Source organism: Callospermophilus lateralis, chromosome 19, assembly GCF_048772815.1.
Source record: "Callospermophilus lateralis isolate mCalLat2 chromosome 19, mCalLat2.hap1, whole genome shotgun sequence".
NCBI lineage: Eukaryota > Metazoa > Chordata > Mammalia > Rodentia > Sciuridae > Callospermophilus > Callospermophilus lateralis.
Genome location: NC_135323.1, coordinates 38,529,085 through 38,638,227, shown reverse-complemented (window position 1 = coordinate 38,638,227; position 109,143 = coordinate 38,529,085). Strand labels below are relative to the sequence as shown.

The window sequence follows — 109,143 nt, the reverse complement described above, 5'->3', positions numbered from 1 at the left end:
ACAAATGAGAACTGGCTGGTGGGAACTACATAGCAACTAGGAAGTGGCTCCTCTGCCACAGGACATCTGGAGGCATTCAAAGCCAAAGAATATTGGAAATATTCTAAAGCTCTGATGAAATTCAAACCAAGATTCAATGAGAAATTTCTTCACTTTGAGTGGAATACTTGGGAGGCTCCTGAGATACAGACTCCCATCAGAGATCAGCCACTGCTAGACCCTAAGGATGTGTTGATCTAATTTCTCCAGAGCAGATAACACCCAACAGAGCCCCTGGGGCCTGATTAGAGATCTAAGCTCCAACTTCTGGAACTCCCCACATAGAACTCTGAGGAAGCTTTATCCTGAGAATTTATTGATTTCCTCTGTATGAACAAAATTCCAACTAACAGTACTTCCTAATATATCCCACATTATACTGGCAAGAAGAGAAGCTGAGACTTATCTCAAACAACTTCATTTATAGGCCACTACAACCGGCAACTCAGAGAGCAACACCAAAACAGGAAGGGGTTAACAACCTCCAGCATTTGCTCTCTAGTAAATAGCAAGAGAAGAAACAAAAAGAAAGATTGTTGGGTGATTCTGGTAAACTATTTTGACCACCTCAGTGAGAATGATTCTTCATTTTTCTTTAAGAATTCTCCCTCCCTCCCTCCCTCCCCTCCCCTCCCCTCCCCCTCCCCCTTTCTGAATAATTGCTATGCTATTGATTCAGGGACATGATGCATATACATATTTGCTTCTATTTTTCTCATTTTTATAATGTTTTTAACATAATTATTTTTCCTTGCCTTGTCTTTTTGGGGGTGAGCATATTTTGGTTTTATTTTGTAGTTTGTTGTTTGTTTCTTTTTCTGTCTTTTCTTCTGCTAAGGGCCAAATTCTATTGTTCTCTCTTCTTCTCACCCTTTATTTCCTTCTCCTATTTTATCTTCTTCTTCATTATAATCATCACCTAAAACATCCCTTCTCCATTCTCTCTGTTCACATTTTGCAATTAAAAAATCTTTCCTAGAATGTTTTCCTTGTCTCCTAATTAATTGTATTTTACCATCTTTTAGAACTAATTGGTTTATATAACTCCTGCCCTCACAATTAATACTGATGCAGTTATTACTGCAGTGGATGGCATATTTGACACCTGCTGTTTCTTTAAAGTTAGATCTAGTTCTTTTTTTTTTTAAACTGCCTACAATTGCTGACCCATCACAATTGCTGACCACACCATTCCTGTTTTTGTGGTAATTAATGTTGTAAATGTCATAATAGGAACTGGATATTTATTTTAATACTACATATTGTTTGCATTGACTGTTACTATTGTTAATTTTGTGCTTTTCTGTAAGGTGCTGGGAATGTATGGAGATAACTACAAGTTTTCAAGGTATAGACTCTGCTGCTGAACTAAACTCAACCAAAAGACAGTGTACCTTGCTCTACAAACAAATTAATAACACTCAATCTTCAGCTACACCTTAATACAAAATATAGAAGAGCGAAAAATCAAATTAACCATTAGACTATTTTCTACCTCTTTCAAGTTCTAGTGACTATTGATATAATGGATGACATAGTAGATACCTGCTGTCAAAAGCACGAGTTTTTATTGATGGTACTGTTATTAAATACTGACCCCCCCATTTCTATATAGGTGGCAATTAGTGTTACAGATATCAAAATAGACACCAGACATCTATCTTAGAGTTGCACATCTATTGCTTATATTAGAGCTACTTCTGGGTCCCACTCCCTCTAAGAGGGGCCAGAAAAAGATTGGGAAACTTCAAGATCAAAGAAAAGAGATCCTGAAGCTGATAAATATGCACATCTCAACCAAGCAACAGAAAATCTCACTCTACACATAATCTAACCCAGTATTAGCCCCAATATTACTCCAATACAAAGAATTGAAGAGACAAAAGCCTCAAACTACCAAGAATGATTGAAGGAAGACAATCAGAGAGGGACCTCAGGTCCCACCCACTGACATCTACTTGTATATTAAAAACAGAGAGAATTATTTCGAATACATTCCACTGCCTTTCCTTTGCCTATCCCTCATCCATTCCCTCCATTTCCTATTATCTAATCTACTGCACTTCTATTCTTCCCCCTCACAACCCCACTATGATGGGTTAGCTTCCACATATCAGAGAAAAAAATTCAACTTTTGTTTTTTTAGGACTGCCTTTCTTCACTTAGTATTATAGTCTCCAGATCCATCCATTTGCTGGCAAATACCATAAAGTCGTTCTTCTTTAGAGTTGAGTAATACTCCATTGTGTATATATACCACATTCCAATGTTTATATCTATCAGAGGGCATCTAGGTTGGTTCCATAGTTTAGCTATTATAAATTGAGCTGCTATTAATATTGATGTAGCTACATCACTACAGTATGCTGATTTTAAATCCTTTGGGTATATAACAAGGAGTGGGATGACTGGGTTAAATGTTGGTTCCATTTCAAGTTTTTTGAAGAATCTCCATACTACTTTCCAGAGTGGTTGCACCAATTTACACTCCAATCAGCAAAGTATGAGTGTAGCTTTTTTCCCACATTCTCTCCAATATTTACTGTTACTTTTATTCCTGATAATTGCTCTTCTGACTGAAGTGAGATAAAATCTCAGTAAAGTTTTAATTAGCATTTCTCTAATTGCTAGAAATGTTGAACATTTTTTCATATATTTGAAGGTCATTCATATTTCTCCTCTGGAAAAAGTGTCTGTTCATTTTCTCTGCCCACTTGATTGGGTTATTTAGGTTTTGTATATTTGTTTGTTGTGTTAAGTTTTTGAGTTCTTTATATATACTGGAAATTAATGCTCTATCTGAGGTGCAAGTTACCAAGATTTTCTCTCATTCTGTAGGCTCTCTCTTCACAATCTTGTTTCTTTTGTATGAAGAAGCTTTTTAGTTTGATGCCAGTCCATTTATTAATCATTGATTTGACTTCTTGTGCTTTAGACGTCCTATGAAGGAAATCAGTTCCTGAGCTGATATGGTGGAGTGTTGGACCTACATTTTTTTCTAGTTATGCAGGGTGTCTGGCACTACCTAGGTCCTTGATTCTCCTTTAACTGAGATTTCTGCAGGATAAGAGATAGGGATTAAATTTCATTCTACTACATATGAATTTCCAGTTTTCCCAGCACCCGTTTGTTGAAAAGACTACCTTTTCTCCAATGTATGTTATTAATACCTTTGCCTAGTATGTATTTTTGTGGGTTTGTCTCTGTGTCTTCTATTCTGTTTCATTGATCTTCTTATCTTTTTGGTGCCAATGCCAAACTATTTTAGTTACTGTAACCCTACAGTATAATTTTAGGTCTGGTATTGTTATGCCTCTTGTTTCGTTTTTCTCACTAAGGATTGCTTGGGTTACTCTGTGCCTCTTATTTTTCCAAATAAATGTTATGACTGCTTTTTCTATTTCCATAAAGAATGTCATTGGAATTTTGATGGGATTTTGCATTGACTCCGTATAGCCCTTTTCTTAATATCACCATTTTGACAATATTGATTCTGCCTATCCATCTTCTAAGGAATTCTTCAATTTCTTTATTTACCATTCTGTAATTTTCATTGTAGAAGCCTCTCATCTCTTTTGTTAGATTAATTCCAAAGTAGTTTTTTTTTTTTGAGGCTATTGTGAATGAATGGCTTTCTTAATTTCTCTTTTAGCTGATTCATCATTGGAGTATAGAAGGGCAATTGATTTGTGAGTTTTTGTATCCTGCTAATTTACTGAATTAATTTATGAGTTCTAGATATTTTCTGGTGGAGTTTTTGGGTCTTCTAAATACAGAATCATGTCATTGGCAAATACAGATAGTTTGAGCTCTTTTTTTTCCCTATTTGTAGTCTTTTTAATTCATCCTTTTGCCTAATAGCTATGGCTAGAGATTTGAGGATTATATTGAATAGAAGTGGTGAAAATGAACATCACTGTCTTCTTCCCATTTTTAAAAGGAATGCTTTTAGTTTTTCTCCATTTAGAATTATGTCAACCTTGGTTTGTCATATATAGCTTTAACAATTTGAGGGATAATCTTTTTATCTCTATTTTTCCTAGTGTTTAGTTATGAGTTGATGCTGTATTTTGTCAAATGCTTTATCTGCATCTATGAGATAATCATGTGATTCTTAAGTCTATTGATGTGATTATTTTTTTTCCTTGTGTATATATGGATATGTTTTCAACATTTTTATTGATTAAAACAATGATAGCAGAATGCATTACAATTCTTATTACACGTATATACCACAATCATTATCCAAAGTATGTGTGTGAAGACAAGAATTGGGTGTCAACATACTTTATATACAAACACAGATATGAAAAATTGTGGACTATTGATGAGATTATTACATTTATTGATTTCCGCATGTTGAACCAATTTTGCATCCCTGGGATACAACCCACTTGGTCATGGTGCACTATCTTTGAAATGTATTTTTGTGAGTGATTTAGCAGCATTTTTTGAGAATTTTTGTATCTATGTTCATGTAGGATATTGAAGTTTTCTTCCCTTGATATGTCTTTGTTCGGTTTTGGTATCAGGGTGACAGTAGAAAGAGTTTGAAAGAGTTCTCCTCCTTTTCTATTTCATGGACTAAGTTGAGGAGGATTGGTATTAGTTCTTCTTTAGAGATTTGGTAGAACTTGTCCGAAAATCCTTCTGGTCCTGGACTTTTCTTAGTTGGTAGGCTTTTAATGGCTTCTTCAATCTCATTTATTGAAATTGATGTGTTTAAATTTTCTATATCCTCCTGGTTCAGTTAGGGTAAGTTATATGTTCCTAGGAATTTATCAATGTCTTCAAGATTCTCTAGCTTATTGAAGTGTAGATTTTCAAAATAGCTTCTGATTAGCCTCTGGATTTCAGTAGTGTCTGTAATAATATTTCCATTTTTTAATTTTTTATTTGTTTTAATTAGTTATACATGACAGTAGAATGCACTTATATACTTTGATATGTCATACATAAATGGGATATAATTTCTCATTTTTTCTGATTATACAGATTATAGAATCACATTAGTCATACAGTAGCATATACACATAAAGTAATTATGTCTCTTTCAATCTACTGTCTTTTTTTTTTCTTGAGAGAGATATACTTGGCTTCTTTTATTATTGCTATGCTCCCCAGGGTCTGCTGACTCTGCCACTCCCTACCACTAGCCTGAGTAGTGAGCCTATTGTGAGAAATCAATCTACTATCTTTCTTATCCCCACATCCCCTGCCTTCCCCTCCTTTCACTTCCCTCTACCTAATCTAAGGTAACGCTATTCTTTTTTTTTTTTTTTTTTTGCATTACAATTCTTAATACACATAGATACCACAATTTTTGTATAAAGTATGTTAACACCCAATTCAAGTCTTCATACATGTACTTTGTATAATGATGTCCATCACATTCCACCATCCTTGCTAATCCCCTGCCCCCTCCCTTTCCCTCCCACCCCTCTGCCCTATCTAGAATTCATCTATTTCTCCCATGCTCTCCCTCCCAATTCCACTATGAGTCAACTTCCTTATATCAGATAAAATATTAGGTATTTGGTTTTATTGGGATTGGCTGGCTTCACTTAGCATTTTCTTCTCCAACACCATCCATTTACCTGCAAATGCCATGATTTTGTTCTTTTTTAATGATGAGTAAAATTCCATTGTGTACACATGCCATATTTTTTTATCCATTCATCCTGCTATAAACATTGATGTGGCTGTGTCCCTGCAGTATGCTGTTTTTAAGTCCTTTGGGTATAGTCTGAGGAGAGGGATAGCTGGGTCAAATGGTGGTTCCATACCCAGTTTTCCAAGGAATCTCCATACTGCTTTCCAAATTGGCTGCACCAATTTGCAGTCCCACCAACAATGTATGACTGTATTTTTCCCCATATCCTTGTCAACACTTGTTGTTGTTTGTCTTCATAATAGCTGCCATTCTGACTGGAATGAGGATATTTCCATTTTCATCACAGATTTTAATAATTTACCTTTTTCTCTTCCTCTCAGCTTGGCTTGAGGTTTATCAATCTTGATGATTTTTTTTTAAGAATCAGCTTTTTGACTCATTGGTTTTTTTACATTTTTTACATGGTATACCTCTAAATGTGATTAGTCATTTTTTTCTAGCCACTTTAAAAATTATATCCTTATTCTGTATGTTAGGCATTTTCATAATAATGTACTTAGGAGTGTGTATATTTGGAATCCAAATATACAAAATTACAACAGAATATACAAAATTACAACAGACACACTCCTAAGTACATTATTATGAAATGTGCTTTTTGTATTTGATTTTCCATTTCATTCTTAAGATTTGAAATTTTTTCTGTTATTATTTCACTGAAAAGATTGTGTATTCCTTTGATTTATACTTCAGATTCTTCATCGAACTCTGTTAATCTTCTATTTGGCTTTTTGATATTATTCCATATTTCTTAAAAATTCTGTTCATGGTTTTTAAACATCTTTTCTCCATGATCAACTTTTATATTCAGGATTATGTTTTTTGTCTTCATTGCTTGAAAATCTGTCTTCCAAATGGTCTAGTCTATTGATGATGCTTTTCAATGAATTTTTAATTTGGTTTATTGGTTCCTTCACTTCAAGAATTTCCAACTGATTCTTATTCAGAATTTTTATTTTCTTATTGAAGTGCTTTTACACTTCTTGTATCTTGTCTCTGATTTAACTCCTTATATAATTTTTTATCTTTTAGATCAGTTTAACTGTAAACTTTCTAAATTACTTCTCTGACATTTTTTCCTCTGCAGTCTTGGTGGATTCTGCTATTGAGTCATTCTGGTTTGTTTAGGATGGTTTGTCCCCTTGTTATTTCATGTTGTTTAAATGTCTATCCATCTATTCAAATGGATATGAAGAAGTAGAAATTCCATTCTAGGAGCTTTTTAATGATCGGATAGTTTTGCAATGCTTCACAGATTAGAGGACAGGCAAATAATTGCAACCAACTATGCATACAATATATATCAATATTAAATAGTCCATTCCTATTTTGACAATTACAAAGTTGACACAGTAAACAGAAATGGTAGACTCATCAATTTCTACCAATAATACAGTCAGTAATTATGAATTTTATCTGTCATAAAATCAAACAATGGGTGTTATTGATGACTTCCACTGTATTATTTGTTACAATAGCATTAGTGGTGGGATCTGACATTTTAGAAACTAGTCTTAGAATAAGTTAAGCATAGAATTCTTTATGGGGAAAGAAGAAGAGATGTGGGGTAGAAAAGGATTATAGTTTTAAGAGGTAAATAAGAGAGATGAACAGGAGACGTAGGATGTCTTGTTTATGAAGGATGAGGAGAAAAATAGAAGTAAAAGAATTTAAAAAATAGTAAAATAGAGAACAATAGAGTTTGGCTGTTAATAAGAGAAAAGAGATAATTAGAAACAAAGGGAAACAGAGTTGTAATGCAGACGATAAAAAATCAATTCAAAATGTACTAATCAAAAATCCTCACGCTCATAAAACAGAGTAAGAAAAAATAACTACCTTGAATAAATGCTATAAATGAGAAAGCAGTAAACAAATATGTATATGTAAATGTATAAATTTCCTCACAGAGAAGCAGTTTTCACACTGCTTGAAACTGTGTCAGAGCTGTGAGAGAAGCCACTTCCTGCTAATCTCCCATCTTGTCTCCATCATCAACTTTCAGATACTTTTTAAATGAACAAAAAGTCTACTTTGTATACTTTAAAGATAGGAATTTTCTCAGGTTTTATTGCATTCTTGTTAAAATCAGAAATCACATATGAAACATGATTTATAGCCATGTTTCATTTAAAGTAACTCTTTAACTTCATACTTTCTTATAGATTTCCTCCTTAACAAGACCCCTAAAATGCAAAAAGAAATCAATAAATAGGATGCCATAAAACTAAAAAGCTTCTTCACAGCAAAGGAAACAATCAAGAATGTAAAAAGAGAGCCTACAGATGGGAGAAAATCTTTGCTACCGACACCTCAGATAGAGTGTTAATTTCCAGGATACATAAAGAACTCAAGAAACTTAACAGCAAAAAAATTTTAATAATGTAATCAATAAATGAGCAAAGGAAATAAACAGATACTTCCCAGGAGAATAAGTATGAGTGATCAACAAACAAGTGAAAATATTTAACATCTCTAGCAATTATAAAAATTAAAATTAAAACTACACTGAGAGTTCATCTCACTCCAGTCAGAATGGCAATTACCAAGAATAAAAGTAATGATAAATGTTGGAAAGGATGTGGGGTAAAAGCTACACTTGAACATTGTTGATAGGACTACAAATTGGTGTAACCACTCTAGAAATCACTATGGAGATTCCTCAGAAAACTTGGAATGTAACCACAATTTGACCCAGTTATCTCACTCCTCAGTTTATATCCAAAAGATTTAAAATCAGCATACTATAGTGATGCAGCCACATCAATGTTTATGGCAGCTCAATTCACAATAGTTAAGCTATGGAACCAATTAGATGCCCTTCAACAGATGAATGGATAAAAAAAAATAATAAGATACATGTGCCCAATGGAGTATTATTCAGCCATAAAGAAGAATGACTTTATGACATTTGCAAATAAATGGATGGATCTGGAGATTATCATACTAAGTGAAATAAGACAGTCCCCCAAAACCAAAGGTCAAATATCTTCACTGATATATGGAAGCTAACCCACAATAAGGGGCAAGAGGAGAAGAATAGATACTTATTAGAATAGACAAAGTGGGATAAAAGGAAGGGAGGATGATAGGAAAAGAAGACAGTGAAATGAATCTGAAAGAGTTTTCCTATGAACTTGTATGAATATACCATAGTGAATCACACCATTATGTACATCCATAAGAATGGGGTCCTAACTAGAATAAGATATATTCCATGCTTGTATAATTATATCATAATGAATTCTACTGTCACATATAACTAAAAAGAGTTGATTTTAAAAAGATGCCCTAGGTGTTGTAAGGAAATGGAATTGGTTTTGTAAAATAGACACATGCCCTTAAAAATGCTGAAACAATGTCCTGGAGTTCCCAGGTGAACAGAGCCCCTCACCTGGGTGAATTTTTCTTTGCATCAAATGAGCTCTTTTCACCTGCAATCCCAGTGACTCGGGAGGCTGTCAGTAAGATCGTGAGTTCAAAGCCAGCCTCAGAACTTAGCAAGGCCCTGATCAACTTATCAAGACCCTGGGTACTATGATGAGAATTATTGAAACTCAAATCATGAGAAAACCTCATACAATTAAATTGAACTCACAATTTTTTTGCTATTAAGAGCATACACTATATATTATTCTAGGAATTCAATGAAAAACACTGACTAAAAGATAATTCTTTTTAAAAAAAGACTTTAAAGAATTATAGAACACCTCAATTTATACCCAAAGAACTTAAAATCAGTGTACTACAGTAATGCAGTCATGTTAATGTTTACAGCAGCTCAATTCACAATAGCTAAAACTATAAAACCAACCTAGGTGTCCTTCAATAGATGAATGGATAAAGAAAATGTGGTATATATACTCAATGGACTATTACTCAGCTTTAAAGAAGAGTGAAATTATGGCATTTGCCAGTTAATGGATGGAGTTGGAGAATAAGCAAAATAAGCCAAAAAACCAAAGGCCAAATGTTTTCTTTAATATGCTAATTCATAATAAGGCGGGGAGCACTAGAGAAGAATTGCATTACCTTAGATTAGGTAGAGGGAAGCGGAGGGAGGGGAGGGAAGAGGATGTGGGAAAGACAGTAGAATGAAACAGACATTATTACTTTATGTATCTATGTGACTACATGACCAATATGATTCTGGAACATGTACACTCAGAAAAATGATAAATTATATCCCATCTACGTATGATATGTCAAAGTGCATAAATGCATTCTACTGTCATGTATAACTAATTAAAACAAATTTTAAAATTAATAAAACAAATAAAGGAAAATGATTTTAAGTGTAAGGGAACAAAATAACCTATTAAAACACCCTACCTTTTTTCTAGAAAGACTGTGACTTATGACTAAATGCTGAAAGCTACAATTTGACATAAACTATACTCTATGAAATTCCCATTGCAAGACAAATTGACCAAAACAACTCACCACAGTAAATATTACTCTTGTGATGGGACTCTTATCCTGCAGAATGGCATTTTATGTAACAGACAGCATGAAGTTTATACCTATTATCAGTCCTTGAAAACCAAGCAACTTTAAAAGTTAGCAGCAGTTTCTGCAAGTATAAAAATACACATTTATTACATAGCATTCATTACAATCTATATCATACAAACTCAAAGGATTTTAATGCATCAGATTAATATATTATTGACTGCTGAAATAAAATAAAATTACCTGTAGTCTGTCTTTAAATCATACCATATAGTACTTTACAGCAATATCATCAAACTATTCACATAAAGCTTCATAAGTGTATCTAAGAGAAGACAGAGTATGGGAATACTTCTTAAAGAAGATTAGCAATAATTTCATATGGTTCAAATTTGGTAGATTATTTTTCTACATGGCAAGATGAAAGAAAAAAAAGGCTAGAATTCTTATTTTCAGAAAGTAGAGAATAATTTCTTTCAGAAAGACACTCCAAGTCATTACAGCTTCATTCACAGCATGCAGTTCTGACAGTAGTATGCCCTAAAGGAAAGGGTGTCCCCATTGACTTTATAGATTATACCACAAAAGATGCATATGGACAATTCTGTGACATAATATGGAAGTGGCTGGCTCTAAGATGAATCTACTTCACAACTGAGATGGCCAGTGTCATGAAGACACTTTGGGTAAAAAGCCTAAAAGTTAATTATAATGATTAAAGCAAACAGGGTCATGTCTCCCAGAGACAGGTAGCACCCATAGCCAACATTAAAATAACTTCTGTCTTGGGCTGGGGATGTGGCTCAAGTAATAGCGCGCTCGCCCAGCATGTGTGAGGCACTGGGTTCGATTCTCAGCACCACATAAAAATGAAATAAAGATATTGTGTTCACCTAAAAAACTAAAAAATAAATTCTTTAAAATAAATAAAAGATAACTTCTGTCTTAAGAGAATACTATTTCATAACTTATAAATTCATCTTGCAACTTTAGAATGAAGGAAGAACATCTGATATGACCGTTCCTGGAAATTGATTTTTTAAAAAATTAGAATAAGCTAGTTTGTAGAAGAAAGGTCTATTTGGTAGTGGGCTAAAAGTGATCACATGGGCTCTATTTTATTTCTTATAAATTAGTAGTTAAAATGAAGGACGATGCACATTAATTTTTGGTGCTATTCATCCACACCAGTTAGAAAACCCTAATAATTTATTCCTAGGTGAAGAAATATACTGGCATCAGCTTTAAGAACAGACAGAGGGAAAAGGTCCATGCATATACAATAAACTAATGGGATCTAAATCATCTACAGTTCAGAAGTCCTTTGGGTTAAAACTATAGGGAAAAAAATCAGGAAGTAAGAAAGTACAAAGCCAAAGACCATCTGAGAAAACAGGCAGCCATTTAGTTGAGTATTCTATTCTGTGACTTCTCATAACCTGCCAATCTAAAAACATTATGGAAAGTATTATTTATAAGTAATATTTTCCCTTGCTGAGTTGAACGTGAGAGGCATGGCTGAAGAGAAGCATTTCAACCAATAGATGTCATACTTTGCTCATGGATAGGTAACAGTATTTGTGTAACTGAGAAAAGACTTTTGTTGTGTTTTCCCAGCAGGAAGCTAATGAATGCTATCAGGAGGTCACTTTCTTAATAGGAAAAGTTACATATCTGGGGTGTGTTCCTAGTACACAAGTGTCTTTGGAAAGGGCACTAAAATGAGCAAACACTTCTGTTATGGTTTAGATATGGGGTGTCCCTTAAAAACTCATGTATGAGACAATGCAAGAGGGTTTAGAGGTGCAGTGACTGGGTTATGAAAGGTTTGACCTAGTCGGTCCACTAATCCACTGATAGAAATTAACCGGGTGGTTACTGTAGACAGGAAGGGCGTGGCTGACAGAAGTGAGTCACTGGGGTGTCCCACTGGGGTATATATTTTGTCCCTGAAGAGCCGACCTTATCAGTCTGTGTCTGTCTCTCCCTCACCCTCTCCCTTTCCATCTCTCTCCTTCCTTATTATCATGTTCTGAGCTTCTTTCCTCCTCCCCATCCTTCCACTGATACCCTGCCTCATCTTGGGCCCACAGCAAGGGAGTTAGTCATCTTTGGACTAAGACATCTGAAACCATGAGCCCCCAAATAAATTTTTCCTCCTTTATAATTGTTTTTGTCACAGCAGGGAATAAAAAAAAAAGCTGACTAAAACAATTTTCATCTTTCTCCTCCAGATCTGTTTTTTGGAGGCTTTGAAAAGCAATTCGACACTACTTGGAAAAACAAATCAACAACCAAAAAAAATGACCAATATACGTGGGCTTCATGGCTCTTGTATCACTCGAGTTTTCTCCACTCTAGCAACATCAGTGGACTGGTTCCTACAGTAATCCTGTGAAGATATAAGATGCTACAGAAAAGACTGTATTTGGGGTTATAGGGTAAAAATATAATGTTTTCTCTAAGACATTAGAGTATTAACTATAGGTTGTTACCTATCTGTTGGGGACATGGCCCTGTTTGCTCTAATCATTATAATTTACTTTTTTCTGTATTCTTACCCCCCAAAAAACTAATGGTTTTTAGATGCCTAAGACCCCATTTGTTTATTTTATACATTGCATTTCACCTAGGAATAAATTATCAGGCCTTGACTGTCAGTTGGAAAGGATAGTACTACAAATTGATGTACATCTCCCTTCATTTTAGCTATTCACCTACAAGAAATTGCTTAGAGCACACTAGCTCAAATTCAAGGAAAGTTTTTTTATATGCTTTACTTCACTTCCACAAATGCTTTTCTTCTTAATTCTTTGATTATTGGCCTTTTTATGGTCTGCTTATTAAACACTCCATGCACTGTGAAGAGTTTTTTGGTACCATTCCCTTTGCTCTCGGGCTCTGATTCTTTATTTACGATATCCTGGTTTTCTCAGAACACCGACCTCACAGATTTGTTGACAGGTGTCTGTACATGTTTCCCTAGCCCTCTTCATGTATCCCTAAAATTCCAGGACAGGACAAATCTCATGATTTAATAAGGAAAGGCTTATCAGATATTAGGTGATAAAATCTTTAGTATTTATGTTTTGCCAAGTAGTCTCAAAATAATTGTTTAATTGCCCCAGTATTTGCAACAATTATCCTTATGCTACCTGTCTCAGATACCTTCCACAAAGGGGTCATAATACTGTCTGTATATTGTTGTTAGCCCAGTTTCTGTTCTTGTAGACATCCAATTCTTATTATAGCAAAATAACTTTGGTTAATGTCTGTACCCATCATTACACACTACTTCAGGCACTGCATCTGGACTGTGCACATTTTTCATAATTACAGAGCTGGATGATAAGGCTCATCCCCAAGGCACAGGACCAGAGGAACCCTTCTTTCCCCATTCTCCTCTACGGTGGGATTTCATATAAAGTTTGAATCTGCTTCCAAATAGCCTGAATGGAGAGCTACAGTGTTTCTCTGAGTCCTGACAAGGCTAATAGCTTCACCATGGAGCCGTACAGCTCTAAGTCCTTCAGCTGCCTTTAGGAGTATGTCTTTCTGTCTCTCTTGCTGTGAGTTGGCTTTAGGAACACCAGAAGTATGTGGAATTGACTAAGTAAACTGTTTCGGAACTATTTTTTTTTCCCTTTGTCTGGCTGCTTTTGTGTTCTTTTTGAGAGCCCAGTTTTGCAAACTGGTCACACCATTTCTCAATCATGTGCTGGAGTAAAAAAGTTACAGAATGCATTTGTGAATGCCACTCTATAGTATACTTTTTTATATAACCTGGTGGCTGCTGACCTGCCCTGTTAAGGAACTGGGTATTCCAGAAATGAGGTTAGAATTGCTAAATCAGAAAAACTCTTCCCTTTTTTACTTTGACCTTGAAAAATTCAATCCACTGTAGAGGATATGTCAGTGGATATGAACACACAGTGTTCAGAAATCTGAGAAGAAGCATGGTCCTTGGAGTTCACTAATGAGTCTGACAAAGATAAGTTAGAATAGCCAGGTCTTGGGCAAATATTTTGTTTCAGGGTAAAACCTCAGTGCTTTGATTCATGTCACTACTTTTGCCCATTTCAATCCCCATGCCTAAACTCTATTTTATTCTGATGGGATAAAATAAATTTTATTCCCTCGATTTGCTAAGACTTAGGCCGTTGGAGACAATCTTCCTCTTTACACAAGAGACCAGCTTCACAGCTGGTTTTATATTGTTTCTTTGAATGAGTGCTCCTGAGATAGCTCAGTGTGTAGTCTTGGTCACCTGAAGTGGGCTCTGAGCAGCACCTATGTGTCTTTGAACTCTTGAGAGTATCTGCTGTGTTTGGCAAGGAATATCCAGATAAATCTGCATCGAAGGGTTAGTTCTAGGAATGAAACTATGAGATACCACAGAAATGGTCACTGGCTTGGATTTACTGAAAGGTATCAATTTCCTTCATTACCAGACAAGCTTTTATTTTTTTATTTTATTTTTTAGTTGTCAATGGATCTTTATTTTATTTATTTATATTGGTGCTGAGAATCGAACCCAGTGACTCACACAAGCTAGGCAAGCGCTCTACCACTGAGCCACAACCCCAGCCACAAGCTCTTATTCTTAATGATCTGATTTAAATGGTATTTTCCTTGTTGACACAGTGCCTGTAACTAAACATGTTTTACTCATTTCCTTCAGGGTTTAATTCTTCTTCAGATAACCTTCATCATTTTGAGATAGAATAGCATTACAACTACACTTACATAACTTTTTCTGCTAAAATTCCTTAATGTAGGAAAGTTTTGAGTTTAAGGAGTTAATGTTGGTTCCTGAGCATCAGTGGTACTGGCCACAAAGTTTCTGGAGCATCTGCCACAGCTGTGGACAGGTAGCTGGGTCTAAAAATGCCAGATGGAGCCCTGGCTTATCTCTCCCCTGTGTGATCTTTCTGGACTTTATTGAAATATTCACCAGCTTAGATTCAAGAGGTTCTTTCATTTGAATGTCTTCATGTTTAGAGTGATCTAAGTCAAAACCATGCAGGGTTAAAAAATTTTCCAGCTGAAGCTGGCCAAGGTCACAGTGATTGAAGGTTAAGATAAAATCCTTGTTTCTGCTACACTGACCATTCTACATCATCCTATTTTCCAAGCTATCATAGGAGGAGTTATTCAGTTGGAAGCTAGAGATATCTGTCAAAAAATCAAACTATGATAAGCATTTTTACTTACCACAAATATATTCTGTGTTGTCTTCAACTACAGTTAGTTCAATGCTCTGTTTATATACAGTATTCAAGTTCCCACTCTCAAGAATGAAATAATCACAATGTTTCTAACTATTAATAGAGCAGAAAAAAAAATACCTGTTGAGGTATGAATGATTCATTTCAGTTCACAAGGAAATGGGCTATCTTGGGGATAAGATTTTCTTAAATCAATAAACACAAGTAAATATTTACTCTCAGGGACATTCTCTTTTATGTCATATCTTACTAAAACTTCTCCCAAGAAGGAAATAATTTCTTCCCCAAATATCCTATAAGCAATTTCTAATCATAAATTGTATAAGCAGGTAAGCCTATGAAAAAGGAAAAGATTAAAGTGTTATCTTTTATTTAACCTGTTTACAAAGCACATTTCATATATGAATCCTGATTTTAACAAAATTCATAAAAACTTAGAGAAATAATTCTATCTTAAAAGCATACAAAAGGATGATTTTTGTGTATTTAAAAAAATCTACAAAAGTTTCCCCTAAAAAAATGTGCTACTTTCAAAAGCAGTTTGGGTATAGAAGTAAATTTTAATCAGTGGAGTAAAGCTCTAATTTAAGCCTTGGCTTAACACTAACAATTTATACCAGTGACTTTGTCTTCAAAATTAGGATAATTTCAAGTATTCTCCATAGAGTGTTTGGGGGTGAAGAAATATACTTTGCTAGTAAACTGTATAAAGTGTCAATAAATCAAGACATATGAAAAGTACTACTCATGAAAAGGGCACCTTGAGAAGAGGGCTCCTCTTTGGGTATATGATAAAGAAAATGTAGAGGTAGCCAAAAAGAAGATGTATTTTTCCTGACTAGTTAATATCCATTCATTGCTTTCTACTATTCTCCCAAACTGGAGGTACATGAGGAAGAGAAAAGAGTTTGCTAGAGCTGTGTGCCTGCATTGAGATATACTGCAAACTTGTTGTGTTTCTTGCCCTGATAACTGAGAATAAAAGGGAGGAGAAATGTTGGGACCAAAGGGAAGTGATATCTCCAAACCCCTTCATAACAGTCAGTTATTGCAGTAGTGCAATTTCAAACAACAACTGCATCATCATCACCTCCATTTTTAGATGAGGAAATTGTATATCTGGCAGGAGATGGGACTGAGAATTTAACTTTGGCTCATCTAATTCCAAAGTTCTTAGGATGTGTGTTTAAACAACTATTTTCTTATCAGTCTGTGATGTGAGTCAGTCATGCTTATTAGCCTCCTTAAAGGGAAAAGTTGTTTCATTAAAAAAAAAAATCTGCTATGGCTTGGCATTATTTCCTGAGCTTCAGGAGTCCTACTGAGAAAGTCATTGCCTGAGCCTAAAAGCTGGAGTGTTGGTTCTACATTTTCTTCTAGGCGTTTCATAGTTTCTGGTCTAATTTCAATGTCTTTGATCCATCAGCAAAATATTTTTAAACTGTTCTAACATGGATATAACTTTAACCGTTTTCATCATTTTAATAGACTTGTTTATAAAATGTAAATATTCTAGAAGTATTTTTGAGAATTGCCAATTAGAATAATTACCTTTGACTTGTATTTATCTTCTCTTTATCATTTCCTTGGGTCATTACTCAGACCCATGATCATGGAGATCTGAAGAAAAAAATATTTCCTGACTATTTCATGGGAAATCCTTCAACAGATAAAAATTAAAAATTTTTAAATCATTATTGCCATTGGAAATATGTAGTAGAGAAATTAGAAAACATTCTTTGAAACGTTAAATCTTCTGTTCTTTGAAGTACGTGTAGATCTAGGTCAACTCTCCACTAATTTCTGCATGTAGAACATTCGCTCCAAGAGAAATTAGTGGAGAGTTGGCCTATCTCACAATAAAACAGGAGATATTGGAGGTCTGTATTATGGTGGAAAAAGTAAAAGACAATCTTTTAGACCTGAAAACTCCTTTTCATATACAGTTTAGCAAAGCGGTACAACATATTAAGATCTGGCAGTAAACCACACTAAATTTTTTGTTCCTCCCTTCCTTAAACAACTAGTTCAAGGAAAGGCCCCAAGATATCTCTGAGGCTCATAATCTGGCAATATTCATTCTATCATTCTTAATGTGTTTGTCATACATATGAAGCAATGTTTGATGTGCTTGAGATAAAAAAGTCTATAAAACAAAATCCCTATAATTTGAGAACATTATGTTCCAGTGGTACTGAGGCAGAAATGCATCAAGTTGTTTAGTGTTTCTCCCTATTCCTCATAGAATGCCTCTCGTATATTTCAGGAGGTAAAGCATCTAAGTGATGACTGAGTTCTGGGAAGCTGGAGCTGCACCCCATGTCTGATGTACATTGAGTAACATGTTCACGGTATATTATCTTTTCCTGAAGATCCCACAATGCTCAGAATCATGGGCAGGGTCATGTCATAAAACCAGGATATAACCCAGTATTTGGTGTTTAGATGTGTTAACTAAAAGCTTATAGTAAACTAAATTTGGTCCTGGTCTTTTACAGTTGATTATGTCCAGCTCACTCTATTGCTTCTGAGTTGATATTGACAAGGCCAGGCTTGTGTTCTTGTTTTCCCCTCAGTAAACTGCAGGCAGAGAGAAGTTAGTGTCTCAGCACTGTACCCAAGGTTGGTTAGCCCCTTGAACATTTCCTGCTTACAGGATAGAGGCTGGTGAAAATCTGCAACTGGGCAATTTTAACTTGCTACAACCAAATCAGGAATATTATCTATGTGTCTTATAAAGGCAACAGACAATTTGTTACTTATTTATCATGTTTATACTGTTCATATGGAAGGTGAGGTAGCTTATAGTTATCATTTCCTAATTATGTGGCCATTTATCCCCTGCTTTGAGTATTTCTGGAACAGGGATGGACCAAGCACTTCTCTGTGCACACATATATTAAATATGTCACAGTCATCTGAAGAGGCCATTACTAAATTCTCACTATGTGTCATATGGTCAAATATTAATGGGGAGACCCAAAAGGGTCTACAAAAAAACTACTAGAACTAATAAATGAATTCAGCAAAGTGGCAGGATATAAAATCAACATGCATAAATCAAAGGCATTTCTGTATATCATTGACAAAACTTCTGAAATGGAAATGAGGAAAAACACCCCATTCACAACATCCTCAAAAAAAAATAAAATACTTGGGAATCAACCTAACAAAACAGGTGAAAGATTTATACAATGAAAACTACAGAACCCTAAAGAGAGAAATAGAAGAAGATCTTAGAAGATGGAAAAATATAACCTGTTCATGGATAGGCAGAACTAACATCATCAAAATGGCGATATTACCAAAAGTTCTCTATAGGTTTAATGCAATGCCAATCAAAATCCCAACGGCATTTCTTGTAGAAATAAATAAAGCAATCATGAAATTCATATGGAAAAATAAAAGACCCAGAATAGCAAAAGCAACTCTAAGCAGGAAGTGTGAATAAGGCGGTATAGCGATACCAGATTTCAAACTATATTACAGAGCAATAGTAACAAAAACAGCATAGTACTGGTACCAAAACAGGCGGGTGGACCAATGGTACAGAATAGAGGACACAGAGACTAATCCACAAAGTTACAACTATCTTATATTTGATAAAGGGGTTAAAAGCATGCAATGGAGGAAGGATAGCATCTTCAACAAATGGTGCTGGGAAAACTGGAAATCCATATGCAACAAAATGAAACTGAATCCCCTCCTCTCACCATGCACAAAAGTTAACTCAAAATGGATCAAGGAGCTTGATATCAAATCAGAGACTCTGAATCTGATAGAAGAAAAAATTGCCTCTGATCTACATATTGTGGGGTCAGGCTCCAAATTTATTAATAGGACACCCATAGCACAAGAGTTAATAACAAGAATCAACAAATGGGACTTACTTAAACTAAAAAGTTTTTTCTCAGCAAGAGAAACAATAAGAGAGGTAAATAGGGAGCCTACATCATGGGAACAAATTTTTACTCCTCACACTTCAGATAGAGTCCTAATATCCAGAGTATACAAAGAACTCAAAAAATTAAACAATAAGATAACAAATAACCCAAACAACAAATGGGCCAAGGACCTGAACAGACACTTCTCAGAGGAGGACATACAATCAATCAACAAGTACATGAAAAAATGCTCACCATCTCTAGTCAGAGAAATGCAAATCAAAACCACCCTAAGATACCATCTCACTCCAGTAAGATTGGCAGCCATTATGAAGTCAAACAACAACAAGTGCTGGTGAGGATGTGGGGAAAAGGCTACTCTTGTACATTGCTGGCGGGACTGCAAATTGGTGCGACCAATTTGGAAAGCAGTATGGAGATTCCTGGGAAAGCTGGGAATGAAACCACCATTTGACCCAGCTATTGCCCTTCTCAGACTATTCCCTGAAGACCTTAAAAGAGCGTACTACAGGGATACTGCCACATCGATGTTCATAGCAGCACAATTCACAATAGCTAGATTGTGGAACCAACCCAGATGCCCTTCAATAGATGAATGGATAAAAAAAAAAAATGTGGCATTTATACACAATGGAGTATTATGCAACACTAAAAAATGTCAAAATCATGGAATTTGCAGGGAAATGGATGGCACTAGAGCAGATTATGCTAAGTGAAGCTAGCCAATCCCTAAAAAACAAATGCCAAATGTCTTCTTTGATATAATGATAGCAACTAAGGACAGAGCAGGGAGGAAGAGCAGGAGGAAAAGAATAACATTAAACAGAGACATGAGGTGGGAGGGAAAGGGAGAGAAAAGGGAAATTGCATGGAAATGGAAGGAGACCCTCATTATTATACAAAATTACATATAAGAGGTTGTGAGGGGAATGGGAAAAAAAAAACAAGGAGAGAAATGAATTACAGTAGATGGGAGGGGAGGGGAGGGGGGATAGCAGAGGATAGGAAAGGTAGCAGAATACAACAGTTACTAATATGGCATAATGTAAAAATGTGGATGTGTAACCGATGTGATTCTGCAATCTGTATTTGGGGTAAAAATGGGAGTTCATAACCCACTTGAATCTATGAAATATGATATGTCAATAGCTTTGTAATGTTTTGAACAACCAATAAAAAAAAAAGAACCACATTATCTGTGTCTTCCCCAACAGGTACATTCGGAGCAATGCTACATCCATATTAGGTTATCAAGTTTTTAAACTGTGGAACTGAGCAAATTTATGTCTCTCTGCTGGTAAAGTCCCCAGTACGAGAGGTATCTGAACAAACGGTTAAGGGCCAACTAGTGAGAATGGTGAAGCATATGTCCACCAGTGCCATTTGGAAGGCCCTTAATGTCCCTTCCAACTTGTGATTCCACATTTCCATGAAAACTTAATCAGATTAGACTGAATTCTCTAAAACTCTCAAGTTTTAGGTTTCTCCGCCCTTAGTCTGTATTTGGAAGACCTCTCATATCCTGCTCTATACCTGCTCCAACCAATGCTTGATCATTCCTCCTCTCATCTCCAGCCCCAAATCGTCTGTTTGTGCCTAATCTGAGAAAAAGTAACAACCTCAGATACTTCTATCCTGAGCCCTCCCTGATATACCATTAGTCAATTATCAGTTAACTTTGGGGGTTCCTTTCATTTCTCCCAAAGTTATTTTCTTCTTTTATTCAACCAATAAATAAGAATAAAACACCAAAAATATATATATTAATGGGGGACAACAGAAGGCCATTCACCTCTAATTAAGATGCCCAGATCATTTTAAGAGATTCTTTGTTGTCATGTCACTCTATTACCATAATTTTTTAAAATATTTATTTTTTAGTTTCAGGTGATATCATATCTTTATTTTATTTTTATGTGGTGCTGAGAATTGAACCCAGTGCCTCGCACATGCTAGGTGAGCACTCTACCACTTGAGCCACAATCCCAGCCCATCTATTACCGTAATTTTTAACAGTGGCTTATAAATATGAAGGTGGAGTGATTCAAATCTTCCCCCCTTTTATTATATGTTCCAGTAAAAATGGATCTTGAAATTTATGATTCAGAATCATCATCAAAAAAAATTATATTTTAGGGGTACAGTTATTTAGTTTTCTTTATAATTCCATACCACTTTTAGTAACCACACCCATTTTTGAAGTCAGGTTTAAAAGAGGCAAATCAGTTATTTTAAAATGGTGTAGTGACAATAGCTCTCTTATTAAATCTTAGTGGAAAACACACTTATGATCTGAGAAAAACATCATTAAATATTAAACCTGCACTTGAAAGATAATAACTTGTAACATCTGACTGTGCTGTACAAAGAAAAAACCATCCAAGTTGGATTTATTTGAGATTCATTATCACATTTTCTTCTAACTTTGAGAGAAACATCAAAATCCACATTTTCTGGGGTCCCTGGAGTACTATGGGCTGAGTGTGGGGCCTGATGCTTCATGGGGAAGCAGCTTCAAACCCTGTAATGTTACCGTTTGTATCCATTTTCGGTCCTTGCTTCCGGGACAAGTTACCATACACTTAGTGGCTTAAAACAGCAGAAGCTCATTGCACACTTTCAGAAGTCAAAAGGCCCACATGGCCCACAGAAACCAAAAAGCCCAGGGTAGGGACAGAAGCTCCAGGGGAGGTTCAGTGGTCTTGCTTTTCCAGCCTGAATAATCCAGGGTCACCTCCCTATCAGGAGAAGCAGCCTTCTCCCATCTGCTCCCGACACCCTCTCTGCCACGTAAAGCAACACACTTATGGGGTTTGAAGAGCAGGACGTGGATATGTTAGGGTTAGGGTCCTCCCAACTCACCACTGGAGTTTCAGCAATGTCCACTCCACCACAGACAGTGGCCAAATCTTTACTGTATGCCAGATGATTTGTCTTGGGGACATCAGAGAGCAAAGCCTGGGGACACCCCTGCCCTTCAGGTCCTACTTCAGGATAATTCCCCAATACAGATGCAGTTACATGAGGAAGAAGGGTCATGAGGGAGCAGGCTGGGTGCAGGAGAGCGAGCCCAGGAGTGAGGTAGGGTCTGGAATGAAGGGCAGGGGCTTTCTGCAAGGTGAGATCAGAGCTGCCTTCTGAAGGGACAGTGGCCTTCTGATGACCTTCTGTTGATCATCAGAGGTTGTGGTGACCCATGGTAACCAAGTTTTTCATGGAGTTTTTCCAGTCAGTAGTAAAATTAGAAAAACTGGAGAAACAGGGATAAAAGAGTAAGCCTAATGATCAGTCCATACTAGCTCATCACCAGCATCAGCTCTCCCCTTACCTGATAATGTCTAACCACATGCGACAGACACATGGATTGCATCAAGGTGGAATAACTCAGCCAACAAAAGATCAGGGTTGTCAACCCGTGTTCCTGTGCAGAAGACATGCCAGCTGGCCTGCCCCACCCATGGCCATGTGACAACTGCACACAAACAAGGTTACTTTTGTCCCTACCTAGGAACCCAGCAAAGCACAGGTTTACCAGGTGGCCTCTCTTGGCCACATGGAGTCTTCTAGTTATCGCTTAGGGGTATTGAGATGAAAATATGGGACACAACATAGGACCCCACCCAGAAGAAGCAAAGCAGTCTCTCCAGGGCATGCCTGCCATGAAGAGAAGTTTCTGTAGGGCAATTTGGCATGAAGCCTTGACCCCTGCAGGCATCCACCCTTCTGAGGACCTGAACTGGTGCTGCTCTCCTTTGGACTAATCTTGGACCTCCAGCCAGTTCCCAGATTTTTGGCATACAACTTTTCACAAACTAGATCAGGGAAGGAGGGAGGAACAATCCCAGGGCTACCTCCAGAGACAGATCACAGAATGGTCTTGTGGGTGGGCTCTCCCCTCACCCCGTTTCTCAGGTAGAGCCAAGGACTCAGCAGCAGAGGTCCCAGGACTTTGTTCCTTGGGTACTTCCCTATGTATAATGGCTTTAACCTCCTCTCCTACCTAGTGCAGGAGGCTGACTGGCATTCCTTCCAAAGCCCACACTCATGAATCCCTCGGCACTAAGGCTGGGCTAGCCACGCTGGAGGCAGAATTAGCATCAGGAGAGAAATCAGCAGTGCATGGACTGTGGGGGAGGCTGCTTCCAGGAGGGCCTGAGCCTTGGTACAGCCTGCGTGTCCTGACTCCGCTGTGCCAACGCAGCACATGCAAGGGCTTACAGGATCACTGGCAGTCAGTTAAGGACCTGTAAGTTTCTTTTAGCAGGCCATTAATGTGCAAAGTGGCTAAGAAGGCTCTAAAATCATACAGAACTTGATTCTTCATTTTTGCATTTACTGTTAAACAAAGCTATGGTCTTGCACTCAGCCCTTATCTCACCCCATGCCCACAACAGTGACTCAAGTGAACATCCTCCTCTCCAAGGACAGTTGGTGACACATAGCCAATCACAAGCCTTCCTGGGAATTTGTAAACCAAAACCAAGAGCCAAGACTCTTCCCATTGAGGAACAACACCTTTGGCAGCCCAGGTACCACACCCCTCCCTTCTGGGGAGTGACACCTGACATAGTCCAGTTCCAAGGTTCTGCTGATTTCTCTTATAACCAAACCACCTCTAGCTGCATGGGCTGCTGGAGTCCCCCTCTCCACCCCTGATTAGTTTTACAGCATCCTTCTGGCTCTGAGGGCCATCTCTCCTCTGCAAAATCCTCTCAGGCATGTTTAGTGGGAACCTCCACTCCCTCCTGCAGCCCTGGATAGTGGCGGCAATCATTGTGGCCCCCAGGATTCAGGGTCACATTCAGTTTGCTATTTTCACAGGCAGGCAAAGTTCTATCTAGTGGCTTTCCTTGCCCTTTTGTAAGTAGTGGCCCTTCCTCTGTGGATCAGAGAATCAATGTTCTGCCAGTTGCCGGAGTCAATTTCCATTAATTTAGGAACTGTTGAAAAAAATCACGAGGTGGGTCTGAGCAATGACTTGGGCCACTGTGAGATGACCTGAGTAAAACCCTATACCTCTGCTGACCTCCCAGGGCCTCTAACCTTACTGGACGACCACCCGAGCATTTGGGGTCAGAGGGATTAATGTCAGTGCAGAACCAGATTGAGTAACTCCTGAAAAGTCTGATTAGGTCCTTCCAGGGAGGGGACAATAGCCACAGTTGCTGTGAGGAAGACCAGGGTCTGTGTTCTCAGCTAGGGCCATGAAGTGAGTCCCCCTCCCCACCCTGGGCCCAGAGCCTCATCTAGTTTTGGAGGCTTTGTCTGATTCTGCCTTAGTGGCTCAGGTCACACTTCTGTTCAGCAGACCTGAGCTTGGATCTGTTGCCCAAATCTTTGCCAAACTTGCTCTGCTAAAACTTGCAAAAGAATACTAACATCTGTCTGCAGCCCACACAAGGCATCTGTACTCTGCCAAGGGGCTGGCAGGGCTCTGCCTGGCCTGTCTGCTCCTCTCCAGCTCCACTGTCCACAGCTTGTCTCCTGTGGCTACTCTGCCTCCCCTACTACTGGTCAGGGGCCTCCGCACTGGCCCTAGCTCTGTGTTGCTCAGCTCTTTAGCAAGACCTTCCTGCGTACAGTGGGACTTTCTTCCTGTCCTCCATATTTCCATCCCTCTTTTCTGTTTTACTTTTTTATAAAAACCTTATTGTGACCACATATACCACCTACTGTCACGATTTAGCTGCTCAGAGCCTGTCTCCCTCATGAAGTTCAGTCTACATGCACTCATAACTATTTCCTGAGTTAATTAGCAAGATTGTCAGTGCTCTGTCCCTTGCCTGAGCTCTAAGAGCCCCTGCCCTTCCTAGAGCACCACCCTGGCAGTTGGGATCCTCACTGTGCTCTGACCTAGTGCCAATCACGGAAGTTAGTCAGTCCTGCAATTCTGATTTGAAGAAACAGAAGAGGTGATTGGAAAAACGGGGTATTTTGTATTGTCATGGCCAAGTGCCAGCATGACCACCTTCCTGCAGGGATTACCAGATGTGTGGTGTTTGCCGTGACTTACTTCCTCAGACACTGGGGCAGCTGCCTCCCATACCTGCCCCTGAACCCTGCAGCACTGTACCCTGGGCATAGGATGTGTCTTGACCATCATGGATCAGCAGTGCTATGGGTGGCACTCAGCCGGAATGCTCACTAGGGAAGATAAGGCACAGGGGCTTCAGGTGTAACCAGAAACTGAGCATGGGGCTGTGCCCTCCCAGGTTCAGTAGCCAGACCCGCTTCCCTCTCAAAGGCCCCTCTTCTCCACAGGCACTTCTCTGCCATGCTGCCAGGTTCTGGCACAAGCCTGTTGTCAAACTTCTTAAACTGTGTGATACAGTGTAGGTTCTTATACTTCCTGGATATGACATCATTGGGAAGAGCTAGCAAATTCAGGTTTCAACCAGAGCTCACCAGCTGATGGAGAGTCTGGGGCGAACCTCCCAGGAGGATGGGGGATTAAGGGATTATGGGGATGTGACACTCCTGTGGGATGTGGGCTCTGGGCTCTCCAAGGTACTCTTCACCAAGGCCACCTTGAAACTATGATGTGATTCAGAGAGGGCCCTCGACTCTGACTTTGCTCTCCAGTGCTGTAACTTCCTTCCCAGAGAAACACCCTGCTGCACCTTTCTGCCCCATACCTTCAGCTCTGTGACAGAGCTCTGTACTATCCTGTGGTTTGCAGTGTCTTTCCTCTTTAAGGAAAGTCTGAGTTTTTTCGATGTGGATTTTCATGATTCCCTAAAGAAACTTGAAATCACATTCCAGATGACCTCATTTCCTTGACACTCAGCCTATTTCTTCCCTATTTGGAGCTAATGTGGCCTCATGGCCACGTGGGTGGAGCTGAGAATCATCATCCACAATTCTGCAGTTTTCTTTTGAATTTACCTTAGGACTCAGGTCAATCTGCAGTCAGGAAAGGTCTCTCCAGTGGGCTCTTGCTGCCAACGCCCTATGCCATTTGTTATCTTTGAAATCTTTGAACCTTTGCTGATGTCCGTCTGCTGGGCAGAAAAGCAGACTCGAGGCCTGCCTTACCCTTGTATCCCCAGGCCCTAGCACGCTGCCAGGAGTGACAGATATATATGTCAGCTTAACTGGGCTAAGGGACCTCCAGGTAGCTGACAGAACATCATCTCTGAGTGTGACCTGATCATGTTTCCGAAGAGACCAGTGTGCTAAGTAAAAAAAAAAATTATCCATTCATCCTCCCTGATGTGGGTGGGCACCATCCAATCTGCTAAGGGCTGGTTAGGATAAAAAGGCAAAGGGTAACTCTCTCCCTTATAGAGAGGCCAGCCACCCTGTCCTGCCCTCGGCCTCTAGCACTCATGCCAATGGACATTTTTCCCAAGCCTTTGAACTCCAATGAGTCAGACCACCAGCTTTCCTGGCTCTCCAGCATATAGACAGCATACCACAGGATGGTCCATCCTCCGTAATCCCATGAGCCAATTCCCATCAGATATCCCCTGTGGTCTCCCTCTATACACTCCACCAGTTCTGTTTCTCTGGGGAAGCCTAAACAGCCCACTCAGCAAGTGACTTTGGGTGACTGAAAAGCCTGAGTGGCTTCCTAGGCCCACATGTAGCAAGGCTGGAGCTGTGCTCCATGAAGCTATAGTTTTGGAGGCTAACGTCCAGGAAGGTTGGGATGTGTTATCGATTTGAGTTACAGAACAACAGGTTGAATTCGTATACTGTGACAGGGACTCATTGCAAGAAGTCACCTCACTGGCTTCTAAAAGCTGAAAGGATTCTGGTGGGGAAGGGTTAGGATATAGGGGCCTGGGACCCCCACCTACAAGAGGGAAAACACCATCAGAAACAAGTGTGGCAATGGAAAGTGTCTCCAGCCTGATGAGGTCCAGGGCTTGTGGCACTACCTAGTTTCACCTGGTGGCAACCCAGGAGGTGGTGGTGTTATACACTTCATTCTAGCTGTAAGAAGCCAGAGCTCAGAAAGTTACAAGGGCAGAGCTGTTGACAGCCTTGCTGCCCTTGGAGCCCAAGTGAGAATAAGCTTGGGAAACTTCACTGACATGGGATCCTCCTGCACAGCCAAGAGACAACCAGACAGAACAGTTGTGAGGAGCAGTCTAGCCTGCAAAGAGAAGCAGCCATGGGAACCAAGCCATCAGGGTGAAGACATGCAGCCCATGAGGATGCGAGACACTGAGGATCCTTGAGTAGTGGGAACCCAGAGCCTGTGTAAGTGGGAAGGTGCCTGAGAGCATTTACCCTGAGCATGGACACATCTCTGCACTGCACTGACACCCCCACAGCTGACACCCAGCCAGGAGAGAAGGAAAACCCGGCCCCTGGTATGTCCCCTTGACTTGGAAGGAGACAGGGAAGATGTAGGACTCATTCAGAAAAAAAAAAACCCTGAAGAGAAAAATCCCCCAACAAAACCTCTTACAAGAAACCCAGGAAAAAGATATCCCCCACCCATGGGGAGGAGGTACGTGTCAGAGGGCCACATGGGAAAGGAAGTGATAGAAAGGAAGGCCAAGTATGCAGATTTTGGTCAGAGGGGCTAAAGAAAGCCATGGCAGGTGAAAGGTCAGGGTCTGCAGGGGTGGAGGGACATCTGGGGCTGGGACACTATGTGGTCAGCAGAAGGAGCACCAAGTCAGAGCCAGAGACAGACTCACGTGCTGTCCTGAAGCCCCTCCAGTGGCCCCTGACTCCTGAGTCTCTACAACTGTTCAATGATTATGGCTTCCCCACTTCATGGTCAGAGCAGTCGGGCCTGTATTCACCCCTCCATGGGGCCACTGAGAGCTGGGTGAAGGTGCTTCTATGCCTTGGGGTTCTGCCTGTTTCTCTGTCAGCTGGTTCTCTCATGTCTTTCCTTCTCCATCCATGTGGAGATTGTGCCACATTTGTGGAGTGCTCCCCAGTTACCTTAGTTCTCATCATCCCACCTTAAATTTATTTAAACAAGGAAATGACCCTGTGATGGTCACTTCTTATGACAATACATTAGACCTACACTGAGGACAGTGGGGCATCCTGATTCTCAGGATAAGCTCCTCAGCCCTGCTCCTAAGGCCAGTGATCACCCTCTCTCTCCTAGCCCATGCTGACCCCTCCTTTCCCTGGGCCTCTGGTACCCAGAGACCCTCCTAACCTCTGTAGCTGCTGTGGGGGGACAGCCACAGGGCATCCTACTCTCTCGACACCCAGGACAAGTCAGCTTCCCACCCCCAGTGCAGCTAAGCTGAGCACTGAGCACACAAATCCTACCCAGCACCAGTAGCCACTGTCATTTGTGTTTACCATTTTACCCACGTCCTGAGAGGACAACTCACATGAACCTAGAACATCTACCTGTCAGAAGGGACTTCCAGCTACCCTGCAGGGGGAGCTAGAAGTCCTCACTTCCTGTGGATAGGCACCCCACATAACATTCTCCTTCCTCCTAGGATGGTACACACTCCAGAAAAAATGTCCTGTCTGAGCTCACCTGAAGGTCAGTACACACCCCAACCCTCCACAGACATTGCTGTCACCAAGTTTTCAAGGCTACCCACCCCTGCCCTACTCTACCAGGCTCCAAGTTTGGTTCTGCATCTCAGAAATCACATGGCCCTTGCAGAAGTCATCAGCAATACTGTTTCCAGAAGCCCCTGTCCTCCAGCTAGGAGAAGGTCAGTATCCAGGAAACCGTCCTGCAGAATTTCAGACAGAGGCAGCTCTATTAGCATTCCTGTAATCTCTAATCCAGAGATGCTCTGCAAAACCAGTAATGAGCAGAAAGGATTTGCCTCTGCTGACCTCTCAGCAAAACTGCACAAGGAGCTCCACATGTGATCAACAGTGCTGCCTAAAACCCTCCCATGAGATGAGTGCTCTTCTCCCCACAGAGCACTGTGTGCTGTGAGCAAGGCCTGGAGGCATCTGGAAGTCAATTTTTCCCACATATGCAAAGCACCAGTGTCCACACAAGCACCCTATTTATGCTTATTTCCTGGTCAGGCTTGACAGTCAAGCCTTAGTCAATCATTTATTCATCTGAGACTTCAGCTTGGGTCACTCAAGTGGCACAAAGGGAGAGAGAAAAGATCTTCCAGGAAGACAGCCTCCAGCTTCCGTGGGATAAAAGCAGCCCCATCTGTGGTTTCTCCTGCCTTTCTGCATACATGTTTATGCTCCTGGACTGTGACTTGGACATGACACAACCCATCTGTGCCTTTTGCTCTTCTGCATCTTCAAAGTTTACAGTTTCCAAATGCTTTCATTTTTTTTTTTTTTTTGAGTCTGGAGGAGAACCACCAAATGTAAGAAGACCCCTAACTTGGCTTGAGATGAAATGGATTTGAGGTTTCTGGAATCCCTCAAAGGCTGTGCCCAAGCCAGCCACAAGCTGAAAAATTTGTTTTCTTCTATGATCATGAAGATCTCACAAACAGAGCTCCAAGCCGTTATCCAAGGGAACAGAAGGCTCCACCCTATATGTATCCTCAGGCCAGTGCATGATGGGAGTGGTGGGATTGAGGGATTGAGGGATTGAGGATTGGAAGGTAGAGAGAGGGAAGGATGCAGAAGGCATGTGGGCCTCACCCACATCATTCAGAATGGGTGTCCAGCCAGGCCAGGCTTGGGCTCCCCATGCAGCCATGTGAATCTGTATGTGAACCAAGAACCTTGTTCCATCCACCATATCAAAGGTTAGCTCAGCCAGCTTTCCTGCCAAGTACAGACTGCAAGTCAGGAGGTTGAGTGTGAGATGAGCAATCATTCACCTCCCCACACAGCCCAGTCTTCTGACCCATCATTGCCCTATGGAATGCTTCACTGTTATGGTCTTACTAAGGAAAGGCATCACCTAGTCTCAGTGGATCATAAAGTGAAAAAGTGACAGAGGGAGGCAATTGATAGGCTCTCTGGACACCCTGATAGCAGGCACTGGCTTGGACTCTGGGTCCAGGATGCTGCTTTCTCCTCTCACAGCACATGGTATCACTGATGCATTCATGGGCTCATTGTTCTTGCCACCCGGGAGTCACTCAGCTGGTTTTGCGGCTTCAGATGAGGACCAGTGTGTGCTTCATGCTGCTGAGTGGTGAGCAGTACAGAGCGGGCTTCTCTCCTACAGCTCACATTAAAACAAATGGTGAAAGACTGAATTCTCCTAAGTGGGGAGAGAGGGAAAGATCAGTTTCCAATTTCACCTCTTCAGCATTGGACTGGGGGTTCCAGCCAGTGCAAAGAGACACGGAAAAGGAAGAAGGTACAAATATAGGGAGGAAGGAATGACATTATCTTTATTTTCAGGTAACATGACATAGAAATCCTAAAGGATCTATAAGAAAACAACTTGAACTAATAAGTGAGTTTTGCAACATTCAGGAAAGCAAGTCAATATATAAGTTCTGCTTCTACATATTATTGATTCAAAATGAAATTAAGGGGTGTGGCTCTGTGTTAGAGTACTTGTCTAGCATGCATGACACCCTGAGTTCCATCCTCAGCACCCAAAAAAAGAAAAATATATACCTGTATATATGTATAGGTGTATATATACACATTTATATGAGTATACACACACATACACATATATGTATACACACACATATATATATAAAGTGAACTTGAAAATACAATTTACAATAAAATCCAAAATCGGGAGGATAAATTTAACAAAATCTGCAAAAAATGAAGTCTATATCAAAAGCTATAAAACATTGCTGAGAAAAATCACGATAAAGAGAAATATCTTAGATGGAGGATTCAAATTGATCTAGTCAGTCAATGAAATCCCAGCAGACTTCTTTCCATAAATTGACAAAAAACTTAGAGATTCAGCGAAGACCTAACAACAGATACAGCCTCCAGGTGAAAAGCTGAGGCATTTGCCAAAACTGGTTGTGAAGTGAAGCTGCCGAGTTCAAGGCAGGTCTGACCAGAAACCCCAGATAGATGCACTGGAGAAGCGTCAAGTCCAGAAAGGACAAACAGACCCACAAGTGACTTTCAGCAAGGGACCGAAACAATTCTGCAGGGAATCCCAGCAGAACACCCCCACCCTGGCCCAATGGCCATCACATGAAAGTGAGCTCTGTGGTGCCTCTGGATGTTCACATATGCTGGGAAGAGACACTGTGAGGTAACCACTTAGGAGGCAGTTCGGAAGTTTCTTAAATTCATTGCATTTCTCCATCTTAGTGATCCTCATCAGGGAGTGAGCACATCTGGATGGAGAGTGTGCCAGATGCTTGGGTACCTCCTCACTTCACAGGCCAGGAGACCAAGTTCTAAGGTAGAGGACAGGCCAAGCCAGCCCTGGGTCCAGCATCTCACCTGGCCTGTCACCATCTCACCCACCTCCCTTACCCCATCCTCCTTCTATCATTCCCCTCCCCATCCTCCTTCTGACCTCCTCCCCTCCTCCCTTCCTCCTCCCCTACACCATCCTCTTCTCTCTCCTACGGTCTCCCCTCTCCTCCCATTCTCCTCCCCTTCTTCACTTCCTCTCCCTCCTCCACATCCCTCTTCTCCCTCCTCCTCTTCCTCTCCCCCTTCTCACTCCTCCCCTCCCCTCTTCCTCTTCTCCCCCTCCTGGTTCCCAGTGCTTTCAAAGTCTACCTCTGCAGAACCTGCTAATGAACAGAATTAAAAGGCAGAACACACACTCACCCAAGCCCTGGAGACTCCTTCTTGATATAGGTGGTTTAAAACTACTTTCCCATTAAATTTTTCTATGACAACTCTTTTAATGAAGAATCAAAAGACTCTCTTTAAGTTTTGCCGTTCAGAAGGTTGACGGTGGCGGCTGACATGAGACTAGGCAAGGTAAATGCCAGGAGCCATCTACAAGGGCTCCATCTTATTTTGCCTTTGTACAAAGTGATGCTCTTCCCCTTTATCTCCCTGACCCTACCCCAGTGTTGATGGCCTGTCTCACCAATGACAAGTTGCATCAACCCAGGAAAGAGCTCTACCAGGCTCTGTTTTGTTTAGCAAGGGAAGATGTAAAAGTCCCATGTCTAGTCGACGAATGCTGTCATTTCTTTCCAAAGCTCCAGACAAAAGGGCCCATTTAAGGTTTCACATGGCACCCTAGCCTCCATGAAAGACCCTTCAGAAAGGGGCAGTGAGCAGAGTCCTGGGGAATTTCTATGTAGACCCTTCCACTATGGGTCCCTCAGGAGGCAGAAGTGCAGACTCTGTGACTAGCCATTGGCCAGATACACTTAGAGGTCCTTTTCATGAGTTGAAGCCAAGCCCAGGCTGAGCAAGTGGCCCTTTGACTCAGTATCAGGCTCCCATCCCTCCCTAACTGCTCTAACCAGACTGGACACATCTGGCCACCATGCAAATCACTGCTATTTCTTCTCAGGAACCACAGATCCCTCTCCTGGAGAATAAGCAGAGAAGAGTCAGAGAGTGGGGAGGCATGACAGAACTCTCCAGCCTTAAAAGCAATAAGCACATGTTCTGGCCCTTCTGCAAGTTTCCATACACGGATTGGCCTGGCTAGATCAATGATGCAAACTTTCAGGTCACTTGACAAAAATTAGGAATATCTGCCATGCCCAGGTGAGCTGGACCCTCTAGAGAATCACAGGGCCTTCTGGGGTCATTGGAGAGTGAGTCAGCCGTGCTTCTTTCCAGGAATTCCCTCTCTGCTCTGTTCCTTTTCCCTGGCCTCTCTGGCCATTCTGTCCTCTTCATATGTCCTGCCAAGTCCACTTCTGAGGAGCCAGTGTCTTGGTGCTCCCTTGCCACTGACACTTGACTTGTGGGTGTGGATTGCAGGAGGATACATAAGAAGGACTCCATTCCAGGAGCAGGAGTTGGCATCCCCGGGAATCTTGGAGCACAGAACCCCATGTGGAGAGCAAAGGACTCTGGCTGAAGCCAGGACTATGGGAGGCTGGGATCCCAAGTGTGTGGTCCAGAGAGAAGTCCCTGCTTATGTGCAGCTCTCTTGGAAGTAGGGGGACACCCTCTGGGTGCCTGTAGGACAGAAGCAGCCTATGGCTACATCCCCTGGGAAGCCCCTCATGGCTGCGGACTCCCAGGGCTGCAGCCCAGATGGGAAGTGCCCACCAAGAATACACCTGGAAAACCTCAAAGCCAGATACATGGATAGCTGCTGCTCCAGCCCATTCTCACCAAGAGAGGAGATGGGTGGGAAAGGAACTAGGTATAGGAAAGGGCAAAGCAAAGCCTCTACCCTATCCTGGACCCACTGCATCACAGAACAGCTTGGGTCAGCTTCCCAAGGCACCGTGCCTCTGCTGGCTTGGGCAGGCCTCCCAGCCCTGCCTCACTTCCTTTCCCTAGCAGGATGGCCAACAGTTCTGCTCTGAGCCCAGCTAAGCCTCCATTTCAGCCCAAGAGCCTCATCCAGCCACACTGACCAGCTTTCCCATTTTCCGAGCACACAGGCACTGTGCTAGGCCAGCAGTTTGGGGGAAGAGGGTTCCTGCTCCAGGCAGTGACAGTTGGCTCAGGCTCCAGCCTGTGTCCAAGGAAGAGGAATTACAACAAGGTTCATTCCCACCAGATATGGGCATGGTCAGATAAATTTGGGCCTCCAAAAGTGTCCTCCATTGAAGAACCTGGGGATGTTTCACTTTGCATGCAAGAAGCCCTTTATGGATGTGGTTAAGATAAGTACCCTGAGGCTTGGGATCACTGTGCTTATCCAAGTGGGTGTTTTTACAAAGGAGGCAAGATGCCCAAAGAAGAGGTGAGGGGACAACAGGAGAAGAGAAGCAGCTTTGAAGACAACAACCTGCAGCATTCAGAAGCCTAAAGAGGCCAGGACTGAGCCCAGCAGGTCCAAAAGGGCCAGCCCTGCTGATACCTTCGTTCTGACTCCATGGAGTGCATCCTGGACCTTGACTTCCAGTACCAAAAGGGAGTGAGCGTGTGTTGTTTTAAGTCTCTAAGTCCAATAAGGTTTGATGCAGCAGCAGCAGCAGTGGAACAGGAAGATGCCTTGTAGCTTGGTCAGCCCCAGCCTGGCTCCAAGGAAGCAGGCGTTAGCCTTTAGTTTGTCACCAGAGGGGATGATTAGCAGGTGAAACTAATGCACATAAAACCAAACAGTACGTGGAGGCAACATGACCATGCTGGACACACCTGCTTTTGTTTGGGTTTTTGTCTCTTGGGGACACCACCTGACCCAAAGCTCTGTGGGAGGCCCAAGACAGGTATGGGAACCTTTGTGGCAGTCACACCTGGAAGGAAAACAGCAGCCAAGACTCTCAAAAACCTAAATGTCATCTCCATTCTAGTCAGGGATCCAGGTATTGATTGGTCCACTGCAGACTGTTTGGTAGCAGGAATTACAAAACTAAATTCGCTCTGTCTATTCATCTGCATCACTAAGGCACTGTGGGTCAGTCCTGAACTCCAAAACAGCTGGTTAAGCTCCCCACACAGACTTTTCACTCTAAACCAACTCATAGAAGCAGGTGAGATCATTCCCTCCAGGCTCTGCACACACAGGGTCCCTCTGTCCTCCACCCCCAGTCCTTTACTGCACATCCATACAGTCTGGCCGTAGGATATTGAGGACTGTTTTCACCCAGGACAAGACACAGGATGAAGGGCTTTGGGTGACATGGATCAACTGTGCCAGGAACCACAGTTCCGAGGGCAACTGTGCAGAGGTTTCCAGCCCCTCCACGAGGTCTGCCCCATGGAAATGAGTTCCTGAGCTGAGTTCCATTTATTTATGGAAATAAACGCCCAGGAAAAAAAAAAAAGATACTAAAGAGTGCTTTTTACAATTCATGATAGCTAGACTATGGAGCCAACCTAGATGCCCTTCAATAGATGAATGGATAAAAAAAAATGTGGCATAGATACACAAGGAATATTACTCACCAATAAAAGAGAATAAAATCATGGCCTTTGCAGGTAAACAGATGGAGTTAGAGAAGATAATGCTAAGTGAAGTTAGTCAATCCCAACAAAACAAATGCAGAATGGTTTCTTTGATATAAAGAAGCTGATTCATAGTGGGATAGGGAGAGGGAGCATGGGTGGAATAGATGAACTCTAGATAGGGCAGAGGGGTTGGAGGGGAAGGGAAGGGGCATGGGGTTAGAAATGATGGTGGATTGTGATGATCATTATTATCCAAAGTACATGTATAAAGACACAAATTGGTGTGAATATAATTCGTATACAACCAGAGATATGAAAAATTGTGCTCCATATGTGCAATAAGAATTGTAATGCATTCCACTGTCAAATAAATAAAAATTTTTAAAAAGAGTGCTTTTTAAAGAGTTATTTCATTAGTTTGCTTAAAATTGGAGTCCAACTAAAAGCTAATAAAATTCTAATACCCCCAGAATTCTTAGGAAGGGAGTATGTTTCCCTCTTCTCTGGAGAGCCCCTGCCTGGGTGTGTGCCATGAGTCCCACAAGACTGCACCTCACTTTAGGACAGCAGTGGTTCAGGAGAAATGTCTGGAAATGATGCCCATACCCAGGTGACACCAGAGTCCCCAGCATGGCTCTGAGGCAGCAACCCCAACTCCTGCCCCAGGTGAGAGGAAGTGGAACTCCTCTCCAGTGGGGCAGAGGTCTTCCCAGACAAGACCGCCTGTTCACCAGCTTGTCTGCCACACGTCTAGGGTCTCCCAGGGAGCAGATGTAGCCCCAGCCCAGGCAGCCAGCAATGCTTTCCCATAGTGCATGTTCTAGGGGGCAAGACACACGGCAAATTAATCCTCCGACTTATGAGGAATGTGATGAAAATATACAGCAACTAAGGGGAGTGAGGGTCCCATGGGTTGCACACAGAAGGTGCAGAGGACTGAGAGCACAGGGCTGCAGGGCACCAGGTGGCCAAGGAGAGCAGGGGATGTCAGATGCCAGGGCAGCAGGTGCCAGGGGGATCATGATGGTCTTAACAAAGTATGACTTGAGCACAAGTATGATTATGGGGCAGCCACTCTCAGGCTGACAGGAGTTTCTTGGGAGCTGCAGGACACTGAGCACTTGGAAGGATCTTCTCACCCCCCTGTGTCGCTATGAGGTAGGTCCAAGCAATTCCATTTTCAAAGGATCAGAGTGAGTATGGCAGAGGCCTGTGATGTCTCTAGAGACAGGACTCCTCACCTCACCTCTCTATCCTAGCAGGAAACAGAGCATCTGCTTTATGGGAGAACCTTCCCTGAAGCTGCCAGGGTGCAGTCTCAGACATGGGGAGATGGGCCTAGGGGTCTAGGTATGTGTGGCCAGAGGAAGGCTGAAGACGCCCTTCATATCTGGCAGCTCCCTGGTGAGCTGGGAAGACTACTTTGTACCATTTTGGGAACCCAGTTCACAGAAAATACTGGGCAGTGGTGCCCCACACATGGGAGCAGGAAGGAAAATCCTGAAGCTACCCCCAAGAAATGTTATTGGTCTCGGCAGACTTCACCTGTGCCCGGTTTCCCATCGGGCATCCTCAAGCCTCTCAGCTTGGCCAGAATCAGCAGTTTGCAATGGGCATTGTGGGACACTTATAATCCCCCCCACCAGGTGCACTCAGCCCTGATGGACGGCCCAGGATGTGCCCTCAGCTCCCCTGCCCCAGGAACTGAGAAAGGAGGCAACATCTGTAACAACTATTATCCATGTAAAAAAAGAACAGGGGAGTCCCCACTCCAACATGCCCCCTTCTCTGCTATCATGGGAGGCAAGGAGGCCAAGCTGGCAGAGCTGGGCAGCTGGCCCAGCCTGTCCTCCACCTGCCAAGTCTGTGCTGATCAGACATACAGTTACTCACACCTAGAAAGGACCCAAACCACTAAGAGATCATTTTTAAGGCACAGCCTGAGATGGGACAGCTGGGAGTTTGAAGAAAGTGGAGAAGAGAGGTCTCCACTAGGGTCTTGGCATGTGAACCACCACTCACACATGTGAGGTCCTGGATGAGAGTTGACAGCTCTGTCCTGGGCTCAGGGACACCGCCATGGCCAATGTAGCAACCCTGGACTCCTCAAGGATAAAACAAACCCACATACCTGTGGTTTCTATGCCCACTCAGCACCCTGTAAACACCCATCACAGATCCACAGGAGGGCAGCTCAAGGTCCCAAGCCCAGGAGATCATCTGCCAGAGCCTGAAGGTCATTCTACAGGAGCTGAAGGGGAAGCTGGGGGGCTCGCAAGGTCCCTGGGCCTTTATCCCAGATGCGCACCCATGGAAGGCCTGGCTCCACCTTGTGTCCCGTGTGTGACTGGAGACCCACCCTCTCAGAGAGCCTGAGAGTGGCAGCTGGGAACTGCCCACACACATTCCTACCTCTCAGGCTCAGTCAAAGCCTCTGCAGCAACCATGTATGTGCTGCCCAAGACAAAAGCTGGGTTTGCCCCTCACGCATATGCTAGGCACAGCCTCCAGGAGGCAAATGAGCCTGGAGTGAGGTCTCCTGCTTTCCATCTCTCTGCATAGGAAGAAGCTAGCTTCCCCATGGACTCATGCATAGAAGGGGAGAGAGCAAGAGCTACTATGGCTGAAGGCTGGACAGTACCTTCAGACCAAGAGCTGTCTAGGGCTTAATTTTGCATAAGTACCTGCAAAGTCTGACAAGAGGAGAAAGTGGAATGTGCTGGCCAAGCAAATGCAGTCTAAGAGGGAGACTGGGGCCCAGGCTGGGCTCAGAAGCATCAGCAGGGAGAAGGCAGGCCACAGGAAAGAGGATGGAGCATGTGCAGAGGTGTGTGGCACATGCACTCACCAGCCAACTCCAACCGGGCCATGCTCACAGAGAAACACTGCTATGGACCAACTGATTGATGAGGACCCAGGGCAAGAGAAAACACAGGGCTGAATTTATAGCTTTCAGTCCAATTTAGAAGTGGCCTAGAGGGATAGAAGCTCTGCTGAGTGGCATTCATCACATGAGGCTTTGCCCCCACCCCATAGCCCCCTGGGGTCTTGGATTGAGTCATTTCCACAGAGGATGAGAGGTACATGGCCAGTCTGGAATTAGACCTCAATGTTGACCCTCCAGGGTCCTACAGAGTGAGTGTGCAGCATTGGCACACTTGATCACACAGCCACACAGAACACACCCAACCATGGATGCACATGTATACCTCACATTTCACACACACACACACACACACACACACACACACACACACATGCATACATACACCTTACATGCATGCTCACAGGCTCTCCATATTCTGGGCCAGTCCTTGGAGCCACTGAAGCTCCCTGGCTTGTGTGGAACTGCTCTGGGGAGGGCTTTGGTCAGCAGGCACCTGACTGGTTGTGCCCAGACTTTGTCTCCTCCATGATGCAGGCCTCTCCCCTGTAGGAGCTCATGTACTTGCTTTTCTACCAGCGTTTTGTGTCCCCAGCCACGCAGGCCTGGGCCTGGACAATGTCCAAGAGAAACTTGCCATGTTGATAAGGCAGAGAGGGAAGTGGTGGACAGCACGTCCATCAGGAATGGCCCCTCTGCAGCTGTGTGTGTGGTAGATTGTTCCTGCAGTCACCAGCTGTCACCCCAAGAGTTCCAGAGCAGCTGCTCTGGGGAAGCTATGCTACTCAGAACCTGAGGGTATCCAGCCTGTCCTGAAACCAGGCAAAGTGGCTTTGCTTCTGTGCCCTTAGGGAGAGCAGGAGGCCCAGGCTGGAAGCCACAGTCTGGAAACCCTGGCAGCTCCTGCCTCTAGCAGCTCCGTCTTTCCAGACGACCCTGCTGCCGTCTTAGGAACAAGTTCTTTATTTTTGCTGAGCTAGTTATATTTATATTTACAAAAAAAAAAATCTCTACAATATGAGCAAGTAAGAGCTGCAGCTTCTGGTGTAGAGATGACCAATCCCCAATAGCTACCATACCTGGTTCTGGAGTCAGGATGAAGTGGGTCCCTGGAGGCATCGTAAGAGTTAGTGTGGACCACAAGCTCCTGCAGACGGGAGCATCTGCTGCTCTTCTCCCTGGGACAGGGGTAGAAGAAAGTCAAGTCCCTCCCCTCATTTCTTCTGGGTTGTTTTTAAGGGAGACAAGGGATAGTAGAGGGTGTGGAAGGTGTCTCCATTCCTTCACTCCTTCCTAGGTATTTATATTCACAATGTTCAGAATGATTTGCCAAGCCTCCCCCATCTGCAGAAGTTACTCCAGACACTGGGGCTCTGGGTACACATGAAGACCCCATGATCAGAATGATCATGAATCGCTTGCAGTAAATGATCTAGTTTTATGATGGAGAATTGTGGGGACATAATTTATGCCATGGCAAGGGGCCAGGCAGTCCTCTGAGGAAACGAAGAGAACAGGCCTCAGTCAAGCCATCACCTTGTATGGAGAAGTTTTTATTTAGTGAAGCTAGTCTGCCTACTTCTGAGATGCAAGGGGCGGCTGCCTTCAGAAAGCTCAAGCACTAGAAGTAGCTCTCAAACCCACCAGCTTGCATTGCACCGGGCAGGCAAAAGGTCAGTGGGTTCTACCTTCCTTGACCAAGCGGTCACTCCTTGCCTTCCTATGGCACAGCTGCCAGCAGATGGCTCTCTTCCAACAGAGCTGGACTCTGAGTCAGCATCCCCAGGGACCATGAAACTGAGTCAAGTGGTGAAGCCCAGAGGCTGGGAGCCAGGCTCACCCCATTGGGTATCCTAGCCCTGCAGCTCACCCATGGCAAGGTCCCTGAATGGCACCAGCCCCCCATTGGCAACACTGAATCTGAAAACCAGAGGGATGGCAGCTGTTCAGAGTTTATATGTAAGAGGTCAATAAATGTCCACTTCATTCTTAAAATTCTGACATCACTCCTCACAGAACGACAGCAGAGGAGATAGCATGTCCCTGCTATTTGAGCTCCAGGTAGGTGGGGGAGAGAGCTGGCAGCCTTGCCTCAAGGATGGTCCTAGCTGTCACCACAGCTCTGGAGACCATGGTGTGACTCTCTTTCGCCACAGTATAGCCAGGCCAAGGGTGTTGTCTGCAGAGCTGGGGAGCAATGGATATTTGGATATTGTTTCCTGGGCATGTGATGAGAAGGAGTCTGTCTAGACCCATCAGTGACTGGAGTAACAAGTGGGGATCCTTTCCCATCCTTGCCACCCCACTCAAAGTCAGGGTCCAGGCCCGAAGGGTCTGGAAAAGGAATGGTGTCCGCAGGCAATGGTGGCCCAGGGGAATCTCTATGGGCCCAGAAAAACAAGGAAACAAGTTCCTGCTCCAAGTGCAAGACCCAGCAGGGGTGAGGGGCAGAGTGGGCCCTTGGTCTCCTGCAGAGATGGCCACTTGAGATTCCCAATTGCCACTCTTGCACTCAACAAGATACCTCCATGAAATGAACTTCGAACTTATGCAGACTCTCCAGCAACCCAAGTCTAGAAGACCTAGAGCCCCTTGGTAATGCTCAGAGGCCCTTTGACTGAGGCTAAGGAGCCTGTAGGCACTGTCCTGAGGGCCACAGCCACCACCTTCCTGGTGTCCTTTTAGCAATCATGAAACACCAAATGGCATCAGTCAACACCCATGGCATGTGTAGGGGACATACATGGGGAATCACGTGCCGGTGAACGGTCCCTAGACCCCCACTCTGGACTTCAGGCCATGCCTTGACTGTGCCAGGCCATGCCTGAACTGTGGTATCCTCCCACAAGGCCCATGAGTAACTACCACAAGGAAATGACCCCATGCCCTCATGAAGCCTTGGGTGGGCCTGCCAGTCCAAGGACTGGAGCCCCATCTGCCCTAGTCATCCCAATACAAAAGGGTAAGCCCTGTTCTGAATACACCTGCCTTAGTGACCTTCACCCTGTGACAGTCAGCCCAATCATGTCCTGAGCAAACTCACAAAGTCTGGGGGACATTTCTTCCCTTCACAGCCTGGCTGCACTGGGCACCATCTGAATCCATAGGCCAGAAGTGTTTGCCACCCTCCTGTCCCAGCCAGAAATCCAGGCACCCATCTGTGTGCGTCTGCATGTGTGAACATGTCTGTCAGCACATGGCAGTATAAACACATGCCTATGTATCCTGTGTGTGCCTATACGCGAATTCAGGTCTATGTGACAGAAGCATGTGGGCGGGGGGGGGGGGGGGGGGCATGTGGGGGTAGGGGCATTGGTGTCTTAGGACACACACAGCACCATGTCCTGTGGTACCCACTGGCCTGCAGGAAGGAAGCCCGTGGCAGACATGCAGGGTCTGAAGCAGCCCTTGCCACCACTCACATGCTGCCCAATCTGTGCCCAACTTTACCTGCCAGGCCTCAGGTTTTAGAAACCAGGAGCAAAGATCCCTTCATCCCTGATTTCCACTGATGTGTTGTTTCCCAAAGAAGAAGGGGGGGAAAGGCTGGGAGGAAATGTGAGCTAATCCCAAAATGGTGCCCACCACCTTCCACTGGAGCGTAGCCCTGAATCTGACACAGTCCACTGAGCTGCTGCTGATTGCTTTTATTATGTTTTTTTGCTCCTTCCTTATCTCTGTCCAATCTGGAATTGAAGGCTCTGGGACTGTGCTCCACTGGGAGAGGTATAGGCCTTAGATCCAGATATCACTGGTAAGATCTGAGTCCAGCCCCACCCTCCTGATACTGCACGTGCCCAGCAGGATGAGAGACTATACTTAGTTAAGATGTCAGACCTGGGGCTGGTCCAGGGCTGGTCAAATGTCCTCAGTCTCCTGACATATCCCCAAATTAAAAAAAAAAAAAAAAGTGTTCTGGGCTCTCCACTAGGCTTCATCCTAAACACCTGGCTCCTGGCTTCTCCTGCGACCTGAACCTCCCAGAATGACCTGAAAAACTTAGAGATTGGCCACCAGGAAAGCATCAAGGCCCCTGGCCTGGTTCTGCTAAGAATAGGCCCCTGGCCTGTCCTTTAGATCCCTGGATCCCCAAGGTGGGGACCATCTACCTCCTTTCTGAGCCCAGACTCAAAGCCCTATAAAGAAGTATGGCCTCCACTGCTTCCTTCAGGCAGCAGAGCAGGTCTCATGGAGATCAGCTGTGTCCATTTTAAGGTCCCCATTACTCCTTCCCACGGGACCCTCCAAGCCACAGGCAGGAGAGACAGATTTCCCCAGCGGTCTGCCAATGTCCCACCGAGTTCTTTTCTTTAGCCTGGACCAGCAAGCAGACTCCTTAAAACCTGGAAATTTGACAGGCTGAAGAATAAAAAGAGGCAAGTGCATGTTTATTTCCCCCAAATGCACACAGTGAAATCCAGCGTACTCCCCAACAGTGTCCCATGTTGGGGATGGCTGAGTGCCAGTTCAGCCCTCCAACCCCACATGCATGTCAGAGAGAGGGCTGCAGGATTTTGCCCTCGCCTTTTCTTTCTGAGTCTTCTGACCAATTGAGAGTTTTCTGACAAATTCACATGGTCTCCATATTCCAGAGATCCAGGCCTCTGGGTAGGGCTGACAAGGGTCCCTGTGTCCAGGTTTGTAAAGTGCTTGCTGTCCTGGCCATGCCTAGCCCTTTCTTTTAGCTGAAAACAGGGGTCCCCCAATAGGTTGGTAGGAGTCTGTCCATGCTTTAGCTTGTTCCCATCAGGGGCCTTGCATGAGGCTTGCCTGGGACAGAGTTTTAGTGGGCCTGGGGGAAGATAGAGTCCCCAGAAAAGGTCAGAGGATGCCCGTTGTGATGCTGACTCTGGAGAGGCACCAGCAGGGGCCACTGCAGCCCACATACATTTTCAAAGTCCCTCTGGCTGCTTTGCAGAGACAGTCATGATTCAGGTACCTTCCCCGTCCCCCAGGACTCAGAGTCATGTGCTACCTGGGAGTTCTCCTCATTAATTGCCACCAACTTTCCCCCAATGATTGGAAGGTAGCTCTCAGTATGGGTCTCTGCACCCCCTGGGAGGCCCCTGCCAGCCATGTCTCAGCCATCCAGGAGGAGACACCCCAGCCTGGGGGCATAAGATCACCAGGATGGGGAGAAGAATTGGTGGTAGCCAAAGCACTGGGGTCTGTGAGGCAGAACAAGAAAGGCCTGATTCCCAGCCATGTTCTCCATCTTTGACGATAGGTTATCAAAGCCCTGCTTCCTTTAAAGCATGTAAGGGACCTTCCCACACCCTCACAACACAGAATTCCCCATGAGCACCTCTGCCAGCCAAGTTCAACGAGGCCCAGCATATGAACAAGCCAGTGTGCATTGTCCTGGTGCCAAGAGCAAAAGGTATGCTTGCAGAGGTCCTGAGTGTGCTCAGCTGCAGCCAGTGCATCTGTGCAAGCTGCCATCAGAGGAAGCTCTACTCTTCGCTTCCCCCAAGAGTGGGTCAGGCCCTCACCCGTGCATGGTCCCATTGTGCTCTGGCAGAAGCCCCATAAACCCCTGTTCCGATGGTGCTGCCTCTTTGTGACTTCTATATTGAATTGAGCAAAAGGACCCAAGGCTGTGCTGGAGACACTAAGAGCTGATAACGGCTGTGTGACAGTGGACAGGGAGCTTCCAGGCACACGCTTCTGGCTGCACAGCAGCCTCAATTCCCAGTTTCTCTCACACTGGGCACTGTCTCAGCTGAAGGTGCCACTGACACCAGGAAGAAGAGAAGATGTGGCCCCTGAGTCCCTTCGTGGATCCATGTGCAGGGACATGCTGGGGTCAGGTGTCAAATGGGGGATGAAACCTCCCTCTGGAAGTCACCACCTCATTCGTGCCCATCCTTCTGTGTCCCATGCTGCAATAAGACCTGTTTAAAAGCACACAGTTATTCCCTCGCAGCTCAGCAGGTGGGGAGTCTGAAGTGAGTGTCCCTGGGCTGAAATCAGGGTGTCACGGGGCTGGTTCCTCTGAAGACTCTCGGGGAGGTCTGCTCCCCTGTCTGTCCAAATCCAGAGCTGTCGACATTCAGGGCTAAATAATTCCCATTACTTCCTCTTTGGTCAGGTGGACTCTGGCCCACCTCAGTAATCCAGGGTCAACTCCCTATCCTCACCCTCAATTCACATTCACAAAGTGCCTCTTTCCATGTCCAGCACCATATTTACAGACTTCACACATGTCATTGGAGGCAGAGTCCTTGGGACCCTGGCCCCTAGGCTGTAGGCAAGAGAGCAACTCAGTGAGGGACACTGATGCGCTGTAATCAGTTCTCCATCTGTGCTAACAAAATCCCTCCAGGCCTCCCGTTGCCTTAAAGCGACCCCCATCAGACAGCTTCCACTTCGGCACCACCAGTTGTGCCTTTCCCAGGCTGTCTCGGGCACTCACCTCCCTACCTCTCCTGTCCTGGCTTCTCTCATCCCCAGACTCTGCAAACACTCCTTGGCATACATCCCATCCACTTCTGATTCTTAAGTGGAGTTTTTAGAGAGTCCTCACATGGCATTTTAGGATTTGAAGCCATGCCTCATGGTCAGCAAGCCATGGAGGAACTTCCAGGGGACCCTCCTTCCCACATCTAAGAGGTCACAGACCCAGAAAGGTAGTCAGCTGCAGGTTCAGCATGGCTGGTGGCAGAACAGTTGTGCAGCAGCTGTTCTGCCGACCCACCAGAGGCATTGGTCCATAAGCAGAGGGCCTATGTCTGCACCTGTATGCCTAAGTGAGTTTGAGCAGGTTTGTCTGTGTGTCTCTATGTATCTCTGCGTCCACACTCTCGCAGGACCAGAAACCATAGTCCCATTTTCCCTTCCCTGTTCAGGCTTCTTTGGTGACACAGGGAGGTCAGTGTCCCACAGGGGCCTCTGACTCACAGGCCACTTCCTCTTGCCCTGCCACCCCCAGGCAGGAGCACAGGCACCCACAACACAGACCAGAGCATGACTCACCCACCTGCCAGTCTCCAATTGGATGGCTTCCTGGGAAGGGCAGTAGAGACATGAGAAGACGCATGGAGAAGGGGACCAGGCCTCCTTGGGCCTTAATCCAGATTTCTCCCACCTTATGTTCCATGGTTAGCATTTCTGTAGTGTGGGTAGGAAGCCTGCCTACCCCAAGGCCTCAGGTCATCCTGCATCTCCCAGGCAGAGCGTTTAGGGAAGCCTCTCCTGAGAGTCCTCCACCCATCAGTGGATGACCTGATGTGTTACAGGGCACAAGGGCTCATTCTCTTCCACATGGAAACCATCTGCCATGCCCAGGACTTTCCTGTTCCTGCGGGAAGAGAACCCACAGGAGAAAAGGGCATCCAGAAGGCAGTGGCTGCAGCCCAGAGGCCCACCCTTGGAGGCCATATGTCTGGAATCTGTGGAATTCCCAGAATTGATTGAGCATGGCATGGACTCTAGTCTGCTCTACTTTGAGAAACAAGCGTTGAGCTGTGAGTATGCACATTGCATACTCAGCTGTGTCAGTGACACTGGACTCAGGGTTTTTCTGTTGTCCTTACATTGAGAAGGCTGAGCAGACAGCTGGAGCACCCAGCCAAAGGGGAAGCACGGACCTGCACAAGTGCTTTTGTGCCTCTCTCTGCATGTGCCTGTCTGTCGGTGTCTGTGTTCATGCGTGTGTGTAAGCTTGTGTCTTATGACTAAATTCTTATGTGTCTGTGTGCATCATGGTTGTCTGTATATATCTGTGTGTGTACATCTATGTGTCTACATGTGCCTGTGTACACACATCTGAGTTTTTGAATCTGGGTGGGCATGAGTGTGTGTCTGTGCATGTGTGTATCTGAGTATATACACCTGTATGCATGTGTCTCTATGTGCACATGTATATGGATGTGTATGTGTGCATGGGTGAGCATGTGTGTGTATGCATATGAGTGTTGAATGTATATGTGGTTTATGTTATGTGTTTGTGTCTGTGCATGCACATGTACATGCAGTGTGTGAATATGTATGTGTACCTGAGCTTTATGCCTGGGAAGACAAGAATGTGTGCATGTACACATGGGTATGTGCATGTATATGTTTCTGTGTGCATGTGTCTGCGTGCTTGTGTGTGCACATCTATGTGGATGTGGTGGGGCATGGGTGTGTGTGAGATGGGCTGAGTCGGCATTGTCAAAGTGAGCAGGCCCCACAAGACTCCTTCCCATGAGTACATGGAGACCTACCCATATTCCAAACAGAGATCAGATGCAGATGGCAAGGCAACTTTGGCCAGTAGTGTCCTCTCAGAGGGGACATAGAACCTCTGCTCACAGAGTACGTGTTCCTTTGGCAGCAGAATCCATCTCCCAAGCCCAAGTTCAGTTCTGAGGAAGTGCACCCTTGGATTTGGGTCCAGAACCTTCTCTGTCTTAAGAGCAGGAGAGGGAGTTCCAGGCTAGAACACCTATCTCATACAAGTGTGGTCTCCCTCACCTGCTCCAGGCTCCAGTGGGGTCAGACATCCACCAGTGAGTGCAACTGATTGACTTCTCTGCTTTCACCCTTGAGGGGCCCCTGCTGCTGTCCCAGGACAGTCTCATGGTCCAGGCCCCACTCAGCCTACCCTGACTACCATGTTAGGTGGAAGATCCCAGCCCCAGAGAGCTCCACTCCACACTCAGAGGAGGTGCAAGGCTGGATGTACCTCTTAATGAACTGTTTGCTGCAAATGCTTTCCACCTCCAAGCCACACTCTTGGAGTTAAACCTGGCATTTGAGTATAATAATAAAGCCAGGGAAGCTCTGTTAGCCAGCAGGACACTATGAAAATCCAATTAAGTTGTGCATTTTAATTCCTTTGCCTGCCCAGCTCACTGCTGGATGAAGAGAGGGAGAACATGGTTTATCTGCACAGCCCAGAGGCAGGTGCTTCCCCACCGTGATAAACCCAACTGAGCTGCAACCAAGAGGGTGCATAATGGAAGTCATTAAAAAAAGAAAAAAAAAGCCAGCATTTCCAATGCTGATCTTTCATTAATGCAGACAGAAATTGCTGGAATAAGGAGATTAGTTTTTAGAAAAGGGTAATTAATTGTATTTAGGATCTTCTCACTGGCAGACCCCAGGGCAGGGAAGGTCTCTGGCCATCCAGCAGGACCCTCCAATGGTCAGAGTTGGGATTAAACAGCTCCAAGAGAAGGGCCCTGGCTAGACACCCCACCAGGTCAGCAAGGAAGCTTGGGTAGTCGGAATTTGCACCTGTCAAGGCCTTGAGTCTTGAGATTGGATTGTTTGCCCTGAAATCAGAGCATGCAGTCTGTGTGGCCCTTAGAACCTGTGTGAATGGGTTTTTTTTTTTTATAATCTATAAAATCTGGAAGAGAGGAATGTAATGGCTTTGCACTCCTTTGGACTAAGTGATCCTGAGAACAGGCTGGGCACTCACCCCTGAGAGTAGGTATCTATGTTCAAACAGGCACACCAGGTCTCACAAGGCCCTGCTCACGTCTGGAGGGGCAGATGCACCCAAAACCCCACTTGGTATCTCTTCCCAAAGAGAGACGACTCCCTGAATGTTCTGCATGGGGCCTCTACACTCTGTCTTCTGCAATGAGCATGTCCATTTCTAAAATCTCTAGTCCACTGGTGACTGCTGCCTCTCTGGAACCCCATTCCCTTTATCTGTGGGTTTATTTCTTCACGTACAACAACAATTGCATTTTAGTTGAGTGTAGCAGATAGGCCCACTCAGTCTGCTCTCTTAATCTACAGATGCTAATGTTCAGTCAGTCGTCATGATGCCCACTTGCTTCATGGCCCAGTGCATGCCAAGGTTTGGGGCTGGTTTCCTTAGAGCCAGGACAAATGCCAAGATATTGTCAGCCACCTCTGGGTAGTAATTCTTTGTGTAATTTGATGTTGACATTTGTGGATGGAAAGAGGAAGAAAAGGCAAAGCCTTCACTCAGATCCTTGTCCTTTGAGGGGAGGCAAGGCCCTCTCCTAATCCTCTAGGAGGAGCAGAAAATCCACATCAGTTTAGTTCTTGGAACCTGACGAGCCATGTAGGCAGCATTTTCATTTGAGGTATTTTTCAAATTTAAAATGTAATAGTAAAACGGAACAGGTTACCAAAAGAACATATGGATTTCTATTACCCAATAACCTGGGACTTTTAGAGCAGAACATGTCTCAAGTAACCAGCACACTGTGGGCACGGTTCCAGAGAGAGTCTTCTCACGCCTGCCCTGGGCACACTGAAAGCGGCCAACACTGTGATCTCCTGTGACCTCACTCCTGCTTATTGTCTAGGCCAAGCACTGGCCTGATACCTCATGAGTGCAATGCTGTGGGCCCTGCACCCCTCAGACTCAGCTGGGAGCCTGGACAGTCGAGTGGAGACTTCCCGCATTATCACAGCTCTCTGAGCATCTTGGCATGAACATATGTTTTCAGGGTTCTCACAACTAGATTGGGCAGATTAACAAGATGCCTTCAAAGACAGAATTCATTTATTACTGGTGGAAAAACAGGCACAGACACTTCCACACAGGAGTGAGGTCAGGTGGCCGAAGCAAGCACAATCTTATCCAGCCTTTTGAGAGAAAGCAGTACTTCTGAACCTGCGGCAATTCTCACCTGGTCCAGAGGCTGTTTCTCCTTGCACATTCCTGGAGAAACCACAGTGGCTGGGCTCTGGGTTCCTGAGAACCCAGGGACTTGAAAGTGGGAAGAATGGCTGTCTTGAACCCCATCTTGCGGTGTCATTCATTTGCTGTGTGACTTGGAGTTGGTCCCTCTACTTTGCAATGTCTGGATGGTCTTGTTATGTGAACATTACTCTCTTGCACCCCAAAGTGTGGCAAAAAATAAGAACCTGACACCAAGAGTGTGAATTCATCCACAGAATAGGTACATAAATCATGATACTTCCTAATTAACTGGAATATTACAATGAATGGGCTCTAATTTATAAATCAACCTAGTCCAAAAATGAAGTGGGTAGAACAACATAAGCAAGATGGTGGACTAGGGAGCCCCAAATCCTTATTCCATATAGATACCATAAAGGCTAAACAGGCTTTGTTACAGTTTCAGGATCCAATTAAGAGGGTGCAGCATCCCATGTAAGAGAAAAGTCAAAGGAAAGTAGGAAAAGTTATTGTATTTTGTATACTTGTGTCCCTGCCCCTCTTCCCTGGCACAGCAAACCACAATAAAGAAAAAAAAAGAACACAATTTTCCTCTTTTTTCTCAAGAGGGATGAGAAAAGAAGAATATGCATCTGATGCTCTGCCTCTGTTGGGGTCTGTCCGCTGGACTGGTGTCTGTTGCATCTAACCCAGAGCACTGATGGGAACTAGTATAGTTTGGATATTGGGTTGGGGCACACTGAGAACAAAGGCAAATACCATGGCTTGTTATGGCACCACACAGACTGCAGTGTTACAGACAGACACCAGAGAAAACCAGGATTGCAGCTCCTTAAGAAACAGGGATGGGCACACACCTGTAATCTCAGTGGCTTTGGAGGCTGAGGCAGGAGAATCAGAGTTCAAAGCCAGCCTCAGCAACAGCAAGGCACTAAGCAACTCAGTGATACCCTGTCTCTAAATAAAATACAAAATAGGGCTGGGGATGTGGCTTGGTGGCCAAGTGCCCCTGAGCCCAATCCCAGGTACCTTTTTTCTTAAAGAATAAGGAAAAAGAAACAGGGATGAACATTTAATGGGTAAATGACATATACAAGGCCAGAGAAAAATGTATCCCCAGAAAAGATTTGAGAGGTCCTCAGAATCTCTTAATAGGGCTTATTGATATGAAATCATTCCATAAAGACTGTCAAAAGTGACTATTTATTTGAAATGTCCAGATCTCAATAAATGTCACACACAAGACAAACAAAAGTAACAGGAAACATGAAACCATCAAGGAAACAAACCAAATATCCATAAAGGACCTTAAAGAAACAGATCTATGATTTAACTGACAAAATAGCTATTTTAAAGATGGTGAAGGAGCTAAAAGAAAGCCAACAGCTAAGTTAACTCAGGAAAATAATTCACAAGCAAAATAAGAAATACATAAAATAGGGAAAACCATTTTTAAAACACATTCTATTCTTTCTAGATTATTTTTCTTTTGATCTTTTTCTATTTTTAATAGAACACAGTAATTTAAAAAAAACATCGATTAAGGAGTTCAACGCAGACAATGATCAAAGAAAGAAAGATCATTTTAAATTACCAAAAGGAGCAAAAAGGGAAAAGGAATGAAAATGAAGAAAGCCCTAAGGGATTTGTGAGAAACCTTCAGGCACCACATACACACCTTGGGAGTTTCAGAATGGAGAGAGAAAGGGTAGGGGAAGAAATAATAACTGAAAACTGCCCAAATTTGAGCAAAGAACTGAACATACAATTTCTAAATCCAAAAAAAAAATTCTACAATGAGACATAATTTAGTTGCAGATGTCAAAGACAAAGAAAATCTTGAAAGCAGGACAAGTTATGCAACTCATCATGGACAAGGGAGCTCCATGAGATGGTCAGAGGATTTTTCAGCAGAACCCTTGTAGAGAGATGTGGCAGGATATATTCAAAATGCTGAAGGAATACAACTGTCAACCAAAAATACTATATCCAGTAAACTGTCTTAAAAATGAAGCAGAAATTAAAACTTACTGAGATAAATAAAAGCTCTGGGATTTCCTCATCACTAGGTCTGTCCTATTAGAAGTGCTAAAGAAGTACTTAAGGTTTAAGTGAATAGAGACTAAGGAAAACCAAAACCATATGATAAAGTAAATCTCTCTGCTAAAGGTAAATATGTAGATGAATATAGAATCCTGTAATGTTGCAATGATAACACATAAATCATTTTTAATTTTGAATAAAATTTAAGAGCTAAAATTAACATAAATAATTATAAATCTTTGTTCCAGGATCCAATCACATGCTGTCTACAAGAGACTCACTTTAGATCTAAGAATATCCTAGGTTAAAAGTAAAATGATCAGAGAAAACATTCTGCATTTGTATTTGGGGGATTGGCTAACTTCACTTAGCATTATCTTCTCCAATGCCATCCATTTACCTGCAAATGCCATGATTTTGTTCTTTCATAATGCTGAGTAAAATTCCATTGTGTAGATATGCCACATTCACCCACTGAAGGGCATCTAGGTTGGCTCCACAGTTTCGCTATTGTGAATTGTGCCGCTATAAACATTGATGTGGCTGTGTCCCTGTAGTATGCTGTTTTTAAGCCCTTGTATAGTCCAAGGAGAGGAATAGCTGGGTCAAATGGTGGTTCTATTCCCAGATTTCCAAGGAATCTCCATACTGCTTTCCAATTTGGCTGCACCAATTTGCAGTCCCATCAGCAATGTATGAGTGTACCTTTTTCCCCACATCCTCACCAACACTTATTGTTGTTTGTCTTCATAGTAGCTGCCATTCTGACTGGGATGAGATGATATCTTAGAGTAGTTTTGATTTGCATTTCTCTGATTGCTAGAGATGATGAGCATTTTTTCATATATTCGTTGATTGATTGTGTATCCTCTTCTGAGAAGTGTCTGTTCAGGAGGTTGACTCATAGTGGGGTAGGGAGGGAGAGCATGGGAGGATTAGATTAATTCTAGATAGAGAAGAGGAGTGGGAGGGGGCAGGGGATTAGCAAGGATGGTGGAATGTGATGGAAATCATTATACAAAATATATGTATGAAGACTTGAATTAGGTGTCAACATACTTTATATACAAACAGAGATATGAAAAATCATGGTATATGTGTATTAAGAATTGTAATGCAAAAAAAAAAACAAAGTACATGTATAAAGGCATAAATTGGTGTGAACATACTTTGTAAACAGAGATACAAAAATTGTGCTCTATATGTGTAATAAGAATTGTAATGCATTCCACTGCTGTCATGTATTTTAAAAAATAAACAAATAAAATCAATAAAAGAAAAAAAACAGTAAAATGATGAGGAAATATATTCCATGCAAATGACAGCCAAAAAATAGTAGGGCTAGCCCAACTTACAGCAGACTAAATAGACTTTCAAAAGCTGTCATGAGACACAAAGAAGGTTGAAGACTTTAACATTATAAATACCTATGCACCTACCACCAGAGATCCCAAATATAAAGAACTGAACTGAAGAGAGAAATTGACAGAACTGAAGAGAGAAATAGAGGGAAGTGTAGTACTTATAAGAGGCTTCAATACCCACTTTCAATAGTGCATAGAAAAATCAGGCAGAAGACCAGTAAGGAAACAGAGGGCTCAATCAACACTATAGTCTCAATGGACCTAGCAGACATACCATGAATATTCATACTTGGAGCCAATAGCAAAAGAGCACACCTACAGAGGTCACAGGGAACATTCTCCAGGATAGAGACACATTAGGACACTAAACATTAACAAATTTAAGACTGAAATTAAGTAAAGCATCTTATCTGACCAGAGTTAAATGAAACCAGGCATCAATAGCAGAAAGAGAATTAGAAAATTCACTAATGTGTGGAAGTTAGACACATGCTCTTGAACAACCAATAGGTCAAAGAAAATATCACAAGAGAAACTAGAAATGTTTTGAGATTAACTTAAAACAAAAAGCACAATATACTTAAAGCAGCATAAACAATACTAGGAAGGAAACATTTTGTTGAGTAATAAGGTGGATCTCAAATGAATAACCTAACTTTATACCTCAAGGAACTAGAAAAAGAAGAAAAAAACTAAACCCAAATTTATCAGAAGAAAGGAAACAATAAAGAATAAGTATGATTTTTAAAAGGAGAAGAGAGAAAATGAGAGGGAAAAAATCAACAAAACTAAGAGTGGACTTTTTGGAAATATAACAAAATTGAAAAACACTTAAATTAAGAAAAAAGAGAGGAGTAAACTAAAATCAAAGATGAAAGAGAAAACATTATAACCAATGCCTCAGAAATTTTTAAAAAAAGATTACAAAAGAATACCATAAACAGTTATACACAGACAAATTATGTAATCTAGAAGAAATGGATGAATTCCTAGAAGCATGCAGCCTATCAAGACTGAATCATGGGAACATGGGAGGAATAGATGAATTCTAGAGGAGAAGAGGGGAGGGAGGGAAAGGGAAGAGGCAGGGGAGCAGCAAGGATGGTGGAATGTGATGGACATCATTATCCAAAGTACATGTATGAAGACATGAATTGGCTGTCAACCTGCTTTATGTACAAACAGGGATATGAAAAATTGTGATGTATATGTGTTATAAGAATTGTAATGCAAAAAAAAACAAGTACATGTATAAAGACATGAATTGGTGTGAACATACTTTATACAAAGATATGAAAAATTCTGCTCTATATGTGTAATAAGAATCATAATATATTCTGTTGTGTATTTATAAAAATTAAGTTAATTAAAAAAATTTTTTGAAAAGACCTATACATCGTAAGGATATTGAATCAGTAATCAAAAACCTCCCAAAACTGAAAAGCCAGGACCAAATGGCCTCACTGGAAAAAAACTCTACAAAACATTTAAAGACTTCAATAACTATCCTCCTCAAACTCTTCTGAAAAACCAAGGAGGCTTTACTTCCAACATTACCCTGACATCAATATCAAAAAGGAAAGGAAAGCCAGAGACAAATTTCACTAAGGAATATTGATGTAAAAATTCTTTTAAAAAATACGAGCAAGGGGCTGGGGATGTGGCTCAAGCGGTGGCACGCTCGCCTGGCATGCGTGCGGCCCGGGTTCAATCCTCAGCACCACGTACAAACAAAGATGTTGTGTCCACCGAGAACTAAAAAATAAATATTGAAAAATTCTCTCTCTCTCTCTTTCTCTCTCTCTCTCTCTCTCTCTCTCTCTCTCTCTCTCTCGCTTTAAAAAAAAAATACTAGCAAATAGAATTCAATGGCACATTAAAAATAGTACACAACATGGCTGAGTCGTGTTTATTAGTGGAACGGAAGTTCAACACCTGAAAATCAACCAAGGTAATGCATCACAGTACCATGATGAAACACCAAACCATGTGGTTATGCAAAAAAAAAAAAAAAGAAAAAAGAAAAAAACACTTGACAAAATTCAACACCCTTTCATAATATAAAAAAATAAATAAATAAAAGTGGAGGGGCAAACTGGTGCTGCCAATTTGGAAAGCAGTATGGAGATTCCTGGGAAAGCTGGGAATGGAACCACCATTTGACCCAGCCATTGCCCTTCTCGGTCTATTCCCTGAAGACCTTAAAGGAGCATACTACAGAGATACTGCCACATCGATGTTCATAGCAGCACAATTCACAATTGCTAGACTGTGGAACCAACCCAGATGCCCTTCAATAGATGAATGGATTAAAAAAAAATGTGGCATTTATACACCATGGAGTATTACGCAGCGCTAAAAAATGACAAAATCATAGAATTTGCAGGGAAATGGATGGCATTAGAGCAGATTATGCTTAGTGAAGTTAGCCTATCCCTAAAAAACAAATACCAAATGTCTCCTTTGATATAATGAGAGCAACTAAGAACAGAGCAGGGAGGAAGAACAGGAAGAAAAGATTAACATTAATCAGAGACATGAGGTGGGAGGGAAAGGGAGAGAAAAGGGAAATTGCATGGAAATGGAGGGAGACCTCAATGTTATACAAAATTACATATAAGAAGTTGTGAGGGGAAGGGGAAACTAAACAAGGAGGGAAATGAATTACAGTAGATGGGGTAGAGAGAGAAGATGGGAGGGGAGGGGAGGGGAGGGGAGGGAGGATAGTAGAGGATAGAAAAGGTAGCAGAATACAACAGTTACTAATAGGGCATTAGGTAAAAATGTGGATGTGTAACCGATGTGATTCTGCAATCTGTATTTGGGGTAAAAATGGGAGTTCATAACCCACTTGAATCTATTATATGTAATATGAGATGTCAAGAGCTTTGTAATATTTTGAACAATCAATAAAAAAAAATAAAAAAATTTTTAAAAAGTGGGGGGGGAGCCACTTAACAAGGTAGGAATGAAAAGAAATTACCTCCACACAAACAAGGTGAGAAATCAAAAGGTCCCCAGCGGGTATCATATTCAATAGTGAAAGATGGAGAGCTTTTCCTCTAAAATCAGAAACAGGGAACCAATGTCCACACTTGCAAAGGCTATTCAATATGATACCAGAAACTGTACCAGAGCAATTATGGAGGGCGGGGGAGGGGGGGAAGTCATTTAAATTAGAAAGGAAAAGGTAAAATTACCTTGGTTCTCAGATGATATGATCTTATAGTAAAGAACCCTAAGGATTAAAACAAAACCAGTTAGAAGTCACAAACTCAGCAAAGTAACAGCAAGATACAAAAATCAATACATAAAAATCAATTCTATTGCTACACACTAATAATCTGAAAAGGGGAATTAAGAAAGCAATTCATGTGCAGTAGCATCAAAAAGAATAAAGTTCTCTGGAATAAATCTAACCAAGGAAACAAAAGAGCCTTACATGCAACGAAAACAAAATTTAAAATTTAAAAAATAGCTAGGTGTGTTGGCCTATGCCTGTAATTCCAGCAGCACTGGAGGCTGTAAGTAGGAGGATGGAGAGTTCAAAGCCAGCTTCAGCAACTTAGTAAGGCTCTAAGCAACTCAGCAAGACCCTGTCTCTAAATAAAAATATAAAAATGGACTGGGGATGTGGCTCAGTGGTTGAGTGCCCCTGGGTTCAATACCCAGTACCAAATAAATAAATAAATAAATAATCCCAAAAAAAGATTGCTGGGCTGGGATTATGGCTCAGCGGTAGAGCACTCGCCTAGCACGGGTGGGACCCGGGATCAATTCTCAGCACCACATAAAAATAAAGGCATTGTGTTGTGTCCATCTACAAAAAAAATAAAAAATAAAAAGATTCTCTCTCTCTTTAAAAAAAAAAAAAGATTGCTGAAAGAAATTAAAGAAAGCATAAATAAATAAAAAGACATCCTCTGTTCATGGATTGAAAAGCTTAATTTTGTTCACCTGTCCACACTACAAAGTCATCTGCAGACTCAATGTAATCTTTATCAAACTCCCAGTAGCCTTCTTTGCAGAAATAGAAACACAAACCTAAAATCCATATGAACTTTCAAGGAAGAAGCCACCTTAAAAAGGAAGAATATTACAAAGCTGCAGTGATCCAAACTGACATAAAGATAGAGAGAAAGCAAGGGAGGGCAATAGAGACCTCAGAAGAAAACCCTAGTGCAGATGCCAATCAGCCTGCTTCAAGGTCACCAAAACCTCATAGCTGAGAGGGACAGTCTCTTCCACAAATGATGTCAGGAAACTGCATGTCCACTGAAGGAGGGAAGTACACCCTCACCTTACACCAATGCAGCAATTAGCTCAAGTGGAGCAGAAGACCTGAGCATAGGACCTAAAACTATAAAACTGATGGAAGAAAACATACAAGAAAATCTTCATGACTTCGGCTTGTCAATGATTACTTTGATATGACACCAAAAGCCTGGGCAGCAAAACTAAAAATAGACAAGTAGGCAACATCAAACTTAAAAGCTTCTGCTCAACAGGGTTAGTGATCCACTGAGATGACCTATAGAATCAAAGAAAATATTTGCATATATAGTCTGGTGAGGAATTAATCTCTGGAATTTATAAAGAACTACAACTCTACAACAAAAAGATAAATAGCTTGATTAAAAGTAGGCAAAAGACTTGAACAGACATTTCTCGAAAAGAGCTAGGAATGGGCAGCAAGCACTTAAAAAGATGTTTCACATCACTGACCATTAAAGAAATGTCAATCAAAACCACAAGATAGCAACTCACAACCATTAGGATGGCCACCAATAAAAAGAAAGACTGAGTAAGGAAAGGCAGCAGAATACAACAGACCCTAGTATGGCAATATATAAATCAATGGAAGTGTAACTGATGTGATTCTGCAATTTGTATACGGGGTAAAAATGGGAGCTCATAACCCACTTGAATCAAAGTGTGAAATATGATATATCAAGAACTATGTAATATTTTGAACAACCAACAATAAAAAAAAATTTAAAAAAAGAAAAAAAAAAGAAAAACAATGTCATGTTTTTTCAGAAATGAAAAAAAATTCATTTCAGAAATGAAAATTTCATTTCACTTCAGTGTAATATAGCATTCTGGGGTATATATCCAAAGAATTGAAGACAGGATCTTGAAGAGTCATTTGCAGACCCATGTTTTGTACAGAAGTGTTCACATTAGAAGTAGAAGCAATCTAAATGTCTGTGGATGGATGAATGGATTTTAAGAAATGGGATGCACACACACAACAGAATATTCTTTAGCCTTACAAGTGAAATTTTGACACATGCTACTACGTGATGAACCTTGAGGACACTAGGCTAAATGAGATAAGCTTGTCACGAAAATACAAACACCATCCTTCTTGATCTATCACAGAAAGTTCCTGATGTGCTCAAGTTCATAGTGACAAAAGGTGAGGCCATGGCTACCAAGGCTGGGAGGGGATCAGTCCTTGATGGGCAGAGCTTCAGTTTTGCAAGATGAGAGAAAGTGCTGGAGATTCATTGTGTGGCCCTGTGAACATACTCATCACCACTGAAGGGGATGCTTAAAATCGATGAAATTTTGTGATTTTTAGCAAATCTAAAAAAAAAAAAAAAGTTTAAATGTAACAAACAACATAACTACCACACAATGATAACCATGTTTGAAAACATGGAACCCATCTTTGTATTATATATGTACTGTGTGCTTGATCTTCAGAGACACTGAATTTTGCATGGAGCCATCCTCTCTGGGTGGTGAAGGGAAGGAGAGTGAGGACCACATAGAGCCACAGAACCTAGGTTGAGATCACAGCCACCTGCTGGGTTTACTGGATGCAGGCCAAGGGAGAGGGTACCAGGCTCTTGCCAACTGAAGCATCACTGCATTGCTGTGTCCAGGGAGCTGGAGACTCCCCATGTGGTGCACACTGACTGTATCACCCTCTGGTCTCCCCCTCAGTACTCCAGAAAAATTTGGGTGACAGAGGAAGGGGGAAAGAGATGCTTGGATGCATTTGAGATGAAATCCTCCCACATGCATCTCTGAATGACACCAGTTGAATGGACGAGGCCTGCAGTCAGGGCCTGCATGCTATTGCTTGAAAAGGCTACTTCTCGGGCTCTTGGAAGCCCAAGACCAGGTTCCCTCTGGGTTCCTATTTTGGGACAGGGATGGCCCTAGGGAAGCCCTTGGTTTCTTTTTTGTAGGAAAGTGAGCTTGCACTGCTGAGTCTGGCCATCTCCATGCTTCTGTGGCCAAAGTGGTCATACACAGGCCGCTCATTTTCCAGGCCCCTCTTGCCTGCTGCACTGAGCCTGTGAATCTCAGATGCTGGAGCAAGGCCTGGACCCCGGTGCTCCATTACAGACAAGAGGGCCATTGTGGACTCAGACATCCCTGGGATTTGGTGTCCTTTGGAACCCTTAGGGAGAAGAAGAGATGGTGAAGAGAGGAACTCGGCAGAGCCTGCCACCCTCACCCCTGAGTGTCACTGCAAACCTCTCAGCCCCAGGGGTCCACTGTTTGTCTTTGTAGAACCTGATAACTCCAACCAAAGTTGTGTGGGGATGGAGAAGCTGGCAGGGTTCCCTGCAAACCCCGCAGGCTGACCATAAGCTCATGGGAAAGTCCCAGCAGGAGGGGCCCTCTACTGCTCAGAACCCACCAGCCTCTCTACACACACCCCTGAGGACATGGTGCAGCACCCACTGCAGAGACCAGCTAGCCACTGGGCACTGCTCTAGTCTTCAGCCAAGCAAGTGGGTGCCTCTGCTGCCCACAGGAAGGTAGAGCTGGACCCACCCCACTCACTGACCCATGCCCTAGAAGATCAGTCACCTCTGCCTCGTGGAATCCTGCCTACTTGCTCTCCAGGAGAACCAGCCTCACAAGACTCCTCTTCTTGTCACCTAGCACAAGTGGAGAAGCTGATGGGAAGTGGGCAAGGTTCACCACCCTGTCCTCAGGGTCTGGGTAGTATCTTCTTCTCCCCCTCTTCCCTCATTCTTCCAAGCTCTGTACCTGGGTGAAGGTGTGCCGCACCTGACCCAGATCTCACAGGGCAGTTAGGACCATGGATCAGGACACACCACAACTCAGAGCGGTCTCCAGGCTCCGACCCCCCAAGGCAAGATTGAAGGGGTCAAGAGACAATGGGAGGTCTTCTTGGAGAGGGCAGCATGAGCAGAGCCAGTGGTGGAACATGAGGGAGCTCCACCTGGGCATGCCTCACAGAGGACCAGGGACACAATGCACAGTGGACAGCTGCAGCCAGGACAGATGCCCTGCAACAGACAGACGGCATGTGGCTGAGAGAGGAGTCACTCACCTCGCTGGTTGGCCTCTTGTCTGTGGGCGGGTGATCTCTGGTCTGCTGCAGGATCTGGAGGGGTGGTTCATGAAATAAGCCAGCACTGTTTGTCCCTCAGAAAGTTACCCCTCGAACAACACAGAGGATGGCCCTGGAAATTCCTCAGATAGACTGAACCGGTGGATGAGGAAAGGTACAAACTGCATGGCGATGTGTCTTCTCATTAGCACTCAGGAAACCTGGGGAGTATGTCCTTTTGTGCCACCCCTTGATACCAACAGTAGGTCATCCCCGACAGCAATGGGTGAATCCTCCAACTCATGAATGTGCCACATGGAATTTATTTAATTATTTAAATTCCTTCTTTGAGGCAGGAGGGGTCATTGGCTGAGCACTCTGGGGTGCACAATCTTCCTGAACATCACCTAGGTTTTACCTTCTCCTGTTAGGTTATTTAAAGGAATGCACCTTTAGTTGTCCCCACTTTCCTTTGCTCTCTTGGGGTGGGAAGGCCTTCTTGGCTTGAGTGCATCATGGAATATACTGCAGTTAATCTTTGTTGGTCAGGCGGGCTCCTCCCTCTCACCTCCTGTTTCACACCCCATTATTACCCCCTTGTAACTCTCCACTCTGCTCTCCCCTCCTGCTGCTTTTTATACACCCCCAAGTAATTTTGCATTTAAGGCCAACTACTGTTTTCTGAATATGGACCACCAGACTTTTTATTTCTCACACAGGGGACAGCACCTTCTCCTGCATATGCACACACACATACACACATGGGTGCACACACATCGGCATGCACATATGTAGCATGCACACACTAGCACAAGAGACCCAAGCACAGCTCACCATGGCAAGGACACCCGGGAAGTGACCACCATGCACAGAATCCAAAAAGTGATTGTATGGCTGAGTATCATGCAGAACAAGTATTGAAACTGCTAGTTAAGAATAGTTTAGCCAGGCAAAGCGACGAACACCTATAATCCCAGCAGCTCAGGAGACTGAGACAGGAAGATTGCTAGTTCAAAGCCAGTCTCCATAAAAGCAAGGCACTAAGAAACTCAGTGAGTCCCTGTCTCTAAATAAAATACAAAATAGTGCTAGGGATGTGGCTCAGTGGTTGAGGGCCCCTGAGTTCAATCCCTGGTACAAAAAAAAAAAAAAAAGAATAGTTTATGAAATTTTTGAAGTACATTGGCTCAAAGCTGATTTTAAATTAACCTGGCACAGCCATGTATCTAAACAATTACTCTCTCCTGTGATCTCAGCTCTCAGTAAAATCAAATTTCAGTGGAAGAAATGGCACATTGGGGCCACAACTGGGAACCAGGGGCATGTCCATCCAGCTTGGACCACCAGAGCAGGCAAGTGAGACAGGTGCAGCATGACGCCCCACTGTGACAACACCTGCCCCAGGCGCCTCACTGCAGGTGCCTTGGCCATTGGTGCTCCTGTGGAGACAGGGAAGGCAGGAGGCATTGCTGTGAGCCAGACCTCTACTCTTCCCAGGTGAGTACCAGCCCCAGCAGTGAGAAGCCAACCCAGCTCGACTGTTTTCAGCAACACCTCCTTCCTTGCAACTTGTGATTCCCTGCCATGCCCCAGACTCGAATGAACTCATGAGGCTCCTCTGTGCGCAGGCACATGGCTACACCATGCCACCCCCACAAGGTCATGTCCAGCGATCCCATCCATGTGAGTAGATGATGGGATTTTGTCCTGAGACACAAATCAGAAGTTTGAGAGGGGATTGTGGCCCCCTCAAGTCCAGGGCTCCTGCATGAGGATCTGCCCATATCTTCAAGGCACAAGTGGGGGGGCATTCATCCCATCTAGACATGGGATCTTCACTGCCCCCCAGAAAGTTCCGTCCTCTGCAGACTCCCTCCTCCAGCTCCCAGTCCCAAATTGATCTTTAGATCAAACACAATCACAATTAGACTTCCAACACATTTTTGGTACAGATTAACGTGCTGATTCTAAAATCTGTTTGGGTGAACAACATATTTTGAACAGCCAAAACAAATCTGGAAAAGAACGAGATTGGAGAACTTAACTACCTGCTCTGTTACAATCCTCCAGGGAGAGAGAAGGTGGGAGATGAACAATAGCTAAAGGCTCAGCTGCCAGGTTAGCTTTAAGATTAGGATTAGGGCTAGACATCGATTTAGGGTAAAGCCTAGGTTTAGGGTTAGGTCGGTTGATATTTGGCCCATTGTCCCAGGACTTTCTGAAGAGGTACTACATGTGCTACATGCAGCCTTTACCACTGCCCTCACCTGTAAACATCTTTCCTTCAGCCCCTTTTCTCATAACTCATTTTTGTGTTTCCTTATTCTTTTAGAAACCAATGCCTTAGCACAACTACACCATATACAGTACACAGATAAGTTAAAGTTATAACATGAATTCATCATCCCAGCTACCAGTATTAAGAAAATTTAAATTCATCCATGCCAAAAAAAAAATGATAACATCAAAACTTTATTCAAGCAATAGTTTGAAGAGTAGTACTATATGTGCCTGTCACATACATATGTTAATTCCTTGCCAGAGGTGACATAAACTCAGGGGTAGAAATGGAAATGTTCTATCATATGTTCATGAACTGTCATGAAATTATGTGATATTACTTAAAGGATGACTGTAATTAGTTAAATTCTGCATACTATGAATTCTGAGGTGTATATGCATGCACATGTAAACCCATACCCTACAAGCATTCTGCTATGCACCAACCAATGTAATTAAATTGTTTGATAAGGTAACTCAGATAATCTAAATGAAGATAGACTCAGAGGAAAAGGGACACTCCAGGTAATTGGGCAAATAAACACCAAAAAAACAAGATGGTAAATTGAACCCAACCATTATCAGTATAGTATTAGATGAAATTGCATAAACCACTGGCCTAATTCATGATCTAATTCAAAGCCAACCGTCAGGTTGGCTAAGCATTAAGACCCAAATAAATGCTGTCTATACCTCCTTTTCAATATCAAGTTAAGAATAAATTACAAGTAAATGGATTGAAAGAGATGCTGTGTTAGCACTAGTGAAGGAAATCTAGAGAGGTTACAGGAGGTTTCCATAAGGTAGATCACAGAGCACTGAGTACGAACTAGGCATAAAGACACTCATTTGACAGCTCCATGTAAGAGGCCAGGTAATCAAGAGAGTGACACTAACTATCTCTGCACCTAATAACCCAGTTTCAATACAGACGTGAAATTCTTAACTTCTGGTTGCAACATCTGGGTAGTCATGGGATCTGTCTCAGTTGGTATCCTCTTAAGAGCATGCTCCCCTTAGTCACTTTTTGCATGTTGAGTAACTGTGAGTTGAGTCCTGGGTCTGACGACTGTGGTATTGTGGAGCTTCTGGATTCCGGCTTTGTACTCACTGCTGATGTTTCCCCTGGGGTGGAAGTACTGTCTTGGCTGCACTCCAGCTGCAAACCTGCTCTGGGCCAGCTCCAGGCCGGGCTCAAATCTTCTGTCATGTCAGGCTGCCCTCAGTTCCGTCGGATGTGGTCCAGGACCAGTGAGAGGATGGGTGTGCAATTTGAAGACTCTCCTTCCCTTCTTCCTTCTGGAAGCTCCCACTGTGGTGACCACACCTTCCCCAGTTTCGGCTTCCTACCCTCCAGCCCTAAAGGCTGTGGTTCCCTGGAAGGCCCAGCTCCCTCCTGCGTGCCCCAGCTGCAAAGCCCTAAGCTAAGAGCCTCAGAGCTCAAGAATGCACCTCAGCAACTCCCTTCTCCCAGGGGTGGGCCCACAGGACCTGGGGCTGCTACATGCACTTCCCAGTGCTCTCAGGGGGCTCTTTTCTGCATTATGTACAGATGTGTAGTTGTTTTCTGCGGGGGAGTGATTTGTGGCATAATCTTTCAAAATCATTGCAGGAAACAGAACCAGCAATTACCCATCCAGTTTTAGAACTGCCTTGAGCATGAACCCTGCACCCTTTGAGTCAACTTGGAAGAAATGTGTGCTTCGTCTCCAACAAAGGTCATGGTGGCTTCATGGGGAAGAACAAAAGAAACAGGATGTTGTGTTCAAGAGGGCTTGGCTGCAGCAGGGAAGAACCCTGAACAGCCATGCGGTCACCAGATGAGAGATGGGGACTATCCACCAGAAAGAGAGTGAAAGGGGTGGGGAGCAGAGTGGGGCAGAGAAAGAGAGGATGGGAGAGAGACAGAGAGAAAAGGAGAGACCGAGGCAGAGAGAAAGGAGAGACTAAGAAACAGAGGGAGAGGGGAGAGACAGGCAGACAGAGACAGAGAGAGAAAAAGAGATGGGGAGACACAGATGGGGCAGAGGGGAAAGACATGTGGCCAGCCACTCCCTTTAGGCTTCCTGTTCTCCCCTGACCGCCTACTTTTCTCCATCGGCCCTCTCCCTTCCTTCTTTCATTGTCCCCAGGAAAAAATAAAGCAAGCCTTCTTCTCTCCTGCTTTGCCCTGTCTGCCCTCAGCTCCTTCCCAATGTCAGGCTCATCTCCTAGCTGCCATCTCTGCTGAACTCCTATGGCGTCTGGGGTCAGTCTTGCAACCCTCCTCCACTTGGGCTTCCTGCTGAGAAGTGACCACCACTCTCCTTGTCCAGCGCCCCAGGGATCTTACTGCTTGGGAGAGAGCTCCCAGACACTGCAGGGCCGCCCTTTCCTAGGCCCCTGGACTGACCCATCTGAGAGGATGAGATGCTAACAGTGGTCATTGGAAAGGGGAGGCAGGGTCCTAAAATGCCAGGACACCAGGAGCCCTGTCTTGAGCTTCTACAGCTGGAGCTTTGGCACACCAGGCCTGGGTGCAGCGGAGGGCAGCGTGCTATAGGCCGGGGGAGTACTGGAGAGGCGCAAGGGGCAAGAGCTGTAAACGGGGACCCTGTGGGCAATGTGTACAGATGCCTTTGTTCCTGTCCTCAGAGATAAGTGTGTTCCTGCCTTCCTGTGTGCCTGTCACCTGAGGTCAGACACCAGGGAGGGAAGGTCAGAGAGATATATTTCTTCATTTCCAGTATTTTCAGGTTGCATTCCTGAGCCCATCAGCAGATTGGGGTCAGTGGCCTGGGGGCTGGGTTCTCCTTCTCAAAACATTCATGGCCTTCCCTTGGGGTTCAGCCTGAGCCTCTGGAGCAGAGCCACTGAAGGACAGGAAAGAAATAGACCATCAGTGCCACTGGAATTGGACCAGGGAGGGGGCATACAGGCTGGGTGTAGACCCTGCTACCCCCTTCCTGTCCCAGTGCAAGCCCTGAATGCATCCCCACTCTCTGTGGACAGTGGACAGTGCTGTTCCCCACCCCCCACACAACACCACATGCAGTTGTCCAATGGTCCACCCCAACTGTGGGGGCAGGGGGGAGGTGAGTGGGGCTGAGTGGCAACTGTTCCCAGCTCCGCCAGTTCAGATGCAGTCATAACGTAGATGCCAGGACATCAGCTGTGGGGCAGAGGTCCCTGTCCCTTTTACCGATGGGACCGCAGGCTGGGGTCACTCCACATCTCACCCCCACCCCACACATGGATGCTGGGTAGGTGACATCAAAGTCCAACCTCTCCTTGAAGAAACGGCTTCCTGGCTGGGGCACACAGTGTTGAGGAGCCTGGTCCTGCCCTTCCTAACCAGTCTGTCTGGCCCTTGTTTGACAGTCATTCTAGATGTTTCCTGTCTCTGAGACTGAGAAAGGAACATCTACAATCACTCATTCCTAATTCATTGAAGGACTACTGGCAGGTCCCCCTGTGGAACCAAGCTCAGTGCTAAAAAGGACCACAACAACCATGCCAGGCTCCATTTTCAATCAGTCACTTCCAGAAAGAGCCACAGGGCAATGCCCACCCTGCCCATAGCCCAGGGACCTGCCAGCCCACCTTGCCTCACTCCAACAGTGCAGAAAGAAGTCCAATGCCTGGGACATGATCTCGCACCCGCAGTCTTTTACCCTGTAAGAGCCAAATGACGGCCAAGTTCCTTCCCAGCTGCTCTCTCTCACTGGACTGTTGCACACAGGTGGATTTGCACTCACATTAGCAACACCTAGTTAGTGCCAAGACACAGACAGTGCTCAGATGTTGACTGTTGAGCACACACAAGAATGGAGCAAGCAGAGAGGGAGGAAGGATGAGGCATTCTCTACTGGAATCTTCTGAGCAGCCATGTCACTGAGACCTGGAAGGCACGCAGGTGACCAGTAGGTGCCTTCATGGGATGCCCCCTCAACAGCTAGTTCTGTGAACAACAGAGGACATACACACCACAGGACCTAGAGCAACAGCCAGTTCCTGCAGAGCATTGCCATCCTTGTCTCCCAGATCTTGAGAAATCCTTGAGGGGCTCAGCCCAAGAGCTCTTTCCTGCACACCCCCACCATCAGGAGCATCAGTGGGCCCTTTTGGCTCCTCCTCCTGTTTCTGAGCTGGGCCTCCCACTCTAGCTCCCTAGCTTCCACCTGAAAATCTGCTCCGGACAGGGAGAGGGCCTGTGGACATCAATCCCCTTGCTTCACACTCCTGCTTCCCTGTTTGGAACTCAACCTGCCCAGACCTGGATGGCACGCCAAGCTACACTGCTTTCTTTTCTCCCCAGGTGGCTCTACTCTGTTGGATACTGCCCGTGCTGTTCTGAGGACCATTTTTCTCCCCAATTTTCTGGACATTCAGTTCTCAGCTCCAGCATCAGCCTCAGAGAGACTAGTGAACCACCCCATCTTCTGGAGATGCTGTCTCACAACCAATGCCCTCTGTGGTTTCCCACCACCAATGTCTGGTTTATGTTGCTTATTGTCCATCTCCCTGGCACAACAAAAGTCTCAGAGATCACAGGCTCGGTGTCTCCTTGGCTCCTGCCCAGTATCTCATGGATGAACAAGAAGTGAATATTGTTGGATGAAAACAGTGGCTGAAATCTCCCTCCTGGGCCTTGCTCTGTCTACACACACAAGTGTGTGCTGCACCAGTGTGTGAAACCCCCACCCACCCTGCACTACAGCTGGCTCCCACACTCTCCACACAGCCATCGAGTAGAAGCCACACCTCACCAGAATCACACCTGAGCAAGGCTACGGCACTTGTCTGAACTACATAGAAAAGAACAAGCTGCCCTCAGCACCTTAGATTCTGCAGAAATAAGGAGAAATTTATTCTAAGGCCTTGGAATAGAGTGAGCTCTTCATAGGGCTCAAAACACAGGTGGATCCTGCCAGGTGCAGAATCACGAGGTCCCAGCACCTGCTGTGGGATGTGATGAGGACACTCTCTGCCCCAGCTGCATTCTCTCCTCTCCCAAGACCTGCAGATGTCCCACCCCACCCATGCACACACAAATGCACACACAGTCACACGCATGCATTTCCCTGCCCTCCAGGCCCTGCAGACAAATCACCCAGCCATATGCACACACTCTCCTATCCCCAGAACCTGAAGATGACCCCATCCCACCCCACACATGCACTCCCCTGCCCCCAGATCTATAGACCACCAATCCCCACACATATACACATACATGTACACACACATGCACATCTGTGCTCACATCGCACACACTTACATATACACACTCACATGAATGCACTCATACACTTTACACAGACAAACCTGTGCACTTAACACATGCACACACAAGTTTACACAGATACTCTCGCACACATGAACACAACACGTGTGTGTGCACCTGTGCAACTCACATAGATGCTCCAACACATCCTTCCTTCTACCCAGAAGTGGCTCTCTTTCCAACATTTGCTCCTGCTTGCACCTGTCGTCAGACCTCCTAGATTCCACCAAGACATTTGCACTGAAGGTGGAAACCAGATGTGAGACAGAAGGAGAACGCAGGCCAGGAAAGAAAGCAGCTGCACTTTTCCAGGGATGTGTCAAAGCACTGCTCAAGTCATCTAAGGGATTGGTGAAAGGACTTCCTAAAGGGAACCCAGCACCTGCATCCGGTCTAGGGATCCCCTCCGGGATCCACTGGAGATCTCCTGAGAAAATTAAGCCCCCAGATGGTGCTGTAGGAGCCTTAGCACCAGTATGGACCAAAGTTAGATTCTCTAAGGGGGCAGTGACCTGTCACAGGCTGTGCCCTAAGGGACAATGTTTTAGTCAGCTTGTTTGCTCCTGTGACCAAAATACCTGACAAAAACTATTTTAGAGGAAAAGTTTATTCGGGGCTCACAGTTTTAGAGGTCTCAGTCCATAGACAGCTGATTCCATTGATATAGACCCAAGATGAGGCAGAGCATCATGGCATCGTGGAAGAGGAAAGCAAAAATCAGGGCAAGACAATCAAGAAGTAGAGAGAAAGAGAGACTCCTCACCACAAAAAAATTTATATACCTCAAAGGCATGCCCACAATGACCCACCTCCTCCAACCATACCCTACCTGGCCACAGTTACCACCCAGTTAACCCATTCAAGTGGATTAATGCACTGATTTGATTAAAGCTCTCTTAACCCAATCATTTCACCTTTGAACTTTCTTGTATTGTCTCATATATGAACTTTGGGGAGATACCTTATATCTAAACTATAACAGGGAGAGGTGTCATGCAAATGGAGTCCTGCAGAGGCTCGGGCTGGGTGACTAAGGAGACCCTCTCTGCACACATAACTCACAAGCCCACAGGGGAACAACACCAGACTAGAGCCCCTCCTCCCCAGCACCCACCAGAGTACACTAGGTACCCAACAGTTCACCTCACTGCCAGTCTGTGGGCCTCACCCACAGAACTATGTTCCCTTGAGGGTGTGACTCACACCTTCCCTCCACAGACACAGTCCTACAGGTCTCCCCAAACCTCCACCTACCTCCCTGACCCCTCCCCATCTCTATGACCCTTCCCCTCTCCATGACCCACACCCCTCCTCCACAAAAACCCACCCCACCCCCATGACCTCTCCCATCTCCCTGACCCCTGAACCCCACAATCCTCTCCACCCTGGGGTCACCCTGGGCTGCCCCTACTGCCCTGCAGCAGCTGATGCCTGAGGAGGCTGTGCTAGCCTCTCTTCTGTGGGTCATCCTGTCTCTGGAACCGGCCTGGGTGATCATCCTGGTCAGACCCTCCCCTGGCTCTTTTTCTTGAATTATTTCAATGTCACCCAAATAGTCCAGGCTGTCTTGTACTCATCTTTCTTAAATTTTCTGAGCAGAGGAACTTTTGTTTTGGCCAAAATTCAAAATTAAAAGATAAACCCCTTATTTGTAAACCTGTAAGATGGTCAGTTCAGGGCTGGGGTTGACCTGAGCCCCACTGGTGTGAGCCACAGCAGACAAGCAGCCATTTCTGTAGGAGGGCATCTGGGGCCAGTCCTGCCAGCCTGGGCAGCTGGAGATGTCCAGAGCAAGATTTAGAGCCTTCACCCCTAACTTTCAGGGCTTGATTTGGGGTCTTAGAAAAAAAAAAGGCAAACCCTGACCTGGAGAGCGAGGTTTGAACATGCAGGTAGGTGCCTGTAGAGCTAGCACAGGCAAGACAAAGCCAGCATAGTCCCCCTGAGGCTGGCCTGCATCAGGGCTGTGGACCCTGGGGCTCAGCAATGGCTCCCGTGATGGCCACTGGATCAGCAGGAGAATTAGGGTGAGGACAGGTTCTCCATTCAGGTCAGAGGAGCAGCTCTGCCCAGGACCACCTGGGTTCCCACAGGCAGGGCCCAGGTTCACACGGAGGTGTGATGAAAGCCATCTGTCCTTTGTAAAAGGAACTGTTGCTTTTCTACAAAGCTGTAAGCCACATGGAGCCAGCCAGAGAACAGCCATGAAATCTTAAATGACAACCCAGCACAATCTCCAACAGAAAGGTTATTCGAGGCAGCTGTTTGCAGATTATTTGTGTGCAGCAATTTCACACCCCCAGACTTTAATGTGTTCTCAGTCTGCCACCTCCCCCAGAGGCTCCCCATTAACAGGGCTGCCACATCTTGGTGAATGTTTTACATTTCCCGTGGCCTCGCACTGGGTCTGAGCATAAATCAAACTTCCTCATTCCAGGAGTTGTGGTCAGTCAGTCCTGGTGGCCCCTCCAATGGCTTAGCTGGGATCACCTGCTGGGCTGGCTATACCAGGGACCTCAGTGGCAGCAAGATTCCAGAGTACCTCTGCCTGATCGCTCTAAACTCACCAATTAGATACAACTGCCTACAGGAATCTTTGTGGATGATGCCCCGGACCCCAGTAAAGGCTGCTCTCCAGGTCCCCTCTACTGGCTGAGACTTGTGTCCAGAGACTTCCCCATTCTGATGGCCTGCGAGGCATGCCGCCCTCTTCACTCTAGATCCGTGTGGGCAACAAACTGCCTCAGTCATGTCATAAGCTTTGCTACGCTGCCTCCTCTGTGTCTCACCTGGTCACACACCTGAGCCCTTACCAGTCTGGGATCTCTTAGAGAAAGGCCCACCTTGTAGGAATCTACTGGACCCAGATCAAATAAGAGCAATAGAGGCAGCTGCCAGTGAGAATGGGGGCCCTGGAGGGGGACACCTGGTCACCATCAGACACGCAAGAACTAGGCTGTTTGCCAGGAAAAAGACCAATGCCAAGAAAGGAATGCTCTGAGCATCCATTCCACCCTGAGGCCCTTTCAAGGAGGGAAACAACTTCCAGTCACTGTCCAGAAGGAGATGGCATGTCACCGGGGAGGTCTTTTCTATTCTACCTGCTCATACTTATGAATATCCTCCTCCCCCAAAGAACCTCAAACCATCACCATCTGGGGTGAGTCTCTCAATGGCATGAGTGACCCGTGGCTGTCCCTGGGGCCTCAGCTGTGCTTTGCTCTACCCAAGGATCAGGCTGATTGTGACCGAGGCAGGTGGCATCTCTCTACCTGTTCAGGGTCTGGTGGGCTGCCTGGTCTCAGGAGAGTGGGCTTCAGCAGGTTCTTCTTTTTCTTCTTCACTCCAGGGACCGCTGCATTATCAGTGACCACCACAGGCCTGGATTTCTCAGTGTTTCCTCTGAGCCTGAGCAAAGGCACAAGAGGCAGTGAAGCAGAGTTTGGGGCCCTCCCTCCCATTTGAAATTGGGAACAGCTTCCTCATGCTAAGAGTGGAGGCTGGGGAGACTGTGACCCCCAACCCGGACAGGCACCAAGGAAGCTGGGGGGAGATTGTCCACTCTGACCTCACATTTTCCACCATTTCTCTCACTAACTGGCTGCTATCTCCCCCAACCCTCACCATCTCCTCTTTTTCAAAGTTGTGCTAATTTGCAGGGATTTCAGAGATGGGATTTTTGAAACAATTAAGTTTCTTTCACCTTCCTTCAGGCTTTGAAAACTATTTTCCTACCAATTTGACTCTGAACATTCCTGGATCAGAGTGCATTATAGAGGCATCACGTGCTGCATGGAAACAGCAGGGCCACTTCAGAAAGGGTCCAATCCCACACTCTTGTCCTCAAATGCCTACTTTTGGAAACCCCCAACTTAGGTGGCTAAGTACGTGATAAGAGTGTGGTGGACCCAAAGATGTGGCACAAATCCAATGGACAGCAAAGCTCTTTGGGAGCCAACAGGATTGGTTTCCCTAGGTACCCTCTGCCCAACTCTGAGGCTTCTCTTGGTGGTGACCAGTGCCCTGAAACAGTCTTGTGGTCACACAACTCAGGACACAAAGCCACTGAAACGTGCGCTCCACAGGGTGAAATGTGCGGTCTGTAAACTGGAGTTCCAGAAAGCTGTGTAGATAAATAGATGCAAGGAAAATGGAGAAGGTAAAGACAAGAATCAGTGGGCAAGTACAGATGCTGGATGTTGGAGGTTTTGGAAGCACTGGTGTCACCTCTGTTCCCTGAGCCCTGGAACTTCCAGGTGTTCATCTGCAGAGTACAGGTCCTATGGGTCCCCACCCTGGTCCAGGGCAGAGACCCAGAAGATGGTGGAGCTGGGACCCAGCACTGCCTGGTAAGCAGGAGCATCACACATGTCTGTGCTTCATCTAGTTTTAATAAATCATTAAGGTTTCTATGGATCATTGCCACAGTGAGTAAAGGACAAAGTCAGCAGAGGTCAAGAATTCCTTAGCTGCCAGAAAGGGGAGAACAGAGCAGAAATTCCATGGTGTCTGAAGGGAATTAAGAACCATATTCTCAGGAGTCCCGTGAGGGCCAGCTAGCAGCTCAAAGGGATAGTGGATACCTTCTCCCCAAAACTGCATGTGGGAGCCCCAACAGGCAGGAGCCCCTGCCCACTGCCTCTCCAAGCGGGGAAAAATGAGATCCACCTACGCTGCTGCTGCGTCTAGACTAGGGAGGAGGGGAGGAAGTGGAACTCACTGGAGAGTTTCCAAGGCCCTTGGGTGAGTCACCAGACAATTTCTCAATTTTCTCAACTCTACTATGTGTCAGTGTCACCCCTAGCCTCAGCACACTACAGACAAAGGGACAGCGCTGAGAACCCCCGCTAGGCAGGGACTGAAGCTGTGGACTCCCTGCGAGAAATAGCAAGTCTGGTGGTCCATTTTCAGAATATGACCTTAACTGGATCCAATTGTAGCCATGTTAATTATGCTCTTCCCTTTGCCTGCCCCAATTTTAAAATTAGCTAATCACAAAGAATGTACCCGAAGCCCTACAATCAGAGCAAAGGACAGCACTGCATTAGGGATAAAAGCAAGTGGACTGCCTTTCTTGTCATGCTGCGGTGGCCAGAGGTGGGGTCAGGATGAGCATCACACAAGCCCCAACCTGGGGTTGGCCAACAGTAAAGCAATGGCTGTCCTTGTCATAATAAGGGGTGGCAGCTGATACAGCACCCCTAGTTCCACATTAGGAGGTTGGCAGATGTGCAGGATCCCAGCACAGTGCCAGTGCTGAGCAGGCTTTTTGTTAGGGAGGCTCTCTGGGTTGAGGGCAAGACCCTGCCTCCCTGCCTGGCCTCCTAGTTGAGTGGCCCTGTGACCTTCCAGTCACATACACCACAGCCACCTCCTTTCTTGTCCCAGGCTTTGTTCCCTAGGAAGCTTTGTTCACACCCTCAAGGACCAGCCATGGTGTAAGTCCTGGGATCTTGGTCCCTGCAGGGTGCAGCAAGATGGAAAAGGGCCCACCATGACAGCCTCATAAAACTCTCCCAGACAGCATCCCCGGGTGACCCCAGGCCTCTGTGGAGTGGGCAAGAGCCTCCCCTCCTGGCTCTGGACCCGCTCTGGCCTCTGTTTTGTGCTCTCTCTGGAAACACCCTGTGGCTTCAGTGATTACTCACCAGTGTCCCTGCTTCCTGTGCTGCGGGCTAGCTGGTGTCCTTTTTGTTGGTTCTTTATATATTTTTAAAATTTCAAATGTTTGAACAGGAAGGGGAGGGAACAGCATGGAACACCACGAGGCAGTGACTCTGCCGTAGCTTAGATGTCATCTGAGTGTCTCCAGAATCCCTGTGATCAAATCTAATCCTCACTATGAGGTGTGACAACGTAGAAACTCAGTTTAACTATTTGGAGGTGGGGCTTTAGGAGGTGGTTAGAATTCAGTGAGGTCATCAGGTGGACCCCCATGACGGAATCCTGGTGGACTATGAAGAGGGAGAGACCAGAAGACACACATGTGCACACACAGACAAATACACACATGCATATACATACGTGAGGACACACAAGTACACATGCATGGGGGCACACGTGCACCTACATGATGGCATATACATGTATGCATGCACATGGGCATCCAGGCACACCTGTGTGCACCTACATGTGGACACACATGTACACACATACATGAGCGCACACGCACACACACATCCTGCCTCTTGTCATGTGATGCCCTGGCCCACTTTGGACTCTGCCCACGAGGATGCGGTCACCATACACCCCTCAACCTTGGACCTCCAGAATCATAATAAGCCAAATTAAACCACTTTTTGTGAAAACTCACCCAGCCTCTGATACTGTGTTATTGGCAACAAAAAACCAACTCCCCATAGCAACTGAGCCTTAAGAACAACTGAGCCCCAAACTGACACTCAGGTGAAACTCTGGTACAAGTTTCCTCCACTCAGGTGACTGAACTTGGCTCCACGGTCATGGGGGAGGGTTCTCTGCTCAAAGAAGGGAGAGCTCTGAGCAGCCAGCTCTTGCTCATCTCAGGATGACGGAGGCCCAGGGGTTCATCTTTGGTTTCATCTAAGGATGTTAACTTTTCCACGTGCATGCTGGATGTACATCCCACTGCTGGGGCTTGGTAAGTGTTCCCAAAACAAATGCTCATCTAGAACAGAGACAAGCCACACGAGACCCTGGCAGGGCACTGCTCCCTGGCCCGGGTGGCAAAGTCCCAGAATCGGTCTACTTGAACCCCACCCCCACAGGGAACCATTTCTGGGCAGGTCCACCCCATGACCACCACCTTGGTTAAAGGTTTTCTTTCCTGTCAGACATCCGATTGCCAGGGGTTGTCCCCTGAAGGCCTAGACCTGCCCACAGAACTGGAGCTGAATGCGGAATTGGAGATGTCTTGGTGGCGCCCCCATTATGCCTTTCCTCCAAGGACTTTCAGACACATGGGAAAATTTTATGAAGTCAAGTGCACATGCTCTCTTCTCTGTACAAACCAGCAAACAGGTGATCATTCCAGTACTGTGCCCCTGCAGAGGGTGGCAACACATGCCCGTGAGCCCACAGGGCTGCTCCATCTGCTGCCCAAGTCCTCCACTATTTCACACACTAAGGATGTTAACTTTTCCACATGCATGCTGGATGTACATCCAGGGCTTGGTAAGTGTTCCCAAAACAAATGCTCTGCAGGGAGGCTGGGGCCTACAACTTCAGGGAAGTGGGAACAAGAGGAAGGGCAGTGAAAAGGCAAGAAAGGAGAATAAACACAGTGATGGTTTATTTTTATTTTGCTTTGTTTTATTCTCCTGAGCTGGCCACAGACTATAAATAAACAGCTAGATGGCGGCTCGTGAAGGGTTTTAGGAGGCCACTGCCTTTCGTGGAGATGACAGGAGGGCAGGCAAATTTCTGCCAGTCTCTTTCCTTTGGCCAAGATCCCTCCAGCCACCAGCCTGTGCCTTAAGAGGGCTGAGATCTAAGGACTCAGGGCAATGACTAGGGAGAAACCACCCCAACTGGTCCTTGCCTGGCTGCTGGGGGTCACACTGAGTGAGCGCAACAGCAGATAGTGACATTCAGCCTGCAACTTCTGCCTGATCTGGGTCAGCTGACCCCACACCTCTGCTTGGTCTAGGTGCCAAACATGGCACCTCTGGACACCATGGCTTTGGGGTCCTCTGGTGCACTGTCTGCATTTCAGAGCATCCATTTACCATCCTGCTGATTCTCCTGCCCTACGTACAGCTTCTGAACTTGCCCCCTTCCCTAAGCTCCTGGGGGCTGAGCTGCTGGGGAGTCTAACCCTCAGCCACTGAGGGACAGGGACAGGTAAGGCACAGGAGTGCACAGATCCCCTGTGGGAGCTCCCTTGCATCCCACTTCCCTCCTGGTGCCTCTTCCAGGTCTTTTTTTTTTGGAACCAAGGATTGAACCCAGGGACACTTAACCACTGAGCCACATCTCCAGCCTCATTAAGTTGCTGATGCTGGTTTTGAACTTGTGGTCCTCCTGCCTCAGCCTCCCAAGCCACTAGAATTGCAAGCATGTGCCACCACCCCTGGCTACTCATGTCATTCTTGCACCAACTTTCATGTCACCCTGGCACCAACCCTCACACCAAGATCTCCACCAGATGAGATGCAACCCACTTCCACACTCCAGTTTCGGGATTCCACTCCCAGAAAGCTGCTCACCAGTGACCAGAGTAAAAATCCAAGAGTGAGGATGGGAACTGTGTGGACCAAAGTAAATAATGTATGCCTTGTACACTGTCATGCTATGAATTCATAAAGATGACGAAGAAAGAAAATACCTCCCACAGACCAAGATATCCAGATTTGTTTTGTTTTTTAATATAAATTACAAGACAAAGTGCACTGTGTGATTCCATTTTTGAAAGAAAAAAAGAAAACATTCCAGTGTGAGTAAAGAAGCTGTCCCAACAGGTGATGGCTCAGCCCTTGGATGCCATCCTGGAGCAGGTGTCTGCCTGGGCCTCTGGACCACACCAGGAAATCTAACACATGACTCAGGGTTTGGCTGTGAGTGTCAAAGGTTCAGCTCCACCTCCAGAAGGGCTGGGGCAGGCTGGTGCCCCAACATAGGTGCTAGACAGCAAGACTCCTGTTGTACACTGATGCTGGTAAAGTGGTGCCATCCATGGAGAGGACAACCAGAAGTTCCCTGATGGAACCCTGTCATGTTCTGCCCTAAGAGCCTTTCCCTTGGTTGACTTTAACCTGTGTCTTTAACCAAGTCCTTCTACCTCATTACCACACCAAAAGGTACCACACCAAAAGGTACCACACAGGTACATCCCCGCCTTGCAAACAGAGGAAGATGAGAGGCAACTCTGTAGCCATCGTCCCTTCCAACCCTGCAACCATTCAACCTTATGTACCTGAAAGTGTTATTCAGAGACTAGAAACTGTGGCAGAATGCTAGAAGTGATACCTCTGTTGTGTTCTTATGTATACACCAACTTGCAAAGTTTGGGTCTCCAAGAGCTCAACACAAGCCAGTCAGGCTGGCTAGCCACATGCTTCTCCTGTGGATTCCATTGGTCAAGATGTAATCAAATGAGAGACAGGTATGTCTGCTCCCAGACCTGTCCATGCTACCTGTCATTTTTCCTGTGGACAGGAACTTTGTACAAGCCAGTCACATGTCAGTCTCAAGGCAAAGGCAAGATGGTTTTGGGAAAGCCAAGATAAATGATATGGGACATCAAGGTAAGAGCAAATTAAGTTGCTTTAAAATTTGCTCTAGAGTAAGGGTTTCTCTGGTTAGAATTGTAGCTGAAGTACAGACTGTGTAAATATCCTGGAGAGTTGCCCAAAATAGAGAAATTGCCCAACCTTCAGAACCCTGCAGCAGAGAAAGCAACGATTTCTCTGCTCCTCCAGCTGCTGCTTCCAGAGGAGGGGCTTCCTGGACCCGTAGGTGTCAACAGCCCCAGCCTTTCCACAGGACATCCAGGTATGTGCTACTGGAAGAGTAGACTCTTCCAGTCAATGTCCAATACAGGGTTCTCAGCTGCAGCATCTTACAGCCTACACCTAGTGACCAGGGCCAGTCTCGTTTCCTTTTCCAGACATGCAGGGCCTCCACCATCTGCAGGTGGTCCCAGCCCTCCCTAGAGAAATCCCAAGATCAGAGGGCAGAGGGCAGCAGGGAACAGAAGCCTGGGGCCCATTATCTGAAAGCCACTGTCACCTACTCCTTCACCTGGGAAGGGTCACCTGGCATCTTTTCCAAACAGTACACTCCAGGACATTTTTCCCTGTGCTCCCATACCACCTACTTCCCTGCCCACCCTATTTCAACAAGTTCTTGAAGGAACATGGAGCTCCTCAGCTGCTACCTTCCCACCTGGTAGCCTGTTGGCTTGAGAGGTGAGAAGCTGTTGGGCAAGGCAGCCTCGAAGGTGGGAGATTATAGGGTAGAAGTGAGAAGAAGCCAGCCAAGAAATATATACATTTCTACACACACACACAAATATATATATATATATATATATATATATATATATATATATATATATATTTATTTATTTCTGCTGCACCAAAGATATATATGGTGCAGCAGATTCTGATCTCCCCAACCCACCACAGAAACATGCCCAAAGCCCTACAAACGTCAGAAAAAGAAAAGGAAAAAAAAAACAGGATAAACTAAAATCAAAATGAGATTAAAATGTTAACACCTACCACTGTGTGAAGCTGGTTTGCAGCTTTGCTTGTAGCTACAGCCTCAGCCTGTCTTCAGGCCTCTCCCTGACCTGTGTGACTGGCTCACTCCTCAATTTCCTGCTTTCTTCCTAGTGTGTCTAGCAGGACCTGAGATGACAACGTGAATCTGTTTAATTCACTTACTGGGTTGCCCCTAAAATACAAGCTGCCAAAGGGTAAAGTCAGCCAGTTCTATCATAAGCACCCTACTGAGTCTACCCTTGAGGCCAGGGGAGGCTCTTCCCTGCTTACCCCCTGCCTGCTGTGACACTTGTGTTCTGCCCATTCATCCAGGCCAGGCCTTTATTTTGCACAAAAGTTCAGTATGAGCCAAAGGGGCCCAGTCACCACAGTTCAGTCATGTGGATGCTGACCTGTGGTAAGTGCTCACAGGACCTGTAGTCATCCTATCTTGTCCCAGGCCAGCTGCAGGAGCAGGTATCGCGCCAGCCCCCTCCTCTCTTTCCTACACCAAGCTTCCTTTTCCCAAATTCTCACCCATGGGCCCCAGAGAAATGTAAAAATACTATGTCTATGAGACAGTCCTTGAGACATGGTAACTTTCCCCAGGTTGAGAGATCAAGGGTCATGTGCACCAGCTATCTGGCAGCCTGAGCTCGGCGTAGCTGGGTTTTCTGCAGTCCCACAACAACCTCTTCACGTCCCTAAAAGGTACAGGAATTCCAGACTGGCCACCATCCTCTAAGATACCCGTGGGATGAAAGCAGAAGCCTCTCGGGGGAGGCTCGACGTTCATCATCCAAGACTTGGCCAGGAGGGCTGCAGCGCGCTCCTGGGCGGCAGCACCAAAAGCAAAACAAGGAGTCCTGGCACCGGCCGCCGAGAGAGGTGCGCTGTGCACAAGAGAAGGGTGCAGGACTCACAGGTCGCCCGCTTTGCCTGAGCGGATAGTTACCTGCGCTGGAGCGCCGACCCACTCCTTTGCGCTTGCGCTGGAGCCGCGCGCCCCGCCTCTCGGACCACATTGCTCTGCGCGTGCGCAATGGTTGGGTCCTTTGTGTTCTGCACGGTTCTCGCCTTTCACAAGGAAGCCATTAAATTACGTTTTAAAATAAATACCCGGAGCCCGACACTCATCTGTAATCCCGGCGACTCAGAGGTTGAAACAGGAGGTCACAAGGTCAAGGCCAGCCTCAGCAACTTATTGAAGCCCTAAGCAACTCAGCGAGACCCTGTATCCAAATAAAAACTAATAAAATAAAAATGGATGGAACTGTGGTTAAGTGGTAAGATGTGTGGTTAAGTGGTAAGATGGTAAATCCTCAATGCCACAAATAAATAAATGCTACGAGTCCCCCTATGTCCTCAAGCACATTAACCTTTTCACCCCCCCCCCCCCCTTTCTGGACCTGGCAGCACCCATTGTTGGTGCAGTGCAAAGGCCACGAATACCAAACCTGCCTGCCTGCGCTGTTTGGGTTGTCAGGGTGCTAGCCTGAGCCAGAGCTGTTCTGGATGACCGGTCCAGGGTGACAAGGGATGTCCTGCATGTCCAGGTTGACTGCCTCCCAGACTGAGCTGTACAAGGCTCTGGGGATCTGGGAGAAGGGATGCAGGAGGTCAGGGGTGAGAGAACATGATATGGTAAGGGGAAAAATTGGGGAGAGGCAGGGAGGAGGGGAAGAGTTTCCTGAAGGATGCAGCAGTTACCAGGGGACAGCTCACTGACAGGGTCACAACAGAAGGGCCCTAAGGGGTCCTGTTTACTTGCAGATAGGAAAACAGGTCCTGGCGGCTTCAACCCAGCTGTTGGGCTGATGGCAGAGGAAAGTGCACAAAGTAAGCTGGGGTACATGGGAATTTACCCCTGTTGCCCTGTTCCTAGGCCAAGGGGGCAATATCTTGACACATTTGTCACCTTCTGGATGCTAGGCTGGGTGGGAGGCAGGGCCAGAGAAGGACAGGCAGAGACCTCCTCATGGAAAGACTAGAGAAGGCCACAGGGCTTTGGTAGCAGGTGAGCTACCAAAGACCTGGAACTGTCCAAGTCTCCCAAACCCCTCTCCCAACAGCCTAGCCCTCACTCATTGTATTTCTTGGGATTTGGGGTCTGTGACTTGGGGTGCATGGGCAATGGGAGGGGGGTCCTATTAAGGAAATCTCTGTTAAGAAAATAAAAATACTCAGACACTGTTGAAGATGGTGATGCTAACATCCCTCAAGCAGAGCCTCAGTGGCTCCTGCAGTAAGTGAGGTTATAGCTGTAGTGGGGGTCACTGAGAGGAAATATGGGGGTTCTGGTAAACAGAGTTTAATGAAGGTGGGTGAGGCATTGGATCAGATGTTAGGGGTGCAAGATGTTCAGGAGACTGGCCCAGCAGGATTCCTGCTGAACCTGCACTGAACTGGCCAAGGTCAAGAACTGGTTGGGAAGACATGGAACAGTCCTGACCCACTCGTTACCCAAACAGGGAGTCTGCGACCTTTCATGGGGCAGAAGTGAAATATTCATGAATGACAGCAAATCCAAGTCAAGGAATCCTGGCCAAGCCAATAGCCCAGTGTTTAAAATGAGAATAAACAGACTGGGCCCAGGAGAAGAGGTTGGGGACATTTAAACTCATCCTGCACTACAGGGTGGGCAGTGTTTGACCAATCTAGATATGTACCAAACCCAGAATGCTGCTGGAATGTGTATTATAATTTGGGTTTTTATTATATTTCTACTTGGCCCATCTCTCTTAATAATTGGCAATTATAGCCATAGCGGTTTTGGCTAATCAAGATTTATAGTACACTAAGATTTTATTGGCCAATTAGAATCAATTACAATACTGGAGTATTTGACAATGTTGTTATGGAATTTCCACTGTCGAAAATAGAGAATGAAATCAAGGGCATGTGACAGTGACATAGCCTATCTGTCATCTGTAACTCAATGGCCCTGGGCAGAAGGACTCCTGCTTCCTCAACCCCTCACTGTTCTGGGGAGTCGGCAGCCTCTCAAAGGGTAAGGGGGCAACACACAGACAGGACATCCACAGAATCCTTCAGCACAGCTTTTCAATATCCACCCAATGGCCAGGGCCCCAGGTGCCCGGTGGGCAGCACACCTTCAGAACCAGCTTATCTGAATTATTTATGCATAGTTTTTCCCAGTTGGGAAGGCTGCTTATAGGCTTATTTATTTTTAGACAACTGCACACTGTCTTACAGGTTTTTTAAAAACCTATTGAATAATTCCTGGGAATACTGTAGAAGAGACACAAGAAAATGACCTTCGCCTTGACACAGGTTCCAGAGTCCCCTCCTCTGAGCTCCACTAAGACAAGGTGAGAGTGGAAACCAGTGTATTTTTAGATGAAACCTCCTTGGGAAACATTTTCTACTTTATATTTTATCAATAATCCCTAGCTAATGTTTTAAACCAATATTTATAACACTGCCTAAAAGCTTTGGAATAAATGGATTTTAATAAAGAAATGCTATTTTACCGTGCCTCATCATAAGAGGGTCTTGGGAAATAGGAGACCAATAAATGAGAAGTATAGCCACCAGGGAAGAGAGAACCACAGAGGGGTGAGCAGACAGAAATGTGCAGACATCTGCACTGATGCAGCCCAAGAGATGAGGACTCGGCTGTCTTCCCCTCACATGTCCAGTGGCTTCAGTGCTAGGGGTACAGCAATTTGTCTATTGTTGTCCTTTGTAACTTAAAATCAACATGCCTATCTCTGTTTCTTGTTCTATCCATTTCTGAGTTTTTCTGATGGTCCCTGCTCTATAATGGGAGCTCACTCCCCTCCCTCTCTCCAAATCCCATCAGATGATTATTTTCATTTTCTATAGCTGATAAGCTATGATTGTGGTCCTGTAGCCATCTCCATCAGTCCACATCTGTATGAAGAATGTGCAACAGGCCATGCCCTCTGCCAGGACAGCAAGCGTCTCCCCACAGCCATCTGAAGAGACATACCCAGCAAGAGGTTTTTGTTTTTGTAAATACTCTGTTATTTCTCAGAAGTCATGGCACATTTAGGATTTTTTTTCATATTTATACTAAGACATTTTTATTTCTGGCAGTTTATAATTGCTCTTGTTTTAATCTTTCTGATAAAAGTGTGTCAGTCTGTTTGGGCTGCTGTAACAAAATACCTTGGACTGATGGCTTATAAACAACAGAAGTCTACTTCTTACAATTCTGGGGTCAGAAGTGCCAGAGCAAATCTCTGGTAGATTCCAAGTCTATGGGACCACAATTCACCAAAGAAGACACCCGGCCGATTTCCCTTTCTGTTTTGTCTCTGTCTTACCCATTTATGAAACTGGTAAGTGAGTACATCTCCCAGTTGTTTGTGGGAACCACCCATCCTGCAAACAGCCAGGGCTCCCAACAGATTCAGGAGTCTGCAGGAAACATAAGAAGAATCAGCTGGTTATGTGGAACTTATAAAAAAGGGACTTGCATACATACATTTTGTCCCTGAGATTCTGCTGCTAAATGTTTACCAGCACAGTATATCCATGTACTATTTTTACTCTATGGGTAAATCTTTATTCCATATTATGCCAAATTCTGGCAGTTTTTGTATCTGCAGTTATGCAAAATTCAGCTATTAATTGTTCATCCAATTGGTTTCTAAGGAGATTTCTTGAATTCATGATACACCCTGATTTGCAAAGTTGGGGGGATTTCAGTGGTTGTGTTTAACTCTTTTCATAATTGTGACAAATTATTGAGCTTCTCAGCAGATGCCCCTTGTGTTCTTTCCTGAGCATACCTTGACAAAAGATGTCACCTAGAAGATTGGACCCTCCCAGAAGCCCTGCAGGCAGGTCAGCACCTGCAAAGACAGAGGTCTTTGCAGGTCACACAACATACCCTGGAGACAGCCAGGCATCATTTACATACACAGAGGCAACCAGGAAGCCAATGATAAAACCAAGCCTCTTATTTTAAAAGTACAATTAACCTGAAAACTGCACATTGAGTGACTTTGTTTCTGAAGCTCTGGGCCAAAACTGGCACTTGGACAGAAGATTCTGTCCTCAGCAGTCAACTAACCACCCTGGCCAGGTGCACACCAAGTGAGATCCATCTTCCTTGTCAAATCACCACCCAGGTCACTTGGCATCCTTTTGCCTCAGGGGAGGTCTTTTGCTGATGCACCAAGTGGCATTTTCTGGACGTCAGAGTCAATAGTTTTTCTGGGTGGTCAAGTCTCCAAATGCCTGCCCTTGAGATGTGCAGCTGTCACTAAGAGACTGATTTTTTTCGTAACTGAGAGACTGATCTTATCTTTCCAGGGATTGTGTTAAAGTGAGTTTGAACTCTCTGGTCCATCTTGAGAGACATTATGGGAGCAGGGGTGGAGTCCTGGGCTTTTCAGCCATCTGCCTGGTTCCTGGGTTAACCTGGGAACTTAACACACTAAGAGGTCTCTCAAAGAGAGGGCTGGGATTGTGGCTCAGCGGTAGAGCACTCCCCTAGCATGGGCGGGACCGGATTCGATCCTCAGCACCACATAAAAATAAAAGCATTGTGTTGTGTCCATCTACACCTAAAAAATAAATATTAAAAAAAAAGAGGTCTTTGAATTGGGAAAAGTCCCTGCGCCTACAGCTAGAGGCTTGAAGCTGTATTCTTTTCAAGTAAAAACTGAGGCTTAGGTGTATTTGAACCTTCTCAAACTAAAACCCCACAGACTAAACCCTCCTTCCCTGGGAAGAGAGGACCTGCCCTCCCAGCAGGGACAGGGTATTGGCTTTGGTTCATGAAGGGCTCCAACAGCTCCCTCCTTCCGGGTTGCTCCATGCTCCAGAAGCCCCTGGAAACAGAGGGAGATGACTGCCATCTACTGCCATCTACTTGGCTTTCTGGACCCAGCTCTGGTGCAGATGGGGAGTGATGGGAAGGGTCTGTCACTAGTATCCTCATTACTGCTCTGGGCCTGTCCTGGGCTCTTCTGTCTGGAGGGCTCATTGATATTGGAGGAAATCAGCCCTCACTCCCTGCTTTTGACACCTCAGAAAGTTGAACGACTGAGGTCGCAAGGAGGCATGCACACCGTGTCTCCTCTCCAGCAGTCTCTGGTACTGCTCCAGGCCTGTCTTCATCCTGCTGATTCTCCCAGCCTCAGCTCTGTGACTGCTGTCCTCCCTGCCTGTACTGCTCCCCTCTCCTGGCCCACATGGGCACTCTCAGAGCCGAAAGCCACACAACACTGCAATGGATTGACGAATTGCTGGAACTGCAGGCCTGTTGGAGCTGGGAGCCTGGCTCCAGGCACTCCTGAGAGTGGCAGAAGCCTGACCCTACCCAAGACACAGGCACAGTGGCCTCCCCCTGCACATACCAGGGCCAGGCGGTCCCCTCCCTCAGAGGCCCCCTTCGCAGAGGTGAGAACTTGAACCTTGAGGTGCAAGAGTGATTTGCTTCTGGATGGAGGCCTGTGTTTGTACTTGGCAGGCCCTGCCCAGGGACACCAGATGGGCGACTGCAGATGAGGGTCTATGGGGAAGCCAGAAACAGGATGAGGGCAGCCTCCTCTCTGACTGACCCAGAAGGCCCCACTGCCAGCTGCAGCCACTACAAGAAAGTGGGGGGACAGCTTTCTGATTATTGTTGTTGTTGTATTTTTTTTTCAAAATATATATTTGTTACTTTTAATTTTGTAATAATTTCAGTCTTGTTCTTTCTTTGAAGTGGGCCACCCTTCAAGTCCTGTCAGTGTGACCAAGCATATTCCCTTCCAGCTCTCCAGGACCCACATGGTGATGCTGCTCTCAGCATTGCTTTTTTTTTTTTTTTTTCTGTTTTTTAAAGAAAAAAATAAACATTACTGGGGGTTGTTACCAGGACCAGATATTTGTAACCTATCTATCTGAAGCTATCACTGTGACGGAAGATGATGGACCAGCCTGTGAACTCCAACAAAGCCTAACTCTCAGTGAGCGGTTGATCATGGGTCTCAGTCAGCTACTTAGCTACTTGGACACAGAACTGGACAACTGTCTGTAAGGTCAGCTTGAGAGCTGCCCCTGTGCATTAGGTCAGCCTGAGAGCCCAACCCTGTGCCATAAAGTCAACCAGAGAGCCAGGCCCTGGGCTGTAAGGTTAGCCTCAGAGCCCAGGTTCTCTTAGCCACTTTGCCTTCTCCCTGGCCTCCTGGGGCCAGTACTTTGGGACCTACTGGACCTGCCTTTCATGCAGAGCTTCCTGTCATTGGGAGCCCTGCTGCATTTGCAGAACAAGGGCCAATGCTGTGACATTTGACGCCCACCAGCTCCCATCTGGCCTAGGTGGAGCTCTCCCTCATGCAGCTCAGGGCCTCATTAATGTCAAATGTGTCCCTAGGTGGGTACTGACATCACGCGGACTTGGGCTTCAGTGGCCACAGCCACAGCCAGGTCATATAGTGCTAGATGCACAATAGTGACCCAGGGGTGACTACATGCAGCCACCCCCCATTGGCCCACAAGTCCTCCTCAGCAGGCTGCTGGGCAACAAGCACCACATGCTGCTGCATTGAGGGGGTCTCCCACAGACCCAGCCAGAAGGCAGCCACCCCTCCCTCTTCCAGGCATCCCTGAAGCCTCTGCATTCCTCCCTGCATGATAGGCGACCTGTAGGAGCTGGAAGTAGGTGAGTGCAGTCTGCAGCTTCCCAGGCACCCCCAGGTGATGGCCAGGTGTTGAATTGCATTACTCATAAGGTGAGAATAATTATGCCCTCTCTCAGGTCAGTAGGATTGGGATGATTCTAAGAACCAAAGACAGATGCCATGTGTTTACAGGGCATGCCAGAGCTGCTCCTGAGTGTGCCAGTGTAGGTGGGAGTCATCGCAGTCCTGATGGAGCAGTCTGGGGATAGAGGTGCCACCACGGGATGGACATAAACAGATGCTGCTGCAGGCAGTGGGTCATTATGCTGAGGAGAAACTGCCTTGTAATCCAGCAAGCTGGCCAGTGTGGTTCAGCATTCCTTATGATTAGTTCATCCGCACAAACAGAAACCCAAAATAGCAGTGGTTAAAACAACACAGAGCATTGCCTTCTGGTACAGGAAACTTGAGGTTGGCACCACAGTGGGAAACACACAGCTCTGTCCCTCCATTCCTCCCTTCCCAATCATGGCCCCAACTCTTCCTTGCAAAGTGGCTGCTGGAACTCCAGCTCTCACATCTGGCCACTCCCCAGCTTGAAAGGAGGTTTCAGAAACTCTTATACAACATTCCTGTTTCTTGTGGATCATCATCTATAACTTAGTTGCCCACCTTGGCAACTTCGAGGGCCGAGAAACATGTCTGTAATTCAGGTGACTATGTAGGCCCACCTGAAAGCCAGGAGATCCATCACTAAAGAGAAAAGAGGAGTGGAAGATGCACCTGGCATCTGAATCTTTGTCACAAGATTTTGCCATTTCACAAACTTCTTTCCTTTGGCTTTTTCCCTGAGAGAGGTGGCCTGCCGGGATGGAGACAGACCAGGGCAAGGGCAGAGGAGGCAGAAAGCAAGGAAGACAGGGGCTCTGCCCAGATAAGAAACTTGGAGGCAGAGAGGGGGTTGGTGTGCCTCAGACAGAGTGATGTGAGTCATCAGAAAGAGGGGTCTGGAAAAAGTGAAGTCACGCTTCCCTGCAGAGTGGAAGCTGCAGAACAGGCTGGGGACGGATTTCAGAGGACCACGGTGCATTGCATAACCCAGAGGAGACAGCACAGGCAGTGGGCAGAGCCAGGGATCATGGGAGGCTTCTCTGGTGCTAAATGAAGAAGTTGCGCCCTGTCGCGGCTTCAGAGCGGAAGAGGCCATGGGAGGAGGAGGGGTCCAATGGCTGAGTACTGTGGGAACCCCATGCTGAGAGGTTCTGAAGGAAAAAAAAAAGGCCAGACAGGCCAGATCAAACCAACCGAGCAGGGAAGGCTGACTTGAAGGGCAGCTGAACATTTCTGGAAGGCACAGGGCTGCTGTGCCAGCAGTTGGAGGGGTGAGGGGGAGAAATCAGCTCATCAACGGTTGCTGGGCAGAGCAGAGCTGGGCATGTCAGGGAGGTGGGTACTTCATGAGGTCAGTGGCTGACCTCTTCCTTCTGAGCCCATCCACCAAACTGGTCTGTGTCTTTAAAATCCCCGCAAACTGAGGGTTCTGAAGTTCTGTATTAAGCTGTGTCATTCGTGAAGCACTGTGGTCATTCTGTGTTATCCAGAAGATTTGGAGACAATTAACTTTTATTTATTTATTTATTTATTTATTTATTTATTTATTTATTTTAAGGGGAGTACTTACAGTTGAACTCGGGCTCACTCAACCCCACTGAGTCCCATCCCCAACCCTATTTTGTACTTTTTATTTAAAGACAGGGTGTCACTGAGTTGCTTAGCGCCTTGGTTTTGCTGAGGCTGGCTTTGAACTCGCAATTCTCCTGTAAAGAGCCTATGAAACAAGTTCAAATGACAAAGTCTCCATCATCAGAACTGCCCACTTCCAGGTATAAACAGAATCGTGCTAGTCAGTGCTGGTGCCCTCCTCCCCCCAAACTGGCCCCTTGAAAGCCCCTACAGAGATAGGCAAGTTACTAAACAAGGAACAGACTGGAGAGGACTAAGGGAGGGGAAAAGAGAGGAAGAAAGCTAATGCAGCCTGAGGAAATTCCCGCAGAATGAACCTTTCTCCTGGGTTCTTATTCAGCTGCCAGCGTGGACCACTTAAATGCCCATAAGCTTCCCAGTGCCCAATACAAAAAGGGCACTAAACTCCGTGACACACAAGAAATGGAGGTGCGGTGAGCAGAGGACAGGAGTCCCTCCAGCCCAAACCTACTGCTTGGAATCCCTGCTGGCAGGCCCTGCAATCTGCATAACAAGCCCCTCTCAACCCATTTGAGAGCAAAAAGCATTGGATGAGTGATTAGGACTGCTGGAGTTCCTGGGGGGTGGGGGGTGGGGGCGGGGTGCCTGCCCCTCTCTGGGTGACCTTGGGTAAGTCACTTTGCCCCATCAAAGCTCCAGATTCCAGAGATTCTTTTGGTTCCAAAGCAATAAAAATCAAAGCGAAACTAAGCCAGACAAAAGTTAAGGCATAATAAAGATTGGCTTACAAAGACAGGTGGATGTGCAGAGCCAAGCAGTTAGCAGGGCCTCCCTCCCCTCCTGCCAGCTCAGAGTTCCCCTCCTGCTGGCTCTGAGAGTAGCAACCAGGCTGTACCATTGTTCAAGGCTCAGTCCTCCCAGAGCCAGCGACCCCCTGGGGCCGGGAGCTGATTGAACCTTCTCAGTCAGGTGCCTAAATCACGTGGAGTAAGAAAAAGGTACATCCCCATCCCCCCAGAGCAGCAGCTATAAACCCTCTGCCCAGGATAACAGAGGAATTTGTGCATGGGAGGGCCGCAGCCTGCTTTCTCAGATCAAGGGCTGATCCAGGACCCGTGGCCCCAGCTGCTTTGAAGACGCAGGGGTCTGAACACGTAGTCCTTCATGAGTTCACATCCACGTCGGACTTGAACGACTCCTTGCAGGGGGACTTGGGAATGAGCATTCCAGAGGTGAGACCAGCACCTCCCACCAAGGACATGCAGGGCAGATGGAACTTGGCCACTGCCAGGCAAGGACCACTGAACAACATTTTATCTGCAAAGTAAAAAATAAGAAGCTTCTGGTCCCCACTTACAGATTGATGAAGAAGAAATCATAGTGATCAAGGCAACAAAGAGCTTAAACACAGAGCAGAGCGCACTTTGGAATCGTGTGGGTCTTCCTAATGGGCACCTGCACAGGGACATCTCTCTCAGTTGCCTTTTCGTTGGCCCCCTGTGGGGAAGCTCAGCTTATACCCTGGAGAAAGGTCAGAGGGAATTTCCACGTCAATGCTGAAAGAGAAACACTGGTGGAGACCTCTGCTCTACAGCAGCAGCAATGGCCCTAGACCCGCCCCGTGCTGGGAGTTGGCCCCTGCTGCGGGAGCAGAACCCCTCCTGTTAGCATTGGGAGTGGAGGCGGTACTCCCTGGGCTTCTTGTTTCATTCCCATCCAGCCCATGTGTTAGAAAGGCAAGCTTCTTGGGGTGCAGGGGTGCACATCACACCAGGGGTGCATTTACAGAGTGACACGTCTGCCAGCTGTTTCTAGTCTGGTCCTTCTGGAAGGTGGATCCATTTGCAAAAATTCAAGTGTGCAGGTCCCCTGCATCCTCTGAGCAGATGCTGCTGCAATACCAATGCGGGGCTTTCCTGACAAACGTGTGCCCCTAACCTTGAGGTTGACAATGTCTTTCTGACTCTGGACAGCCCTTTCCGGAAGACCTGGGTCCCCAGAGTGAAACTGCTGTCAGTGAAGAGTTTGATCCATAAATTGAGAAGTTAGTTCTTCATTAGCCTCTGATAAATCCATGTGAAAAACCTTTGCCTCTACCTCAGAGCAAAGCCTGTCCAAGGAAGGGGGCATGACCCTTGTCCCTGGAAAGACCCACAGAGCATTCCTAGGCACATACCCACCCTGATGAGTTGTTTATCTACAAATAACAGGAGAGATCTGCTGCCCAGGTGTCCCTGACTCAGTCAGGCTTGGTGGGGACCCATAGCAACCCCCCAGCAGCCACCAATCAGCATGAGACAGGGAAATACCTGGCACGCCAGATGACCCTCCAGTAGTTTATGGTGGTTGATAACATGTTGGGAAACCATGTAGTTCAGCACATACTCCCCTCGTGGCCTAAACTAATCAGTTCAAACGAATCCCCATCTTGTACTAACCCATCAGCCCTACCCAACTTGTTCCCACCAGTGACTGTGCTAATCATGTTTTAGAGTTGTTATTTGATTTTCCCGCAGTGTGTGATGATTTGCTAAGAGATGCTATGATGTATATGAAGTCCCTGCCTTCCCCCAAGAGTGTATAAGACTGCTGCAATCCTGGGCTCGGGGCCTCTCAGCATCACCAGTTGCTGTGCGCGTGGAGGACCGAGCTAGCTTGCAATAAACACCTCTTTGCTGCTTACATCAATCTTAGTCTCTGGTGGTCTTTTGGGGGTCCCGAATTCAAGCATAACATGTTATTAATTTTTTTCGAGCATAACACATGGTCTTAAATAGTGGATCTTCTAGAGGAAATTGCTTCCTTTCCAGGTACATGGTGACGGCAGGTTCTTCAGACTGAGGTTTGTTTGTGGGGGATTCTCAACTTCTAGAGTCTAGCAGACTAGGGTCATCTGAAGCTTTAGCCCTCAGTCAGACTCTCCCTCATACCCCAGACAGGATCCACTTCTCTGAGGAGCTGCAGAGAGGACCAAATATTGCTTCTGGCCATAAGCAAGTGTGCCGTGCCTCTGACCCATCTCTGCCTCACTTACAGAGGTCAGGTTCGAATGGGGGGCCACCTATGGGCTGCCCCCTATGGGCTGCTCCGTTATGTGCCTATCACCCACAGGGTTTATCCTACTGGTGGGTTCCCCAGGAGCCCACAGGCCCCCCTCGGTCTGGCTCTGGGACACAGGAGGCTGGAATGCCTAGCAGCTGTAGCAGGTTTGTTCTGGAGCATGGCATCTGCACACTGGGGGTGGGACCATTTCAATTAGTGGAGATGGGGAAGGAGCAAGTGCCACGTGCTTCCCAAGGAAACAACGAGGAAGAGAGTAACAAAGGAGCCAGAGGGACATGGGAGTTGGAGAAGGGCCAGGCACTCAGTGGGGCAAGAAGATCTGCCCTGGAGCAGCATCACCCTTCCCTGGCCACATCCAAGCACCGGACTCACTAGAGACCAGGAGCTGTCACCACCTGACATCTGGTAAATGCCTCAGCATCCCCGTGGGACACCTATGGTCTGGTGCTGAGAACACCTGGCATCACCTGGGGGTCCATGGGACCTGCCCTAGGTGGGTACATGGATGTGTGGGGTCCTGGTAGGTCCCTGAGGAGCTGCAGGGACAGACAGGACGACCACACCATGCCAGCCCACCTCTGCCAACTAAACTCACAGCAGGGTGACAAAAGGGTTCCCCACATGTGGCTGTCCCAGCTCTGTGAAAACTTGTGCTCTGCATGAGGACTTTGCCTCAGTCCCCTAGTGATGGGGATTTGCTCAACCCAAACCCTGTGACTACCATGGCTTAAAAACTGACCCCATCTACTCTACATCTCACGTTGGGCAGCCTAAAAGGCCCACCTTCCCCAGTCACTAATAAGGTAGGGGGGCAGGGCTCACAGCCCCTTCCTTGGGGCTGCTGCTGCACTGGAGCAGGGACAGGGTCTCTGAGGAGTATGGGTTTAGCTGGAGCCTCTGGGGAGGGGCCCCCTCTGTTCACAGCCCCTACCCTGAGGATCTGTCTTGCAGCTCCTGCTGGACTGGGGCTCCCCTCTCAGCTGGAGCATCCAAGTGCACAGGCAGCCACAAGTGGGGACCCAGAAGTGGTCTCAGGTCAACATTAGTGTGCTACTGTTCTCTCCCAGCCCTGAAGTACCCCTGAAGCTCTCCTAAGAGTTGTGTCCTCTCTGCCCCTTCGTGGCAGAGAAAGACCCGGAGAAAGGAACAGTTTTAGCAGCCTCTTTCCCCAGGCCTATGAGGAGTTGCCATCATCAGAAGTGGGCTGCAGAGGACACACCCCCTACACACACACACACACACACACACACACACACACACATAGCTGAAGGAGGCCAAGGACTGTCTGCAGGGTGCAGTGTTTGGGTGAACTCAGTGGGAGGTGCTGAGGCTTGGCCAAAATTACATCTGTGTTCCGATAAGTACCCATGTGAGAATGGCTCTGTTTTTGTTCGGTCACTCATAATAACTTACCGTTTTAAAATGAGCTTCCTATGGTTCTGACGATCTTCCTACCAGGTTTGCACTTTCAGCATACTCTGTAGCCAAATGTCATTTGCCCACAAGGACAGAGGGCACTGCAGCCCTCACACCTCGTACTATGAGCTTCACCTGGACTGCAGTCTCAGGACATCCCGTGAGAAAAGGCAAACAGAAGAGGATTTGCTTTGTCCTGGTTGAGTGCACTTCTGAGTGCTTTGTCAAATCTAAACAGGTACCCTTCGTCCTTCGGCCCGGTATTTTGGGCCCTGGGCAGTGAACAAAGGCCCAAGTGAACCTACCTGGAGGCTGTTTGTTTGGAGGCTGCTATAGCTCAGGGTCAGCAGCCCTAGGGCACTGGGGAGCTCTGCAGTGGGAGGGCAGCACTGGCTGTGGCTAGTAAAGGAGACATGGAGGCACTGAGCCAGGCAGTCACCCTGTGTGCCAGGCTCTGGGAGAGTGTCACTTCCTCTGGTTGGTCCTGAATTGGGAGTGATGAGTGGAGGGGCTCAGCCAGCAGTACCAACCAAGCCCTGACCACGGGGCAGCTGCTGCAGAGGGTAGAGGTGGACATCTGGGGATGCCAGGCTGGCTGTGGCCTTGGACTGTCCAGCAGCAGGTCCAGTCTCTAGCAGCACAGGGCTTTTCATATTGGGAGAAGGTGCTGAGCATCAAGCTGCCCTTCCAACCAGTGTCTACTTGGAGGAAGCTCACATGGGTCTCAGGGCTGGGCCAGGCCCATCCACAGTCACGGCTGGGATTTCCCAAGTGCAGGGACCCTAAGGGGTTCAGGATCCCACAGAGCTACAGGGATGTCCTGGCATCCAAGGTCTGACTCAGTGAGGGGAGCTCAGCCCACACCCTTGGCAACTCCCCAGAAGCTTTGTTTTCATGTTTGCTCAATTTTATTTACAGGTTCTCAGAATTCAAAAAGCAAATGAAACAGTATATAAAACTTATTCTAAAGGGAGATGGGCTTGAGCCACCCCTGCCTCAGGGAAGCCCTGGGAGAAAGATCTAAGGGGGGCTCTTGGGGATAGCAATCTCAAGTCAGTCTGGGCACAGTGGCACACCTGTAATCCCAGCAATTGGGGAGGTTGAGGCAGGAGGATCATGAATTCAAAGCCAGCCTCAGCAATTTAATGAGACCCTAAGCAACTTAGCAAGGCCCTGTCTCAAAAAAAAATAAAAAATAAAAAAAGGCTGGGGATGTGGTTTATTGGTAAGTACCCCTGGATTCAGTCCCCAGTACCACAAAAAACAACCAACCAACCAACCCCAAAACATCAGTTCTGCCCATGTCCGACTGGACAGAGAGAGAGTGTCTGTCCCACACCTCCCAGAGGGACGCCCAGGGTGAGAGCCCAGGGTGGGGGCCAGTGCATTAAGCAGGTTGGGTGCCTCCTGCCAGGGGTGCCATTTCCTCACTGTGTGGGTTCCAGCTTGCTTTTAATAGCACTCCACCATTACCAGGAGGAGGAAATGGATCCACTTAGGCTGAGCGGATAAGAATTCCATTAATGTTCTAAGAATTCCATTAATGTTCGCTCTGACCTTTGCTAATTCCAGCGTCATTAGCAATGCATGTGTTTCAAAATCTCCTTAATGCCAAAAAGGAGAAATGGGTGTCTGCTTTGCTTGCTTAATGAGCCATAAAATGAACCCTTGGATGGTTGCTCCTTGCCGTCAGCCCCCTGGTTAAGTAATGGCCAGGATGGTGCAGGAAGGCTGTGCATCTTCCCGCCAGATGCGAGTCCCAAGCATCGGCTCTTCCAATCATGAGTGATTAAAAGGTAAAAATATTTATGCGCACACACCCTACCCTCATTATCTCAATTTTTTTTTTCTCGGTAATTAGTTTCTCCATCATCACTTTAGGAGAATGTTAGCACTATTGATCTCTGTTTCTTTAATTACCATGAGCCTGCGCTGGCGGCCCAGTGAGACTGCAGACCTGCTCACCCCTGCTGCGAGCTGCTCCCTCCCAGCTGGGCCTGCCTGCCTATTCTCACCTGGGCCCTGCAGGCCAGCCGCCCACCAGGACCTTCGTCCACCTCTGTGGTAGCAAACACATGTGCTTTTGTTAAATCTGAGGTGCCACACACTCACGATTTGGTTACTTTGACACTTCTTTCTGGGCATAGTTCACCTGCCTCCCCACTTTCTTTACCCTGATTGCCAACACCACAGAATCATTTTGTCTATTGTAGGTTTTCCTTTAAGGGACCCACAGAAAATCCTTCTCCTGTGTCTGGCTTCCTCCCTTTAATGGCAAGGCTGAGACTCATGGGGTCAGACCAGGCAAACTTGGAGGATTCCAGACTCAGCCCTTTCAGGAGGACCTGGGCACTTGTGGGGTAGCTGGCTGTTCACGGGGAGCACCTGACTGACATGATGACGGTTTGCTATATCCTGCACGGCCTCACAGCAGCCCTGGGAGCAGGTATGTGGAGACAGGCACTGGCAAAAGCTCCCAAATGGCCCATTCCAGGCCCCTTCCTCACATCTGCTCTACCACTGGGTGGGAAGGGTGATGTGGGCAGTTAGAAAATTAGGAAGCCTGAAAAATGCCCATTGACAGAGCAGGTCAGAGACCAGCTAGGCAGGTGGTCTCTGGGTCAGCCAACGCCCAATAGGAACTCCACACTGCCCATGCAAAGGGCAGACCTTCTCCAAGGGCCTCAGAGCATTGTGCCCTCGATGAGAGCAACACCCCATGAGGGAAGCTTCTCCCCAGCTGGATCGGGCCTCCCAATCCTAGAGAGTCTGACAGGGAGTCAGTGAGCTGTGGGGCATGGTTCCTGGGCAGAAGGATGCTGGGGGTTCCAGGTTTACAGGTAAACACAGGCCTAGCCACATGGACACACCCATCACTCAAGAATGTGACCTGCTCAGCAACACCAACAGCCACACAGGCAAGAACCTTGCCATCCCAGAGTGACTCAGACTCATGCCTTGAGAGGGGGCCAGTGCCCAAACCCCCAGCAATGGGAAGCATTTTGCTGCTGGAACCTCCTGACACTCTCAAAGAAGTGATTCCTTTGGACTTGAGAATGAGTGCGTGCACACACATGCACGCACACTTGCACACATGAACTTGAATACGTGTGCATTCACACACATTCACAGACATATGCATACATGCATGTGTGTATCTGTGTGCACAAAGGAGACTTCCAAGTGCATCCACCTTCCTCAGCTACCTCCCAAAGGGACTGTGCTAACTTCTTTGTGAGGGATGGTGGGCAGTGCCCAGCTCTCAGAGCTGCTTGGAGGCACATCCCCTGCATTTGGTGGGCAAGAAGTTGGCCAGCCATTGGATAGTGGCTCTGCCCTGGAGGGTTCTTTGCCTGGTGGGGCCCAAAACCCCATTGTCAACCTGGTTCTGCAGCCAGGCCTCCATTCCTGGCCCCCAGCCCTGCACTTTAGAGGGGCCAGGACATCTGTTCTGGGGGCTTGCTTACCAAATGGCCTCTGGCCTCAGTCTACTCTTTGGGTAACAGATTGGAGCATCACTAAGGGTGTGTTTTAACTGTGCAGGGAAGGATGCAGTGCCATGCTGCTCAAATCCTGGCCAGTTTTTCCTGCATCCCGTGGTTTTCTGACAAAAAGTGAGCATGCTAGTGTTTGAAATGGTCTCACCTCTTGCTATTTTTGCAGGAGGCCTGAATGCAATTGTTAAAAATAGAAATAATGAGGGAAGCAGAGGCTTCTGACCTTGAGTCGCAGGCCAGGACGGGCTCCCAGGTCCTCTCCAGGCTGGCGATGATGAATGATCATCACGCTGTATTTGTCCTTAGCCAATTTATCCTTGGCCTAGAGAAAGTTTCTGCCTTTTTTTTTTTTTTTTTTTTTTTTGAGTCGGGGAAAGCTGGAAACGTATTCCAGGCCTAATAGCTTTGCCTGGTCTTTTCTGGGCATTGGACCCTGCACTCTCTGCCTGGCAGTGCTATGTGGGACCTTCTTCAGGTGCCCCCATGGGCCTCATGCCATCTATGCCAGCTGGAAGCCAGTGCCCACGATGACCCCCCGCTCCCTGCTCCTCAAGGCAAGAGGTGAGAAGCAACCTCACAAGGCTGAGTCCCTTGGATACTGGCATCCTCCCTCATGTTCCAAGGAATGCATCACAGGGAGGGGCTGGGGAGTGGATGACCAGCATCTGGCTGCCATAGGTCCCAGTTCCCTGAGGAATAGGCATTCAAGTATAAGTTGGGGATGCAAGTAAAGTTTGTATCAGGAAAGGCCTGGACTCTCCAGCTACCTCATCCTGAAGGGTTCCCTGGAGGGTTCAGGGAGAGGGTTCAAACCTCCTTGTACTTCCCTCACTCTGGGTTTCACCTGCCACTGGATACTCCAAGAGGAGCCTCCAGGCCATGGAGAGAGGCAGGGGGTCTTCAGAGAGGCTGACATCCACTACTTACAGCACCTGGGCCTTGGCTGCTGGATGATGCCCTCCATCCCAGGAGCTCAGTCCTGGATTTGTACCTTGATGTATCCAAGCCCCAGGCTTCAGCACAAGACTCACAGTTCTACCTCAGCCTTTAGGCGCTAACACAGGGCATGCTTTTTTCCAGCTCCTTGTTCCAAGGAGAAACTCAGGTGGAAGCAAGCCATAGGACTTTATTGCAAGTAAGGATGTTGGAGAAGGAGGTGGGGTGAGGTTGGAGGCCCAGGTCCCCAGGGTTGGTTCCCACCCAGAGAGAAAGTTGCAAGGAAATCCAGCTGATATGAGCAGCTGGGGCATTCTGGAGATGGGGATGTATTTTACATGTTACCCCCATGCAAGTTCTGGATCAGTACCCAGTTCTGCCTACGATGCGTGTTTCCTGCTGGCCCTAGACTTTGTGCACACTCAAGACCTGCCGAGTGTGGCTATGTGGATGTGTGTACACAAGTACATACCTGTGTGGCAAATGCATGCAAACACACAGGCATGTGTATATAAAAGTGCATACATGTGCAAGTGTACATATCTTCCTATTTCTGCAATACAGGCGTGGAGGTTCATAGGTCACTTCTGCCTGTGTACATACATACATGACACTGTGTGCATTCATGCATGAGCATATACCTGTACACATGTATATAGGTGTGTGCACACATGTACATATGCCTACAAGCTCAGATGTCCACCTGCACACCTATACCCTCTGCCCTAAAGCCCTCTGTTGGACCCTGTATCTCAGCCGTAGCATGTTAGATTTTGAAAGGCCAGTCCTTGGTGACATTCTGCTGCTGCCATGGAGAGGAGTGGTCTTAGTGCACAGGGGAGCAGCAATGAGAACATCCTGTCTGGAGACTCCTGGGAGTCCCTCTTGTCAGGCAGGAAGATACAATAAGGATCCTCCTTACATTGTGCAAAGGCTCATGTTCAAAATCTTTTTAAGACAGTAGCAGGAAAGATTGAAGAGATCTCCATAGCCCTACAGCAACTCAGCCTCACAACCAGCACCACAGAGCTGGCCACCTTTTCAGGTTTTGAATAGTCAGGTGACTAGTCAGCTCTGAGGATAATGCCTCTTACAGCCAAAGCCATCAGGACACATGGCACCAGGGACTCTTCTGAATCCAAGAAACTGCCTTGTCCTGGAAAAGGCTCAAGGCCTCCCCAGGACAGGGTGAGGTTGCCTTGGGCACAGGTGCCTTGGCTATTGACCAGGTTGCTCCAGATATTAAACAAATGTCCCATAACTGCAAGGGAGTAGGGGTCCTGTTTGCTTCAGTCTTGCAGGGAGACAGGTGGGAGCAGGACTGTGGGCAACTACATACAGGCAGGTAGGCCAGGTGGGAGCGCACAGTGGGAGGTTACATCAGGCCAGGCAGCAGGCTGCTTCCAGTTATTACTTCCCAACTCCATTCATCTATCCATTGTGACAGCCCCAAATGTGGATTGAGCAGTGCCAGCCACGCCAGGGATCTCTCAGGAAAAAGACATGTACTGAGGCTGAAGATAGGAAACCTGCCATCTGTGGACCAGAGCAGGCAACTGAAGGGGAGGAAGAAGCCTGGAGAGGCCACACAGGCTCACAATTCTGTCTGTAGCCAAGGCAGCTGTGCTTTGCTCTGCTGCACACTAAATATGCCCCGAGGAATGTGCACACATGTGTGTGATCCTAACAGGCCCGTCCACCTGGGCACACCAGAGATGAAAGCAGACCTTGAACAACGGGGCTCAGCCCCCAGGCATCTTCAAGATAGGAACCAGGCATTTTGGTTCACCTCATAGACAATTAGGGGTCTCTGGTGGCATCAGGCCACCCTGGGGAAGCCAAGCAAGCCTTAGGCAGACCTGAGTAATGGCCTGGGGAGGCCTAGGGGATGCTCCATGGCCTCCAGCAATGCTTCTAGCTAAGGTCTACAGCAACCACACTTCTCCCTCCCTCCTCAGGGCGTCATCACAAGGTGGTCCTGCCCAAGATCCTGTGGCTATTAGATACTCCCAACACATGGCCCCCACCCTGTTCCTCATTCTTAAAACCTTCTTGCACTTTTAGGGGCAGCCAGGTGCTCCTCCTGCAGGAAGCCAGGTCAACTCAATTCTGACACCCATGGATGGATCCCACTCTGCCCACACCAGTCATGTCCCATTTTGATTCAGCAAGTGATCAGTCAGCACTTAATCCCAGTCCCAGCATGCCCACCCAGCTCTCTCACAGCAGTCTGTCTGTCTGGACCCTTGACAGGGGAAGGCCAGGAGCAGCAATGGGTGGGGTATGCAGGATCAAATCCTGGGAACTGAGCTGGCAGTGACAGCTCAGGGTGCATATCCTCCATAGCCAGATTCTGTGCACTGAGGTTTCATAGGTGGAAATTGTCATCCCCGTGACTGAAAGCCACTGTCAGGAATATTATATTCATGCTGACAGGACCCTTCATCCAGAGGTAATTAAGACAGTGATCACTCATTCAGGTAGGAATATCAGCAGCAGCCCCAAGTGCAGCTGGAAGTTAGAAATTGTGATTTTAGCCAGGTGCAATGGCACAGACCTGTAATCCCAGCAACTCTGGAGGCTGAGACAGGAGAATGGCACTTGCTGAGAGGCCAGTCTCAGCAACTTAGTGAGACCCTGTCTCAAAAGTAGATTTTTATTTTTATTTTTTGGTACTGGGGATTCAACTCAGGGGCACTCAAACACAGAGCCACATCCCCAGCCCTATTTTGTATTTTCATTTAGAGACAGGTTCTCAATGAGTTGCTCAGTGCCTTGCCATTGCTGAGGCTGACTTTGAACTTTTGATCCTCCTGTCTCAGCCTCCCAAACCACTGGGATTATAGACAAGTGTCACTGCACCTGGTGAAAGTGGAATTTTTTAAAGGGTCTGGGGATGTGGCTCAGTGGTTAGGTAAAGCATTTGCCTAACATGTGCAAGGCCCTGGGGGTCAATCCCTAGTTACACACACACACACACACACACACACACACACACAAAGCATTTGCCTAACATGTGTAAGGCCCTGGGGGTCAATCCCTAGTTACACACACACACACACACACACACACACACACAAAGCATTTGCCTAACATGTGTAAGGCCCTGGGGGTCAATCCCTAGTTACACACACACACACACACACACACACACACACACACACACACATATATTAACTGCAGCCACTGCAGGCTCCTCTCAGACAGACTCCTGACAGCTTCCAGTGACCTTCCTCAGTGGCCTCCCCTGGCCTCCAGGACACCAGCCTTGGCTGTTCCTGCAGACTTTGTCCCAGTGGGTCACAACAGCAGGAAGTGATCATTGTTGGACTGTTTATGGTCTTATTTGGTTGGGACAAGAGGTCATTTCTATTTCCCAAAAAGTGCCCCTGTGTTGGAAATACAGGCCACATTAGCTGGGCCTCAATGAGAAAAGGGAGGAGGCAGGAGACACACGAAGAATATACACATAGAGGCAGGAGCAGCACAGAGACCCTCACTCAAGGTGGATGAGGGGGTCAGCCTGGGAAACACAACAGGACAGAGCCAGTGTCCTCACTGAGGCCCAGCTGTAGGCTGCACCCTGGGCCATGCTGGAGGACACAAGTAGATGGTCCCCACCCTCAAGGGCCTCCTGACAGAGGGAGGTGGTTTTGCCACTGTGTGGGAGACCAACCTTACATATGACTGAGTCACTCCCCAGCTGGGTGCTGTGGCGCTCAGTCACAGAAATGTGGCAGAGCTTTCTTCACCCTTCTTGGGTCCGAGAGGGGTCGGTGTCTCGTGCATGGGTGTGTCTTGCTACAGCCCCATGGGTGAAGCTATGCTCACCTGTTCCTTTGTAATATAACCCCTTGCCCTGTTTAGGATAGAATCTTCCATGGAAGTGCCTTGTGTGTGTCCCCTTCTCTTACTGTGTCCTTGGGTGTGGCCTACCCAGGTGTCACTCAACCTGCTGACAGTGGACATCATGAAGATAGACTCAGCCCCCTGAAACCTGACCCCTTGCCTCATTTGAATAGCTTCTCAATAAAAGGGGGTCAGCTTGTGCTCTCGCTCTCTCTCTTCCTGTGGACTCTTAAGGTCAGAGGAGCCGTCACCTCAACCCCAAAGGAAAAGGTATTTGTGTCTCTTGTGTGGTTATTTTGCGTAGCCCAGTCAGCCCAGTTCAACTGGAGTGACCCCTAAGCCTTTTAGTCTTGAGAACAGAAACCCGGCACCACTGGGTAGGGTCTGCCGTGCTGGGACCCCCTAAGAGGAGGGAGGAGCAAACCCATTGAGGAGAAATCTGGCCCTTAGTGTCCTTGGTGAACTTACACAGACTGAATGACTCTTTCTCAAAGCCTTGACTGCCCAGGGATGGGCTGGCAGAGCTTGGGGGAGGCGGATACACCCCTCCCTGAAGGTGCCATGTCCCAGCGAGGCCCTGTCTCCACCTGCCTCTGCCTGGCCATGTTGGGCATATTCACCTCCTGCCCTTACCATGGCCCTGGCTGTGTCTCCACCTTCCCTGAGTCCTGGGCCTGGTCCCCAGCAGGACCCTGAGTCCAGAGATGAGGCAGAGGTACAACTCTGCATGTAGCAAATCCTCAGGGTATAGAGGGTAGAGTGAGGCCTCCCCCAGCTGGCCTGCCCAGGCCTCTCAGTCTAGGACACTGTTATCATGGCCACTGAGGGACAGTTCTTACCCACCCCTAGCTTTCAATTCACTAACTTTTTTTTTGTACTGGGGATTGAACTCAGGGGCACTCCATCATTAAGCCACATTCCCAGCCTTATTTTGTATTTTATTTAGAAACAGGGTTTCACTGAGTTGCTTAATGCCTCGCTTTTGCTGAGGCTGGCTTTGAACTCGCAATCCTCCTGCCTGAGATTCCTGAGCCACTGGGATTACAGGCGTGCACCACCGCGCTCAGCACCATTCACTAACTTTAAAAAACTATTCTATTCTAGCACCCCAGCGCCCTGGTGCCAGCGATGACATGTCAGGGACCTATCAGAAGTTGCTACTCTGCCAGGAGGCTGAGCCAGGGTCTCTCCATCTCCCCACCCTACTACACTTCCATATGGCAGGGCAGCCTGGCTTGTGCCCAGTCTGGGCCCTTGTTTGGAAAGGGATCCCATTTGTGTCTCATGCTGGTGCAAATCAGTAGGAGGAGAGCTTTCAGGCTCAAGAGAGCCCTCTCGGCTGTGCAGGTGCTGGGGATTCTCAGAGGGGCAACTGGACTACCAGGAGGGGCTTCTGAAATGGGGGAGGTCTCCATAGAGAAAAGGCAAGTACATTGCAGAGGCTGAGAAAGGAGAAGAACCTGCAAGCAGAGGAGTCAGGCTGTGGGCCCAGACTCAGTGGACCCGGTCTCCATTGATGAGGTTTGGCCAGAACCGGGGCAGCATGCAGGAGGGCCTCTGCAGCAGAGGAGAGCAGGGCATGGGCCTCTGGGGATGTCTTCAGGAAACAACTTACAGAATTGAACTCTTCTCCTGTAAAAAGCTGACTTTGTTGCTGCTGGGTGGAGGCTGTGGCACCCTGAGCAGCCAGCCCTTGGGTTACTCAGGGCAAGAGGATGGGAATTAATCTACCCCAAAACTAGCATGGGGCCTTCTGTTTGAGGGACTCAAACTAGACTCTGATCTAGGAAGACAGACTTTATCAGAGGGGTCTGTGTCCCAGTATTGGGAGACAGGAAGGGTGACTGGAGTGTGTCCTCAGCCTCCCTATGTAAACCAGCCCAAGGAAACCTTGTCCTACCAAGTTCATCCAACTGTCCCCACTGTCCTGGCCAGAGTGACCACCCCTGGCCCTGACTCTCTTCCAACCTTCCCCTGCCACCTCCCAGGCTGAGAAAGCTCTGCATAGGGCAGCCTCATCTTCCTCAGAGCCAGAAACCCAGACCTGAGCCTCTCTGTCACTGTCCACCTCTCCTCACCCCACTGCACCCTCTTCTTGGGACTGCTCCCTTGAACACAGCAGCCCCATGGGCTCGGTTCCTCCTTCCCCTCCTGGGAAGGCCCTTCTTTCCTGCCCAAGGCGAAGTCTCCCAGCAGCCCCTGTCTCTGAGCTGCATGGATCCCTACGTGCACTGTGGACCCTCGCACTTGGGGCTGTCCATACCTTTCTTTGCAGTCTCTCCCCTCGCTAGAAAAGGGATGAAGGACCCCACCCCCAATGTGGTTTCAACACCTGAAACAGCAGCACAAATGGCTGGCACCTGAGGAGCAGGCACAGCACATCAGTAAAGGAAGGGGGGCCACTGGCAGCTGCAGCAAAGAGCAGAGCACCCTGCAGTGGCCCCTCTCCACACCTGCTTCTGCCCCATCCCATTCCTGCGCTGACCTCATCTCTGTGCCAGGCTACGTCTTTGTTTCCCTGGCACACCTCCAACGCATACCTGGACTGGGCGTAGGCTTCTCTCCCAGATCCCAGGGCCTGCTGGGTCGGGGTTTTGGGCTTTCTGTGCAACCCTTGTGGCCCTGCCCAAACCACTGGCATTGGAGGATTAGAGGGCAGCTTCCTCCTGTGGCCTCTGGCAGGAACTGACCTGTTGGCTGCTGCCTGCCCCCCACCCCAAGAATGAACCAGAGCTCTCTAGGAAGATCAGCTGTTCTGCTGTGTGGCCTAATCCCCTACCCCACCCAGAACCCCACTTTCCCTTTGCCTGACAGGCCTCTGCAGACTTGTCAGCCTGGGCCCTGTCCCCAGGGCTGATCAGTGTAGAGGTTGCAACAAATGGGGGACAATGTCATAGAGAGAGAGGAGGGAGACAGAGCAGGAGACGGAGATTTGCTTTCCAGGGAGGGTCAACACAATACCCATTCTAGACACAGTAGTCAGGGCCACCCCCTCGGGTCACCTGAGGGGTAGGTAAGGAGAACCTGCACCCTGAAGCCCTGTCCAGGGGTCCCACTGAGAAAATCAAGCACACAGATGGCCTTGGCACTAATGTAGACAATGATCAGATCCTCTAAGGGGACAGTAACCTTCTTTAGGCTCTGCTTAGAGGGACAGGAGAGAGGTCATCACACCATGGGCTTTCTGTGGAGCTCAGGGTGGTCATCTCAGGAGCCCCTCTCTGCTGGGGTCCATGCAGTGCTACCCACGAGAATCAAGGGACAAAGTAAAACCAAGAGTGATCTCCCCCACCCCGACAGGAGTCTCAACATCTGCCCCACACTTGTATTTAAGCTTTTGGAGAGGAACAGGAATGAGGAGCACTGACTTTCAGAGTCATTTAAGTCATTGGCCATTTGGGACAGACACAGAGGGCTAATCCTTCTTCCAAGTTTGTCGTCAGACCATCAAGGATGTGCTGATACAGGGTGCAGATCTGAGCCATGATCACCATGAATCCAAAGGGTCAGGCAGCTGTCCAGGGAGCAGTCAGCTGGAGTGAGCAGAGAAAGTGGGCTGCAGCCTCTGTCCAGGAAGGCTTGGACAGGGAGCCTGGATGCTGACAAAGAGGAATTGACTTGATTGATCTGTTGACAAGAAATTTGACCACAGAACTCCATGCAGGTGGAGCACAGGCAAAGGACAAGGCTGGCACACAGTCCCCCTGGGCCTGGGCTGCACCAGGGCTGTGGAGCCTGGGCTCAGTGATGGCTCCAGTGACAGCCACCAGACCAGCAGGGGGATTAGGGCAGACACAGGGCCAGAGAATTAGCTCTGCCCAGGCACTACCTGGGTTCTTGCCTATAGGGCCTCGCAGTACTATCCCTGAACCTCACACAGAGTTGTGACAAAAGCCCATTTGTAAAAAGCAATGTTGCCTTTCAGCAAAGCCGTAAGCCATACTAGGCCAGCCAGGCAATGGCCATGAGATTGGCCTGCTTTCCAACAGAAAGGTTACCTGAGGCTGCTGTTTGCAATCTCTTCACACCTGCCTCTACCACCACGTCAGTGCCAGGGCCCCTTCTCCTCTCAGCTAGCAGCAATGAGGCATCTATAATACGCTGTTCAGCTCTGAGGTCTCTTGGCTTGGTGACAAGTGACAGTGTGTCCTCACCTGCCACACCTTTGCAATCAGACACAGATGCCAGGGAGGTTCTATCTCTCTTCCAGATCTGCCAGTGCAGGAGGAGCATGACATCCCTGTCCTACAGCTGCTGTTACCCATGGTAAAGTTAGCAAGAGCATGTTTTCTTGTTGGGACATGTGACCCTCACTAGGGAACCCTGAAGGCATGTGTCCTCCCTGGAAAATGTCCTGTCAGGAGACCCTCTGGCCATGACTCCCCCAGGGCTGGGGCAGAGCCTGGTATTTATAGAATATAGAACGGCAAGAGGGTCCAGAGGAACCAAGGGCAGGTGCATGGGCTGCCCCCAATAGGGAGATGGAGGAAAAGCGCAATTATTACGATTTGCAGAGAAGGACATGGGGCAGATGTGAGCCTGAACAGTGCCCACCCTACACCCCTACCCTCAGCACAACCACTCTGAGGGCAAGGGGAGTCTGAATGCTGAGCCGTTCCTCAACGCCCTCCATGTCACATGGTGTCAATCCAAGTCTTTTGCTCCAGAACCAGAAATTTGAGGCCTTGAATACATTTCCCTATAATTTATTCCCTTACTCCAATTTTGCATTTGTTTCTAAATATTCAGTCTTATTTGTCTAACATTCACATTATCATCTCTGATCACCAAGTCCATAGATGGCATTCATGCTAAAAATAATGTTTGGCAAATGCCTTTTAATTTTACAAAATGCCTCCTGTGAAAAAACTCCCCTGTACTGAGGAAGACAGAATGATGTCACTGGCAACAGGGAGATAAAAGTATTTTATTTTATAAATCTCATCAAACTTTGCATTCTATATGCTAGTTAGTGAGCACCCAAGGACACGAGAATCTTGTTCTACCTGAAGGAAAGAGAGACTGTAAATAATATCTCCAACTATGTCCTCACCTAAGTCCTTCTGGGCTGAGGGGCCATGGCCTCTGGACAACTCCAGCTGTCCTGAAGCAATACTCCAAAATCTCAGTTCTCAGTTCTTCATCTACCTGTCTGCTTTCCCAGAGGCCAGCACATCCCCTCTATGAAGCAGGCACAGGGTTCCCTGTGACCTGGCTCCTAGTCCAGGACCTGGAGCTTGGCAGAAGTCTGAACATGCTTATGCAATGTTGAGGCACCTGAGCTCTGCTCAGCAGAGCCACATATGGGAAGCAGAGCAAGCAGCACCCACAAGCTACTAGGCACTCACCTACTCATTGGTCCCACAGTGTTCAGGGTGCTTCCGGTCTATGCTGCCACCTCCCATGGTCCCTAGGGCAAGGGCATCATCTCTGCTCAGGAAAGCCCAGCCCAGTCATGGCATCATCTGGTAGAGGATGTGGCCCAGTGAAGTCCATGGACATCATGTGGCAGAGGACATGGCCCAGTGAAGGCCAGAGATGAGGCACATAGTTGACCAGGGGACACCTCGCTTTTTAATGTGCAGTTGGGGCTGGCAGCCACTTTTGCCTTATGACAGGTGAGACAAGGACAGCTCCTCTCTGGAGGACCTGAGGCTGAGATTTATAATCAAGGTCACTTAGTTGGTGAGGGGTGCAGCTGGGCTCCCTGCTGACCATGGCCTTCCTCAACCCTGCTCACCCACGTGGCCACATCTTGCCCAGGCCCTCAGTACTTCACCCTTGTCCCTTTGTCTCACCCCACTTGCCCCTTCAGCACCTTGGGAAGTCTGACTGGTCACTGCAGTGGGGATTCAGGCTCCTTGTTCAAAAAGCTTTAAGCCCAGCACAGGGACTGTATCCCTGAGGCCGACTCTGGGGCGAGCCCTGGCCAGGAGGTGGAGGTGGCCTCTGGCTCCCCTCTTGTCTGGTCTAGTCCCACTTGCCCATCTCCCCTGCTGAATGGAGGCCCAGAGTCCTATGCCCAACTAAGGATCTCTTCATAGGCCCCGCAGCATGGGGGGAGCTCCGGCCTGTCTCAGGGAAGGCCCTCGGAGGTTTAGGATGGGGCCCACCATGCTAAACCCACAGGAAGATGGCAAATCCACCAATGAGGCCATAGTTTGGTGTCCCATCCCCAATCCTATGCTTCCCAATGCGGCTCTTTCCAGCATTGCCGAGCCATTGGTGAACAATGACCCCAGATACACCATGGAATCCCCTAATGCTAATGCTGCAAAAAGAGCTACAAGAACACACAGTGAACAGCAAGTGGCCAGTTCACATCAGACCCCAGCCCTGACTCTAGTGCCACATGGAAGGGGTTTGTGTTTATTTACACAAAACAGTCACGAAGGCTGGAGATGCAGCTCAGTGGTACAGCACTTGCCTTGCATGTGTGAGGCCCTGGGTTCCATTCCCAGCACAGTGCTCTGGGTCACACTCAACTTGCTGCTGCCCTGTGCTACCAGGTCTCATCTTTGGGCTGCTGTCATCTATGATGATTCTTAGTGGGGAGGTCTCACCTAGCTGGGCAGCCTCCGTCCATTCCCTTGTTTGTAAAGGTCACTGATTACTCCCCTCCTGGGCATCCTCCAGAAGGCCATCACCACCAGGCATCTCTTCCCTCCCCACAGCTCTGCCTCCCAAGGTTGGCCTATATCCTACCACCAGGAGGCTCAGTGCCTGGTGCTGCCGTCCCAGCCCTGACCTCTCCTGCCCCAAGCTGAGGCCTCACAAGAAGAGCATTTTGTAAGTTTGGTCTTTGCTATGAGTAACTTCTTGGTTCAAGTCCTGAGTTATTCCAGCTGTAGAATGTTTGAGCACATGGGACTCATGTCTTTATTCCCCTCTGTCCCTAACAGAGAACAGGTGACCAACAATGAGCACAGGATAAACAGGTGTCAGTGTCCTTTGATTTGCCCACCATCAGTTCTTCAGATGCCCATGGCTGAGTACCTGCAGGGTGGTGCCAGGCACAGGACACCAGGCAGGGATGCAGCAGCTGGGTCAGGGGAAGCCTGCCCAGGTTACAATGGAGAAGGAAACTGCAGAGCACAGTGGTGGAGTGGTCCAGGGCAGGAGAGGAGGCAAGTTAGTCCAGGAGGATGAAGAAAAGCATCCACAGTGTGGATGCAGAGAGGACAAGGCAGAGGCATATTCAAGGGGAAGGTCACTCTGCCCAGAGCAGAGACCAGTCTGGTGTCCAGCCACTCCCCAGAAAACAGTGTGGACCCTAAAGCCCAAGTCCTCCCCCTTCTCTTTCAGGGCTAATGCCATGAATTGGCGAGTTTCACCTATGACTGGAGCCCGCTGTGGGAGTCAATGGTGGATTCAGGAATAAGGGTAACATGTTCCTTAAAATTTCTGAGACTCCAGCTTTGCTCTTCAAGGAGCTGCTGGCATGTATCACGGGGCCAGGCAACCTGCTCTGTACAGGGGCAGGGACCTCATTCCTGCACTGAGGCGGTAAGGTCCCCATGACTAAACTGACCAAAGTGGTCTGTTGATGCTCTTCTGCCCTGTGATTATGGATTGTGGGTGATTTTCTACTTCGTGACACCATTTTGGCTTGCAGAGGGCAATTTGGTTAACCCACCAGTGAGCATGTTTTTATAACCCTTGACCTGTGGTATTGACACAGTCAAAGACCCCATGAAAAACAGGACCTCGGAGGACTCTCAGAGGAAATAAGAAGCCAAGCCAACTCTTGGCCTCACGGCCCAATAGCCATATTAAAAAATCAGTAGTTAAAAGGCGACCATCTCTAAGTCACAGGAGTGAGATAACGCGCCAGGGAAAGTCAGCCCAGCCCTCCGAGACTATATGGTCAGCAGAAACCCCCACTGAACGCAGACAAAGCAGGGTCTGCACTATTCAGAAAATAACAGTACCAGAGACTGTCCCAGATGATGAGGGCCACTCCAGGTATTAGGGGCCATAGAGCAGTCACTGGAGTAACCACAGTCACCTGGACCTTGCTAGCACAGTGACACACACACACCCAGGTAGTGATCAGTGACCAGACACTCGAGGCTTAAGAAGGTATGATAAAGAACAGCGCAGGTGGGACAGGCCCACCTTCACCTGTGGCTACAAGAGACCAGTTCCTGCCCACCCGGCAGCTGCCATAAAAGCTCTGTACCTTTGCTCTTGCTTGGGTCAGCCTGGGGTCTCTGTCCTCCTGTGCTGTCTTCTTCTAGCTCAGGCAAATGTCCTTAATAAAGCCTTAACTGTGTCTCTCCAGGTCCACTATTTGTTTCTACGACTCTGGATCCAAGAACCCGTGGTTGGTAACAGTCTTAATCACTCATTTTTATCACTCATCCTGTAGATTGGATGTCTAAAGCATAAGATAGCTAAGGCCTATGTGAATCCCTGCCTGCTGCTCCACAGTCCTCTCAATTTATTTTCCCATTAAAGAGAAGGTGGTTCTTTCATAAAATTTAGCACATCATTTATTGTATAAGATTATGCTTTCCCTCCATGAAAAGGATCAAAAATGCTCTATCGTGGGGTCCACCTCTGGGGCCTGGCTGATGTGAGCTGCTCTCCCAGGATAGATTCAGGGATGCTGGGAGACCCATGAAGTTTGTCTCCTCCATGCTCCCACTTAGTTAGATTTAATGAAGATAAATATACAGATAAATATGTAGCATGTAAATAAAACCACAAAACCCACAGTAGTGTCTACTGGTGATAAGGTTTTGGTGAGGGACAGAGAGGGCCCTGTGGGTGGGGCTGGCACCAGGGATGTGGCATTTGCAATTGAGATCTGGGGGAACAGACAGACTGCTCTAGGCAGAGGGGGATCCTAAAGGCCCTGAAGTGGGGCTGCTTTCCTGGTAGTAGAGGGAGGGAAGTTCAAGGCTGGGCAGAGAAATACGGGATCTGGACAGTGTTGGTGGCCATAGTCCTAGACTTCATTCTGAGAAGGAAGTTAAAAGTCTTAGAGCAGAAAAACAACCTGCTCTATTTGTCTTAACGAGATGCTGATGTGGAAAACAGAAGGTGGGGACCCTGGGGATATAGGGCAGTGGGAAACCAAGAGGCCAGCTCAGAGCTGCTAAAGGAATTCAGGTGAGAGAGGGTGGTAGGAAACGCTGATTTGCGACATATTTTGAAAATCCATGTTAACATGTCAAGGATGATTCCACAATGTGGAGCCTAAGTAAGCAACTCACAGATTAGCAGAATCTACAGAGGAGCGGTGCTGGGGGAAATTTCAATTTGGGAGAGGTGGGTTCAAGGTTCTCATCAGTTTTTCAAGCAGAGCTCTGGAGCTCTGGGGAGAGCCCAGGCTGTGAGACATCAGTGTAGGGTTGTCAGTGTGTGGATCACACTGATGAGGACCCCAGGAGTCAGCTTGGGGGAGTGAAGGTCTGGGACTGAGCCAATTGGCCCAGGTCAGGAGGTTGGAAGGAGGTGCAAAGACCAGCAAGGGTGCCAAGGAGAAGCCACTAAGTTCCCAGAGGGGAGACACAAGGAGGATGAGGAGATGGGATCATCAGATATCCGGTTACCAAGACAGGTGAGCGGGTGCAGCCAAGAGACCTGATGAAGGAAAGGAGAAAGTGGAAGGGACTAAACTTGCATCCCTGGACCAGAAGCCATGGGCAGTCTCCTGAAGGAAAATTTCCTGGAGGACAAGGACATGCCCAGGTTGTACCTCAGTCTCTGTTAGCAGAGTGCAAGGAGGCCCAGGTTTCCAGCAGATGCCCCAGTAAGAGAGAAGGTGACAGCTGCTGTTCATGGGTTCTAAGGCATGATGTCAGATGCTTTCTTCCTTTAGTCTGTGAACCACAAAAGGCCTTCGTGGCTTCTCATCCGAGCAACAGCAGTCAACAGAGTTCTTGAAATTACATTCTCTACTTCCCCTTTCTCTTTGGGACAATTTCTTAACATACACAATTTCTGTCTGACCAAACAG

The 109,143-nt window shown here is 46.5% G+C and overlaps 1 pseudogene; it reads right to left on the bottom strand.

The window, feature by feature from the left end:
• Positions 1 to 13,430: 13,430 nt before the first annotated feature.
• On the bottom strand, positions 13,431 to 78,132 carry LOC143638266 (rho GTPase-activating protein 20-like; annotated as a pseudogene).
• Positions 78,133 to 109,143: the final 31,011 nt, after the last annotated feature.